The sequence below is a fragment of the Neolamprologus multifasciatus genome, chromosome 5, assembly GCF_963576455.1.
Source record: "Neolamprologus multifasciatus chromosome 5, fNeoMul1.2, whole genome shotgun sequence".
NCBI lineage: Eukaryota > Metazoa > Chordata > Actinopteri > Cichliformes > Cichlidae > Neolamprologus > Neolamprologus multifasciatus.
In genome coordinates this window covers 31,839,851-31,961,746 of record NC_140443.1, presented here as the reverse complement: position 1 = coordinate 31,961,746, position 121,896 = coordinate 31,839,851, and the positions used below count along the sequence as shown (strand labels likewise).

Here is a 121,896-nt window from a genome sequence, read left to right as displayed (position 1 = left end):
ATATATATATATATATATATATATATATATATATATATATATATATAATATTCTGTAACTCTGTAACTTCTGTTGGTGCTGTGCTTTTTTGGAAACCAAATTTCCCAGAGGAACCCACCCGAGGGATTAATAAAGTTTTATCTTATCTTATCTTATCTTAATATATCTATATCATGGCTAAAGCACTTCTGGATGGATGCAAACTGCATTTCGTTGCCCTGTACCTGTGACATGTGCAATGACAATAAAGTTGAATTCTATTCTATTCTATAATTAAAATCCTCATAATGAAGATTGGCTGGAGGTGTTGGAGAAATTCATTCTGGTGTTGCTGTAGCTTTTTTATCATTATAGTTTCATACCCTGCTAAAAACTTTACTGTGCAGTTTTCTGGTGCTGTCCACCGTGTTAGCCGCAACAAAACATGTATTCAAGGGTGACTTCACAGATTTTAGATTAAACTTTTGCTTACCCATTTTTATATAATAGATTAATATGTTTCCTGCGCCTGATATCTTTTTAATCAGACATTTATCTCAGACTGCACTGAGTATCTTGTTTTCTTCAAAGGGCCCCTTCTACAGGAGTCAGAGAAAAGCCTTTTCAGTCGTGCAAGTTTTGGAAGAAACTGAAATGCAATGAACATCTTTAAATTTTATCAGTGTAATTGAAATCTGTATATGGGGATTGTTCTTCTTTATGTACACTGCTTTTTGTTTCTGTTTTTTTTTCCAAGATGAAACTAGCTTCTAGAAGTGCTAACACTTAAATTACCTGATCTGAGAAATGTCACAGCCAAACAGGCCCTAATTTAGTTGCACAAATACTTCACAGCCCTGTGTGCATATTCAACTAAGCGAAAAGGACGAATCAGGAATTTAAAAAAAAAAGAAGTTTTGCTTCATTTCGACTCCCTTTTTTTTTTTTCAAAAGTTGCTGCTCTCAGGGTAAAAAATGTGTTGATGAATGAAGCGCTCATACAAAGTGAGTTGCTGACAGTTTTGGAGACCTAAGGGAGCAATTCATTTGCAGCACAAGTGTGATATGTTGAGATCAGTCCCACAAATGTCCCAGAAGCCTGAGCACTTTGAAAGAGTAGCAGGCCTGTGCTGGCACTGGAATTTCAACAGCACTCCAAGTAAAATGCTGGTCTACAGAGCAGAGCTCCTCACTGCCACTGTGACGCAGAATTTCTCATCACCTGATTGTATGAATCAGACATCCACTGGTTTAATTTCTACTTCTGATGTATGATGGAGACTGCAGTGGGCCAGGAAGGGGCTTTAGATTTCTGTCTCTTGAGGAAACAGATCAAGGAATACTGGAATAGCTCGGGGGGAATCATGGCCCAAAACCTGGCAGAGCCATCAAAGGCTGGAATCAAACCAGAGTTATGTGAACAGTTGAAAAGGTGCTTTATTAATGCCACTACAAACTGCTGGAAGAATTAATTCATGAAAGTCTATTTTAGGAACACTAGAAGCTCTTCAAAAATAGTGTGTAGAGCTTCTTAAACTTCATTGATGATAAAAGACATAAGAATGAATAATTGGATTTAGTGCCGGATTCATACTGGAGACGCATATTTAATACTCCACCCAAACGTGCAGAAATCTTCATTATGAGGCCACCTGTCTTTCAAGGAACATATTGATTATTGTGCAAAAGTCTCGAGCCACATCCATCCATCCATTCTCTGCCACTTATCCTTTTCAGGGTCCCAGGAGGAGCTGGAGCCTATCCCAGCTGTCTTTGCATCCAAGGAGTCAGACTTTCTTATCATTTGTTCTTTAATTACTTTGTTACTAACAGCCTGTACCGCAAAAACACATATTTTTTTCCCATTTCTTTAGCTGAGACTGTGAAAAATGGAATAAAGAAGGTGTAAGTTGGCACATATATATACACTACAGGTATATATTGAAATGAAAGTATACTACAAATAAGCAATTGGAGTTAAAAAACAAACAAACAAAGAAATCATGGAATCAATTTATAGTTTCTATATAGATTCTAAACTTTTGACTCATCAAAGTAGCCTTTGGCAGATATAAGAGCTGAACACACCCGTGTTCTTTCTACAATCGAAGTCAAATATTCTTCAGAAAGTTCTTCCATATCTGCTGCAGAAGTTCCCATAAATGTGGCTCTTGTAGGTTGCTTTGCTTTCACTCTTCTGTCCAGTTCATCCCAAACCAGCTTGATGTGGTTTAAGTCTGGAGCCTGTGCTGACCACTCCATGTTTTCAAGCTTAGCATCTTGTTCTTTTTTCCTGAGGTAGTTCTGTCATAGCTGGACTCGTGTTTTGGGTCATTATCTTGCTGTAGGATGAACCCCTGACCAACTAGGTGCATAGAGGGTACTGCATGGCGCTGCAGAATGCTGTGGTAGCCGCTTTGGTTCAGGCTGCCTCTCACTCTGTACAAGTCACCGACCCTGGATCCAGCAAAAAGTCTCAGACCATCATACTGATGCCACACACTGTGGAACCATCCTTTCACCTACTCGATGGCTTACAAAGATCCTGTGTGATGAACCGAGGATTTTGATTCATCCATAACACCTTCTTCCAGTCTTCAGTAGTCCAATGGTGTTGTTTCATGGCCCAGGCAAGCCAAGTCTTATTCTGACATCTTAACAATGGCTTTCTTGCTGCAACTCGTCCTGTCAAACCTGCAGCCTGAAGGCTTCTCTTCATAGTTGAAACTGAGACTTGCTACTACGACCACTATGAAGCTGTGCTTGAAGCTCTTGTCCTGTGAGCCGCCTATCACACAAGCTGTTAACTCTCAGAAACTTGTCCCCTGATTCAGTTGTGGCTTTGGGTCTGCAAGACCTCTTCCTGTCAGAGTTTCCCAGTTTCCGAGTCTTTGATGGTGAAGGAACTGTGCTCACTGACACCTTGAATTTCTTTGCAATTTCTCTGTAGAAAAGACCTACATTTTAAGTTTTATGATGGTCTGTCTCCCTTCCACTGTTAATTGATGTTTTCTAACCATTTTATATCAATACAATTCATTCTGCAGTACAATAGTGTTCAACTGATGCTCACGAGGGTATGGTACCACAGTGTGTTCCAACTTTTATGTGTTTTTATGCAGACAGAGGGGGTTGTAAGTATTCCAGAAAAGTTGAAGCACCTGTAGGAATTAGTAGCACCAGCTTTCAAGGCTTGATCAACCTTCATTGCTGCAGAACAGTTTTAAATTGTCAACCCATTGTGTTTTCCCTGAAAAAGGTCTTTTTGTATAATTCTGAAATGTACATTATGTATCTGCAAGTCATGTCCTTGCAGATACTATTCATATAGGAGAAAAATACTATTCAATTGGAATAGTAGTCAGCAAAGACCTGATACAGAAAGAGATCTGGCCCTTTAGCTGATCACTTCACTTCAAAAATCAGAAATGATTGCAGTTGAAGGGTGGATGTGAAGAAACCGTTCTGATGAAAGGGAAACGAGGAGGGAAATGAATAAAAAATGGAAATTTGTGGTTTAAAACATAAACAATACATATAGAGGAGTAGTGAGTGTCTGCAGCCGTCTGTAAAACACGGTCATGAATTGGGGCTGCATTTTCAGCCAGTGGTGTCGGAGATCTTATCAAATTTATAGAATTATGAAAACATAAAAGCACCATCAGATTTTGATCCACCATGACTGTACCAGTCAGATGCTTACATCCAAGATCTAATTGGCAAATCTTCATTGTCGTTGTGGCAGTAATCCAAAACACACTGCCAAAGCTGTAAAAGCATACCTAGAAAAACACAAGTAGAAAACTGTCAGTCATCAATTGGCCTCCTCAGAAGCCCGGAGCTCAACATTAATGAAGCGGCGTGGAATCTCGGCAGAGAACAGAACAAAAGTCCACCAGCATCCAAAGAAGAGCTTTCAATGTGCTGAAGAAGAAGACGGGAGAAAAAAATGACCAGGAGCATTCAGGCTGCGCGGCAGACAAATATTTATTTTAAGCCTTGTTAGAAAAACAGCTTTTGCCTTCTATAGTATATTTGCATGTATATTTACACATTAGGATAATTCACCGAACCTGTTCACCATTTCCCAGGCTAAATATAAGAAATGGTGAGTGGCTTGAGACATTAGTAGCTGGCATCAGGCGATACTTTTTCAAATATTGGGTTAGTACACTGAAAAAAAGGGATTGGCCAGCTCTTGGATTTACGTAAGCATCTTGCGTGTATTTAACACAATTGCCTCATGCTTTAAAGTTAAGTGTAACTATATAGTGTAGAAACTACATAATATGCAGAGAGGGTAGATTAAATTGTTCATATCATGTTCAAGTGAAGTAAGTCAATAATATAGCAATGTTAAATCCCGCGACACTGCACGGGATTTCAGTCTCGCACTCTTTGGATCGTGGTTTCAGGAAGGCATCCATCTCAGTCAAGTCGAGCAGCCACCTCTACTTTTTTTGGTTTACCAAAAAAAGTAAATTGGGTGGTTGTTACATTAAAAAAGTCTACCTTGTAATTTGAACACAATAATTTCATGTTTCTATGAACGTAATTAAATCATGTAGGATTTGCATGGAATTCAAAAACTTAATTTGTTCTTGTTGAGATGACAGGATACAATCTAGTAAGAGTGGTTAGTTGCTGAACTCATGAAATTCACAAGATCGCACAAGATTTCAAACTGCAGGAAAATCACTGGAGTTATAAGAGGCAGAGAACTACACACACACCACGTGCATGCTATTGCTATTTATTGTGGATTAACCTGTCGAGGACAAAAACAAAAAAATTCTGCATCAAATACAGGAAATCATAGCTTTCCTGTATTTCCTAGATTGTTGGCATGGTGGTTAGTGCTGTTGCTTCACAGTAAGAAGGTCCTGGGTTCAAATCCACATTCTGGCTAGTTTGCAGTGGCTTCTCTCTGGGTATTCTGGTTTCCTCCCACAGTTAAAAGTCATGCAATTAGAGTTAGGGTTAACTGGTGATTCTAAATTACCCGTGAATGTAAGTGCACGTGGTTGTTTGTTTCTATGTGATAGACTGGTGAGCTGTCCAGGGTGTTTCAATCGTGTTTTATGAACACAAAATGCACAGGTTTACTGAATATGAAAAAGTTGTGTTGATTTAACTCAGTTGTTTAGGTTTCTGCCAAAGCAAAACATTTGTGTGCAACAAATGTCCACTATTGAATCAAGTAAATCCAACATGGCCTTTTTTTCAGTGTAGAGCGTCCATTTACATTTATATTTCTTGATAAACTAAGCTGCTAAACTGCCACCAGAAGATCAACACTGGTCTCTGTAATGTACAAACCACAAGGGTATGAGTCAGTATGGTCTTATTTAAGAAAGTATCACCCCACTGACAAGCCATTGTATCCCTAAAGATATAATAAGGTACTTTAATTTCTGAGTGTGTAGCATGTGGCTGTGTTATCACCTCCCCGCTAATTGGAGCCAGTGTTTCCTTTGCTTTGGTGATGTCAGCCTTACAGCATTGTTTCTGGGAACTTAGGGGGGAAATTTATATTGAAGGATAAAAGAGTCCATTTTTCCTCTTTACTTAATGCGCTTTTTTTTTCTAGCACAAGACCTTCGAGGCAATTCTGACGTTCATTTGAGACTTGTATTATTTATAACTTTGATTTAGATGAAACACTGTTGGAGTGCTTTGTCTGGTGAAAAAAAAGGTCTCTCTCACATCACCGCAGCTCTTAAAAGTCCACCTTGTGGTTTAAGTCATTGACCCTCCCTCTCCGCTATTCATCGTTCAACAAATGGTGATGCCCGGAGAGAGGCTTGCCTCTATTCCCTGCTGCGCTTTCCATTAGAAGTACTGACACACAATAGAGCATTTTTAAGCCGTTGACATTGCCATTGTAATGGACTGGGGTCATGGCATGATATGTAGGATGTAATGCATAAAACGCTGGTTAAGTACACACTCCTGTTCTTTATGGCTTTCAAATTATAGGGAAATCTTTTCACCTTTGTTCGAGGTGCTGCTGCGCAGGAGTTCACATGAATTCATTATCCTCGAGTTAATCATGTGACCCCGTGACCCAGCGCACACAGCGCAGGGATACTCATTCATATATAGCAGACCCAAGGTTCCATGGCAACATTTATTGGAAAAGCAATTAATTGAAAAACACACAGTCAGAGGAACGCCGGCGCTAGTGTCACTGCTGTCACCAAGTGAATTCACTATATGGATTTCAGACTGCTCTGTGACTATTTCACACAATGTGATTTTCACAGGTTGTTTTCAGGAGTTTGACACTTTGACACAGCTTAGCATAAAGACTAGAATTGGACCGGTCTGTTATTGAACTACCGCTTGAAGCTCTGTGCTGGGGCCTTATTACCTTATTTGGTAAGGTTAACCTGTAATTCTCTATGATAAAAACTAGAACTCTAATTCTGAGTAGCCTGAAAAAAGACATGAATATTTACCAGAGAAATGGAATGGCCAATTCTTTAACCACAACTCGAATACAGCTGAATGTTGAACCAGAGAAGGGCACCCATCTGTCACTTTCCCCTCAGCTATGTATAACTTTAAGCTTTCAATAACATATTTGCTGAATGTTCCTCAAAAGTTAAACGAATATGAACTGTATATGTTTAAAACACACTGATAAATAACATGTTAAATGCACATTCATCATGTCAAAAATGAGAGATATGGATCGGTTGATTAACATATGCTGACTGTATTTCTTTCAGGCTAGGAGGAGAGAGCAGAGGAGAGGAAGAGCACGGCAGATTAATGAGACTCCATAAGAGCAGGAAAGGTGAAGAAGAGGCAGACAGAAGTGACGGAGTTTAAAAGGGGCCGAGATCGTAGAATAGAAGCAGGAGCTCTGAGACCAGGGTTGGTAAAGCTCAAACTAAATCGTTTACGTGTCAGCATACGATCACACAAATGACTGCTTCACCAACATCTTGCTTTTATTTATTTTTTTCCCGAGGTTCTACGGCTGCTGCTTAAAAAATATCAACAAAGGTGAAAAACACACTTTTTAATTTCAGCATCAACCTGATTTGACCTTAAGGTACAGCCCGGTGTCTGACATTTTCCATAAAAAGAACATTTTGGTAAGGTTCATGGAAAGTTCAGGGTTTTGGATAAAACTTGTAATTTTAATTAAATATTATAAAAAAATCACATAACAAATGAACACTAAGGGTATGGAATCGACAAGACTAAAACACATTTAAGAGGAAATACTAAATTATTCGAACCATGATAAGTGGATGTTTATTATAATGCTTCCGGTAATAATATCTTGGGTAACTATGACAACTCTTAGATCTAATGCGTCTAAGCCCAGTGCTCAAGAGAAATGCTGAATTTTAGATAATAGGAGAAAAACCAGTGGGCATTAAGCTGTCGACAGAAGCAATACAGATAAATATAATGTACCTAGATGGAACCGAAAAGTGCTTTTTAAACTTTCCATGATCATTTTGCGTCTTTTCCCCTCAGTGAAACAGTCACAGTTAGAAGTAATTGATCCAAAGTAGCCTCAGCTGCAGGTTTCTAAGTAGCAATGGTGTAAACTATCAAACTGCTGCTTTCGAACAGCAGGGAGAATCCTGACAATTAGAATCAAATTTGTTGATTTTCCAGATTGAGTGTCACAAGAAGGCAGACATCTGAACCATAAGTGGACATTTACACAACTCAGTCAAATGTGATTATGTGTAATGTTTCTGTTGCTCTCTTGCCTCACATATAAATAACAAATAAAGATTAAAAATCAGAAGCATCTCCTGCCACAAATTCCAGAGTTATATAAAATCTATAAAATTCAATTCACTGTGAATGCAAGCATTGTATATGCACAGTTTTCCTGCATATACAATACCTGCATGACTTGCTAATACTCAGAGGTTTTCCTCTGAGTATCCTCTATTCACATCTATAAAGGGGATTCATAATGTGTATGGGGCTGGGGCAGAGATATAATCATGCAAATGCACTGCTAACATTTAAAAATAGGTGTCTGCTATCTATCATGCAGTGATTGTGAGACCGATGAAATTGACATTTTTCACATGCTCTGCTAGCACATGTCCATTTCCTCATGCAATGGAAAACAAATTCCTAACTGATATCATCAGCACTTGTAGCACACATGGCAGAGCAGACTTATTCAGACCAATCAGGTGAAAGTGAGAAGTGTCTACAAATTGTAATGTAAAATTACAATTTCCCACACAGTATAAATAGTACAAAAATAAAGTTGCCCATATTTGTGCTGGTATGTGGTCATATACTGTTGCCTAGCAATTATGTGCAAGCATCTCAGGTTATGTTGCAATGCAAATTTCTAATAACTACAGAAAATAATTCAGTAACGCAAACGTTAGTCACGGAGTTCCACATGGTTCTGTGCTGGCTCCATTACTCTTTACATTGTACATGCTTCCCTTAGGCAGTGTTTTCAATATATCAATTGAAAACACTGCATACATGATCATTGCTATGCAGATGACAAACACCCTTATTAATCTGTGGAACCATGCAGAAATGCCTTCATTCATTTGTGCCAATATCACTAAAATTAGAAACATGTGGTCTCAGACTGATGCTGAAAAACTACTTCCTGTATTTATTACTTATAGCCTGGACTATTGTAATAAAGCTTATGTGTTAGTTTAATAAGGAATCACTCGTGTGCCTGCTAGGTTATTCATTACATCACCACCACTTTCCCATGCTGTCAATGTCAATATAGACATCTTTACTTCAGTCCAATCATCTTCTTGCCTGCCTTCTTTGAGCCAATCAGCCTCCACTCCACATCTTTGTTGTCATTCTCCTTTTTAGACTCTCACTCATGCAACCCACCTCCTCTAATCGCCACCTCACTAGGAGCTCCATCCAAGCCTGAATCTTCATCTTCACCAGCACTAGTGTCCAGACACCAGTGGGTCCTGCTGTAAATCCTATCACCGCTGGGACTTCGTATAGGTATGATAAGTCATCGGAGTCAAATCGTCGAGTACGTTGATTAACTGCTCTATCTCAATAAACCATGTTCAGTTTTTCCGAGTGACCTCTACTTATTGAAATTCATAATTAAGAGGTTGTTCTCAAAGCTCTTTGAAAAGCTTTCATTTGATCCAAAATGGTGCAGCGAGAGCATTAACTGGCGTGTAAAAAGAGACCGGATTTAGCATTGCTTTATTGTCTCCTTGTTAAATCCAGAACTACATTTAAAATCTGCCTTCTCACATGCAAAATCTTAAATAATACGGGCGTGTCATATCTTGAAGTACTTAATTATCCAAACAGAGAGTTTTGCTCTCAGACTGCAAACTTAGTTTTCAAAAGTGGACTGGGAGGTCTGGTATGGAACCTGTCGTAATAGCTGTGCGGCTGACATGCATCCAGTCTGGATTCAGGAGATAGAAACCCTCTCTAGACTCAAACTTTACTTTTAGATTAAGCTTATAGTTGGATCAGGCAATCCTGAAACATCCCATATGCTGCAACCTGTTGTGGCAGACTGGTTCTGCTGGAGGTTTCTCTATGTTAAGAGGGAATTTTTCTTTCCCACTGTTGCCAAGAACCAACCAACCATTGGAGGATTGCATGATTGTTGGGGTTTCCTTCTAATATTGTAGCTTGTGCAAGTTACCTTAGAATATAAAGCCCCCTGCAGGTGGCTGTTGTTGTAAATTAGTGCCATATAACTATAATGAAACTGCACTGAATTGAAATTGAATTCTTTTAGTCATGTCCCCACCAGTGAATGAGTAAATTAGCATTTGTGTGTCGCATAAACTTGTGAAAAACCTTCAATGTTGCACCAAGCTGATAGATTCCAAATGTTTGTAGCCTACAGTGTTTTGGTAAGTAATTTCTCTAATAGGAATTTCTGTTTTTCACTAGCTGTGATGCAGTTTGCCTTTCTCTCCAGAGAGCAGTGTTCTTCTGTTGCACAATTAAGCTCTGTAAGTAGCTCACCCAACATTGATTGCGTGTGTACAGACACATCCAGCTGTTCATATTGTTTCCAGAGTCGAGGACCTTCAGGATGGCTACCAAAGGGTCCATTACCAACACCTGAAGGTTGCACGTGTGAAAACCACCGCCGCTCAGCGCCGCAGTTAAAGCAAACCTGGCTGAGTGATGACAGAGTATTTGAGGCAGATGCGAGCCACAGTGAGAGTCCTCACGCTGACACTCTCCACTCCCTGCTATCAACCATCAGACATGATTACAGCTCCCGCTTCTTGATCCAGTGCCTGGCTGAGCCCACTGCTTTGATTTCTCGAGATTCTCTCCTACAGCCGAAGTAATCTAACAAGATGCTCGACTCAGACAGAGACTTGACCCTGGCGTGGTATTTGTTAAAGTCATGCTACAAATGGGAACAATTTGTCAGACATCTTTTAGTTTATTCAGATTGAATGAAGACATTTCACAAGGTAGTGCTTTCTCTCAGCTCATATTTTACTGATGGCTGGAGGTAAAGGCAGAGACTTCAGTCAGGAATGCGTCCGCGGGGACCTACAAATAGTACCGCGGGTAGCGAAAACATTAATAATCTCCTGGCAGTGATGGCTGCGACCAGACAGACAGTCAGACTATTACCCAGATGTAGGAAAGTAAAGCAATTTAATAACATTGAAAAACACCATTAACATTTATAACATGCAATGCGATGAGTGAACTTTTACAAAACACTGCAGTTTTCCCGATCAGGTTGCTAATGTTAATGCTGAACAACAGAAGTGATTCTGTTTTGGAGTGGCAGCATACTCAAAGTAGGGCTTAACAAAACCAATATAACACTTCACTATAGCACACTGAATTAGCGGTGCAGGTGGATGGCAAATATTAAAACCAGACTGAGTAATCTGATTGACAAAAAGAAGCCTGTAATCCATTGCAGGTACTTCTGACAGTGACATAGTGATGCCACAGCTTCGATTTGCAGGCTACAAATTAAAAAACAAAACAAAACCTTAGCTTTTGTTGATATTTTTTCATCATCTCTAAAAAATAATTGACATTGTATTACTAATTTAATGAAGTAGCAATGTAAAAAGGAACAGGCCCTCACTAATGAAAAGATCAACACATCCTTCATGTTTGTACCTTATTACATTCCTAAGTTTTTCTTTGTATGCTAGGGCTACTTCTTTCCCCTATCTCAGCTTTATTTTTAACAAACTGACAATAAATTGTATTGATCTGCTCATTCTTGGTTTGTAAAACTCAACACACTGGTGGTTAAATCCAATTTAATCAAGACTGGGTTATGCGTATAGTTATTTAATGATATCAACCTGTAATAGATTACATTTCTGAAACTTTTTACCCCAAATCTGCTGAAGCACCGCTCGGCTGTTACAGTAAATGTGTGATTTAAACTAACAGCTCAAATGTTTCTAAACAAGGTACAACGAAATAATGTATCCTAACATCACAAGGAGATTCAGGAGCAGGAAGTGGTCTTTATAATATGCAATGATATGTGAACTGTCTTATTATTCTGTCAGGTATAAAACCACTGGAAAAAAATAAGTTAATAAGCAAACCTTTATACACATCTTACATCATATTCAATGAATCCATTTCAAATATAAAAGGTCAGTAATATACGTTCCAATTGAAAAAATATCAACTTGATATCCCCACTTTGTCTGTGGCCGGCTACAAGGTGACATCAGAGGCGAAGCTGCATATAACGATGCACAGCGGAGAGGGGAGTACAAAGAGTACTGCAGCTGAAGGAAAGGAAATAAAAACAAAGCCCTCTAAAATTTTGAGTAATAATAATTATAAAAAAAGACACTCCACACATACAATATACACTATATATACACTGTATTTAGTAATGGTCATTCTGTTGCAACTTAACAAAACAGAGCTGTATAAAATGAGAATGGCAGCGTGCACTTGGCAACGACACATTACGTTTGACACAGAACTTGCGCTCCGCATGAATAATGTCTGTTTCCTGTTGTTCTTTTTTTGTTCCGACAGCTTTTGTGGAAACTGGATGGCCCGTTCTGCTCCTCATGCCGGGGTCTGAATGGTGGCTTTGATCTCAGCGGACGCCCTCTTCTCCTTCCGCCCGGCGTACTCGCCGATAAAGGAGCCGTCTTCGTTGAACTGCGCGTCCTCGTCGCCGTAGTCCACCAGGCTGTCCCCGCTTTCCACCGCTTTGATCTCCCTGCTCAGCGAGTGTTGGCTGCCCTTCAGTGGCTTCTCGTCGTTGTCGCTGCGAGAGAAGCACAGTGGATTTAGAAGCACCTCATTTCACCCATGGCTTCACTCTGTAGCTTATTGGAGAGGACGGGGCTGCTGCCTCTACAGTGAGCCTCTGTGACTGACATTATCCTTTACCTCTGGTTGACCAATGGGTTATAATCACAAAGATGCACATGTTGAAACAAAATTAAAACATGAGCATACGCGCCTCATTTGATCAAGTGCCAACTGGAGAGCAAATGAGATATTAAGAGGTGCATTAAACCGGTGCTGGTGAGGCTACACACATGCTGTGGTCTTGTAATGCAAGACAACAGTGAAACGATTACAAAGGATGTACTGTGTAATATTGTCACGGGAATTCTGCTGACAGAGCTTGACATCAACTACAGGAGCACGGTGGACCAGCTAGCCTTTCATGAATTCAACCATAGCCTGATTCTAAGGAGATTATGGAAGCAACTCCTTAACCAAACTTCATGAAACGTGATTGGCCAAATGAAGAAGCCATCAAATTTTTGGGACACGACAGAGCATTAGATTTAGCAGAGGATGTGAATCGTTTCTGAGAGCAGAAAATGATAGATATGCTCGATAAATATAGATGTCGAGACAAAAACTGATGACTTTTAGCTCAGTAAAGTGAAAAGCAGCCACCTTATTATATATTATTATTATATTTATTATTATATATATTATATATATTATTATATATATTATATATAATATTATATATATTATATATAATATTATATATAATATTATATAATATTATATATAATATTATATAATATTATATAATATTATATATAATATTATATATATATATATATATATTATATATATTATATATATTATTGTATACTTATTATATACACTTGAAACTTTGGTTGGGGCCATTTTCTGTCTGTCCTAGATTACAGTGACGTGATTTACAGCAGAGAGCAGACTTGGCACTGGGTGACTGTTGAATAGAAATCAATGGGAGTATTCTAAAATGCCTCTGCCATCAAAGAGCCAATCACCAGCCAAACTGGGAAACATTAGAGTCATGCTGCTGCACTGTTGCATACGCTCGGCTGAAGTACAGTTCAGTGGTGCCAGGGAGATTTAATCTTTATCATCCAAGTTTGTTTTTTATCATTGAACGGATCCAGGTTAGGTTTACTTCATCAATCAAATTTGGGCTCTTTCTCCTTTTATTTAGATGGACATCCAAAATAATTGTCCACATAACAGGCATTGCCAATACATGCTTTTACAGGAGCGTTGCTTATAGACATGCTCAACTTGAGTCCCTCTTTATCCTTTATTATTTATAGTCTTCATCATTGCATCTTCCATGAAAACGTTGGGTAATCAAAGATGGTACGGACGTGTTACTGTTTATCTGTTAGATTCTCACTGCTTCTGTGCTAAGCCGGCACACTGGGCCACTCAGCTGCTTTCAGCGTCTGCTCTGACCACCTGGGACACACTGCACTCTAAAAATGAATTTATCACAAATTAATAATCACAAACCACCAAATGTTTGCACCTGTATCATTCGTGTCCTTGTTTCCTTCACTCATAGTTTTGTTTTGTTGGGGTTTTTTTTTTTTAATCATTTGTACCCGTTCCATTTAAACTGCTGTTCGGCACCAATCTTTCCATAATGAAATAAATTAATATCTCATTATTAACACTCACCCACATCTGAGATTATATATTGTGGTTACTGACCTCATTATTTCCTGCCTGAGGCCAGTGCCTTTCTGTAGTCTTGTGGTCACTGTGAGGTTGAAGGTTAACTAGCACTTAATTTAGCTGAGCAGTACCAGCTTCAGCTTTGACTCAAACTGTGTGCTAAGCTAACAGTTTCTTTATTTTTCACTCCAAACTGTTGTATTAATCTTCTCATCTAAGTCCCTGCAAGAAAGTAAACTAGCACATTTCTAGTTTATTCTTTGGACTAGTTAAGTAAACACAGCCAATCAGTGAAAAGCCGGGCCACCTAGCTCCTGAAGCGAACATGACAAAGTCTAAATGCTGTCACACTGAGCCGCTTTTGACTTCATCATATCAGCATTTGTTGTGCTGTGCAGATCCCACTGATTGGAGAGTTACACTGGGACTCATACTGCGTTAGACTGTTATGAATTGGACCACTAAAGGATTAATGAAACGTGCCCCGATATTACTGCCCTGGAGATGAGCTGCTTTCAATTACACTGATTGGTTTTAGTGTCCTGCTGTGTGCCGGGCAGCTCGCGTTTAACTCCATCCGGACAGAAAATGGCAACTTGTGAACGGTGCCGTGGCTCCCTTTATGATGCAATCTGTCACAACACACCAACACAACACCGTATCTATGATCACAACCTCCTAGGAAGGGATGCTACTACTCTGACAACACTGACGTGTAAACAGCTTACTGCTGTTTATCACATACTTTCCAGTTACTCAGTCCATCAAATTTCTTCAGCTGAAGAAGTGTGAGGCTCCATGGGAACCTCACGCGTGCTGGGGTGTCTTTTCAGTGAGAGGAAAAGTGCAAAAAAAACATTACTGAGAGGAGAAGATGGATAAGACCGCTAATACAGGAGAAATTCGTTGGCAGTTGCACGTGAATTGCAGCGAGGTGATGAAACGGCGCTCTGAGGGTGACGCTTACCTGTATTCACAGAATGTGTCGTCATTCATGCCCTGAGACTCCACGTCTGGGTGAAGGTCTTCTTTTTCTTTTACTGCTCACAAAATAAAGAGGAGATATCAGCCATTTCCTCAAGAGATGACTGCCAGTGAAGATTACTGCGTCCCCCGACTGTTAACACTATCTGAATAAGTTTGAGTGTCAGTCCCTAATTCCCCACACTTACTCACCAATGATCAGTGCAAGCTTTAGATAAGCTTACAAAATTTTGCTTTATATATATATATATATATATATATATATATATATGTATGTGTGTGTGTGTGTGTATATATATACATATATGTGTATATATATATATATATATGTATATATATATACACATATATGTATATATATATACACATATATGTGTATATATATATATACATATATGTATATATATATACACATATATGTATATATACATATATATGTATAGATATACACATATATGTATAGATATACACATATATGTATATATCTATACATATATGTGTATATATATATATATATATACATATATGTATATATATATATATATACATATATATATATATACATATATATATATATGTGTATATATATATACACATATATATATATATGTGTATATATATATATGTGTATATATATATACACATATATATATATGTATATATATATATGTGTATATATATATATACATATATACATATATGCATATATATATATATATATATACATACATATATGTGTATATATATATATACATATATATATACATACACATATATATATATACACATATAAAAGCAAAATTTCGTTTGCATTGCAAAAGGAAAAGGGAGAAGGGAAAAAAAGCACATGGCTCAGGCAAATGAAAGAAAAGGTTGTCGCTAATGAGAACTTAATGAGGAAACAAAGGACAGAGCTGCATCTCGCTCTTTATTTCTGCTGACGAGTGAAACGATCGCTGGCCAGACGACAAACCTGAAGGCCATTAGCCGTGAATAATAAAGCTGATAAGGACTCTCGTGTCCCCAGTAGGAGGACTAGTGCTGAGATCCCACAGAGCTTCTGTCACTATTCACTATGCAGCCTGCTCATGTGCAGCATTTGCATTTTGTCTCGCTGTGGGCTCTGCACTTTGTTTAGATTGTTTGCTGGAAAAATAATGCAAAATTCAAATGCTGGTCATACAGTACAAATGCTTATTTTCCTTTCAATTCAGCAGCCTATTTTATGTATAAATTTGCATTATAATGGCCAAGGAAACAAAAAAAAGGGGAAAACTATCATCATACATATTCTGGTAATGGCTTCTGGGATGATTGATCATTTTTTTCATGTCAACAAACAACAAAATGGAACTATAATGATGCTCTGAGCAGCAATTAGTATTCAAGCAAGGTGATGAGCGTGTGTGCTTGTAAAGTGAGGACCTACCGGAATACTTCCCTCCTTTATTTCTGTTGACAAAGCAGGCGATCAACACAATGAGTGTGAGGAGAGCAATGGCGCACATCAGCCCGATAAACCAGCCCTTGGTAGATATTCCTCCGTGAATGCTGGCCAGACCTGAGGAGAACAATATTGGGTGACTTTGACTCGCCTTGGCCTTTTCATCAGGACACTTGATTGAATGTTTACATCGACGGAGCCTATCTGATGCAAAGCAGGAGGCAGCAGGGCGTGCTGCTGATGGAAACGCTCCAATATTAATATTAAACAGCTAATCCTGCTTGTCTAATTAATCAAGTAAGGAACGCTGTACAAATGTAATTCCTTCTTAGTGAGCCAAATTAAATCCTCGTGACACCACAAACGACCACACATCGCAGTCAAGGACACGCGAGTCGCACCTGTTCTTTTTTCTTTAAAAGGGAGGTAAATTAGTTCTGCTTTTTTTTATACTTTAAGCCATTTTTTTGTCCCCTTCCTCACCTGTTGGACCTGTAGTGATAACATCTTCAAATATACTAGAATTATAAACCCGGCTGTTAGGAATAAGGCGCACAGTGTACTCAGTCTCAGGTTCAAGGCCGTCAATGATGTGGAAAGTCTTAGAGGTGTTTAAGGCCTCTGTTATCTTCCAGTGACCCTCACCTGTGCAGAGGGGTGAATAATCAACAGTGTGTCAGTACACATGAAAACACACAACCACTTTTATCTAATGTAGAAATGGTTGAAAAGACACAAAGATGCAGATGTGTCACCTACTGGTTCATTCTACTCTACTCATAAACCAACAGAGACTGAGCTTACGGTTGTTCATATATGTGATATAAAACTCAGCATGCTCTCCTCCAGATCTCCAGCTGATATTTGCAGAGCTGTCGCTAACAGCAGAGCTAACATTAAACAGGGTCGGGACTGACGGGGGGATAAGACGAGATGAGGAAAAGAAATGGAGAAATGGCAGAGAAGGGTTAGTAGAGGACAAAGCAGATCAAAGTGTTAGCAATCGTGTGTGTTTACAGGGTAAAGGATGCTTTCTAAGGAAGAGGCAAGCGTGCTCCTTCCTAACACTATGCATCAATTACGTCTGACAGAAGGGGACGTTGGGTCACTCTCACAACAGGACAAGAGTAATGTGGATAGGGAAATGGAACCACAGGTGGAGCCTGCAAAGCTGAATGGCAATCTACTAAAACCTGAAGAGCGATTTAACACCAAAGACTGCTGCATGATGGACATTTCACACAAGCAGAAATGAATGAAACATGGGAATGAAGTCAAGTTACCCCTACAACATGTTAATAAGACACTTTTTCCCCTGTGATTTATTATGGTTATTTCACAGTCTTTCTGCCTTTCTGTATTTCATCAATGAACAAAAAAAAAAAATAATCCCAGCAGCTGAAGCCAGACAATGTTGGGCATTTTTCAAGGTAACTGAAGGTAAAGTGCAAATTATTAGAAACTCAACAAGCAGAAAAGCTTTTTCAGCTTTAATGTTGAATGAAAAAAATATTTCAGAGTTTAATTTAATTTAGTGAATTAATCAATTCACAAAGTTTTCAGATTAATAATTAGCTTAAACAAATCCAGTTTTTATTGCTCTCTTCCTGTTAAAGGGGAGTTCTTCCTCTCCACAGTTGCCAAGTGTGTGCACATAGAGCAGCGGTCCCCAACCCCCGGTCTGTGAGTCGTTTGGTACCGGGCCAAAAGTTGAGGCTCGGGTGTGAAATTTTCAGGGTTTTTATCATTAACTCGGTTTCCGTTCTGGGTCTTTTCCCGCGTTGTAGTTGTGTGTCTTATTTTGAAAGAAATGTTTACGCATTACCATAGTGACCAGAGAGCATTAAGGAAGAGGAAATGCTCCTCCTGAAATGTGCCAACGCTGCTAATAAATTTACACAATTACACAGTAAATTTGTGTTTATTATTTACAAAATATCACAGTTTTTGTCTTGGTTGTATCATTTTATTTTGTTGTAATTATCCGCAACACCTTAAAGGCCGGTCTGTGAAAATATTTTGTGTGTTCTAGCTTCATCTACCTCAGACATACCCATCAAGGTGATTTTATCCTTCTTATCCTCAAACAAAGAAAGAGGGAAAAACAGTAATTGATGAGCATGATTAGTATGGGAAACGTGTGCTTTGACAGCAGCTGTCTAAGCTAGTCAACAAAGCACAATCCACTTCATTTCACCACAGCAAACATGCAAATCTTCATCTGTGCCTCAAGCTCAGGTGCTTTATTTGCTCAGGTGATAATTCAGTTCACAAGAACACCTGTGTCTGGGCTGTCCATCCCAACAACTGCAAATGACACTCTGACTAATGTTGATGGATTAGTCACCAGCTATAGCAATTCTAGTCATTGCAAGTGTGTGATGACTTCGACTGACATAGACAATCTGAGTTAAAAATATCCAGAGGCTTGCTGCCGTGTTTTGTCACCATGTTCCTCAGCTTGCTATTACCTTCTGCAGAAAGCAGCTGCTCACCCAGCAGGGAACGAATGCCCTGGAAGATTCCCCTTCAAAGTCAGAAATCTTTTTTTTTTAATAAGGAGAGACCAGAAAATATTCTGATACAGGAGCTTTCAACAGCTTCCACTTATCTCAGTGTCCTGTAAATATCACCCTCCCAGTATGAGCTCATACTTCTCTGCATGGCTCAGGAGGATGTTTCTCCTTGCTGTTTTCTCTCTGTCCCTGGACCTCTTCTTGTCCCAGAGCTGTGTTGCTGTTTACCCAGTTGAAGATTACATGGAAATGTCAGGTGACTGCTGGGTCAATACACTGCCACACAGAGGGCTGAATGGGGCCCAACAAATCAATCACTTACAATTAGACATATCTGTCCTGTTCAAGTGACTGCACTCCACTGCCACACTGTGGGATCGGGATATAGATCTAGTATGCTAGATTTCCCGGTGGTGTAGCAGAGAAATGAAAGCTTACAGTACAATATGGCTGCCATTTTACATTATAAACTAGTTGAAAAAAAATCCTGAAGATGCTATCACATTATAATAGTCAATGCTCCTCTGCATTTATTCCTCAGCCTTTGCTGTCGATGCTGTACGGTTAAGGCTTTGCTGTGTCAGAAAGTGCTGTGGCTCTACCTATGGTGGAACGAGTGGGTTTGGTCACAGGGGACTTTGGAGTGCTTGGAGGTGAGGGGGAAGCTGACTTGCCTGAAAAGAAAAGACAGACCTTGTGGTTATCAATTGGGGCAAGGGCTTGAGGTGCTACCGTCTACTGTTAGCATGCATGCTGTTGTTAAGTACGCTCTAAAATTAGTGACTATGCAATCTGAAACACGATCTAGAGTTTCAAAACTGTATTTCACACTTCTGAGATGTGCCTTTTCATTTTTACTCCAGTCCAAAAAAAGAAAGAAAAAGGGACGAGCTTGTGGCGTGTCTGATGCTCTTAGTGCGGTTGGCTCTTAAGGCATCATTTATTACCCCAGCTTGTTGCACCGAGCCTGCCGTTGCTAGGAGAAAAGTCAATATTCGTTTACAGCTGCTAATGAGCCAAGATTAATATGAATTTATAATTAGGTTACTCATTACCAATTGTTATTAGAGAGGCAGCTGCAAAACTTTATCTAAGAAGAAGTTGACGTTTTTCTAATGAAAGGAGGCATCAGAGTGCTCTCTGCTGATGGCAAGGGCAAACAGCAGACAAGGTCAATTATGTGCAGAGAGGCTGAGTGTTTACGGCTGCTAACTTCTGCATAGGACAAATAAAAAGTGTCCAAATGTTTGACAGTCAAGTCCCAATGATTTATTCAGCCCTACAGCAGCTACACACATCAATATTTCTAAACCTAAAAGCATGCAAGCGCTACCAAATAACAAAATGGTGAGCATGTCATACTAACATGAAAGTTATTCTATCACTATTTCAGAGCAGTTTGACACTCTCTATATGTGTACATATGACATGCCACAGTTGCTGCATAAACAGATCTACATACTGAGGCCAACAGCAGGAGCCAAAATGGAAGCTGCAGAAAAGAAAAAAAAGAAAACAGACAGAAGGGACAAGCATTGCATGGCTAAGCAGACGTCCACATTCACAGGCACATTTATAATACACACTGCATGATCAAAGCTATGTCTCAAAGCAATGCACTATTTTAGTGGCATATGTGAAAGCAAGCAGAGGACCATTAAGACAAATCCTCACACACACACGTATGCACACAGTGATGGAGGTGTTACCACAAATAGCTTTCATGCGCAGACCTTGAACCTCTCCCCTGCACATGTGATAGTCTGACAAAATTGCAACTCAATACATATAAAATGAGCCATTCTTCCTGTAATCATCTCTCCGGCGTTTTTTTCCCCACCATGCAAATAAACAACCCCTAAGAGCCAATTAAATGTCTTTCTGTGATTGTGAGGATTCTTACAGTAAACAACAAGTAATCGCTTGCATATTAAGCACCTGTGCTGCACTTCAAAGTTGAGAGTTCTGCTTTTACCTAACACAGCCTGAGTGACATGCTACATTCATTTTCTTGTCCATTTGTATTGAAAGAGCCACCTGCTTATTTCTTATGACTACAGCGCATTTAGTGATACTTGCAAAAAGCTTCCTGCTTCCATCACTCGTACCACCGACCACAATCACAGGAGCTTGGCTTGAGTTTGAGCCAGATGAAGTATGGTGTGTGGACCTCGACTAATGATATGTAATTAAAAGGCAAAGATTACATGTTACAAGCTGGCTTATTATGATGACTTACCCGGCAACTCTTTCATGATTGCGCAATTCAGTAATAAAAGCTTCAGTTTCCTTTCTGCTCAAAGCAATTTTCTTTCTCAGCTGATTGTTTCATAGCTCACGCTCTCTGTCCAATCAATAAGCACTTGCTCTCTCATGACAGTGACAAATGAAAACCTCCACTGCAGCCATATGAAATTGTTTATCCACAAAAATTACTTACATGGAGATATGAAAAACTTGGCTGCTCAGGCTTATATCATATTGCACTAGTTCAATGCCACATCGAAATGGTAAAATGACTCTGTCACCTGCTTTGCTTAGCCTCGGTTCACCAGAGCAAATTGCGCTCCTCAGAGCTCGTCCGCATTCCCAATGTTCCCCCACTGAGAAAGCGCCACGCTCTACCAGCCACACGCCCACGCAAGCTTATCCGGACACATAAAGCCCGATCGGCTCGGCTTTCCGGACCTTCAATCACTCACTTGTTTCCAGGGTGGTGGTGGACTCGTCGCTGACGTCAGGCCCGCAGCCCACCGTGGTACAGGAGCACAGGTAGAACTTGTATTTACTCAAAGGCTCCAAGTCACGCAGGATCCACGTGGTGGTCTCAGGTTTGCTAATATCTACTGTCTGCAGTGGTCCCACTTCTTCTGTGTCATTGACTAGAAGTAAGGCAAGGAAGAAAAAAAAACGTAAATGTAAGTATTTTGTCACAGTCACCTAACAGAAGGCAAAGGAACAACAAGGGAAAAACTCTTATACTTACACTGCATTACGTACAGTGTAAAATATCAGGATTGTCTGCACCTACAGTGTATTAAGCATAGCCTCTATATAAAATACAGACTTAGCCACTGTGGCTTCACCCACTGGCTAGAGAAGTCCTGTCGTGAAGCCTCACATTGCTGTGTCTTGCTGCTGCCGATCATGTGGATATACTCAATGAGAAACCGCTCCTGTGGTAGTTATTTTAGGGTATTTTCACACCTGAGGTGTTCAAGTTCATTTAACTTGGATTCTGGTTCGTTTTACACCTTGGCGTGGTTCATTTGTGCAGATGTGAACACAGTAATCAAGACACTTTGGACGGGTTGGTCCGGAGTAGTTTGTTTATGACGTGACTGTGATCTGACCTCAATCCGACCCAATTACCAGGAGTACATTGCAGGTTCAAGGTAAAAAACCTGCCGTAGCTATCCACGCTTTATATTCAGGAATGCAGCACAGATGTACAAAGGTCAGTACAGACTAGCAACTAGTCGTGACAGAAACGTAAATTCTCCACGTTCTCCAATAGTCCAGGACACAGCGCGTTCTTCCTGTATGCTGCTCATTGCATCTGGTTCATCCACCTTTAATATACAGCTTGTGGTCGCAAGAGGAATTTTCTCACTCATTTTAAATTCATACACAGTAAGGATCATGCAATGTAACTATGCAGAATCTTCATATTCAATACATGTACCATAGTAAGAACACTTGTTTCACAGATTTCAGTCCCTTGAAAACACAACTTCCTTACCTAGTTTGTTTTTACATTTGAAGAGGTGTTTTTGCCTGACAGGAAGCATACTTTATATTAGTACTACACTCCCACATTGTTTTTTTTCCATCTCCAAAAGGTGTCAGCAATTAGTTCTGCTGGAAGTACTTGTGCACGCTGTATACAGCCTGATGAAACTCAAAGAAGTTTGTGTCTTAGTGACAACATATTTGTTTAACTGCTTTACTTTTCTGATCTACTGATGTGACAACACATGAACATGCATCTAAGCCTCCACATTAGAAAACCATTCTTTCCATCTTTTCTTAAAATATAATGTCTATACTAAAATGATTCTGGTCATGATAGTTTATCCATACATATAGAATTTTGATTTCTTTAATTTTGACATGATTGATATCATAATGTCGTTACCCTCTTATCCCATACTCTGCTCTTCTTGTACCCAATGCCTTTTTGTTCTTCTATTTTTTTAAACTTTTGACTGAATGACTCCAGCATTTTGACACACAGTGAAATGTTTGGCTGTGCCTTGTTTTTGGAGAACTCTCTAGTGGCCTTTCAAAATACTTCCAACTGACAATCACGGGACATTTCAGCTCTGCCAAAAAAACAAGAAAAGAAAAAGCAAATGTCACTTGTCATTTTGGCTTGTACATTTCCTGTTTGGGCTTTAAAAAAAAAGAGGCAACTTGTTCTTTGCTTTTTCAGGATTAATCCCTCTATAATGTCTCCATTAACAAAAAAAAAGCCTGAAACAAAACAAAAAAGCTAATTGTGCTCCACTAATTTATGGTTGCAATTTGTTTGAGTTTTGGGTGTGTGCTCTTTGCCTACATTGTGATGGGATCTCATTTTTCACTACGTAAAGCAGCCCAGTAGGTAGGGAGGTGGCATTTATGTTCTTTGTGACAAAAACAAACACAGCAGGTGTTGAGGTGACCTTTGCTGTGAAAGAGGTGCCACGTCTCTCAGGTAGAAGGCAACAGAAACAATGACAAGAATGTATTGGTCTGCTTCTCTTATTTGCCTGGATGCCACCCGCTGTTATCAGACATCCTGATTTGCTTTAGTTTTTTTTTTTGTTTTGCTCAGTTTTATTTCCAGGGACAAAACCACTCGATTTTTAGTATATTATGCAATCAACTCTGGTACAAAAAAAGAGGCCACAAGCATCATGTTTCCACCCTGCGGTGGCATTACTTTCTCACTTTTACGGCAAAACTCGGACCTGACAGCTGGTCCGTATGATCTTATGGAGTGAACTGGCTGAAGGCTTCAGACTTTGGCGCTTCCGCTAATGACAAACAACAATATTTCCAAATATTCTTCATCCTAGCGGGCCAAACGCAGTTGGCCTTGAGGAGCGTGAAGCAAACCAAGACTCTCCAGCACTGAAATGTGACCTGACAGCAAGTGTGAGTTTAGCTCAAATGGGAGAAAAACAGACTGTGTTATAGCCAAGGTCATTTTTAACTCCCACTCGTGTCGATATAGCAGTTCAACGCAGTACAAACTTCACTGGAATGGTCTTAAGTGCTCAAAAATATGTGCCTATCTCAATCTGCATCACATATAATTGGAAATAAAGTGGATATTTTATGAAGCCTTGAGTGGATTTTCAGTGCATAACAGTGAAATGATCTGTGTACTCAGGATTAAAGACTTCAATATGACAAAACAGGTTGAGTATGAGCCCCCATCGGTACTTTTATGACAATCTTATCTTTGCCTTGTCAAGCTCCCTGAGAGACAGTCAGACGGGTGTTTAGCCTGTACTGACATATGATGCCCCGGGCTTTAGAGCGGGTTAACAGCTCTTTAAGGCAATGTGACTATATGCCACCCACTCAAGTTATCAGGGTGACTTTACATTCATACAAGGTTTAAGTGATTCAGAAAAGAACTTGATAAAAACTTGTTACTGACTGCAGGTAGAGGGAAAATGTTTATGATTTCCACATCTCCTGGTGTGTGTCCCACACAACTAGATCTTATGTTTTTCCCCTGCCGACAGTTTATTTTTCCCCATTTCAAATTTGCCAGCGGTACTGCAGTGGATCCAAGTAAGTGCAGAGCAGAGTTTGAGGTTGTTTGGCTGTGCAGTTTTCAGATTGGGTATTTTAACAAAAAATTGTTATCAGTGTTTCCCCTAGAGTGGCAGCTGTCCAATCTGTGAGCGGGGGAGGAGGGCATCACGCACACACATAGACACACCTGCGGCCACGTAGTGAGCAGGTACACACACGGACACATTCAGTGAGTGTATCCTTCAGGCTCTCCTCTTTTCATATCAGCAGCTTCATGATTACGTACACGTGAAAGATTTAAGGGACATCTGTAAATTTGGGTTACTCTCCCTCTAAAGGGGAACTGCACTAGTTAAAGATAAAGTCAGGAGCTGATATCACCATCCAAAGGCTTTATCCTAAAAACGTGTTATTTCAAAGCAGGTTAGTTTAAGTGTTTTAAACCCAGCGTCGATCCAGCTTGCGTTAAACAGTGTGTTACAACGGGGCCTCTTGTGAAACCGGTGAAATGTGAAGCTATTAAAGGCTGCAGTGAAGACGAGCATAGTCTTAAACAGCTGCGCTGTAGCTTGAGATGACTTGTGTCACTGATGATACACTGACAGCTGGCTGCATTATCCTCAACGTTTCGCACATGACTTCCTTCAAGGGGACTTCGAAAAAAGAAAAAAGTCACACTTCAAAGAGTCCATCAGCTTTATTGCTGTGGCACAATGAAAACGTCCTCTCCTGAAATACTGCGTGACGCCGGGTCCTTTTTTTGTGTTGCTGCCAAATCAAACTCAATTAGCCGGGAAATGCAGCACTAAGACGTTGGAAGTTAGTCATTAGCTTCGTTATGACTTTTATTTAAGGACAGCACAGTGTGTGCACGTGTGGGATGTGTTCAGGGATGATGTCCCCTGGGACAGAGCTACGCTGAGGACGTTTCCTGCAGACAGGATGGGGTCAGTAAAACCGGACCTTAACAGACTGTGACTCAGAGGCCTTGTTCAGCACTAGCCGAGCCGCGATCATGACACAGGCCAGTAGACACCACCCTGACATGGTTCCTATACACACACTCTGACCCCAGCCTTATTAGAGCAGAGCAGCGATTCTTCTTTCTGTGTAAAGGATCATGGGTTAGACAATCACCACTTTCTTCTTATCCCAAGAAAATGTTCAGGTACTGCACATACTTGTCTGCAGTGCAGTATTGTGTAGAGGAAAAGGTTTGAAACAGTTAAGCCGATATGCAGTCAGTCTTTTCAAATTGAAATAGATGGCCTGTTTGTTTTCTTTACAGAGTACAAGCTGAGGGGAAACTCTATTAAACACAAGGTGAAAAACGCATCATCTTCTCACAGCAATACAGAAACATCACCATTATATGTGTGTTGATTAAGTGTAAGGATGAGGAATAGGGATACGTACTGAGATGGTACTTAAGGAGGTAGCCAATGAGAATCCCATTAGGCTCCAACGGCGGCTTCCAGGCCAGAGAGACAGTGTGCCTCTGAACATCTGTGACCCTGAAATCATGATTTTTCTCTGGGACTGCAAAGCCGTGCACAAACACAAACACACACACACAGCAAGCAGTCAAATTCTGCAACCCAGTTTACTTGGCTATTATTAGATTTTCCCTTCAGTAGTTGTGAATCAATACACTCCATGCTGTTTTTCCACAATCTTACCTCCCTCTGGGGTTTTGAAGTTGACGGGATGACTGCCTGGGCCGTTGCCCCGCCCGTTGAAGGTCATGACGATGAGGCTGTACTCGGAGAAGGGCGTCAGAATTGGTACCGTGGCGTGGTTCTTATCCCCGGGGACTGCCAACGTGTGTTTATCTCCGGGACTTTTCTTTGAGTCCACCAGACTGCGCAGACGCCACCAACTTATCTACATCAGGAAGGAGGCACACAGAGACATCCTCAGCAGTGCCTACAAGATATCAAACTTTGAACATCATACGTATGTACATGTGTGAGGGAATGCTGACTGAGTTAGTGTGATTTTTTTTTTTCTGGTGCTGTAAGCAAGAAAACATTGAGCTGGACACCAGTAAAGGAGACAGAGTGAGGTGAGAGAAGCAAATGTTTAGAGCAAGGTCAGTGCCATTCCTTTTAAACTGTGTCTAAAAGCAAAGGTCTGGTTTTGAGGTATTACCCTGTAGCCTCCCAGATGTCCATGTAACTTGTCCTTGTGTACTCGTGTCCAGCTAACCTTGACCACGGAGCTGTTCATCACCTCCACAGCTACATCATCAGGTGCAGCAGAGGGAACTGCAAAGGCAAACACACATTATAATCTACAATAGGCTGCAAGTGAGGGAAGGAAAAACAAACCCAAACAACACAAAAATACAAAGTACTACTCGGCTTGCTTACATTTAGGGATCACTGATTTACTGGAATACCTACGAGGAGGGAACTCTACTTGGAGTCACAAAAAAATGAAAAAACAAACAAAAAACAAAAACAAGTGCTACATTTTCTAAAATCCCATTTTACTCAGGACACAGCAGTGAGAAAGTGTCATGACCTGAGGTGACCTCCTGAGGACAAATCCAAAAGAAAGCTAAACAAAAGAAAAAGAGTAAAAAGTACGGTACATGGTGCTTTCTTCTTCTAGCACACTGCAAAAAATGATTTTCAAGAAAATCAAAAAACCCTTGTTTATGAACATGTTTTCTTATTTTTTGTCTAAAAAGAAAACATTCTTAACAAGCAAGTTTTGCACAACTGCACAAAATGAAACTCATTCTAGGAAAATATGTCCAACGTTTTCTTAAGATATTTCAGCTCATCTTGAGCTTTCAGTTACAGGATATGACAATGGTTTGGCTGAAATTCCAGAATGAGAATAAGATTATTTTTCTCTTATTTCAAGAGTAAGGGCACTCAAAACAACTTTTCAATTTTACGCATTTAAAGATGCCAGTTTAGCTCAATGCGTTCAGCATGCGCTCACATGCCGCATGGCTGAAAGTGGCAAGCCTCGGTCTGACCCTCGGCCCTCTCTCTCTCTGCTTTCTGTCAATTCTTCACTGTAACTATCAATAAAGGCCAAAAAAAGAACTATATTTAATGACACTAAAATTTGTCCTATAGTAACCTCCTTTTGTTTGCGTGAAAATCTAAATTAAGGTGTGAAATCTTAAATTAAGCAAATAATTCTTGAAAACATCTTGAAAACAAAGAAAGGCCAATACTCATTTTCTAAATATCAGTGTCTTTCCTTGTAATAAGTCAAATTTTCTTCAATCAATTTTCGTCATTTTAGTCAGTTTTGTCTAGTTAAAAGGCATACAGCAGTTAGATTGTCTTGACGTATGCTCAATCATCCGGGTAAGTAAATCCCAAATTCTTGATTCTGTTCACCTGGACGTAGCGTTTTCAGTGGGAGAAATGTTTCGTCACTCATCCAAGTGACTTTTCAGTCTCAGCTGACTGCAGATTTCCCCAATCAAACAGGACATTTGCACAATAACTGAAACTAGCATCACTGAATGAATGAACAATGGGCTGTGAGGTCAGTTCCTCGATCATTAATATAATAACCATAACCAAACAATATTTGCTTAACCCACTGACAGATTTTTATTCTCAAAATAAAACAATTTTGTCAGATTTAAGAATATTTGGCTTATTTCAAGTAGAGCTGTTTTTTCAGTGTACTACAGACCACAACCCTGAAACTGAAGTGCAAGTCTAAACGTGAGTCCAAAACCCTACAACAGAAGTACAACAGAATGCATCTTCACAAGTTCACTCAAACAGTGAATCTGAAAACACCAGAAGTACGAACAACTGCAAATGAATTAAATTAACTGGCTAATTTACACTAACCAGTGGGACCATTAGCACACTCCTATTGAAAAAGGTGAAACTAAATTACACATGTACACATTTTAACGCTTACATACATCAATTACTGCATGTTTTGTTAAGAAAATCCTGTAACTGCATGTCTAAAAGAAACAAATATTATATTAAAGTTGCATTACACAAATGCCTCAAAGGGCTAACTAGCACAACTTATGATATGATGCTGCTATAGCTAATGTACCAACCTCCTATATGGTTGGATAATAAATCAAAAAATATGCTAATAAATATTAAACTGGTTAGGTGGCTAGAAAACCTAGCAAAAATTTCTTTCCATGTTTAGCATAAAGCTAACAAAGGCCAAAAAAGTGAAAGTTTTTGCCAAAGGTCATGTGGGCACAAGAGGTTTAGAACATTTAAACATGTTCATTTTTTCTTTTCTGTTTAGCTTTGAACAAACTGCAGCAAAAGCCAGCTTATTTTCCCCAACTTTTCTTTTTAGAAGGGCATTTTTAGCCATGCCATGTGTTTTGTATTTACCAAAACAATAACTTTAAAAAAACTGTTCCACAGAGAAGCTGCAGTAATATTTATTTGCTAGGAAGTAACTTCAAACTCCCCTTTCTCATAACATATTTTCATTTTATTGTGAATACTGAAAAAAAACTTATACTCACAGTCCTCTCCTGAATAGCCAGTCACTAACTTGGGCTCAGGTCCAAAGCCCTGACGATTCTTGGCTTGGATCTTTATTTCGTAGGGAACAAAAGTTGGGGTGTTCCTCACCACGAATGAGTGTCTCTTCACTGTGTGTTCCTTCCAGCCTTCTTCCACATCTTGTCGTCTGTAACTCACCTTGTACTCCAACCCGGGACCATTGTGCTCAATGGGTAACAGCGGCTGTATCGTAGCAGGAAAAGAAAGAATGGAGTGGGTTTCGTGAGACTTTCACAGTTGTGTAAGATACTTGTTATATTTCACCACGCTATGTCACTCCTTCCATAGGGGAAAAAAATGACTTGTCCGGTGAACATTGCTTGGAACAATGCTTTATCCCACCATCTAATAAAACAATGGAACAATTGACCTGGTCTAGCAGCAAGGCTTTTCTTTGATATAGTGCTTGCTGAGATGAAAAGATTCATCTCGTCACAGAAGTCAGACCGTGAGAAATAGAATGAGATACCATTATCCACAAAAGCAAATCATTAACAGTAGGAGAGCTCATGAATCCAGGATTCAGGGGCTACATTACCATGACGGGGCAACCGGATAATAAGTGAAGGAGAGATTCATCTTTCTACAATAAAGGCCAATATATGACTGTGAGTGTTAAAAAGAAATTTTTTATCTTCATAGCTTTCCTTTCTCTTTCTAATCAAAGACAGAGAGCAGCCTTGAATGAGGAACTCATTCAAGGACATTCCAGAAAAGGGCTTTTTTAAAGATCTCTAGAGTGAAATATTATAAATGGGCCATTTCTGTTTCTTTAATTCCTATTGGTAATAGCCTATGAAACATTGATAAAACTTTATCTCTGTTCTCAGAAATTCTTTGACTGCTCAAAACTATAACGAAGAGAATAATGTGCTATGGAAAGGTAGACCACGTCGCAGAACTTGCAGAAAGAAGATAATAAAAAAGACCAAAGTCTATTTCTTACCTCCCATTTGATATCCATTTCATGTGGCAAATGACCTTCGATTCTGATATTTTCAGGGTTCCTGTCAGGGGCTGTGGAGGAAAAGGAGTATAGATTTTGTCAGCATTGTTAGTGGAAGAAATCTCCAGTGAACGAGGCACACGAGAAAGCAGAGTTTCAACAAGAATGGAATCAATTATGTAGCAGGTCTGAGTGTTTTAAAGTTCACAGAGCAGCAGCGTGTCAAGTGGGCTGGAAGACCCTTACCCTACTGGTAAATACTGAGCGATGAAAGGAGGAAACTCAGACCTTCTGGAGGAGTTTTGTATCTCTCTGTGGCCTCGCTAGGACGCCCGGTTCCCACAGCGTTCACGGCGGACACTCGGAAGCAATAGTCGACATTGCCGTTGAGCTTGAGCTCAGCAGAGTTGCGGTTCCCAGGTACTCGGAGCAGCTCCTTCCAGTTGCTTGGTTCCCAGTGGCTCTCCTCGTACTCGATAATAAACTCTGTTGACAGGCATACAGACAATCAGAGGTCTCCCTCACCGCTATGAATCCTGCCAAAGGATTACTTATCTAACCACCAGCTGTGCAGAAAACGCCTCAAACCCTGCTCTGGGCTTGTACATTCCTCAGGGAGACTAATCATGATTCATGCTTGGATGAACCAATAATGGATTCATATTGTACAAGATGGTATCAAACAAATCTATTTACATGCAGGATGCTGCTCAGGAATGTGTCTGTCATATTAATGGCATTCGCTGCGAGATGCACTGATCCTCTCTGCGCTGTATGTCCTGACACCTGCACACATGGATGCTCCTTTTTACCTGTGGTTGAGCTGTTGTGGTCGTCCCCGGGGACCCATTTCAGCGTCACATTTCTGCCCTTGCGGTCAGACAGTACCAAGTTCTCCGGCGCATCGGGGACATCTGAAAATCATCGTAACGGCACGGCTTTTAGAAAAAGAAAAAGAAAATCACAGGGGCACAAGATCTCTGCAGCAAGAAAAAGACCCGGGGAGCAAACGTTTGATCGTTCCCGGGAGTCAGAGGATGTGGAACCAGCTGCATCGCTGCCACTGTTTTCTTTAGACTTTAACATGTCGACAACATCTTCAAAGAAGCTGTGCTAATAAAGCCACGGTCTGCACCTTCATGCTCTGCGCTTGGCTTCCTGACATTTTGTGGCCTTCTCGAATTTGCTGCGCATTAATGTAGCATCAGGGTGCTCTGAACTTTTGACCCCCGAAGCAGAAACAGCGCTCGCACGTAAGCTCACCTAACACCATGAGCAGGGCTGAGGCCACGTCCTGGTCCGCTGGAGTTTTTGCCACACATGTGTACACACCCTGGTCGCTGTGGCTCACATTCATGATGTGAAAAACACTGTTCTCCACAAAGTATCTGTCGGTAGAAACATGGAGACGGGGTATTGATTTACCAAAGGAAAAGGGCTTTTCAGCTGGGATTAGGTCTGCAGTGCTGTTTCACCAAATAAATAAAAAATTCTACCTTGAATTCTCAGTGTAGTTGAGGGCTATCTCCATATCATCTTTTTCCCACAGGAGCTCAAAGTCATTGCTGAAGGACTTGTCGTACTCCGCCAGGCATGAGAGCTGGGCCGTGGTACCTATTAGGATCCGCTGGTCCTCCGGGGCCACTACTATTCGAGTGGGATCTTCCAAAGGAAGGACCAAGTTACTTACATTTTGAGGCCCGTGTGAGGCTGAATACAATTCTTTTAAATGACTAAAACTGTTTACCTTTTACATAAAGCATGGCATTGATAGCAGATGATCCCTCTGTGTTTTTGGCCAAACACGTGTACTGTCCTGTGTCACCCCTCTCCACATTGTAGATCTTCAGTGACCCGTTTTCATGAACAGTAAACCTGGGTCCATGAACAGATTCAGGGGAGTCGTCTTTGCTCCTGGAGAACATGCAAAAGTTGTCAGAGGTGAGAAAAATAAATACAAATACAGGTGGCCTACACTACTACACTATGGCAGCAGTGAAGCGATAAAAGCAGGACATCAGAGCTGAGTGACAGGGCTACTTCAACTTGAGTTGAAGAAATAGCAGGTCGTGGGTAATGACACAGCCAGTATACTGAGAGAGTGCACGCATCGACCAGCTGAGATCTACTGCCCTCTGCTGGTGAAAAAAGCTACACTTACCAAGTGATTGTAGAAGGAGGAGAGCTGAAGACCTTGCAGTGCATCGTCACTCCCTTCCTCTCCACAACAGAGTATTCCTCCCCCTCACTTGTTAAAATCATGGGCTGCAGATCTGCAAAAACCAGCAGGAGACTCTCATCATAACATCGTAACAGTGCTGTTAGAAAAGCACAATATATTTTTTTTACCGTGGAGGAAATGGCTTCGACAAAAAAAAAAAAACCACAGCTAGATTAGGTTTTAAAAGCTGATAAAACACGAATGGAAATAGGCAGATAACTGCAGGTTAAATGAGGTGACAACAGTGTTGCTTTACCTGTGCATTAACTGTGAGCTTGTTGTGTTTTTAAAAAGGAAAAAAAAAGAAGAAAATAAAAAAACGATTGAGCTGTCAGGTTGTCAGAAATGAGCAAATGTGAGAAAGAAATCAAAGCTGAAAACAATGGAATAATGAGTTCGCTGAGTGTGTGCACCTTATCAGTTGTAGCCAAAGCCTCCCATTAAAACGCTGTCTCTATTAATTGTTTACAAAGGCAGCAACTGGGACTCAGCATTCAGAGACTGTCCAGCTTTATTAACTCCTGTGTCACCAAGAAGCAACTCCACAACACATTTGAGCTGCACAACAGATTTTTTTTTTAATCTGCTCTTGTAAAGCAGCACATGTTTGTCTTGTGGCACTCGAATTGGTATGGAATTGAGAAGGGACTTGTTAGCATATAAATGGTAGGGAACAGGGCTTGTTGCTCCACAGGGAGAACGGCTATCCTGAATGAAGGAATACAGCTTGCAGACGGCTCTCCTTCCCTGGGCTCCTCACTGTTTTATGGGCATATGCCAGCATCAGCGGCAGCTCTCGAGCTTGACACATCAGTCAGCGTTCTCTGTGTCTCACAGGGAAGTCTGAACCTTATTCATGTACGCTGCGGCACAAATACTTTGTATGGATGGTATTTTCAAAGACCTCGGATGGTGAAGCAGAATTTAATAAAACTGTGGCTCGCTGATATACTTACTCATGATCATGATGTTTGCATTGGACAGAATGGTTCCGTGTCTATTGGAGGCCTCACACTGATAGACAGCACTGTCAGAAACTTGGGCATTATGTATAACTATGGTGTCACCAATTACCCTCCTGTTTCGTGCTGGGGACTCTGGAATAATACAAAGGTACACTCAGTGAACACAAAGTTTTAAACCAGCACAATTAAAAAAAAATCAATATGCTAAGCTGAAATTCCCAAATTAACTAACATCAAAAGAATGTGAAGCAACAATCGCTTTGATTTTAAGTCTAAAACATCTTTGTGTTTGTTGCGTTAAAGTGATGTCGGCTGAAGTTGACCTAGGACCTGGCCACACTTTGGTGTACTACCAATCTGTACCAAAAGATGGAGCAGCAAACCAACGTAAACTTCTGTTTCAACCAGTTTTAACCTGGAAATCGAGCAGATGCAATCATACAAACTTGAGGTGTGGTATCTTTAGTGCGTTACAGAAAAGTGAGGAAAAAACAGGAATTCTTTGGGTTCTTAAGCTAATTAATCACTAAAATCTTTAATCAAAACAGATCTCAACAGATCACATTCATCATCCTTGTAGTATATATAAATATTTAATCATAAATATATGTTCTCTCTATTTTCAATTTTAAATGACAAACTTAAATCATTTCATAATTTCATTGAAAAATACTTTGTTACGCATCCATGCAGTACCTTGACGCCCCCACCAGGGGCCTTTTACACCATTGTGTAAATCCCAGTGAACTAACTGGGTACTACAATTGGTTTTATTGGTTGTTTGCTTTTTTTGGATGTTTTTTAGGGGGGTTGTATTGCAATGTTTAAAGTACCTGTGCACAATTTGAACAGAGACTAGAGGCTTCACACTAACAGTTAACACTGCAGCTAACGTAGCCCTAAGCCTCTAACTAGATTTGTTATAATAAACTTTCCCCAGTTGTCAGGGATTTAAGTGACCTCATATTTTGGTTTTTGAAGCCATAGAAGGTCTCATATCCCTCATATTCTCAAACATGCAGTGCACATTACCTTTAATGTACAAACTTAATTAATAGTATTCATGTCAGTGTTTTACTTGTCTCTGTTTGCCTTTTCTTAGATTCTATGGTTGTGTCTCAACAGATACTACACAATTATGTTCACATTCATCATCCTTGGAGTACTTTCCCACTTCTGGAAACTTCCTCCTCATGTTCTACGTTGTAACACTGAACAAAACAGCATCAACCTTTAGCCTTTCTGTGGGGTTCAACATGTCTAGCAATCACAAGGAGCTCGCAGTACAAAGAAGTGAAGTGAGCTTTAAGTGAGACTGCTGTGGGACTGACCCTGCAGAGGTCCACCGTTCACCCTCCATGTAGTCGTCGGCTGAGGAATCCCACTGGCAGAGCACTTGATGTGCACGTCTGAGCCGATCATACTGAGCTGACTCTCAGGCTCAAACACCCACTCTGGTGGCTCTGAGAACACACAGTCAGCGTGATGTTATCAGTATGAAGAAGACACTGAGCACTTACAGAGGAGAACACAATCACAGGAATAGTTACGCAATATGTATTATTCAGTAAAAATGAATGCTACATTTACTACCCATTCAGCTGCCTTCACCACCATGATATAGAGATTATACTATTATGCATTACTTGGAATTATTCTTAACACCGTCTTTCACGCACACAACCATGTTTAACATAGCAATCAAAAGAAAGGAAGCTGACAGTGAAAAAAATAGCAAAGCTGCTGTTTTAAGGTGTAATCTGTCAGTAAACAATGGGCATGCATCAATAGCTATCATTCATTTAGTGAGCTTTTGCTTTAAAACCAGTATGTAGTTGGAGTTCAGATGTTTATGCAATCAGATCTTCATCTTTCAATGATATTTAAAGCTTTTTTTCCATTTGAGGCTTTAGAAAATAAGAATAAAAATGTATCAGCCATCAGAGCCTTTTCTTAATCTTTCCTGTCAGTCCGTAAAGTGGGAACAGAGTATAATAACTAAATAAAAACTAGCTCCATTTCCACTAATCATAGAATCTTACTTACAAATTAAAGCATTAGAGTTAGGTGATAATTTGATATACAATAACAGAAGAATCATACTTTTATCTAAGCAAATTTCTTAAAGCAGAACTTTTGTGAGGATTTTAACATAATGTATCGTCACAGCAGCTGGTCTTTAAACCCCTTTTTATCAATGATTAGACTAATTTGTCAAACAGAAATAATGAAATCAATGTAGGCAAACCAGATGTGACAACATTGCAGTGTGTTTCACTGTACACTGTTTTTACCTTCGACTGTCACGGTGAAGGTATGTTGAACTTCTCCCAGTGGATTCTTTGCCTTGCACATGTACTTCCCACTGTCTTCCAGCTCAGCTCTTGGCACAATCACCAATTTTCCATGGTTCTCAAATCTCACTTTACTAGGAAATTTGTGGCCCATTTTCATCCATTCAACCTGTGGAGTTGGACTGACAGAAAATGGGAACAAATGGTGAGCCTAAAAATAGTGACATACTGCCTTTACATGGCTAAAATTAAAGGTCCTGAAAGGGCTAGAGCTTATCCCAGCAGTCATAGGGCAAGAAAGATAGCTACACCCTGGACTGGTCACCTGTCTGTCACAGGGAAAACACAGACAACCATTCACACCTACAACCAACCAAACTAATTAAGTGTCTTTGGACTGTGCGAGCAAGCCAGAGTACCTGAAGAGAATCCATGCAAACACATGGAAAACATGCTAATTCCCAACAGAAAGCCCAAAAGCCACACTGTGGATTTGAACCCAGAACCTTCTTGCTTTGAGGGAACAGTGCTAACCACCACACCACCATGCTACTCTAACATAGCAATATAACTGCTAATATAGTAACTCTAAAACATTAAGGTAAATTATTACTCACAATCCTTCAGCAATACACTCCAGGTTCAGGTCCTCTCCTTTGACCAGCTGTATCTCTGATTTGCCACCAGGGGGCGTCAGAAGAGCGGGTTTTCTCTCCAGAATTGCATTAGCTGAAAAGAACAGAATGCACAGTAAGTCAGAACAGCATATTCACACACCTTTCTTGTGCATAAAGCAGTTCATACACATGCAGAAATACATTAATATAACTTACCATTTTCAGAACTGTCACTTTTTCCTAATATCATGACGGATGAGACCAAAAAAACAAACACACAAACAAGAAAAAAACACACACACAATGAACATGTGAAAAATGTGGATGACGCACATCACCAACATCTGAGTCACATCATAAAATCATAGAAACAAAAAGACGCGCACAAACAAAACAGTGTGACACTGGGATGGCTTTTGAAGTGTTTCCTTTCAACAATGGTATCGGCGAATGTGCTGGTAAATGAACGGTGCTCCAAAATCAAAGTACACGTCACGCTGGTTTGAGAGGCAAACAATAATCGAGTGGAGACAAAGAAAACAACGAGACACCTACTTGTCTTGACAATGACAGACATGGCGGTCTTCTGAACGATCGTTCGTATTCTGGGGAAGGAGGCGAAGCAGCAGTAGTCTCTCCTGCTGTCCTTCTCCACTGCATGGGAGAAGTAAAGGTCTCCGTTCAGGCCCACGGACACCCTCTGATCCTGCTCAATGTGCTGGAGATCTGAGCACAGGAAGACGGTGGCAATGATTCCATGTAGATGTAAACAATCTTTAATTGAACAACTGCTGATTTAAAACCATGTACTTCAGCTTAACCCAGCTAAACCACATTGGAACATAATGAAGTAATTTTCCTAATACTTCACTGAGACAGTTACTAAGACCTTCACAAAAAAAAAAAATGTTTACAGATTGACTAAAAGTTTCTGAAATTTTATGGCTTGGGAATAGTAAAAATCAACTACCATCATCTAATTTGGATCACTTGTTATATGTTTCATAAACACAGCTACACACAATAATGAATTCCCCTCTCATTTTTAAATAACTGTGGCACAACGAGAATGTTTCACTGTTTTACAAAGACCTAGAAGAATAGTCTTTATTTTGGTCTTCTGTACCTTATTTATCTCTGGTATAAACTTCCAAACTGCCTACGAAGCAGAGAAAGCTCATCACTCTAATAACCCCACCAGCTGAAGCAGTCATTTCTGCACTGATATAATGGATAACACTTCTATAACACTTCTGCCACCACGGCTGTGAAGTGTCTTTATACATGGAAAAAAAATCTTTTAAACTGTTCAAAAACACTCCATACCATAATTTTACTACTGGCTTCTTCCAACTCTTCAGTAAAGCTAAACATAACAAACATTTTACCTGACATATTTCATGTATGTGGGAATGTGAATATAAAGAAGTTCTGTGGCTTTAAAAAGAGAGTCTGCAATGACTTACCCACCTTCTGATTAGGATGTGATTCAAAACAAATTTTTATAAGCCTAATATATCTTATGAAATTTACCGTCTAACTACTTTTAATTAACCAAGTTACAAAGTCAACACCAAACTGTGCACACATCACAACATGAGATATTACTTACTAATAGTCATCCAGTAGATCTGCAGTGGAGGTATACCGTTAGGTGGGTCACATTTTAAAGTAAATGCCTGGCCTTCTTCTACCACGACAGGATCAAGTGTCTCTTTAGGGAATTTAGGAACATCTGAAAACAAGATAAACTAGAGTTGAAAAAAATAATAAATAGTGTGGTGCAGTTTTTCTTTTCAACAGAAGGTGGCAGTAACATCATTCTTGAATTCTACGTGTAGCATGTGTCAGTTTTACCTGTGCTGCGAATCATTCAATAGATTGAATCCTATGGTGCTCTGTTTATTTATTTATTTATTCATTATCTTCAGTTCTGGCTCTCAGAAACAAAACAGACATCCCTACCGCTATTGTTCATGGCCCTGTCACCAGTGCTGAGCGGTTGAAGCCCAGCCAAATTTAGTCAAAGTCCCCTGTGGAGTGGATTTTCTTGGAGAATTTATGTAGTGTTCTTGGGAACAAAATGAAAAATGAGGCAAAGGAAATGATGGAGAGGCAAGATCACACCCGATGGTTTTTCTGGTGCAGACCTATAGATGAGACGCTGCGAGGGGTGGAGCGCTCGGGAACCTCAATGACTTTCTGCCACGTCCAATACAATGAAAAGCTCACAACAGAGAGGTGCAGTCATTACAGGGAGCTGCTGGCCCTGAATCACTTTGAAAGCTCTGTAACAGAGCACCTCAGACACACACACATCTGCACGCACACTCAAAGATGCAGGTTACTCACTGGGCACAATGAACTCAATCTCCTTCGATATGGCGATGCCTAGTTTGTTTGAGGCGTAACAGCGATAGGTTCCCTGGTACTCTGTAAGGTTCCCATTATTGGGTATCACAAAGGTCCCAGAATTCTCTTCTTTCATCAGGCGGGAGTCTAGAAAGGGGTCGAATTCCTGGTCATTCTTTGTCCATCTGAATCTACATAAAGAAAGCCAGTGTTAAAATGTCAAGTCTTAAAGCTGAGACTGTAGCACACTCAGTACCCAAAGTTACAAATCAAAGCATCGAAGGGCAACATGTTGATGCTAAAGTGTTGTTTGGTATTTAGTGTCTGTTTGACTGCTAATAACAAGCTCCCGTCCTTTGAAGTACTCACTCTGGCTCGGGATTCCCTTTGGCTTCACAAATCACGGGGAAGCTTTCGTCAAAGGGAAAGGCGATGAGAGTGCTGGGCGACTGAGCTGTGATGGTGGGCAGCTGCTCAACTGGGCAACAAACAGACAGGCAAGCATGAAAATTAAAGAAACAACACAGGCCTCAAGAAAGCTATTAAGAAATGTGTCATACTCATCATGATACTAGGACAGTGGTTCCCAACATTTTAGATTTGTGAATGCCAATTTCCTGAGGAATATGCTTTTGACTTACCTCAACACATCTTCAATATAGTCTGCTTTTGAGGTTTTAAGAAGTCTGACATGGAAAAGTGACATCTTGTTGTATTTTGGAAGACAAAAATGGCCATATTTCAACAAGTGCTATCAGTCAGTTACAGGCTAATTCTAGTAGGTTTACTTAGCATCCATAAGCTGAATGGATGTAATACACAGTCACAGATACTTGCTAATTAGTGCATGTAACATATTCATAATATAAAATCATATAATACTAGAATTTTACTCAGCAAAATTGGCTGGTCTGTACCTCACAGGAGGTCATATCATTTGTCAAATAATGGGATTAAAATGCTGCAAAAGGCACCAACACCTTAAACATGTTACAACATGGTCCAATTCAATGACTTTAATTAGTGGATGCCAAGCAGACACTGATCAGGGGTGTGACTGCTGTAACTGTTAATATAAAGATTGAGGCTATCAGTAGAGGCCCAAACCATTTTTGTGTACAAGGCTCCAAACATGGTCTTTAACCCTCTGCGGTCTAACCCAGTAGATGTGCCCACAGTGGGAAGGTGTGTGGGTGAACTGTGGGGGTTGTGGGCAAACACAAACTTATCCCACACTGGTCATAAGTGGGTGTGCCCACACAGAGCCCACAGCAGGTTTTCCCTTTGGGGACCTTCTATGGGTTTTATTAGCAAACCCATAGTTGGCTTGCCCAAAAAAAACCACGTGGGACCCATGTAGGCTAGTTCATGTAGGGCCCACAACAGTTTTACTCCTTGAGGCTCCCAAGACCCCTTATTAAGAATGATTTAGGTCTCTTCCTGATTGCAAACAATGTATTTAAAACATTATTGCATATTTTAGTTGCCTCAGGTTGGGATTTCAGGTTAGTGTTGTGGTTTTCACCACTTACAAATTAGACCTCAGAGGGGTAATAATCAAACATTGGGCACTGTAGAATGGAAATCTATGGGTTTAACTCATTTCTGTAGCAACCTTCAAATGGCCAATTGAGGAACTGCAATTTTGGCAGTTTCAACTTAGCTTCATTGCTGCTTGGTTGGGAACCACTGCACTACTATGACAATTACATGTCCAAAAACAAAGAAAACAAATGTATCTATTAAGGTGACAGTGTGCTAATGCAATAAATCACTTTGTTAGACTTGCTTTATTCTGGAATAAAAGCTCTTCATTTAGTCTCTAATGGCCTTGATGATAAAGTAGTGACATGTGGTGTGGATGGAAAAGCACATGCCACGAGTCCTAGAAGTGTCAATACCAGTATTATGGAGTCAAGACTGATGACACATGGTATTCAGATCCAACACATATGGCTGTAAGTAAAGCTAGTGCTAAGCTTAATTGAAAGCCAGGAGATGAAAAGGAGAGAGCAGAAGACTTCACTAATACTAGCTACAGTATGGCAGGGTAAACTTACTGTTTATGTGACCTAAAACTATATAATCCATGGCAGCAGGGGGAAATAAACCAGAAACAGTCAGCAGTTTGGGAATAATCCTTTCTTGTCAAGTATTCTCTAAACACAAGCCCTTTGTAACATACACCCGTGTAATGGAAAACACAAGGCAGAATTAAATAGACTTCTCTGACAATGAGCCCCAAAATGCAGCCGCCTTTTTCACAAAACCTGTTTGAACTGTTCTTTATCAAGCCCTTAAGAGATATTTTTTAACTGAATAATTTAGAGGAAGAGGGTTGATGCGCGTTACCAAGGAAACTGGGATACACGCATACAGCTAACACAAAAGGAAAGAAAAACCTGATTCAAACAAGATAATAACTGTAAATATATTCAATTCACAAAATGCTTGACGATTGTAACAGTTCTCTACAGTGTGATGTATTTCCCTCTGAATTATTCAGCGCCTTTCTTTTTCTGATAAAAAGCACTTCAAGGAGAAGTGCTCTCTGCGGATGAGCAAAAACAACAAAACAGCCCTTTATACATTTAACCTTTCTTTCATTCATGAATCGTTTTCTTGGAGTAGCTCTGAATGTGTGTTTATGTGCCAGTCTGTCAGTCTGTTGTCAGAATTCAACCAATTTGTGCAGAACTGTAACTCATCACAGAGAAATTTGGAAACCCCACCATAACTTTTATGATTTATTTGTTTACAGATGAATTTACACATATATTAATACTTATAGCAAAACCACTCACTGAGTTTGCAAAACTAAAAGCACAAACACTGCTTTGCACTCAGTTTGCCATTTTGTAACACACACTTTACAAACCTGTAGCTACAATCCACTGCACAGCACTATTTTTGCAGAACTGTAAACACAACTCACTGCTTTACACTCAATTCCCAAATGATCAATGCACTCCTAGCAAAACTATACACATTTACGGTCATTATTTACACTATTTTGCCAACTGTCTGGCACACTGTCACATGTGAAAACTTTTTTAGATAATTAGTTCACTTTGCAATCAGCCTAAGCACTATAAACAGGCCACAGGTAAGCTGTGTGTGTGGAGTACAATGGAAGGAGCAGTAAGAGTGAGAAGTAGAGGAGGCCGAGCAAGAGGACGTGGAGGTGAAGTAGTAGGATGAAGAGGACGACAAGGACAAGGAGGAACAAGGGGAGGACGAGGAGGGGGGAGAGGAAGGGTAAGAAGAGTAAGAAATAGAATTGCTGATGACATCAGAGCTACAATAGTGGACCATGTAATCAACCGTGGAATGACCCTGAGGGAAGCTGGCCAACGGGTTCAGCCTAACTTGAGCCGCTACACTGTGGCAAGCATCATAAGGACATTTTGAAATGAGAATCGGTTAGTACAGTCACTTTGCACTAAGATTTGTAGCACTGCCGTATGCTAATGAGAAACACAACAATACCATAGATGTAAAAATACTGAAATTGTTACTTTACAGAATTGCTAGACGAGCAGATGCTGGGGCAGAGGAAGCATGTTCACTGCAGACCAAGAAACCCATATAGTCAATATGGCGATTGCAAATAATCCTATACTTGGAAATAAACACTTGTGTTTGTTTTGATGTGTGTGAATAAACACCAGTACTTGAAGTTTGGATCCTTCCATGTTTACAGACCTATGACAAAAGTATGAGCTCAAACTGACATGGCCTACCTTGTGCACAGAGAAAGCAAAAGCCAGATGTGTTTTGTATTCATACCATCAGTGTGTAGTTGGTGCATTGTGTGCTTAGTAGATGATGGCTTGTGTGTACTGTTTGATACGAAAACACCATTTTTATGAAGGCGTGAAGAGTTAATCTAGCTGTGTTCGCTTTTGCAAGAGAACTACAATGTTTTGATAATTGGGTGACAGGTTTTCTTATTTGTGTGTAGAGTTTTGCAAAAATAGCCAATAGTTACAAAAAATGTGCTTAAGCAATCAGAAAAAACTGTAAGTTACTTTGAAGGTAGGGTAGCTGCCAGATGGAGTGGTACTTCAGAAACTGCTGATCTACTGGGATTTTTCTGCACTACTATCTCTAGTGTTTAAAGAGAATGGTCCAAAAGAGAGAAAATATCCCTATTTCTGCTACAACATGTGGATGGTAGGATCAGACACAGTTCAGGCTTCTGCTGCTGGTGTAATAATGCGGTTTTCTTGGCACAACTTGAGGCAACTGAGCATCATTTAAACAACACAGCCCACCTGAGTGTTGTTGCCCACCACATTCATCCCTTTATGACCAGAATGTACCCATCTTCAGATGGCTGCTTCCAGCAGGATAACAAACCTTGTCACAAAGCTCAAATCTTCTCAAACTGGTCCCTTGAACATGACACTGAATTCACTGTACTCAAATGGCCTCCACAGTCACCACATGTCAATCTAATAGAGCACCTTTGCAATGTGGTGGAATGAGAGTCACTACATGGATGTGCAGCAGACAAATCTGCAGCAATTGAGGGATATGTGAATATGGACCAAAAGTGGATCCAACCCAGTGCGAGCAAGGTATACCTAATAAAATGTCTGGTTAATGCATATGCACTCTGTCTTCTTTAGCTGCTAATCCTTCACTATGCTTGCACTGAGACTGTGCTGTATTGTTAGATTTTAAAGCTTTCTGAAAACAGCTACTTCCTGTAAATGAAGACAAGCTAAGAAGCAGCTAAGAATTTAGTTAAAGCATTTGTTTTCACATTATTATTTTGACAAGAGCATAACCGCTTTAATAGTGTCTTTTATTCTTAGACGTTTGGTTTTATTTGCCAAATTTCCGGTATGCATTTCTCTGATAATTCCTGTAATTCCCAAAAAAACCACAGTGGAAATGAGGTTTTTAGGGGATTTTGTCTTTTTCTTTTGTGGTGTTAACAGAATACAAAAATTACATTCAAACTTGAAAGAAGAGTTATGTTCTTAGACATAATGTATCTTTTTATCTGGATAATCCACATGATGTCATGGTTATTTCAGTAGAGGAGGTTTTATTTGATACAAAAGAAAATGCTCTAAGAAAACTCTTTTCTATTTCTTTTGTCATCCCACTGAACCCCCTCCTAAATCATCCTGCATCCTTTGTTGTGGATGTGTGACTTGTGAAAGAGTCATGACTTACCTTCCAGCGGGATGTCAATGGCTGAGGTCGTATGAAAGGCACAAATACAGATAACCACCAACAGCACGGTGGCCAGTCTGGGGCTCCTCAGCAACGTCATAGTGTCGAGATCTCGGACAGTCACAGGAAATTAACGCTCTCCACTTTGTTTTCAGTTCATGACTATGGTGAAGATGCAGTACCTGTAAAGTAGCACAGATGTAGAAGACCCCATGAATCCACCCACGCGCTGGCAGACAGAAAGGCAAAAAAACCCCAAACAAAACAAATCCCCCGTGACTCTAAGCCCGACTGCTCTCTGCTCAGCCAGGCATAACCAGGCACACATTTTCATTCCCATCAACGGGGACTCAGTTCTGAACTAGTTCATATTTTGGTGTGACAAAGAGGAGAAATATTCACATTAAAGCCTCCTATCATCCCATTTCCCCATGGGGCTCACATTGTTTTGTAGTCTGCGGAAGTGTGCGGCACAAAGCATATTTCTCAAGCGACAATGGAAAGAAATAAACAAATGAGGGAGCCTGTGGATTTATTAATGCGTGGCAGATGTTCAGCATTACTTTTGGAAAAAGCCAAGATTGAAATCAACATCAAAATTACCATCAAAGTTTGGCCGATTTAATCATCGTGCTGTTTTGATCTGTGCCTGCATGTTTCTGATAACAATGACTCAAAGAGATTACGAATGCGGACCATTTTATCTTTTATTGCAGCAAATACTGTTGCCTGAGGGGCGGGAGACATAAAAAGCATACATAGTTAACAGTCAGACTGAGTAAGCTGTCTGCACTTGCACACCGACAGAGCTGCAAGAGGACAGAGTTCTGGATAATTTTCCATCCAATAGACGAGAGTCTGGACCATAACGAGCGCGTGATCGGTCCAGAGCAATGTATGGGAATTCTAATGTCTTGGAGCAGTACTATAAGAAACCTCTGGGGTGTCACTTCATTAGTCGTCCCCATGTTGGCTGTGACCCAGCTCAGCAGGTCATGCTGGAGTAATTAGCTCAGCAGCTAACAACAAAACAGAAGACTAATACAGAAACATTAGAGTTTTAGAGAAATCTTAAAGCTGCTGGCCTACAGGGAACTCGTGCCATTCGTGTAAAACTGAAATGTAGTAAAGAGCATCACAAAGGATAAAATCCAGTAATTGCAATTACTGTATTATTAATGTTGCTAATCAAACCAATTAATGTCAAGGAAAGTATCAAGTGTAGCAGCCAAGATATGAGCGGCACCGTAACTACTACTCAACCAACTGATCAGTATCTTTAAAAGAGCTTCCTCTTTACAACAGCGCTCAAATCCAGCTCACCCTTTTCTTAATCTTCTGGCTGCTTTCTCCAGTTCAATAGGCAACACTGAGGTCAAACTCCTGTTCAAGGAGTGTAATTGAATAATTGACTAGAGGAGGGGAAAAAAGAGTCGATTTCATTCATTGGATGCAGGCGTGCTGTTAGATGGATGTGCACTCTGAACTCTTCAACCATACCTCATGGTAATGGTATTAAGCCTGCCTGAACCGATGTGTGACCTATGCCCCACCCACAAACAGCATCACCAACAAGGTGCTAGGTGCTGTATGTCACATACATCAACCCACTCGATCACAATTTATGTCTATTGGCTATATTTCCAACTGAAGATTTGTGTGTCAAACTCATCCAGGAAACTGCCTCAGGCTTTTCTTTATTTTAGCCTTCCCACACATGGTGTTTTATGATAATCAAACAGATCCTAATTAAAAGCTAAGGGTTTTGTGCTAATTACCTTGTGCATTGTTGGTAAGCCCCACCTGGTTAAGGAGCGAGGGCCAAGGTTACAATCCCCAGAAGAGAATGTGCTTTCATTGTCTTATTGTGCTGGCCAAAATCCTTTACCAACCTAACAACACCTTCGATGGATTACACTTGGTTCAAACTGTGCCTGATCATTTGCCTTCTGATTTAATTTGTTCCCCCCTCGTTAAACATTTATTGAGAACTCACTTGGCCATCTGGCTGAGGGAGGTCCGCTAAGAGCTTAACTGCTGCGAGTGATGAAGTCTGCATTGAACTCACAGGGTATGGTGCCTATTGGAACTATATGATGCACAGGAGAGAGGGCACCACTCTCTCTCAAGCTGATTTACAGACCGTGGGCTGCTCTTAATCCCCGCCTCTTTCAAGAGCAATCACACCAGCCAGAGATTGATGAAGCTGGCAGAAGGTTAAAAGCTGCTCGCTGTGGGAAGGCCAGTATGAACCCTAACCTTCCTCGGCCAAGGCTCAGACGAGACAGAAGCTCCGCTGTGGAGGGGGGGGGGGGGGGGGGGGGGGGCACATGGAGGGAAATGGGCCAAGTGGAATCTGCCTGTGCAACTTTAAGGCTCTCTCCGAGTGACAGATTCAGTGCACTCTTCGATAGACTTCCTCGTTGTCAACAAGACCAAATCCTTTTTGATTACTTATCCATTTAAAACAAAGGCACTTGTGATAGCATCATTAATGTCTTGCCATTCCCTTACTTTCTCAAATTATGCCATTGATGTATTAAGGCTAAAAAAGGGGGTGGGGGGTGTCCTGTTTTCACATTCTCAAAAAAAAAAAGGAAACCACTGTGTTTTCATAATAACACAAGTTAATAATCTTTGGGTTTAGGAATTTAGTTAATGGAGAACTTAGAGAAATTAACTTGAGCAGTGGAGAGAGAGAATTTTCCACTATCTGTTGACATTACATCGACTACAAGAATAAATCAAAAGTATAACTGAAACATTAATCAATTAAAAATAAATCAGCCTTTTTTATTAGCAAAGAAAAGTGGGGATAAGGCCTGTGACTTCCAAGTGATCTACTAATTACATTCTTGATTTATATTGTGATGTACAAAACAGCAATCAACCATCAACTTGTAAGAGTCTAAAATAAAGTCTACAAATTCCTGAACAACTGTCCACAGCCAAACCCTGCAAGTCTAATTGCTGGTGCCTGGGACTGTGCTTTGTCTCTCTGTGCAGTGCTTGGTGGTAATGTTCCAGGTTATAAATTTAGGTTCCTGTCTTTGTAAGCCCCATTTTTAAACAGTCTGATTCACTGAGCATGCAAACCGGGCCATAAATAGCCACAGTAGCTACATCCGTTTTATCCCAGACACCTTATTTACCTTATTTCTCCCAGACAGTCCTTTACACTTAAGGTTACCGTGAACCTGAGAGACTCCTGGAAAAAGCTCTCGTCTCTCCTTTCTCTTTGACTCCAAGGACGTGTGTTCTGTCGGTTGATTAAACCTTTATTTCTTTGAGGGAAGTGTTCTATCAGCTCATACTGTGAAAAGAGAAATAGATTTTTTTAGAGATGTGCTTTTCTATTATATGCTCTATCTAATGTGCTGTGTTCCTTCTTTTTTAATGCCACTCAGAATTAAATGTAAGACCAACTTCACAACAACAAAAACAGAAAACAAAAACTACATCATTTATTCTGTGTTAGGTTCACCCATTTGCATTTGTTGAGCTAGTTGATGCTTGTGATTTAAAGGTGTTGTCAGTCACTTTTGCGGTTATTTAATAGAAAAAAAAATTCATCTTCCTCACCTCAAGCGTCATCTCCCAGATTAAAGTAAAGGCTCTAACACACATGCATAAATGTGCTTATTTATTCCAAATAATACGGCGGTTATTGTATGCAGATTAGACGTGTGCTAATATTAACATCGTGCCATCTAATTGTAGGCTTGAGTGTCCTAAAAATCATATATTCTCTCTGATAAAAAGTTTGATTACACCATCACATTGTAATGGAATATATTAACTGACACTATTAACTAAGTGTAAGTACAACAATGTTAGATCAAACACACTTACACTAACGCCAGTTAACAGCAGCTAACTGACAGAAATGTTCCTCAACGACTCGCCTCAGTATAGCTTTCATCACACGACAGTGAGCTTCACTGGTTTGTATCAGGCTCCTTTCAAAAGGTTTTACAGCCTTGTCCAGAGTAAATAGGTGTGAACACAAACTGAGGTAACAGCTGACTGCACTCACTACAGATGAACGGCAGCCAGAGTTATTTGTCCCACAGGATTATGCAGTTGACTATTGACATCTAGTGGTGAGATTTTACATACGCTAACAACACATGTATCCTTGTTCGTGAGCTAATTTAATTTTGCTGATATAGGCTTTCATGTAAAAATGTGTTCACATGTGGGGACTGCGATATTTTCCACTGTACCCAATTTTACACTTCACACAAAATACAGCATACTTCATAAACACCTTGATTGAATTTGTGCTTCTTCACGTCATTGTGAGTGCACCCACAGCATGTGTTCTCAGTTAAAATAAATGCACATCATTTTCATCATATTCAAAGATACCAACAGGCTCTTAAGCAGCAGTTTAACGCTAAGTACCTTCAAGATGCAGAGTGGAGCAGGCGGGGATTTAACTGCTATTTGCCATCATTACTGAAGAAATCATAATGAAAAAAAGATTTTAAAATTCTGAATCGCTACGTCTAATAAAATCCTAAAATCCTACTGCTCACGTTTTAGCATTTTTAAGACATTTGAAAGACTGACTTACAAATTAACTGTCAGTTCAAATTAAGGCCTTATTTTTACATGAATAAATTCAGTGCCTTTTAACTTCTTGGCGTTGATTCCAAGAGCTTTACTGCTTTTCTTCACACTCTAGTACTGTTTACTGTATCACTACGCAGCCTTTTACTTAAGGAAACAATTCTGGCACGCCTTCACAGTACAACTGGCAGGATGTGTCTATCGGTTTCTTGACTCCTATAGTTTAGCCATCTGCTCTAGCTTAACACCCAAACTTTAAGCCATAGACATGTACTAACAGATCATATAAAAGGATCAGACAATGTAAGGAAGTATTTCAAGGAAAAATAGCACACTAGCAAGTTGTTTTGGGAGCATTCTTCACACTTGCGAACACGTTGTTTGGTAACAGGGTGGGGTCCAAGCAGGGCCATACAAAGTTCACTACAGTAGGCCCTTGAGCTGGCACCATCTGCTCCTTTCACACACAAAGACAACAGGCAGAGAAGTGTGGGTCTACTGTAGTCTAATGTGCAAGCCTGTAATAGGATTAAGCAGATCCTCGTCTTGTCAGACTGGATTAAAATATCCCTCGTGCTAAAGACCTGCGATGGGAAGACAGCAGCTCCGCACGCCCCTCTCATAGTCTTGATAATGCCTCCACTCTGATTCCCATTTGATCATTCAAGAACAATTAAAACAATGGACCAGCTGATTAACACTAAGCTGCAATTGACTTGCTTTGCTTCTGATGTGTGTAATGAGTTGTTTTTCCAGCCATTTTGTTCCTCTTTTCTCCAATCAGTCGCTCATTTGGCATGCGATTCACACACGCTGCCTGGATCAGGGTGGAAAAATAAAACTGCTTTTTCTTTTATGTCAAAATTAATTTTCCTGTGTTTAGACATTTTGTCTTTCCCATTTACTCGTCTGAATTTAGATAGGATTCTAACCTTTTGGCAATTATAATCCTTATCAGTAGTTTTCTACAAGCTTGACCATGCAATTCATCTGATATTAAAATATGAGAAAAAAGAAAACAGAAACAAGATGATAAATGAGTATAGGAAGCAATAAGCGATAACATGCTTGACTAATTGAGATCTGGCTTTACAGCACTTCAGAAAGCAAGACTGTTCAATTACCACACCATTAATATTTCAGGGATCTCTAGCCTTCGGATGCTGTGAGCACTGGGAGCGCTGTGGTGACAGGATGAGGATGGAAGAGGCTGTGGATGAGAAATGAGAAGAGATCCTCAAGTGTAAAGGAAATAGAGTGGGTGTACGGATGAGCTGAGGGGTTTGTGACCTCTGTGTTGTGTATGAACTAATGAGGAAAGGCCTTCGTAACCCTGCATGAACTCTCACTACCTGAGAGAGGCAGATATACTACACACTGCAGTGAATCTGCAACTGCAGCAACACAATCATGTGACCAGCTGGAAGTATGAGCATGTATGTTGAAGTTCATTAAACAAAAGAGAGCATAAACAACTGAAGAGCTCTTCAATCACTAGAAGTTGTCATCTTGTCAGTAATGTCTCTGCTCTATTCTTTATAAATACAAGCACACAACATCTTTCCCTTCAGCAGTGTGTCAGTAAGGTCTACGTGTAATATTAAGAAACAGGACTGAAACGTGTACAGACAAACCCTCGTCATATATGGTAGCCACTAACTCTTATTTCTGCTCTGAATTATGAGTTTTAATTATCGTCTGTTGCATAATTCATATGCCTAATGAAAACACTTGGATGGATCGCCAAAGCATGTCACATGACATGGTAATAAATCATCCAGGATGTATGTGCCATGCTTTCAGAGTCCTCACTCTGAACCTGTTAATATGTTTAAAGCTAAAGGAAGGTTTGCACTGCACCTGTCTGCATCACAGCTTACAGCTCTTTTCATTTTCTCTCTGATCTGCTCTCTTTGAAGTCCCACAGGAGTGGCCCTTACCCAGGACAATAATCACATTAGTGTGTGATCCTCGCTGAGTAGCCCGGCAAAGAGATGAAATTCGCAAGTTGGACTGCGGGCACTGGAGTATTATTTTGTGCTCCACTCCACATTCATTCATGTAGTCTGAGTGATGCTGGCAATTTCCCCAGATGAAACTCTGCCACAGCAGGACATGATCGATGGCTCTCATATCCCAAATCCTTACCTCCATCAGACCCTGTGAGCAATTTATTTCTGCCAACAACCAAGAAATTCGGATGTCCCTACAGGTGTTGGGAAAACCTGTTTTTTTCCAGAAATATCTTTTCGCACTTGGTTTTTAATCCCTTCAGGTGTCTCATACACATGCAGTCCAAGTGATCATTTCAGCCTGTGAAATGAGAGGCTCTCTGCTTGCTGAAATTCCTCATTTGAATTTCCTGTTTCGTGCTAGAGCTGAGCATCTGGACAGTGTTACCCTGGCTAAGCTTTTTGACACATCTGTCGGATGTGTGGCCTCACTCCCTCGCCCCTCTGTCGCTTATTAGGGTCGAACAGAGTTTATCCTGTGACAAATGGGACGGTGAAAACTACAGTCTAAAGATTTACAGTGTTTAAACACAACAAGGCAAAATCTCAGTGTTTATATTAGCTGCTCTCCAGCTACAAACGCAAATCAAAAAGTAATCTAGTCTGTCAGCTATCAAAGCAACTTTCAAACAGCTACATGAGGGATTGGCTAAAACATGTTTCCAGTTGTTTAAAGAAATGCTTCCAGGGTTTTTTTTACTCAAATGTACAAATTCAACAACCTCAAAACATCTAGACATGAAGCAAGACACAGGAAGCTTCTTCTTTAAAGGGAACAGTTCAAAACATTCAGTGCAGTTTCATTACAGCCTGCTTTGGCACACTTCTTTTAAACCACTTAACCGATGAAATCGAGATGCTTCCAAGAACGCTATCTTTGAGTAGATGAGTGGATGAGTACATAAAACTAATGCGAGGTCTGCAGTGATGCACCTTGAGGTCAGCTGAAAAGTCAACACCTTAATTGCTTCGTGCAAGTTTGACGTAAATGTATCTTGGCAAGAAGAAAAGGACAGGAAGAAGAACGAATGTGGATAGAGTCTGGATTTGTTTAGCGAGTTCCTTGGAAATTATCCTGACAGAGTGTACTGCATGCTGCTGCTTTAAATCCCTACGTCGGAGAGAAATGTCAAAGAAAAATGGCAATAGCCTAATTACGCTAATCAGTAGTGCTGTGCAGTGTATGTACCCATACACCTGTTATAAGTTCAAGAATGATGTAAATGCCCATTTGGAGTTTATTTCAAAGCCACTGTGAAAACATTAATTATAACAAGTCATAAAACGACTGCTTAAAAACAGGGATAGATGAGCACTGACAGAAGGATCGTCTGTTGTAAACATATTAAGCCGCTACCACTGTGAAAACACCTACACATGTAGGCGAGAGCCTTCCACCTTAAGAACATGGACTTGTTAGCCACTGTGGTCTTCATGACCGCAACAAGGAGTGACAGTTAATTTACTGAAATCAGTCAAACACTGAGACCGGCCCAGGATTCAGTTTAACGGTGATCCAAATGTACCATCCATGCTGCTCCAAGAGACAAAATAAAGTCCCAGTTCATGCCAAATCATGATGATGTCTCTCTGCCTCTTCTCATCACTGCAGAGTAGATCCAGACTGTCAAAATGCAATCTAGTTTCCAACTGTGAGTCAGACTAAACACACTTAGCGAGGATCTGGAAAGACAGTATGTGTTTGCACACTAATTTGTGTGTGTGTGAGAGAAAAGAGGGAGATGTACTCTTCTAAAGTCAATTTAAGCATCCAAACATTGAGTAAATACAGATATGGTTATTTCTTACATCTTCTATTTAACAGAATCAAATATATCAATATCTTTGTTGTTCCAGTCAGCAGAGTAAATCCTGAGCATTCTTCTATGAACCGTGAACACCAGAAAAACATGACCTTTAAGGAAAGTCATCCTAATCGCCTTGATTCATTCAGTGGGGTAAAATGACTTTTTTATTCCACGTTATTTTTACTTTTACTTTTTATGTCGAGTCTCATAGTCCTATTTTGTTGTTTCATTTAGTCAACATAAGGTCAAGTTAGATTTATAGTAAAAACTACACAGAAACATTGTTACACAATCCTTACAAACACAAAAAGTGCCAAATTCACACATATCAAGACAATACTTTTAATTTGTCACGTAATATGTCTCCAATTACTTAAACTATGGGCACTTAGTCCCATAATAAATATGATAATAATCATTAATGTATTAGACATCTGACTAAATGAGACCAGAAGGAACAATTACTTACTCTTTAACATTTCATTTTTCTTGTGACAGTTGTAGCACGACGTAATTAGTCACAGAGAAGATTTGGCATTGGTTTAGTATTTCAAAATCTATTGCATAAAAAAAACAAGAGAAAATCTTTTGGAAGTAAATGATTGTGACTTATTATTGCAGGGATTTTACTATACAATAAAAAGCACCTTTAGGCGACTGTTTGGTGAATTGGTGCTATATAAATAGAACTGAATTGAAATTGAAAGTAACTGTAATGATTGGTTTTCCTCCATACGATACATCGCCTGCTCTTTATCTAAAGTGTATTATATTTAGAAAACGCAAGAAGGCAACCAAAGGCACCAGCGTCTGTTTTATCCTTTAAATATTTTAAAACGTGAATTAAAAAGCAGTTGTTTTTTCTTTATGGCCTTTGCTTTTGTAGAAGCCTGCACACTGAAAGGCCAGAATATGAACCTGAATGTGCTGCAACAGCTTTACTGACATCCTTATATTATCTAGGGTACTTACAAGCTTTCACTTGATTTCCGGCACCGGTGCCCATGGGAAGGGTAACAATTCCGTTATAGGTAATAACATTTCCAATAAAAAGAAAGCATGACAGGAAAACTCTGAGTACGGCAGAAAAAGAAGAACGAAAACACAGAGGGTGCTGAGCCCAGTCCACTGTTGTGTCACAGAAGCCGGTGGTGAACACGCACAGAGCCGCCGCAGTCATACATGTTGCCAAAGCCTCCAGCTTGGCAAATGCACTCATTAAGCCACTGACAATCATTCCCACAAAGCCTGATCTAAAGGCTATTCAGAGGAGAGTTGAGGAATGCAAGTTCCATCTCGCCCCTCCACCTCCCTTCAGCATGAGCAGAGACGTGTGCACCTGAAGGCTCGATAAAATGTGTTAATTTGCAATGGCCAGCTGAAGAACAAAATATGAACAGTAAGCAGGGCGGGAGTGCCGATCACCCGCTGTGTGAAAATCTGTTGAGCTTTGCTCTTGCTCCAATCTTCTTCTGTCAGCCAACGACAATCTACTTAATTGTTAATACCGCTAAAGATTGTCGCCAAGCATTAGCCATTGTTGGAGCTTTTAAAGCACGCTCACATGGCTTATCTCCCCACAGTAAGCAGTGGAAAAGCCACTGGTTTCTTTTTTTTTTAAATTTCTCTTTAATTCAAGTGGACCTGATTGTTTCACACTGGTGAACAGGAACTTCACGACCATACAGATAGACTTGAGTGGAAGGTGGGTGACACGTCTGGGGAAATCATAGTGTGCAGAGAGTGCTGAGACTGTTGATAAGAGTCCTCCACCAAACCATTCTCTCTCTCTCTCTCATAACACATGAAGGGGGAAGGGAGGACTCCCAGTCTGGATGATGTATGGTGTGGACCTTAGTCAAAGACTTGAAAATGAAAGGGGGGAGGAGGGTCATGCTTGAATTATGCTGATGCAGGTCGTAACCACGGTAAAGGCATTGCTGCTTGACAGAACTTGATGACGCTAATGACAAGGTTGCCTCCCCTCCCTTCTTTTCCTCCCCATCCCCGTCTGCCTCCCTCTTCACGCTCCACCACACCCACCCACACAGGTAGGGCTTTGGGGTGCGGGTGTGTCACCAGGGTGCAGGGGAGACATTCCCCCCCCCTCTGTCCTCTTCTGGCCACCTGTGCCTCAATTTTATCTCACAACTTAGACATCCACATTACTTACACTCTCATAACACACACATATATATATATATATATAGGGCCTTGAGGGTGGGCACGTTAACGGCGTCCAGTAGACGGTCTGTGTATTCAAACCTGCCTCTGGCGCCGGTGCCCACCTCTCAATTTTAAATCCATGTAGACATTGAGGGTTCTCGGGAGGGGCCGTGCTATCACCTGCTGCTCTCTGGCAGCAGCACCATGCTCTCCCTTGTTTTAAATACACTTTAGAGCAACACGCAGCAACACTACACTTGAGCGGGAGGAGGGAGGTATGGGGTCTTAACACACCCCTGTTCTCTGCTAGCCATCGGGGCGGGGGGGCTGGGAAGAGATGCTGGCTGTCCGATTGGCCTCCCTGCTGCTGCGGAGCCTGGGGCGGTCTGCTTGCCTCCACCCCGGAGGGAAGGGTAACATCTCTTGGGTCTGGGTGCCGTTTCCATCTCTGGGGGTGAGGATACCTGGACCCGGGATATAGAGTATGTTTGGGGAGTGTGATTGTGTGTACATGTCCATTTACGTTTATTCCTGCGTTGGGTGAGTGCTGAGTGTTTGTATATGTGTGCATGAGGGTGGGAATGCATGTCTGTGTCTGTGTGTGCCTGTTTGTCTGTGTCTATATGTCAGGTTGGGTCTTAGACTTCACCTCTCTGGGAACTCCAAGGCCCTCCAAAGTGTGGAGGCCTATCTCCCCTCACCACACTCCCTGCCGGTGACTGATGCCCTCAGGGGTCGGTGCGTTGGTGGTTCTTGGTGTCCGGGGCTGGGCGCTCAGGTATGTACCAGCTCACTCCCGGTGACTACTTGGCGGGGCCTGGCGCCTGCTGCTCGGTCAGGCCTCTTCCGGGGCGCGGGGGGCCCTCGGGCCTCCGGCCTCTGTGCCTGCGGCTCGGTTCACTCTGGCACAGCTGGCTGCCGGCAGAGCCGGCGGGCACGCCGGTGCAGCCCCCTCTAGCTTCTGCCCGGTGGCTACTGGGTGACCCCTCATCTGGGGATCCTCAGCCCTTCCCATGAAGGTGGCACGGATGCCCCTCCGGTGGTCCTCCTTGGGCTCTTGCACTCTGGGGCCTCTGGATGTCTGGGGCCTGGATCTCCTCCATGCCTGCTTCATGCCCTGGGGGACGGGGCTATGGCTCTCTACATCCTCTAGCAGACCATTACATGGGGAAACCATTTGAATACAAGCGCGCCGATCCACACAGGTGTGCACATGGGTGTTCACTATTCGTAGACTTAAATCACACCTTTCTTGGCTGCTACTTCAAAGCACATTGTGCGCTGTCTGTCCTGCGTGCTGCACAACAACATTCAATATTTAGTATTTACTGCTGTTTTCACTTAGCTAGATTAATGCGATGGTGTTGTGTATAGTATGTTGCATTGTTTTGTTTTGTTTTTTTGCTTGTTTTCTATTCTTTTTCTCTCAACAGGTGATCCCGGAGATATTTTTTCTTCCCCCCTTTCTCACTGTCCCTCTCCCCTTCTGTTTTTCTTTTCCTTCCTCTTTCTTTCTCCCTTTCCTATCCCTCACTCATGTCTGTCCCGTCTGTAACAACTGAAAATAAAATAAATAAATAATAAAAACAAAGGTCGATCAAATGGACCAATACGGCAATGCCATGATGATCCATTTGGCAAAATAAATCCATTGGGTATCCTTGTTGGTCTTCAGACAACAATTCTGACGGCTAAAGAACCAAATGGGACAGGCGAGAAAAAAAAAAAAGGAAGAAAAAAAAAAAAAAAGAAAAAAAAAAAAAAAAAAAAAAAAAAAAAAAAAAAAAAATGACAAGGTTGTTATCACTCGTGAGGATTGTATACAAGTATAAGGTGGAGCAGATACAGCAGGGGTTTGTGCATGTGTATTACTAGTCCAGTGGCCTGCCTGGCCTAAGCTGACCCCCACCGGGCTTTAAGGCCAGGGGATTTTTTTTGTACATGAACGCTAGAAACTAGCTAATGTATCTTATTGGCCTGTTGCAATTAAAAAAAGACATAAATAAATAAGAAATCAATTACGCACATGTGATGAATATTATACATAAAGTACTTGGACACAGAAAGAAATGCATGGGTGAATGAGACATGTAGAGTGAATAGAATAGAACCAGTCCATTTACCATTCACTTACATCCATTAGTTACTGAATATTTTAGTCCAGAGCGTTCTTTACTTTGTGGCAGAGGTGGCAGAGGTATTTTTTGTTTGGTTTTTAAAACTAGTTTGAGGTCTTTATTCAGCAAACTGCTTTTAAAATGCAAACCTGATGAAGGAAATGCTTATGCTGGAGCTTGAGATTCAGAACTACCACTTGGAGGGGGGGTTACAGGGGGACACTAGTCTTTTCATAATGAGTGCAGCCAGCCAAAGTCAGTAACTGAGAACACTCACACGCCTTTGCAACGCCAGCTCCAGGCCCTCAGAGCCCCTTAACACTCTTTGAGCTACAACAGGATGGAGCTTCCATTATGGCCACACAAACAGAGGGAAGCCTTATGAACTTTGCACAAATGCTTAGTGCTCCGGGGCTGGGCAGCTCTGGAAGCTGTGTGAGATGGGTAGGTACCGGGGCGAGCTGCCAGTTCCGAAAAGCTTAGTGTTCATGCACTCGGGCCAGACAAACCTGACATTGTCCCGGGCACTGCCCCGGGGAAAGCCTCTTCCCCTTTCTCTCTGCCGCTCATTCACACTTTGAGCTCAGTTGATTCACTGATTTGGACGGAGGCAAGAAGGCAAACATTTATTCACATTGTGAACCGAGCTGAGGAGAAAGTGTACGCACATCAGCCACTCAGTAAACTCTCATAAATATAGCTGGCTTATTTTCTGCCTTCACCGTGCTGATGTGTCGCTTGTCAATCGCTCCCACTTCATAAGGGAGGGACTCATTCACAAATTGAATTTAAAATGAGATAATCCGCTGTCTTCTAGCAGTTAGCGTTTACCAGTGCTTTAATCTATGACTCATCTCTTATCTGCTTCAAACAGCAATCGCTAAATGCTATCTGACCAGTACATGATGAAAGACTACAGCCGTGTCATGTCTCCAGATTTAAAATGCAGCTCTCTTTACATGCTGCCTGATGAGCAAGGTTGAAAGAGAGGAAAGCAGGAACATTTAAAACCAGAACCACATCGCTCCCCCATCAGCTGCTCTGAGAGCAGGAGAAAAATGCAGGTGGTTACACTTACCGTTCATAGCCCCGCTAAAACCTCAAAATGTAGCTATGGGTTTGCAAAGCAGGTGCTTATTGGTACCTAGAAATTACCTTCGAACTGACTGGATATGATAAATGCTGAAGCGCTAAATGGAGTTTTGAAAAAAATGAGTTAAGGCAGAGACATCAATATCCCTGAAGGACAAGGAGATTGCTGAGAAAGCACGAAGACCGATTTGCACTTTTCTCACCATTTGGCAAATGTGCTTGCGTCACACGGAGCGGGGCTTTTAATTGAACTTTGGGCCCACAGCCCACTTTACCAAAAACTCGTCTGTTAGTCAGTCTGTCAAAAACGGTCAATAAGCCTCTAACCTGGCACTCCCAGATAGACGCAGGCCAGCCTGCCTTTGGCTGATACCAACTTCTGTATTCTCGGCAGATTCTCTGAATCAATGTGACAGCCAGCGCATCTTTTTGTATGGGTTTTCGTATAGGTTGCCATGGCAACGGGTGCCCCTATCTTTATACTGATCACATATGCATTGAAAGTTTTCCTGGGTTGATGCATTGTGTAGCGGCTTACTGCAGCAGGCTACATGCTTCTGTGCTTATCTCAGGTCACAGTCTGGGAATGGCGTCACAAACAAGTTGCGACTGTATTTGAACTCAGCAAGACGCCATGCGTTATTGCCAGAGATGTGACTGGTACTGTTTACGACCTGTGACTGCAAATGGAAAACAGACAAAATTCCAGCAATGAAATTACCCACATTTATTTATTATTCCCCATTATCTGTGGCACTTTAATAAGCCCCACTCAATTATTTCCAGATCTGTGGTGACAGCGGATTTATTTGGTGCGGTGCACTACAGAGACACTGATCAAGAAATATCTTCTTTTTTAAATAGCAGAGGTGGGGCCTCACTTATACTGTGACTTTTTTTCTTGTTTTTTTAATTGCACTACATTTTTTATATTGTAATAGCTTAAGAAGTGCCTGCAAGCCAGTGATAAGTGATTCCAGGTCATTCCAGTTAAGTAAAACAGAAAAGTCATACAGCAGGAGACTTAAGGCAGAGCAGAGAGCAGGCCAGAGAGGACAGGAGAGAGAGGGGCAGTACCAGACTGTTATCCAGCTCTCTCAGCCAGACTGCCGGCCATCAGAGCATCACAGATGGTGCGCTCTGCGATTGTGGCAGTGATCAGGGGATCTCTATTCCTGATTAGCACACCTACTGAACACAATGTGCACGACGTCTGTTCCATCTCTAGCTGCATAAGACAGTAAGGAAGGAAGCACAACAAACAGTGCAAAACATAATGTCCGATATTCTTGAACATTATGTTTCAAGAATATCGAACAGTTTCAATTAATTCAAATAATTAATTAAATAGTCATTAGTATTTGCAGAACAACTTCATTCCGGTGAACCCACGCCTTTTGACAGTGCCTGGAAATAACCATAAATATTTATTGGAGTTGCACAAGTAGATTATTATCTACTGTATCTGTAGTATCAATCCAATATTGGCATTATAGCAAATAAAAACATTCCTGATGCCAGAGGCTGATCTTTATCTATTGTGTTATGTCAGTTTTTGATAAGAAAGATTTATTTGATTCACCAGAAGACTAAAAGTAACTATGCAAAGAAAAAATGTGTCTGCTATCAGCCAATGTTGATACCAACAGTGTGTATTTCAAAGTCATAACAATCAACATGTTTAACTAATAATACAGTAGGTAGCCCCAAATTAACTGTTGAGCTTATTATACTGGGGCTGGGTGGTTAATTGCATTTTAATTTCAGTTACAAATTTGGCTTCCAGCAATTATGAAAACAAGATAACAGACATAAAATGATTCATTCTTTTCTGTTGCAAAGCACTTGTTTGGTACGCCCTTCTTTACAGCCGTGCACTTTTGCTCCTTCCAAAAAGCCCAAAATATAATTCAGCTGGAGCCACTATGATGAAAGGAGAACCTTTATTCAACAAGATCTACCTAAAAGAAGTCAAAAGTTTCAGTAGCTGACTGAGTGAGAGATCGTTAACAGCTCTGGCTCTGCGCTTGTCTTCAGTGATGTGCAACCAAGGTGTTGGAAACCAAAATGTTTGTTTGCTGTAGGCTCCCCATCGCTTACCCTGCAGATATCATCCAAGTCAAGCTTGCTGCTGTGTGTACCTCTCATTGCTCTGTCTGCACCCGCAGACATCCTGCAGCTGAGGCAAAGTGCAGTTACACTGTGTGACAAGCTTTATGGTCAAAAACACCCAAAAGTCTGGGCCTATCGTCCTACTACATGACCCCATGTCCCTTACATCCAAATCTTTTTTTATCCACATTTATTTATGGATCTTTTAATAGACCATGAAATTATCCACCCATCCATCTGTTATTTTAAATAGGCTGTATTAAAATGTTGAGGAAATTGCCTGTAAAAAGACACATTTGTAAAGTGAATATATATAATAATAATTATTATATATATTCACTAATAATTAATTCAAGCACAACAAAAGCAGACCAAACTCTGGACAAAAGCAGCCAGTCTCTTCTAGATTCCTATCTTCTGTCCTGTAGACAAGTTCAGATGAAGCGCCCACTTGGAACTCAATTTAATCATGTTTCCCCCCACAGAATCAATAAGCTATTTCCTCCCCAGGTCACATTTAGCAATGGAGAAGGCCTCTGTGCCACAACTATGTAGAGTGTGTACACAGCTGACAGAGAATGCAGCGGCAAACAGAAGCTTGAAAATGAATTCATTAAGATAAACACGGTGTCTCTCAGTGAAATGTGTAGGCATGGTAACCAGGCTTGGATCTGCTTTGAGATACACCCTGGACATAGAGCCTTCCAAACACTTGAAGGTATCAGCACACACACACACACACACACACACACACACACACACACAGTGCACAAGACTAGCCTGAATCAAATCCTCTTCCCAAGAGAGGGTGGATAAGCTGTAATTTAATGGAAAGATCCTGCAGCCAGGAAGTTAAATGAGAAGATGATCATCTCCATCACCAGCAGCCCACCTGTCAGCAGAAACACTCAAAGCACCGGCAATGTCTACTCCTCAAAATTATTATGCCAACAAGTAGGATTAATTATTTCCAGAAAACAGGCTTTTTTCCGCCTATAGTCCTATGACAAGAGAAAGGGGGGCAGATAACTTAAGTCACATGCCCCTTCATAATAAGCAGCAAGGATCTAATAGCCCTTTAAGGAGTGTCCTGCTGGTCCCCTCTTCATACACACACCTCGGGGTCAGCCCTTCAGGACTGCTGAGGCAGAGCGACCCGTCACGCTACACAGCTAATCCCACAGTGGAAAATGTCGGTGGGCTCCGTCTCGCATGGACGCGCAGCGAGAGAGAGACGAGGAGGCAGGACCAATATTTGAGACGAATTAAAGATGTGTCTGTGAGGGCTGATGGGGTTTAAAGGGCGAGGCCTCATCCGTGTGTGTTGTTGGACAGACATGCTCGTCAATAGGCCGTCTGCACAACATTTCAAGCCTCATCCTCGCGGCCATTCACAGAGGAGAATAAGGAGCACCACTTCAGTGTGTGTGTGGGCTGACAGCATTGTCTAGATGTTACTCGCCTTAGCAACAGCAGCAAATCCTTGGATATTTATTCGAGATATGTCACCCAAAAGACCACATATTTCTTAGCTTTTTCTTTCTTTTTTCAAACGTTTTAGACCACAGGAAGCCTACAGTGGTGGGAAACTAGCATGCCCATTCTTCTCAGAGCCTCTCCTGATAGCCAATTAGCCAACGTCAGGTGTAGTAGCCCACGGGCACAATTCTACAAAGTACACCAGAAACAGTATTACCATGCAAATATCCACGCTGGCTCCATTTGATAAATTGTTCTTATCAGTGTCTAGTTATACTTTTTTATGCTTTATGTGTTCCAGGCATATCGAGCACAGCACAATAAATAAATCCACGGCCAATAAAAATATCAGGTTTGGGTCCTTGTGTTACCACCGCTGGTAAAGTGGAGTGACATCACTGTGGAGAAGCCCATAGAATAGGAACTGTAACCATAGCACAATGTGTGTACGCAGCAATATCTACCAGACATCAAACAGCCATGACAGATATAGAGTGTGTCTCCAAATCAAGAGCTTAAAGCTCTCGGTGGTTCTAAGAACTGCTGCCACATGAAAAGGATGCTTGAACAAATGAAACAAATACCTGTTTCAAATTGAAACATGAGGCACACCCAGAAAGTTATCTTTTCACAACTTGAAAGGACACACGGGGCATTTAAAAAATCCAGTGAAAGGGGCTTTTGGAATTGGTGCCTTTGTCAGGCTAACATCAAAAGCTATGCCTGAAGACAGAATATCCTTTTGTGTTTTTGCGCATGTGGGTGGAGGTCTTCTGTTTGTTGTATTAAAAGTCATACAGAGGAGACTGTGCTGTTTTTTGTTTTGTTTTTTTCCACACAGGCCTTTAACGTGTTGTAATATTAGGCCAATTTCTAACTCTACAGTTATAAAAATTGAAATTTTCCACTAGAATGGCAAAATAAAGATCGCTGGTTTGATTTACTCGCACATCTGTAAGTAAATCAGATGGTGCCACCTGTTTTTTTATATAATTAATAAAGAAAACTTTATTTTTGCTGAATAAAAAAAACAATGTTTACTCACTATTACACAGAATTGTCCATGTAATTACGTTTTCTTAAGTTAAACTGTATTATAACTTTTTTACTGTATGTCATATAAAGGCAAAAACCTGTATGTATTCTAAAACACTGATACTGATTTTTTTTTAAACTGTTTAGCCAATAGAAAATAAGGAAACATCCATTTTCCCAGTGTTTTGGTTTCGTTTATTTTTTGCTGTTTTTTTACAGAGTGATGCTGAACTTTGTGGGAGCACCATCCGCAGGTCAATCAAAACCTTCATTAAATCTTTAAAAGGTAGCTTAAATACAACTTTGGATAAACTACAAAACAAGCTCTATAAGTTTCTATAAAATTTGAGGTTTTCATAGTTTGCTGGTCTGGAGCATTCAAGTGTGTGTTAGCAAAATGTTAAGCATGAACGACACAGGCAAAGATCTTAAAGAAACAACTGTGGCTGCCTCTCAATTTAGGAAGGGTTATAAGCTGATGTCCAACCAATGTGAAGTTCCTCATTCTACAGTTAGAAAGATTATTCACAAATGTAAACATAATGTCAACACAGTTGCCAGCCTTCCCAGGAGTGGACATCCCAGCAAATTCACTTCAAGGTCAGACCATGTAGACTCTACGGGCTTCAGTTAGCATCTTCAAGTTAAAGTTCATCACACAACAGTTAGAAAAAGATATGAAAAAGTATGGACAATGGTTAGCACTTCTGTCTCACAGCAAGAAGGTCCTGGCCACCAACTGGCCTTTTCTGCGTGTAGTTAGTGGGGTTAGGTAAATTAGTGACTCTACATTGCCCAGATGTGTGAAAGTGATTGTCAATCACTGGCGACTGCCCAGGGTGTACCCCGCCTGTCTCTCTATGGTAGCTGGATAAGCTCCAGCCATAATGAGCAGCACCATGAAACCCACACACAGCATATGAGCACAAACACCTCATACAAACTGTCATGCATGGTGGTGGTGGAATGATGATTTGGGCTTGTGTTGCAACTAGAGATGGACCGATCCGATATTACGTATCGGTATCGGTCCGATACTGACGTAAATTACTGGAAGGATATCGGAGAGAAATAAATAATGTAATCTGATCCATTACATATCAAAAAAGCACCTCACAAAATTTGCGATACGGCGTAACTCGGCTCATAACCGTAGCACATCGGAGCAGTATGCATCACGTGACAGAGCGGCTGTGTGTATTTGTAGCCTCGCTACCAAACCGGCATTTCATCTCCGAGGAAGTTATCCCAGAAAGAAGTAAAGCAAGTGTGTAAGTTCATCTCTGAATGTTTGTAAAGCATTCCAGCGTTAAGCTTAACAACCGATATATGGAGCGACTGCCTCTTGTCTCTCCCTCCCTCTCCTGCTGCTACTTCAATCATGAAACTGATCAATGATCAGCTGATCGGCTTTTCTGTCGTGACTCCGTCTCTTTTGTTTGTTTATCGCCCACTTCGTGCCAGAAAGAGGAAACTAGCGGCTGAACAACAGCAGCACGTTTAACCTTGATATGCTGTTGTTAGAATTTATTTAATATTACTTTCTACACCAGGATCTTTTTCTACGTAGCTGACGGCTGGTAACTGTGCAGTAGGGGTGGGGGAAAAAATCGATACTGTGTAGTATCGTGATATTTTGTTTGCTAATAATGTATCGATACGGGGACAGCAGAAATCGATATTTTGTTACAAAAAAGGTTTTTGTGCTCTGACTTCAGAGCATGTTGATCCTTTTTCTGAGCAAGAATCCTGACATTCCTTCACTGTCCAAATGTGTTTAACTTTTTTATGGCAGCAATAAACATGACAGTTTACCTATTTTCAATTAAGACATGTTTTATTTTAATTAAGTTTAAAACTTTTTTATTTAAATATAAAATTATATTTTGTTTTAATTTACTTTCAAATTCTTCAGTTGCTGAATGGGCTGCATAGTTTTCATAAATTGCATAGTTCAGAATAGCTATAATTGTACCAGATGGTTGCATTCAGTTAAGTTGGACTAGACTGTAATGCAAACCGTTCAGTTTATAAAACTGACTGAAATGAGAGAAAGACTGAGTGTGAGACTTTCATAGATAAAATGAATATTGATAAAGTTTACCTTTATGTACAGAATTTGAATATCGCAAAATATTTTTAAAAATTGCAATAATATCGTATCGTGCGTTAAGTATTGTGATAATATCGTATCGTGGGATGTATGGTGATTCCCACTTCTACTGTGCAGGGGCGGATCTAGCAAGTTTAGCCAGGGGGGTCGATAGGGCATTAACAGGGAAAAGGGGGCACAAAGACAAACTTTTCTTTCTTATTCTCATTTAAAATGTCTAGCTTTTAATAAATAATTATCCGAATCTTACACCCAAAGTTTTAATCTGATGCAAAATGTATAGAAGTCCATTACTGTATATAGTAACTATTAAGTCTAATATACCCTAGTAAGCTATCCGGTCGTTAAGTGATGACGTGACAAATCCTACTTCCGGGCCTAAAGTAGTCTGCGTTTAATATGGCTTTTATGTTGTTAACATGTTTAATGTTTTGTATTTTCTTCTATTTAATCTCAAAAAGCTCCTAAAACAGTCAGTGATCACTGTTGACCTCCCTCGGCTTTTATTACCACTAATCATTTATTTAAGCTCAGTTTTTAAAACCTTAGGATGTAACTACAGCCCAGCCCATGCAGCACTATATGAATGACTAACCTCGTATTGTGGATGGATTATCTCAGTTGTTCTCCTGGCTGAAGTTTGGTCCTTTTACAGCATCCTGCCATGCGATTACATTTGTTGCTGACCACCGAGAACACTCACGTTAACTTTTATCGAGTGGAAAAAAAGTTAGCTTGTTTATATTATGCTAACATAGCTGTGTCGCTAGCGGTCACGTAGCACATCATTATATACCAGCTAGCCAAACTTCAGTAACCCTACAAACGTCACTGCTGTTTAGTTTTCTGTCTTCATTTATGTTGGAAGTGACAACAGAGCTGTATGTTTTCATTTGTTTCCAAAACCCCGCAGTCAGGACATGCTATATTGTATTTAGATAGAAGCTAGTGAGCTAACTTCCTGCTAACTTCTAACTCCGTTAAATGTCATAAATTCCGTTTTCATGGATGCCTGGATGTTAAACTCAATTGTTACACCTGGTAGAGCAGAACGCTGATCATTTTATTAAAGATGAAAGACTTTAGACAGTTTTTCAACTCTCAGTAATGCCATAGTGATCGTTTGATATATGGACCTGCAGCGGAGTTTAGGCCCAGACACGGATAGTGACGTCAGACTTAACGACCAGATAGTACTTTTTCCTTTGGGAAGGGACGATCTGTGCAGTCTGCAATTCTGTTGAAAAAAGATGTTGAATCTATTTAATTATTCTTGAAAAATAATTGATTTCTGTCCATTTTTTTCACACTGCATCAAATTAAAGTTGATTAAAGTCAATTAAGCATCATGAGGTGGAGGGTGGGTCGTTCCCTATTTTTTTATTTATTTTTTAATTTTGCTGGGAGTTTTAGAACCCTATTCGTTAGGTTGCTTACTCTTTAAAATACCAGAATAGGGAGGATGGAGTAGGTTTAAGTTTATTAGATTGATCAGTATTGCTGAACTATGAAATATTTTGGGTGCAGTGTATTTTTTGCATACAGGTATAACAGAATAGCTTTAGTGTTTTTTGTTGTTTTTTTAACTTGAGTATGAACTTATACAAAAAGCAGCAAGATATAAAAAAAAATGTTTTATTGATTAAAAAACACTATATCGGATTCATATCGGTATCGGCAGATATCCAAATTTATGATATCGTTATCGGACATAAAAAAGTGGTATTGTGCCATCTCTAGTTGCATCTACAGGAACTGGACAACTGCACTCACTGAGTCAACAGTGAACTCTTCTGCATACAAAAGTATTCTAGAGTCAAATGTGAGCCTGTAAAGAACATTATAAAGACAAGTGGGCTTAAAGTCCTCCAGAACAATGTCAGAGATTGATCATCTTATACTGCTTTTGCAGAGGTTGCATTTTGTCTTTACTATGACTTCATGTGGAATTGTTCTTCTCTAATTAATTGCTGCTGCTGATTATTTGGGACAAGTGCTGATATAGATTTCTAGGGAGTAAAAAAAATACTTATATATATATATCTATTGAGAGATCTTCTAAAAAAAATTTATTTAAACATGTATATGAAGGAAATAACAATAATTTCCTCTTATACATGTAAAGGAGGAAATTATTCATCATTTACACAATTCAAAATATGCATTTAGTTTTCATTGACACATGTAAAGGGTTTAAAGAGTGGGAGGCTGAGAGGTGAGGCAGTAAAAAAGCTCTACATTTCAAATGAGCAAACAGAGAGTTCATTGAGGTCTCAAGAGGCATCAAGTGGTTAGAGCAAAAGGAGCCTGGCTTTCTCAGACTGTTAATGTATGTCCAAATGCTGAAGGAGCAGCATCATTTAGCTGCTATGCTGTGGTCTGCACCGAGGGGGATAAAATCCAATTTGCTTAATCATAAAATCGAACCAACAACAAGGCAAGGTAAGGGAAGGAAATGAAGATAAAAATCATTAGTGCTGGCATGCCATCTGTATCCATAGACTCAGTCATAGAAACAAGAGGTGTATTATAATCACACAAGCTGCTGCAAACATTGGCGCATTATAGATTTGTTTGGTGGCTTGGAAAACTTCCCAGTAACAGGTTGACCGACGGAGAGCTGGGCACTGAGCTGATCTCCCGGTAGCTCCATGTGGTGGCTGGATAATCAGGTGATTGAACACAAAGCATTGTGAGCTCCGTGACACACCATCCAAAGACAAACAACATAAGAGCGCTCTTGTTGATTGAAAGGTACCAGTGAACTCAGGCTCAGTATTTCCTTTGATGCCTTTAGTAATGTCAACAAATTAAAAGCAGCATCAATGATGGAATGGCAGCAGAGAGAGAAAAGAGAGCCAATGAAAACAAAGGTAGTTCATCTGGAAAGGATGCATCACTGACTAAATAACAGAAAGGTAAACGTGACTTTTTTGTCACGGTGTACACAGTCTCAATGCTCTCAGTAGAGTGAGCAAATATTTGACTGACCAAAGGTAATCTGATTGGCTGCCTTTAGACTGGGTGAGAGCCATTCAGGGTGCTGACTTATATTCACAACTTGAAGCACTTCATTCTTAATTTTATAAAATATAGACATTATATAGATACATTCTCTGTCTCATGCCAGTGAGCTCTCATTACATTACTATAATGAAGTTAAAGAAAAGCAAGGCAGTCTGGTGAAAGGTCTGATATTTAAAGATTGTGTATATTGAAAAAACAACAAATGAATGTAGTTTATTTTCTGTGTGTGACCTAGTGCTGATCAAGTGATCAGGTCTGAAAAAAGACATAAGAACCAACATCGGGGCAGTACGAATTAAGAGAATCATCACATCCCAAATCAATATCTATTTAGCAGGTAAAATGATCCAAAACAATAAGGAAGCATTTTCGTTCACCATTTTTCTTTTTACTTTCATCACCAAAACACTCTGACCATAGAGGGCTAAATTAAAAAAGAACAAACATTAAACAGTGACGTGCAATCCATTTTAAAATCAGATTTTTACACAGGAAAAACCTCAAACGATGTTAATAAGTGCTTAACAAAAATCACAATACAGCAAAGTAAGAAGAACGGCTCCCCCACAAGGAGTGATTGAGTCCTGTTTGAAATTAATGGCAGGTTATTAATCTGAGAACTGCTCAGTCTGCCACCTCACTAGCAGTGTACACAAGAGTATATCATGTCCGTGCTATCTAAACATCAATAGCACCACTTGGAGTGAAGTCGTACGAGATTTCCCCTCAGTTCAATTATTTCAGTCTGCTGCTTATGTTGTCTGTTTGAAACAGGTGTTTTCTTCGGTTTGTAAAACGGCATAAATGGAATTAGGAGGCGAGAGAGTAGTTTGACGCACTGAGTTGTCCAATCGTTTCAACCGGTCGATACGGCATTGGACCTGCTCGACAGGTTGACAGGAATGTCGCTCGAGAAACACGCTTTGAGCAGATGACATAATATCAATTGAAAAAACCTGTAGGCTGGTGCTTCAGACTTCTTTCCAGAAGCCATACTGATAAGAGGTAATTACTTTCCCAAGCAATCACTAAACCCTGCCTACCCCTCATTTATTTGCTTGCAGAAAGTTTCCCCTATTGAGAAACTTGAGCTGCCATCATTTGCACACAAAAGGACATAGTTACCATAATTCGATATAATCCAGTGAAAAAGCCAACTGTTCAATGAGAGCACCTGCACTATCAATCAAGTGCCTTTTCCCCCTCGTTTTCTCCTTTAAAACAGCCAGCAAAGTTGTTACATAACAAAAACATAGTTGCTTTTTATAGATATATTAAATGTCATGGTCTGTGCTTCACACAGAGGTTTCAGTGACTGTGTGGACAAGAAGAGAAAGCTCAGTGTGACATAACATGCTGGTGTGCATTTTTGTTCATGAGGAAAACATGGGGTTCAAGGCTCCCGTTTCCCAGGAAACCAGCAGTCTTGTTGTCATATTTCTCGCGATTCTGCAGTGCGTCTGGCTTTTTCATGCAGTCCCCAGCCACAGCCACCATTAGGGATGGACCATGCCATGTCGTGACATGGGAACCCTTATAAACGTGTTAAGAGCTCGAGGCATTAGCATTTTGGACACCACTGAATAGAGGCATTTGTTCCTCTTCCTGTGCCTCCCTGAAAGACTCTATTAAAAGGAGGTTTAGGAATTGCTGTGTTTTGGTACTGAAGTTGGGACAGCATGGAGGGAACATTTGACAGTAGATTTCCTAGAAAACATTTTGTTTGTTAGTATTTCTCCTTTGTAATTATTTGCGTATAACAACTGTTAAAACTATACTTGCATAATAAACATTTTCACACTTGTCTTTTAAATCTACCAAAGTTTGATGAAGCACTGCTGCTCTTTTGTTTGTCCTACTACCAGTGACTGAAGGGGCTTTAGGTGAAACAGAAAAACTTAAAATGGATAAAATGTGGTTCATTTATGAACCTTGAGGACAAAACAACCCCCATGCACATCTTCAACAGATGCCAAAAAGTTAATATTTATACCTCAGCTGGCACTCCATTTTTTCCACATGCCTATAGATGTAAGATGTCTTTAAGAGTGCTTAATGGCTTCCACCATGTTGCGTTTAAGGAAGCTGGTAATAGGCGAAGCAGAATTCATCTCCACATTAACGAAAGGCTTTGATTGATCTCTGATTCAACCTCATGCTGTGGTCACAGCAGGATCTCTGGTCAGTGTCAGGCAGACTTTTCACTGTCTGGCATTCAAGCTTTCATCTTCAAACCTTCAACAGTTGATATGTTACATGTGGAATGAGTATCTCATCCATAATGCATATTCCTCAGCTGTGTCTGATGATGAACAATGGTCAGTACACTGCATCTTAGCAACATGAGCGCACTTCTCGGTCGACAGCTTTGATTCTCTATCGCCTGTTGTCTGCTGTGCCTGAGTGCTCAGCTGCTAATCCAGAATGAGGTTATTGAAAAACATGATTGATCAAAATGCAAGTGAACTAGATACAGTAAACCTCTCAAAGAGGCAGCAGTAATACTATTGATGCATTTAGCTTTGGAGTTTCCCTGCTGCATTGGACAGAACCTGTGACATTTTACTACATTTAAGAAAAAGATTTAAAACTGATATATGTCTAACAACTTGCAAGCTGTCTAGGCTTGGGCTCCTTTAGTCTTTCTTACAGTACCTTACAAATATGAGTGAAAAACTAAAGAGTACAGGATTTGTAAAATTACATATCGGACAACTGACTGCAGCCAATCAATCAGGCTCAATTGTGTGTTTTTGTTTTTCCAATTCAAAGCCCAGATACATCTGGATAAGACTAATTAGACTTCCGTTCTTGGTCAGTAATCAAAATAATATAATTAGAAGAAAAAAAAATAGAGACAGGCTGACATTAGTAGCGGATTTTGTAACAAAGACAGATTGATATCAAAGTGTGTTAGATGGCAGATCAGCATATTACAGAAAACAACACTAAGATTATTGTTCAGCTGTAAAACACACTCATTCTGCCACTGTGACTACTCTGACAACAGATGATTCAGCTGATATAGTTTTATCCTGAAAATCACTATTAAAATTGGCCTCAGTGGTTTGTGGATGGGTTCCATAGCAGCAATGGGGTCCCCAGCCTGGGCACCATATAAGGGAATTGATCTCCCACACTAGTGGAGTATTGATTACCATCAGGTAGGGACAGAGTGTAGCCAATGAGCTAATCAGAATCAGTAATGCCCTATTTTCCAGAATCACATTGGATTTAGAGTTCAAAGCATAAATCATGAACTATTTGCAGGGGAATAGTGATCAATCCCACACCATCAATCTGCAGTTTATTTAGCTGAAGAGAAAACAAATAAGTATGTAAGTCTCTAACTAAGCACACCTATTGATTCACAAAGCTTTAAGTGGTGAGGACATCAGAGAACTGCACCAATTCTATGGTTTACAGTGAATTTACCAAGCTCTCAGGGCCTCACAAAGGTAAATTACTATGAAAGCCTATTGATTTGTAAAGTGTAGATCAGGAGGAGGGAACAATTGTGCCAAAAATCAGGAAACTGGCTCAACACAATGACCGCAGGCACTAAAGAGTCCATTCAGATGGGTGAAAATCTATACGGTCGCGATCTATACGGTCGCAGCAGAAAGAGGGGGTTCGGCTGCCTCCGCCCGCCTTTGCATGTAATTGGAAAAAGATACCCACGTGAAGCTTTTGACTGAAGAAATAAACAAAACTGATGAATGTGCCTTGTCATGACCCTGTATTGATTCTCAAATATTGCATTGAACGCTTTCTTGAGAAATAAAGGTAATAAATCTTCATTCCACTGAAACATGCATACGTCACCTTCTGCGACTAGAGCACTTTCCATTTAAAGATGCAGATTTTGTTCATTTAAATCTTAAACCTCAATCACGAGTCCAGGGACAAGAAATTCACAGCACATCAGTTTTACCAGCCCCATCCCCCAGTTTAACACTGCCAACACTGTCCCTCCTCTCCGCTCCCCCTCTTCTCAATATTGAAACAAGTAAACAGCACCATCTTTTCCAGCCTTTGGATGAATATAAATGAGGACAAACTCCCCAATTAGCCCCCTTTGATGATTCAAGGGTGGCAGAAAGAGGACGTCACCACTAATGCACTCATGGTGGCTCTTGGCTATATTAAGGTTTCTACATCTTAGACTTTAAAGTGGGAACAGGCATGGTGAATTCCTCCCTGGGAAAATAATTCATGTGTTCACACCCTCAAGTCTCAGAAGAGCCCCGTGAATGTGCAGAGGCAGCAGAATGGAGACAGCCATTAGTGTCCGCAGCAGTGTAGCTCTAATGATGATGGCTGTGGACTTGCTGTGCTCTGCATTCTGGGCACCAGAGCTCCTACCTCTGATCAGAATGGAAAGGAATACCCCCAACGTGCTCTTGTGTATGTAGTAGGTGGATCAAGACAGGACATGGCTCAGGACAAAACCGTTTTGGTCCGCTGAAGTACATACACCTTTGATCAAACCATTTTTATTGTCCATCTTTCTCTTCATTCAAATGCAAAGAGCTCTTTTTATAAAGCTAAACACACATGTAGAAATGAAGAAACCCAAAGAAGGGTCTCCATGACCAACCCCAGCCATCATCCTTAATACTGACAGTGACAAAGAAGCAATGTTAGACCATCAGTTTAATAGTCCGACGTTCTGCTTTAACAAAGCAGCAGGAAACTGGAGACATGCAGTCTTATAAATCAACTACTGTGCAGGGGGAAAGCATTTTGAACCATTTTCACCACAAACAACCCCCCTCCCCTCTCGGGTTTCTTTCAAAGCCAGTGTGGGGTCAGAGCACAGTAATGGAATCCCCCCCACCTACAACTGGACTGGACACCATTTAACAATTTACAAGAAAAAAGGAAAAACAAGAAGACAGAAAGACACAATATTACTGGCAACAGTCACACTTCCAGTAATGTATGCTCCTCCACCTACATATAATATGAATCACCACACACTAGATGCATATCCATTACTCACACCACATATTCAGTGTTTTTCCTCTCTGGGGTACTAAGCATGCAGTCACAAAATGATGCAGTCCAGGCCCGGGCAATTATTTTATCTACTTTTTTTAACTAATTCATTCAATCGCAGCTGTTCTGCCATCTGTGTTATAGTACAACATTGAGAATTTAAATTACCTCCAATGCCAGCAACATTAAGTGTGTACAATGTGCAGACAAATATTGTAATAAGTAATTGAGCACAAGTGAAGTAGAAGATACATTTGTAACATTTTTAAAGGGGACTTTTTATGATCACTTCAAATTCAATATTTTATTTTTGGACAAGAGTAGCTTTGCATGATTCAAACTTCAAAATAATGCTTGTTTACTTCACACCGAATCTCAGTTCATACACTGTGCGAAGCATGCAATTTTGGTAAATTATCCCACTGCCTTTTGGCCTCTTCTGACTGGCTGCCCCCCGGAAACAAAAGATATGAACAAAAGGTGGGTGGGGTTTCTGTGATCAGAGCTATGTGCCTGAGACGGCCACACAGAGCCAGAGAGAGTAGAAAAGCTGCCTGAAACCAAACTTTTACATCAGTCTGAAGCCCGAGCTTTAAACATCCACCACTGTACCATTTTATATCTAAGAGAAAATGAGAAAAAAAACTAGGTTTGAATAATGGTGAATTCCTCAAAACGTGTCGATATCATCATCAGATTCACCATACGGCTACTTCACATCTCTAGGAACAAAACAGCACCACTGTAATTACTAAGAAATCCTCTTCTCTTCGCTTTTATGTTAACACGCCTCTGTGAAGTTAGAGACTCACTCCTTCTTTGTGATGTTAAGACACACTCCCACACACACTGGGGAAGACTCATTGTTTTTTTTTCCTCTCTTTTCTTGAATAGCTCTTTACAGTCTGGTTGTCTAGTGAATGAGGGGAGAGAGCTTGTTTACTTCATGATGGAGATAGCTGAACCAATCTCAAGGAGGAGCAGCGTCAGCCTAAACATTGTCCGAAAACAAATATTGTGCAAATGGGAAGAAAAGAGCGTCCACTGTTCGAAAATCTGCCTGAAGGTTCTTTGAGAGCCAGCAAACTATGTCCGTCCTCACCAGAAGGAGTGAAGTCTGTTCTATTATGATGAGGGGAAGAGTCTGCCAGTAGACTGCCCTTCATAGAAAGACACAATACACAGGGTTAATAGCAGTGCTTCTGGCACACTTTGGACCCCTGCTAAAACCCCATCTCACTGCAGGTGGTGGAGGAAAAGAGCGGCTCAAGTTTTAAAGAGACCTCAGTGTGTCAGTAATGACATTTGAACAGCAGAGAAAGACCTGACTGCAACCTTCAAATTCTCCACACCTCAGCCACTGGCGAACCACGGGAAGCAGCGCAGCCATCTGTAACTTTGGTTTGACTGCAAATGGGGAACTGAGGGCTGCTCATTGCCCAGGGACATGATCCAAATGTTCCAACGGCAGGTGAGTAACACCACGCAGGAGAACCCAGGGGCCTTATATAGCACTGGTTCAACAAGAAGACATGAACACGCACCTTGGGAGAATCTGATTCGTGGATTCTCTTTCACAAGGGTGTGTTTGCACCTATGATTCACACTTTGGAAAAGGATAATCGCAAATCCGTGACACGGGGCACAAACTGTGGCTCAGCTGGGCAAAGCAGCTTTTAGAAAGGGATTACTGAGGTGTAAAATGGTTTAAGAACAGGAGCTATTAATTTGCTCTGGATAGTGGAAGGAAAGACGCACGTGGACTCATCAACTGTCAAAAAACTGACAGACCTCAAGGCTAATATTGTCAATTATACTCGCTTTCTTGTGTCAAGCTGTCACTCTGTGAGGAACGTGGGCCTGTGAATTATCATGACCCCTGCAGAGCTGGCAATTTCTTGTTGGAGTATTTTTACAAGGTGGATAAATCATAGAGGTGACAACATGCTTTGAAAGAGCTTGAGAGTCATAAAATGTATTTTTAAAGGTGGGACGTGCTAAACAGGTGTTATTCCCCTTTAGTGACAGCGGTAATAACAGGGGATAAAATAAAACATTTTAGCACAGACACGCATGCAAAATATCGGCACGAACATCCTGTCACTCTGCTAAGTTGAATCAAGCAAGACCTGTATAGTTGCAAAGCTCTATCCAACAGAGTTTTACATTACTTTTAGAGATCTAACAAATTCATAGGAACGTTCCAAGTTCAATTTTCACAGCAATGTGAAGAAATGTTTTTTTCTTCACTACAATTAATTCATGAGAAAAACCGTCAAGCATGGCTGGCTAGAATTTAATCTGCAGTTTTAAAAGAATTTGTGAGATGCAAGTGGTCTGTGGCTGGTGTGTGGCTATGCTACACTATGAAACAAAGTTATGACCGCAATTCCTTTCAATAATAATCCCACCTCGGTTATCATGCTTTTGGCAGATGCGAGAGAATTAGAGGCAAAGCCGTCGACAAAACTCTGTCACTCTCTCAAGGAAATAAATCACGGCGGCATGAAGTCAATTTAAATGCAAATGTCAATGTTTAAGACAACAAAGTGCCAGCAGTAGTGTGCCTTAAGGAGTTGTGGTGGTGGTGGTGGTGGTGGTGAATCTTACAACTGAAGACCACCCAGATGTTCTCACCGGCAAAGATGACATGCTGCCTGCGGCTACAAAGCAAAAGGGTCAGCTGAAAGCCGGAGGAAAGACAAAAAAAGAAAAACCTGTGTTGCATGTCGCATGAAGACTGATGGGAGCATTTCCAGGCTGAAGCCAAGGATATCAAAGCAAGGTTTCTCGAGGATCACCTCTATTGATCTGTTTTTGTTTCACTAAGCCATTCTTTCAAGCCTTTAAGCCATTTCAAATTGGCAAAGCACTCACAGTGAAAAGACATGCGGTTTGCTCATACACAGAATTTTGATAGAGCTGAAAAACCTGACAGAAGGCAATAAAAACTAAGCAGATTTTGCCCAGATTGCTAGTGTTGCACTGACACTTTTGTCACCTCTTTTTAATCTCTTCGAATCAAGGTTAGGATTAAAGTCTACCTATAACTATTTGGTAGGTAGAGTGATACAAGTGCAACCCTAGATAAGGGATTCTGCATTGATGAATGTAGGCAGGCAAGCAATAAGAGCTAATTACTAGACTGCAGTGCAATGTTTTTATTTGTAAAGTATTTGTTCCTCTCAACGTCAGCATTAATCTGAGGCAAACATCTGCTTCCTTTTCAAATACATCTGCAGTTCATCACTGTGAACTACCATGTGGCTGTTAATCATGTATTTCCTCTGTGACAGAAGGATGTAATTCAAATTTTCCTTCTTCTGTTGTGCATTTTGCTTTTAATGTAGAAGTTCTATACCGATATTTTATGTTTGCCTTTCTGTGTTTGAAAAAGTGCAGTTCGCACAACAGCCAGTGCACAAAAATAAAATATTTTCTCCCTTATGGGATCATGACCAATAGAAAGATCCTGCAGCTGCATTTCTATGAACCATGGATGCTATTTGAAGAAAATGACCTGAAAGCCTTGTATGGAGCGTTTTGGATACAACTAACTGTGGATAATGTAATATTTGTGAATATTTTCAACTAAAATAAGAAATAAAGGTTCAAATAAATGTCCAGCATTCCCTAAAAACTCACTCTGATCCTAAAGTTACCCAATAGTCTTGTCTACCACCTCTACTGTCTACAAAGAGATCCCAACTTCAACATTAAAGTGTTTGCATACCATTTTCTAAAAAGAAAACACTTCCAATTATAGTGGCTGCTAATCTGGTTGGCATTTCATAATGAGCGCTACACTCTTGTAGCTGTGTTTAGGAAAGTCTGCATAACACTGATTAGCTAATGCAATTAAACTGTACTTACCCCTACCACTGCCCTCTTATGTCTCCAAATGAGTCCATTTGTGACTAAAATGTTTAGTAATTTAGCACCAAGCTATTTTCTTTATGTCTAAACATTCTAATAGCTACACCTAAACAGAATGAGACCCAGTGACTGGTCTTACTTTATCAGCAAAAAATCTCCCCTTGATACTTATTAGAACTCCACTGTAAGCTACAGAAAACGTTATAAAGTGAGATCGTTTGCAATCCAATACGCGGCCATAAAAATGTGCTCTGTAAGGAGCACATTTGTTGAGGGTAGAAACATTTGGTTTCTACCCTCAACAATCTGGAGCTTTAAAAATAATGAGGTCAAGGAGGTCTGCAGTTCGTAGCTTGAGGTCTGTGGGTCACACTTGTAAAAATGGAGTTCGGAGCTCCCCCAAGCTGATGAATTAATTTGGACCCGTACCAGCTTGGCAAGATTCTTTCACTCATCATTTGCTCTATCTGTGGGGAGAGTGCATTAAGAAATAGACATGCTGAGTTTTGGCTCTCTGTGGAACACCCTGAAGGGCAACTGCAAAGACTTTTAGAAATATCACAACCTTCAAAAACTGCAGAAAACATGAATTAGTATTAAGAACTCAACACAAAAAGAACCACCACAGGATATGCCTCATCAGATGTTTAAAACATGTGAAAATATATATGAAATATTGTATCCATGTAAGTATGAAACAGCTGGGACATTCCCCACCTTTGAACCGACCCAAATGGCAATTTGGAAAAGCAGACCAAATATAATGGTGCAACAGAAAACAGAAACGGATTAAAGTCTTTGCTCGTGTGTTAGCCCACTTAGAAAATTGACCACGCAGCCCTGCCTCTTTATTCCACAATTCAAATCGTGCCTGATCTGCTCTCTAATCTTCCATTTGGATGATACTACTGCGCTTGACTCCAGGCCCCAATGGGCCAGTAAATAGGCTCTTAATATGCAGAGCAGACACTGAGTTGTATGTTCACACCAAATCATCATACATGGGGCTGCACCGGCTTGGGACTCCCAACAGTCCACTTACAGTACCCACCAGAGCCCAACACAATGTAATGAGGTCCCAGGGGAAGCATCAGGAAAAACAGCACTGCTGCCCTCACAGTACACCCTGTCAAACAAACACATACTTTTAGAGAGACCTTTACAATTTCTATAGTACTACATGAAATATTGGATTTTTCCTGAATATGCAGACAGAATTTGGGGCACTGCAAAAGAAATTGACCCTCTATTTGTTTAAAGATACGGCTTGATTAAACAAAGCAAACTAGGCTGTGCTGAATGACTTTGATTGCCATTCATATTTTTCTCTAAAATATTTTCCAAATAGGTGAAAATTCCATAACAATGTTAGCAAAATCCTCAACGTACCCTAACCCCAAATGTATGAGCATATGGTGACCTTGAAAGGTCAAATGTACTGAAGAAAACACAGGCGAATAGAGAAAAGTTGCAACAGTAGACAAAATATTGGATACAACACAAAGGAAGTAGAAAAAATCAAAATCTCACTAAATAGAACATAAGTGTTATCGAAGGATTACATGGGGAGGATGCTTCAGTATTGTGATGGAGAAAAATATGAAAGTAATATTTGTCTTAATTGCATGATTCATATAATACTGTAGGATTTTTGTTTTCATAATCCTTCATTATAGATTTATTATGGATTTTTACTGTCAGCGTATCAAAACGTGAGGATCTGTTGCTTTGTTTTATATGACTATAAACTGAATAAAGTTCTGGTGACTTTTCTTTAGACAATACAAGCAATTTTGAGAGATAACCCCAACAAATTTACTGACACGAGTCACAGAATCATAGTCTGAGGTGTGTTTCATATCGAGCCCAGAATGCCCTCTGTGTCCCCTGCTTGTCAAACGTGTCCTTCCTCATCGTTGGTGCCCTTCACTTTCATCTCCCAAGGGTCCCCTTGTAACCTTATCCACACAATACCCTTCATGGGACACAAAGCCAATGATACCAGGCTCTTCTGTTCCATTCTCTTCATTTGTCACTTTTATTCCTAAGCTCTTTGTTCGTCTTACCTCTGTATGCATGACTTATCCCAAATTGAGACTGCAATTGAAATGGAAATCATCCCTGACTCTCACTGACTTAAGGGCAATAACTTCTTGCTATTTGAGGCATATCTGTCATGTTCGTTGTTCCTTGGAGAATCTTATGGTTGTGTTGCCCTTTTCGCCAAGGTTTTTAACATAAACATTGAATTTGGATGGATATGTACCCCGTGATCCAGAGGCGACACTAAAATTCTGAGCAGGCATGCAAAAAAAAAAACAGGACAATGAGATTGGAAAAATTAGTTTAGAGCTGACAGCAATGCACATTAGGATTAGAATTCCTCTCGTAAAACATCCCTTTTACTGGTTCTCATTACTGGCCATGGTTTTCATGTGAGCCTAATCTAAGTTGATTAATTCAACATAAAAATTACAATTGTGAAGCCAGACGACACAGAAGAACACTACATGACGCTGTCTTTGCTCTGATTCCAGCAGAGAAGGAAAAGAAATTCCAATGAAAAGCGCACTGACAAACAGCCTGGAGGTGAGGATAATAACAATACAAACGAAAGATGCGTGTAAATGCTTGTACATAACAATGATGGGACATTTTTTCTGAATTATGGCATGTAAACAGAAAACACTATGAAAGATATGAAAGCACTGCAAGCTCTGGGGCTGACAGCAAATAACAATGTCTGGGTAAAATGTTCCATTTGTGAGAAAACAGCCTCGGCAGCACAGAAAAAAGGAGCAATGACGGGCCAAACTGAACCTCCAGACAGGGATGAGCCTGAAGCACATCGCCTGCTCCCGCCCTCTTATTCGCTTCTTTTGCAAAAAAAAGAAAAAAGTAGAACTGAACATTCAAGATAACATTGACCTCTCGACGGGTTTGTCCTTCAGTGTTTCCTGATTAATTGTCCATGCAGTGCGAGAAGCCATTGATCATGTTCGCCCACTGGTCCTGATGATGCAGTGGCCTGTTAAATAAGAAATAAACCTTGATTCTGATGATCAGCACCTCTTATCTTTACACCTTCATCCCCCATCGGAGGCTGCATGGAGGGGGAAAAAATAATAAGAATTCAAACCTTCCTCCCCCCTACATCTCCTCTCTGAGCCAATCATGGGAATCATAAAAAAAGAAAATCTGGTAAATAAATACGCACATTGCTGGAGAGCAGGAAAAGGAAATGAATATTTCATGTAACCAGACACATTTCCAGAACTTACTGGCTGGAATGTGCCTTTCTGGCTGTCATCGGTGACAAACATGAAAGAGCAGGGCTCAGGTACGGCTATGCCGCAGCACTCTCAACTCTGCCTCAAGCACAGGGAGCACAAGTCGTCAGTGTAATTGCTTGTAGTGGTGGAGCCTGAGCTGAACCTCAATTAGGGCCTGGGTACTTGCTAGGCTCCACACCTTCTCTACACGTCTGCCAGCCTCTTCCGGGAAAACATATTTGAACATTTTAACGCCGCCAGGTATATCACTGTAATGCTTGTTGTTATCAGACTTTGGGTTTTCCCTTTGCATCGTACTTGTTCCAACAGGCACTTTTTTTTTTTTTTTTGCATCTCGACTAGCAACACATTCTAGATAGGGTGATAAAAGGGCAGCTAAAATGGACAATTAGTCTGATACAGCTATTCACTCCTGCTCGCTGCTGTCAGGCTGCTTTTGCTAATCTCTTACAGCCATCTGATACTCCAGATTCCATCAGACAGGACTGAATTACAGCCCAAAATTACAGCTCTGATGCTGGTGAAATGCATCTACTGCAGACTGCATGGATGAGACACAGGTAAACACTTCAGAGTGCTTAAAAAGCAAAGATTATGTGAAAGAATGTGTCAGAAATCAAAACTCTTTTTGGATCAAATATTTGAAATAAAGGCTGATTCGCCTCAGTCACACACAGCATCTCGGCTTGTTTCAGTCTGCTCTATAAAGGCCAGGTGAATATGGCCTGGGTACAAAAGAAAGGGCTCTCTGTTTCTTTCCCCTTTTAACTCTGAGCCCCCTCATTTCCCTCCCGCTGTACACAGGATGATACAACATGCATACACACAGACACACACATGCCATCAGTGCAAACATTTCAGCTCCAAGGCAAACACACCTGTATGAACAGGTAAAGACAAAAATCATAGCTTGTCTCTTGTCTTTCATGTTTTCAATGCACTTCCTGCCTTTAATGGCACTGCCAGTTTGAGCAAAATCCGATGACAAACACAACAAAGTTGGAAGCTCAGGTGTTCCTGTGCAATACCAAGCACTGATGTGCAGGTGGAAGTTTTATTTAAACAGTTTTGCGGAAACTGCATTGTAAACACTCAGTCAGCTGAGCTTGCAAGGCCGTTTTAAGAATGAGCCCGTCTGCAGCCACAAAGGATGTTCTGTTTGCTGCATTTAGCAATCAAAATGATTAAAAGGATGAAAAAGCTCCATGAAATGTGCCAGGTTGGAGCTGAATATTAAGTGGTGCGGAGACAGGATGGCGGGGGCTGGTGGGGGGCACTGGCTGACATGGACCGGCTGGGAGATGGTCGACACTTTGCTTGTCCAATTACTGGCGATCGTTCAAATTGTTTGGTGAGAAGCATTCGACCTACTTCTGGACACAAAGCACCACTGCCCTGAATACAGAGAAGCTGAGGGGGGAAACCACGTGTGATGACAAGTGCCATTAGAGCCTCTTGTCTTTGGCCTAGAAATGAAATTTAGACAACTTACCTGATGTGTGAGAACACTGCAGAAGCTATGTGCTGGGATGAAGGGGGTGGGCAGCATGAATAGGATCTGCAGCTGGATTTGATTAAACTCACTAATGGCAGTTTGACCTTCACAAGGTCTTTGCGTTGAACACTAAGCAACGGGACCAGGATAAGAAGTAGCAGCACCCCGAAAACAAACAAAAGTGGCAGTGTTTAGTGTGTACATGGTTGTTTTTTTTTCCTTTTTTCATTACAAATGTGCAGACAATATGGGTTGCATCGACTGTTCTGAGAACAATACAAGACAATGATCAAAAGGAATTAAAAATATCAAATTATGGGTAAGCTACGGAACAGTTCTGTTTCTTGGGATTCCCTCAAAGGCATCATCTACAAGGGTGGGGGGGGGGACCCAGAAAACAACACTACATTTGAAATCGCTGCACTTCCACACAAGAGTTTAGTACATTTGCATACCTCTTAAATATTCACACTGAGGGAATCCTCATACCCGCCACGTGAGACACAGTCGGTTCATACGTGCAGCAAACACAATGAGGCACGCAAGCAACGACTGCCCTTGGTTTAAAATGTGACTGTAATGTGATTTTAATCGCACAGATTAAAGTCTAATCAGTTATGCCAATCACACATCACATATCTAACGCACGTAATGAGGAGCCACTTCCCGTAAGAGCAGAACGAGATTAGAGAAACCTAGGGTGTTTTATTTTGTTTTGTTTTCTACAGCCTTTTACAGAGTTTGAATGTCCAGTGTGACACCAGTTAACCTTTTGTACAGGTCTTCTGCATTCAAGTCACTTCAGAACACATGCACCTTTATTCCTACTCCACATACCTGGCAAATGACTCTCATATCACATGCAAAAGCACTTTTTTTCCCTCTAAGAATGAGATTCACCATGCTGGGTGACAAGGTGTGATTCCCTTCTGCAGTTCAGCACTCAGCATGCAAGCCAGTGATATGCAGGCTCAGATCAGCCCTGTGTTATGGCCAGTGTAAGAAGGATGGTGTGTGTGTGTGTGTGTGTGTGTGTGTGTGTGTGTGTGTGTGTGTGTGTGTTCTCCAATGAGTATTTTTTTTTTACCTCAGGCTGTCATACAAATAAGAAAGGCATTAATTCACAAGCAGTAACTCTCTTTCTCGGCATACCACGGACGTGATTTAAAAAGGGGCTGAAGCAAAGGTAGCTAGCAACATCATTTCTATTACTCTAAACTGCACCTGTAGTTATTATTCCACTCATGAAACATTCTCCCAAAGCAGTCGTGACAACACTTCCCAATTCCATCCCAATTCCATCTTTTCCTACATTTGCCTTCTTTCTTTATTTCCTTCCTCTACTTCTTCTTCTTCTTCTTTAAACTGGCATTTCCAACCACCTGCCATATAGAGCTCGTGCAGGTATCTGCTGTATATCACTATAACAACCGGGGAGCTCCGCGTGCGCAAGCTAGCAAACATTTCTAACAAGTGTCACAACTAAAAAGTCAGAGGGGAAAAACGCGACTTGCTTTTCGAAGCAAAGTGAAAAAAGAAGAAAATAAAATTTTAAACAGAACTCACCTTCAGGTGCAACTCATGTCCAGACAGCCGCTCACAAAGTTGAATTGTGTCCACCGCTGGAGGAAGAAGGCAGAGGGAGTGTTAACTGTCAACGTAACGCTGCCGCCGTGCCTCGCAGTTGGTGTGTAGCGGAGTACCACCCCTCCTCCTCCTCTTCTCCTCTTCCTCGTCCTCCTCCCTTGGATGCTACTATTGCTCCCCTCTCCTCTTCTTCCTCCTCCTCCTCTCTGCGCCTCTGTAAAAAGGGGGGAAAAGTAATAGCGGTTTCCTCCTCCTTCTCCTCCACCTCCACAATGACAGGCTCAAAGAAAAGAAGGGACCCTATCGTAGTCAATAGGTTTCACAAAAAACCCATGGCAACGCAGAAGAACCCGTGCGCAACTTCCCCACGTTGTGACCGGGTTAAAGCTCTCCCCAGCCCCCCAAACGGTGACAGACATTATTCCCAAGACTCGGAGTGAGCAGGTTTTATAATGGGAGAAGGAGGAGGAGGAGAGAGGGACACTGAACTCTTCTGGTGGGGATGCTGTTCAAATATGAATGAGAGGGAAACATTTAAATTGTCCTTCGTTGGATGTAAATCCCTGATTGTGCCTGTCCTGTTTATGGAGTTCCTTGCAGGTGTTATTTATTTGAAAATGTATTTTTATAATTTCACCGGAATTCTGTTTGTCTTGCTGAGCCTGAATGGTCTAAACACACGAGATTTACAAAATTGCAATAATTTGAATTGTTTTTATTTTAATTTATTTGAAAAAAGTACATTGCGTTTAAATAACATTATCATTTTTATGATATCAAATACTGAAAATAATAATAATTACAATTAAAATATAGATTTTTTTCACTGGAAAAAATACCATCAAACTGAGTTCTGACTATATGATACATCACCTATGCTAAAGGGAAGTCTGAAATTTTAATACCTATAACGTAATATGTGAGACTCAGCTGTGCTCTGTTATACTGTGCCTGTGTGAGATTGAAAAATAACTCTGGGTAAAAAGGGAAAAGGTCTGAAAATCATCTTCCACTGACTTCGCCTGGTCATAAGTCCTCTTTGTTGTAGCTTGGTTTCATAGTCGCATCTGTACAGTTCTGCTAAAATCTGCATGCTTTATGATTTTGTGGTGTCTTGCAATATATGGGACAGCACCAAGTGGTGATCAGTTAACCTGCATAGCCACAGGTAAAAAAAAAAAAAATTAAAAATTGATTACATCGCCTCAGTATGTGAAAGAAGAAATGAGGAATTGAAATGCTCTGTAGTCCCATATATAGTGGGACACCTGGTCATCCTAATACTACTGAGACTAGAGCCCATCCCCACCACTATCTATCAAAAACCAGGGTACACCCTGTCTTCCAGACCCAGCACAGGAGAGACAGATATACTGACATACATATACTGATAAGGACAGGCTAATGTGTTAGGAACAAAAGGATACCACACTGTTTGATGAAAAGAAAGTGAAACAATGATGCGATTTATATTGTCAAAATTTTATTGCAGTAACAGAGTAGTTTATATGGCCTCCATATGCTTGTATGTACATCCTATTGGACTTATGTGAGGCGCGCATGGGGTTCAGTCAATGGTATCAATTCCTTCATCCTCCAGGAACTGCCAGCATACTCTCATCACATGAGGCCAGGCATTACCATGCACCAGGAAGAACCCAGGACCCACTGCACCAGAGAAAGGTCTGACAATGGGTCCAAGGATTTCCTCCTAATAAATAATGGCAGTCATGGTGCCATTGCCTATACATGGAGGTCTGTGTGTCCCTCCAAGGATCTCCATGGCTTCTCCAGACCTTTTCACATCTGTTACATGTGCTCAAGGTGAACCTGCTCTCATTTGTAAAAAGAAAAGAGTGCCAGTGATGGACCTCAGTCTCCACAGTGCTAGGCAGTGAGCACAGTGCCCACTAATGGACGATGGGCCCATTCTCATGAAGCCTGTTTCTAATTGTTTGGTCAGAGACATTCACACCAGTCTCCTGCTGGAGGTCTTTTTGTAGCTCTGGCAGTGCTCATCCTGTTCCTCCTTGCACAAAGGTGCAGATACTGGTCCTGTTGATGGGTTAAGGACCTTCTACGACCAGCTCTCCTAGAGTAACTGTCTGCCTTCTGAAATCTCCCCCACGCCCTTGAAACTGTGCCGGGAGACACAGCAAACCTTCTGGCTATGACATGTATTGATGTGCCATCCGGGAGGAGTTGGAGTACCTCCACAACCACTGTGGGGTCCAGACATCACCTCGTGTTAGTAGTAGTTGGTTTTGGGGGTTGTCTCATTGTTGCCCTTGTAGTGCACCTGTTATTATTATTATTATTATTATTATTATTATTATTATTATTAATAATAATAATAATAATAATACATTTTCTTTGAGGGTGCCTTTTCAAAAACCCAAGGTCACCTTACAAAAGAACAAAAGAACAAAATTAATTAAAGGTTGTTGTTCATTTTATTAACACCAAAGCAGCTGAAACTGATAAAAAAAAACCCTTTGCTACTTAACTGATCAAATCAATACCTGAGCTGTTTCACTGACTTGATGCAATACTCTGATTAACAAGTGTTCCTTTCATTTTCTTGAGCAGTGTACATGATTCATATTGTCTTGCATGACTCCAAGGGGGCATGTCAAAGAAGTTCTGGGTTTGCAGCACCAAAGTTTATATTTGTTGGAACAGCTCACAGTGACGTGCAGAAGATCTGAGTTATATTTGTTCTACTGTGTTTACAGTTTTCTCATATTGTGTTTTATGTAGCTTCATGTCAGATTAGTGAAACAGCATAGCTGGTCATTTCCATGTTAGCACAGATAAGTAAAAGAGGAGTGTTTTTTTGCTCAGCTTTAAAAATAAAGCACATGTGGAGAATGTCAAGCCATCTTATTTAAATTAAGGCGTAATCCATTTTTTCACTATATTTATTGATAACTTTCATTTCTTTACTCATCAACATACCTTAAATGAATAAGGCCTATAAAATGTAAACATGCAGGTAAAATGATAACAGCAGACGATACTATTAGCTATGATGCAGTTACTCCATTTAACTAGCAGCCTGAATAATTAGCATAACATAACCCTGCATCAGCAGAACAGTACACACTTACAATACTATAACAGTAACACGCAGAGAGAAATGACAGTGAATGTGTATCCATTCTAATTACCCACACTGTGAGAAACACAATGTCGGCCCTTCTCTCTCTCTGTTTGAGTGAGAGGAACATTCAGTGTCATGGTTATTCCAGTTTCATTACCTGCTGTTTGTTACGCTTCACTAATTAGAAAAAGAAATGCACGAGTATGGCCGCTGGTTTCTTGAAGCAGCCCTTTAGCCATTCAACCATTTTCTGTTTCCAGTTAGATGTTCACCGCCTCACTCAAGGGCACCTAAATAATACAGCAATAACAGGAGGTATAGTTCTCATTTCTCATTCATTCTTATTTCCCACAAATTCTCCCCAGCCAGTTTCAGTCTTGGCTAGAGCCCTGTTGTGTATTATTCGTGACTTCATTGAGCCATCCAGGCAGGGGTCTGGGTCTATGCATCGATTCAATTATAGTCTGAAGAATACTTGAGTACCGAGGCTATCAACAGTATCCGAATAGTTAAAGAATCTCTGAGATGTAAATTTTGTCAGTTTATTTATTTCAGTTTTATTTTTTGTGTTTTTGAACTTAAAGTATATTTTTTATCCTATCCTAATGGTGTTAATATCAATAAAAACAAATGCAACAGAAGATTCGAATCAAGTGTGACAAAAACAGAAAAAAATATTTTAATAATGACAATTCTACCCATATTATGGAGTTTAACTTATTTTAACATGTAGATTTTCCCAAAATGTAATTTTATTACATAAATATAATGTAAAATATTTTAACTCCATGTAAGGGAATCTGGTCAAATGAAATGTACTTAATTGAAATGGTAAATGGCCTGTATTTGTATAGCACTTTTTACTAGTCCCCCCTAGGGACCCCAAAGTGCTTTACACACCCAGTCATCCACCCATACACACACTGGTGGAGGGAAGCTACAGTTGTAGCCACAGCTGCCCTGGGGCAGACTGACAGAAGCGAGGCTGCCATATCGCGCCATCGGCCCCTCTGGCCAACACCAGTAGACGGCAGGTGAAGTGTCTTGCCCAAGAACACAATGACCGAGACTGAGCCGGGGCTCGAACTGGCAACCTTCCGATTACAAGGCGAACTCCCAACTCTTGAGCCACGATCGCCCCACTGAAGGTTTATTTATTGAAAAATAAACCTTCAGTGTTATATATTCAGTTGCATTTTACTCAAAGTTATGGCTTCATGTTTATTGAGGGTGAAGAATCTTTTTTTTTTTTTAGTGTAAAAATATCTGATATTTCAGGGTGCTGCTGTATCAACTTGGGCTCACAAAAAACTGCGGTTACAAACCCCCAAACAAGAAAGCTTACTTAGTATTGCATTTTCTATATACTTTAGTGATTTTGGTGTCTTTGTTCTTTTAAACATACTTACAGAAGTTTGCAGGGCAGTAAAAACAAGTGCAGGCTTTAGTTATTTACCTTATTAAAGCCCATTTTTATATGCTTGAGTATAATTTATTTATTTTTTATGTATATGTAGTACATGTGTAACATTAATTCAATTATTTAGAAAAACAGTTTAAATGTTTAGTAAGTTCAAAAAGTTTTTGATCACAAGTTTATCTTGTTTTCCAAAAGAAAAACCTTCTTCAGTAACACTGTGCATGTATAGAATTTGTTATTTATTTAAATAGTTATAGTCTGTTACTGTAATGTGCATGAAAAAGTCACAATAAAAGAAATCAACTATACTCAAAATGTGTCCAGCATGTACATGGCAACATGTACTCGTCAGTCTGAAAACCTTCTGTTATTTCAAATAGCTCTACGTAGCATTAATATCAGATCAATTTATTAACCTTAAAGAAGATTAGAGGTCAAATGCTACATGATATTTTAAATCCTATGGTATTTTCTATATGTTGACGATACATACCACACTTGTGAGGATCATAGTTTTTATGTTTTTAGGCTTTTTGTCAATTTTCAATCAATAAATCATTAAGTCGACCTTGAAGACCTTTGTGGATGTAAAGCAAATGTGTATGGATCATTAACATGACCCCACTCTACACCCCTGCAAAGGTTTATCAGAATTCAAAACTTCACACAAACTTCACACAAACACACCCACACACACCCACACCCACACACACACACACAAAAGCAATTCCAAAAATTACAGTCCAAAAAAATCTAAACAATTACAAAAATATCAAAAGCTAGCACAAGGTTGAATCAGCACTCCTGCGAAGTCTCGTTTCATGCTTCACAAATAGAGTATTCAGAGCATGGCTTTTGTATCGGATTGCATTGCAGTAACAGGTGTTCATATTGTTGTGTCAACCTGGTGCATATCAACTGCCTTCACTGCTTTCATCATAATGTCAGCCCGTGTACTGGAGACTAATGGTGTCTGTAGGGATCTGGGATTTCAGCACCTTTGACAGCACAAGATCATTAAGAACTCTTTGCATCAGCGGAGCAGCTAGCAAAGGTCAGCTAGAAATCAATTTATCCAATAACCTCAGACCCACAAGCAGATTCCTAACCTGTAAATGACAAAGTGGGAAAAGCCTCATCCCATTGCTGGTAATATGTCGGAGCTCACTTTTGGTCACATCTGACCATCTGGGTTGGTCAGTACTGTAGACCAGTTCGTTTCCAGATGGTATGAGTTGTTTAAAAAAAAATAAAAAAGGATTTTTTCCCCCCTTTTAATGACAGAAACAAGGAAGTGGGACTCAAATAGGACCAGCCTATATTGTTTCATTGACCTCTAGGGAGTGTCTCCTTTCTCCTTCTTCACATCCATCTTCTGCACTCCTATGAATGTCAGCCTGTCACATGCTCTGTGATGAATTGTTGTATATAGCAAACATACAAACCCTGTCCAGATTTTTCCTGCTGTTCAGAGTCTCCAGAGTACGCTGTGGTTTGTGGGACTTGGCTCATAGCAAGCACCCGCATGTTGGTGTTTGCACAAGCTGGTATAAAATCCTATAATTACAATTTAAAGTTAAGCAACACCTGGTGGCTGTGTGAATAAGTGCATGTCAAATGTGAGCTGGCTTTATCACCATCGTTTGGAGTGAAACTCTTAAAAAATGGAGCCCTTAAACCATAAACTGTAACCTTTTCCTACCATAAGCATCAAGCTGTTTTCTTCCTTAAATGCTTAACTGCCAGTGAAAACGAAAAACAGTAAGTGAAAACAGAACTTAGAAGTGACCCAATGTGAAAGCTGAACTCCAGTCTCTAAAAACTGTATGTGCTTGTGGCACCTTCAACCTCCTGGGAATAAACAGTCACTACATGTCATTTTGTGTGAAAATACTTGTTTCACTTGGTAGAAGCAAACAACAGATGTAGGTTACGGGCCATATGGTTGGCAGGTTTATTTGGCTATTATGGTCTGTTTTACTCTTTTCTGCAGTGTTGGGACTAACGTGTTATTAAGTAACGCGTTACAGTAACTACGTTATTATTGTGGTAACGAGCACGGTAACTAGTTATTATGCCAAAATCAGGAACGCGTTAGTCGTTACTGGGATTTAGATAGGGTCGTTACTCGTTACTTCGTGTGGTGGCTATCGCGGAGCTTCCACAGATTCAGTAACATTAGCAAGTGGTGGAGGCAGCAGGTGGATGAGGGAAAGGGGACGCAGAAGGAAAAGAGACCCGAGGCGGCCGCCGGTCCAAGTGTGAACTGAACTTCAGGTAAGAAGTTATGACCTGCAGGCTATCCGAGTCAGATATAAACCAAGTTTAGGTGGAGTTTATTTTCGTTATTCTGACTTTTTCCGTACTGCGTACTAGCTAGCATGACGGAGTTTCTATACAGCTGGGTGGGTGCTATGAAGTTAATGATGTTGAACTGTATTTTGTTCATAAGTTATTAGAGTTGCCAACCGTCCCGTCTGGTATTCAGAGAAAATATTACGTTTCTTATTGAGGCGAAAAGGAACAGTTTGTCCCGTAATTCAGCTACAATGAAAAAGGCACAAAGCTGGAGTTATTCTGTCTTTGCTGCACAGCTGTCTCTTCTTCTCTCATTCTCCCCCCTTCCTCTCCCGTTTCTACTTCAATCATGAAAACTGATCAATGATCAGCTGATCGGCTCTCTTGTTTGTTTATCGCCCACTTTGCGCCAGAAAGAGGAAACCAGCCAATGTCGCGTTAAACAACAGCAGCACTTTTAAGCTTGATCAGCTGTTGTTAGAATTTATTTAATATTAATTTCTAGTATCAGCTGATGTTTGCTGGAGCCACAGCTGCAAAAAAGCTGCTGGTCATGATATCGGTTTGGTTATCTGGTGAGAGGGAAACATGAAGATGAAACCAGGAGATGTCCTTACTGAATCATCAGAGCTGAACAGGTGATGGAGAAACAGGTTTACCTTTTAGGTGACATGAATGAGTTGAAGGGAAGTTATGAACTGTTTCTGAGAGACAGATAACCCCAGGATCCTTTTTTAGGTAGCTGACAGCTGGTAACTGTGCAGGTGCGGATCTAGCAAAGTTTTGCCAGGGGGGCAGGTAGGGCATTAACAGGGAGAGGGGGGCACAAAGAAATACTTTTCTTTCTTATTCTCATTTAAAATGTCTAGCTTTTAAAAAATAATTATCTGAATCTTACAACAAACGATTGATAGATTGATACATATATACCATCAAAACAGTGAACATCACTGTCACAACAGCATTTGTTTTCATTCAAAGGCTTTATGATTTTTCCTATAATGGTGGGCCGGCAGGCAGCATGGTGGCACGGTGGTTAGCACTGTTGCCGCACAGCAAGAAGGTCCTGAGTTCAATTCCAACATCAGGCCGGGGTCTTTCTGTGTGGAGTTTGCATGTTCTCCCCGTGTTTGCGTGGGTTCCCTCCGGGTACTCTGGCTTCCTCCCACCGTCCAAAGACATGCAGCTTGTGGGGATAGGTTAATTGGATAATCCAAATTGCCACTAGGTGTGAATGTGTGAATGAATGTGAGCACGAATGGTTGTCTGTCCCTGTGTGTGAGCCCTGCGACAGACTGGCGACCTGTCCAGGGTGTACCCCGCCTCTCGCCCTATGACAGCTGGGATAGGCTCCAGCGCCCCCCGCGACCCTGAAAAGGATAAGCGGAAGTGAATGGATGGATGGATGGATGGTGGGCCGGTCTCTAGTCAAAACGCCCGGTCCGATTTTTTGTCCCAGTCCAGCCCTGTATGCAGCTCATCTGCAGTCTGGTGTTACCTACATCTTCCTATTTAGAAGGCAGAATTTCCGAGTTCTGAGTACAATCAAAGCACCACGACTGCAGTTTTTGTGTTGGATGTAAAAGGCGCACATGATGCTGTGACGTAGGCTAGAATCATGGCAGCGGTCAATGATGGTCCAGGCGTGGGATTTCTCTCGTGGAAATATGCACATTATCTTTTCCGTTCTATTGGTAGGTGGCACAGTGCACTTGTGGCAAGTAAGCAAGCTAGAAGACTGGCAAAGTTATGGAAGCAACACATTAACAAGAGAATTCTGAGTAAAACCAAAGTTACTTTCCCTAGTAACTAGTTACTTTGAAAGTAACGAGTAACTTGAAGTAACTGAGTTACTTTTGATAGAAGTAACTAGTAATGTAACTAAGTTACTATTTTAAAGTAACTTACCCAACACTGCTTTTCTGTCACTGGGACTTTTGGCAGGTCCACATCGATACTCAAGCTCTATTTCAGTAAAGTTGTCACAATTATTCTGATCACATTAAAATCCATTTTCAGGATACTTTAAAGCAGGAAAGTTATTTTACATCATAGCCGCATATATTTCACATTTACCTTAAAAACTTGACGTTGTTATAGGGGTGAAATAGTGAAAAAACAGGCACTGTGCTGCCATTTAATTATTTATCTATTACTTTACTACTGTAGGTTGAATGGGTGTAGGGAAGGTCTTTATAAACAGGACAAACTGTAAAATGTGTAAAAAAATACAGTTAATAGCCCAACATTTATGCTCTCTTTTGTATTTTCCAAGGATGTCCATTGGGCCAGTTTTGAGTCTTTCCCAGGATGGTTTTGAACCCCAGCCCTTATGTTTGACACCCCTGCACTAAAGGCTTCCGCACTGACACTGGACTCTCGGGGTATGTAGCGTGGCGTGGTCTGCGGTGCCGCTGCAGGGGAGGTGGACGCACCTGCACGGCATCGGCAATCACGCCTCACCAGCATGTGTTTATTGTCACGTGTCACAAGAGAAAAGGCATTTCTTTGTGCAATGAAATTCTTTCTTTGCTGTCCACCCACAGATGCCGATTAATATATACAATAGAAATAGAACATATAAATACAAATAGTACAAATGAATAGCTGAATACAGAAAAGGAGACAAAATATAGAGATTTGTCTGTTTGTGAGCTGCAGAGCTTTAGCCGAGTTGAGTGTGTAACAGCGACCGTAGTGAATAAAAGTATGCTGAAAAGCATTAAAATGTGGACCGGTTTTCCATGGAGTTATTACAGGGTATAAAGTGAACACTGAAACAGGGACTTTTCTGTGGAAAACTACTTCACATATGGCAACACTTGAACAGGGAATGGTCACAATAGGGCTACAGGTGATTGCAGTCATCCAAGCCAGGTCATCTCATCTCAATATCCTTTTTCACAATGCATTCATCTTCATCCAACTGGCACCAAAGAAGCAGGACTGAGACCTCTCTGTTACACAAAGGAGGGAAATGAACAGATTGACTTGAATCCAAATAACCTGATTTAGGGTATCACGATCGCAGTGAATGGATTACACAATGGCTTGACTGAGCAATAAATGTAACAAGATACCTTTGTGAGGTGCTCCGTGTTACAGTGAGTGCTCTTATTAAATCAAATTAGATTTGGTGGGAACATCTGCTTCCTATTTTTCAGCAAGAGTTGCCGAGACATCTATAAGTGGTAAATCTCTTACAGTAGTAGAGTTCTCACCTGACCTATAGGAGGTCCAGTTTAAAAGCCAGAATTGTGCTGTATTATGTTATGAATGTGCTTCTATGTTTTCAGATCCTCCTTTTTTCTTCCTAAAACATCTATTTTCACCTTCTCATTATGAACCATGTGGTTTTAGTTCTGTCACATGAGTGATTTCTGTCTGTAACTGGACTCCAAACACTGACTTCACGAGCTCCTATAAACAGATGCTCACCTAAATTTACATTTGTTTGTGTTGTTTGATCAAATACAGTGAAAAACTGTGAAGTTATACGTGGACCTATTGTGCTTTTTTTCATCTCTATACTTCTATTAATGTCTATTTATCCTCTGTTTAAGTTTTGCTGTCCCTTGTTGCCTACCTTTCAGTTTTCTGCCTGAAACAAGTTTTAGCCTCCTTCCCCTCCCTTTTTTCCTGATTGGTCGCCTCAAAGGTTGAGCAATGTCGCTTCGATGACCATATTAAGGAAGATATCCACACTCACTGATGTTTACAGCAGTCTGAAGCCTGAGTTTTTGGCTCACAGCGATTATTTGTACAATGACATTAAAATATATTTACATCCTGCAATTACCTCTGTATATAATAAGGACCAGTATAAACTGTGCAGTCTGCCATTCCCGCAGTGGTTTTAAATTGCTTCCATCACATGTAAGATTAACAGGAAGACAGGAATGCAGGCAGCCTGGTGTTATTTGGTCTCACTGTTTAGCATTAAGTCTCTACACCCAGTCTAGAAGTGTAATATAGCTAAAACAACCTATGGTCAACTGTTTCATATTAAAACCATTCATCTGGAAACAAAGAGTGGATTTTTTTCTGAAGCAGTCACAGGAAACACAAGGTATTTCTCACAGCGGTTAGCAGTGACTGTAGGTATTCATCTTAAATGCATTTTACCTGTTTTTTTGTTAGGGGATTGTTTAACTCACACTAGAGTAAAAATGAACATGTCTATGTGGAAAAGGACATGTTTAAAGTTAGAGTTAAAAGACTGAACTTCTTAAAGAGTTCTTAAGAAGCTGGCCACAATGACTTTATCTGACACTGTAACAAGATGCACCGGTCATTCTTAAAGAAAAGTATATAGACAAATATATTGCTCAACATCTCTTAGGCGATGTTCACACTGCAGGCGAAAGTGCATCAAATCTGACTTTTTTGACCCTCTGCGACCCATATACGATCATACTATGACAGTGTGAACAGCACAAATCCCATATTTTCAAATCCAATCTGGGTCACTTTCGTATGTGGTACTGAATCCGATACATATCTGATGTTTTAGAAAGTGACTGCTGTTTGAATGGTCATTAAATGAAATCTTTTATGTCACTGACACAAGACAGATGCCAATTATCAGTGCCGGAGAAGACAAACGAGAAAGGATGGAGACGGAGCGAGTCAGTGGACAGAAACTGAGGTTTTGGAGTTGATTAGCATATGGGGAGAAATTGATTGAATTGACTGCTGCTGCAACAACACCTACTAGCTCTGTAGCCGGCATTTTTACATCCGTAAACAGAGTGTGACGTTTTCTTTTGTGCATGCGGGCCGCTTTGAGGGCTGTGAACTGTTCACACTAGAGCGTGTTTGCTGTCACATTTTATTTTTAGTGTGAACAACTAGACAAAAAAAATCGGATTTCATCAAAAAATCCAAATTGAGTATTAAGACCTGTAGTGTGACCGTAGCCTTAGTCTTTAAATTCAGGTGTTTTCAGTCCCATTGCCACAAGTGAATAAAATATAGCACCATAGAAACATCTGTGAAAGAATGGGTTGTTTGAAAGAGCTCACTGAAATCATGTGTGGTGCTGTAATAGGATGCCACCATTGTGAACTTGGACTTTCCATGATGTAAGTGGTATTCTTGCAAAGTGGAAACATTCACTTGTGTATGTGTATGGTGCATATATCACCAATGCTCTGCTGACTCAGTAACTGCAGAGTCAAAAAGCTGTTCAGATATTAACATCAGCATAAAAACTGTGTGCAGGGAGCTTCACACTGTGGTCGAGCATATTCTGTAGGTGTGTGGCTCTTTTGGTCATATAATGTAGCTGTTAAGAGCGTTTACTATAATATTAATTTCATACTACTACATTCAACTACATTTCATTGTGTTAGTGCCTTGAGGCAGCTACCTAGTAGCTAGCTATAATCCTAGCAGATCAGGCAATCTTCATGCTAACCAACATTAGTGGGTGGGTCAGCTGGTGCCTTGCACATATCACATCTAGGGCACACTATTTAGGCTGTTTAAGCCTGCCACATGTTTTGCATACATCCAAGCCCCTTTGGAACCCACCTCCCAGCTCCTTCTCGATGCTGCATTATCAGTATCAATCAACCTCTGTTGTCATTGCGCTCTTTAAGAGGGGCTTGCTCTTGTTCATGTATGCATATGGAAGAACGGGGAGGTGTCTCACATAGAGCCATGCAGACATGTAAATTACTGCAGACGGAAATAACAATCTTTTGACAAAAGTACCCACTCTGACTACAAATTAGTCAGGATTTAAACATTAAGGACAATTAAAAATGTGAAAAGAAATTCCCAGAAAAGCAAAATAATTTAATCAAAACACCAATTATTTTCTCAACCCAGACAAAGATCTGATCATTGTAACCATGGTAATGATTATCACTCAGAATATGCTCCTACAATCAGAAATAATATGTTGAGACTGCACCATTTCTCAAGTGGCATTTGGCTGGCATTATTAACCATAATTACTAAAGGGAAGCAAACCCAAGATATAAAATTATAGCTCCTCCCCAGCTAGACAGGGCTGGGCCTCATTATGTGACAGCGAATGTGAAATTTCCAATGGAGACTGAGCGAGGCCAAAAGAATGAGCTGGTGCCGTCAACGTAGGCTCTGAAAACAGAGGGTACCTCTGTCAAAGGTGTCAAAGTTCAGAGCAGGAATGAATGCACCCCCCCATCGCCTTGCTTCCGCCTTGTTTTTCCTGATGTGTCCCCCCATTTCTCTCTCTCTCTCTCTCTCTCTCTCTCTCTCTGCTTCTGTATCACAGAGCATCACTGTGGGGCAGAAATCCCCTCATTGACGTCTGCAGGACTGCATAATGAGAATAAATGAGCTGGAAGTAAATATGCAGGCTGTGTGCTGCTTTGCTGCTCTATACCAGACAGCCCATAGGCTTTCATCAAAAATGAAGATGGATTGTGTTGCCAAAAACCCATAACAATGCTGTGCAGTGTTTTATTTATCTAACGTGGAATTCAAAGGCCATTTTACAGGATTTAACACGGTCCTTCAATCCAATTTGGGATTTTTTGTTTGCATGCTTTATCCTTTTTGAGCACATTTATTCTAAGTGAATATGATGACAGTGTTTCAAAATGCTCAATTTCATTTCACACTTACATAAATAAATAGTTAACATGTGTGTTTTACCACAGTGGGGGAAGAAGGGCACTGAACATTGTGTAGCAATGGTGGTCCCTCAACCCCTTTAGCTGCTCCTCCCTCTCCCTCACTCCCTCCTTCTCCCTCCCTCATGTTTCAAGTCAGTTAGATCTACAGTTTCTTCTTATATTGTAGGGCATGCTGGGTAAATATGCAGTAAATGTAACTCAAGAGTCCTGACTTGGAATACTCATGAATATCATCAAGAGTTAAGACCCTCTGTGAGTTCATCTCACTTAAACATGCAATAAATTCTTTGCTTCTTCCATAAAAATGAAAAACTCACACATTGAATATGTTGACAAACAGTTTGTTGTCGGGATGGATTAAAGTGTCAGCTCCGAATCGACCAGAGAGAAAATCTCCTTTTGAATGAGCGCGTTATCAAATGCATGTTCTGGGAGCTGCAAGTTGTTCAGCCTCAGCCGCTGCTTCCACAAATACTAACCTATCACTGCAGCAAATTCAACTCTTCAATCCACAAGCAAACCACACAAAGATTAAGGTTTTCAAAAAGGTTAATTAGAAGATGTGATTTTTCTCAGCCTCTGTCAGCTTTACAGAGATTCATTCAGGTTGTTTTTTGTTTTTTTTTGCTTTCTTTTACTTCATTGGATGGAAATTAGTTATTTTTAGGAAGGAAAAGGTGCCTCATGTCTAGGCTTTTGTGTTTCAAATACAAAACCTGAATAATCCATGCTGAATACCATTTAGCTGCTTCTGTTTCAAGATCCTCATGCATGCTGACTCACTGTCACTCTGTCACACTGTCAAGGACTTGAATATAATAGAGCTATTGTTAATGTTATTAGCAGTAGTCATTTCTCAGTCAAAATGTCTGCTGTGACTCTTTTGTACGGACGAGAATATTCATTTTACTCTCACGAACTAAAGTCAGAACTATCCTCAATGTGTTTAAATGTAAAAATATTACATTATACTGTATAATATCTGTAAGTCTGAATATGCTACAAATTGGATGCTGTAAGGCGTCACTTCAGCAGTGAGTGATTTTATCTCGTATAGTGTGTTATAGTGGATGACAGCTGACACTTTTCCTAATAATAAGACATCTTACCATGTAAACACAGAGTTTACGCTTCCCATTGTCACACTAGCAAAAATGGTATCACACCCATAGACTGTATACAAAAGATGGACATGGATAGCATCCATGCAGCTATTGGCAGAGTTATTATAGATTTTTTATTTTATTTTATTTTATTTTATTTATTTATTTATTTTTTTTGGGGGGGGGGTTAATTATTTGTTATATTTATTTGATTTTGTCTCACAATTTTTCTAGACATTCAGAGTCTCAATAAACACACATATCAAAGTATTAATTGTGATGACATTACCTGTTAAATAGAAAACTATTAAAACCAGATATTTACTCTATATTTTTTATTTTTATTTTAAATATTTCTCTTTAGTTTTAATGAACTATAATAACCTTAGTTTGGTTGGTTCTGAACTCTTTTGAAGCCTCAACATCAGTGTTTTGGCCACCAGTCTGCTGGATTTTTGGAGTCAGTGTCAAACCACATCTGGATGAGTAGGTGGAGTGCTACAGTAACATATCAGTTAATGCTAACTAGCTTGATCAGCAAACTGCTTCTGCAAACTGTAAACTTTTAAATACAAAGACACACATACCTTCTTATTAGTGGTAAGGAATAGTATAGAACAGATTCAAATAGAATAGAATAGAATAAAATAGAATAGAATAGAATAGTCCTTTAATGTAATTGTCCAACAAAACAACAAAATTGTGGAGAGAAGCAGAATTCTAGAATTTTACTCACCACACGTGAAATACAAACTTTTGTATCACACTTCCCCCAAAGGGACAACAGCACAAACATGGCAGAGCGGTCCAGTTTAGTCTCAAACTGACAGGGATGAGATGGAGCAGGCAGCTTTTGGCTACAGCAGTTAAAGATAAACATGTCTCGTGGGTGTTTAACCTGGAAGTTATTGGCACTGGCTTACATTTGGAGCCTTAAGCTTCAAGTGGCCATTCTGTCAACTGCAGTTTTTCATGTTACGTGTTACATAACATGTTACATTCTTGTTTACAGTCATTTACACAAAACCAAAGCCTGTTAGAAGGCTATCTGTATTGCCACAGACCTGCTATTTACTAGTGGAATATCTCTGAAGAACCATTTCTCTATGGTAGATTTAAAAACAAAAAATGACTTCATGCCTGGAAATGTGTTTATATGCCACACTGCTGTGTGCGGTGACTTCACAGTCACAGTGAGGTTAGCAGGTTCTGCATCATATCCATGACTGCCTCCGGCAAAACCATGCTGGAATAATCTGGACCAGACCACAAGCTGATGTTTCATGTGTCATTTCGTTAATTGCTCACCTTTAAAAAAGGTTGCGGAGCTGTTAAAGATGGTAAAGTCTTTCTCTCTTTATGCTAAGATAGGCTAAGTGCGAATGCCGTAAAACTTATGTCGACATTTTCCAAGATGTTCATTTCTGTCTTTGTGTGCCTCAGAGCACAGGAGCTGTTTGAGAATACAGACTGCAGAGACTTGGCGAATAATCTTGCAAACATAGTGTTTTATTTATGAATGTATGAATGTATCATTTCCAACCTTGTATGAATTTGACTGTTGAATAAAATAGTGCTGTTGCAAATATAAAGAGCTTCCTACAAGAACTGGACATGCAATCGGCAAGGTTTCTAGTAAAAAAAAAAAAAAAAAAGGAAAAAATTATTATTTACTATATGCTACAGGCAATATTGGAGGGATACATCAAGGGAGTCAGCACACAAGCATCTCTGGCTGAGCACATGCTGTATTACCATCAAGGGCAGCTGCTATTGTGTAAGAATTTTCTGCTCCTGCTCAGACACCCGGCTCTTACCAAAGCACCTGCAGCAAAGAGATGTGAATAAAGCAGGAGCCTCTCCCAGTTTTTACTATAAGAATGTGTGAATAACATCTGTAGTTTCCCCCCACGGCTCCTCGTAGCCCCTCCCACCTCTGCACAGGAAGCGCTGGAGGCACAGTCGTAGCTTGCGGTTCGTAATTAATATCAGCAGCATGTTGGGAGAGGGTGTTTTCCTGTGGCAGATTGCTTTGCACATAGGCGCTTTCCCCAGAGACAACGCGTTGCTCTGCCAGTAGACCTGCTTCATCTGCCTTCGTGGAATCTTTTGCTCTTTATGAGAGCGACAAGGAGCATCCTCTCACCCCAATAAAGGCTGGGAGATACCGTGGTGTCTGGATGAAAACGGGAGGGGAGGGCGAGGTGTTGTGCTCGCAGTATAAAAGCTGTTACCATAGCAATCCAAATATTGCTCCTATGAAATCTGAACTAAAATGGGAGGCTGGTGCCAAACAGCCGTCAATCATTTAACAAAGGAGGAAATGGGGAACGAGTCTCCCCTCTCTCCCTACAGTAATATAACTGATGGGTCCCCAGATAAAGATGGAGTGTTATCATTAGATGTGAGCACATGTGGGGTTTTTTAAGAGCATGCATGACTGTGGCGGTGTGTTGCAGCTCAGCATTTTAGTGGCCACTTAGGTGATGCAATTGATTCCACTATAGTCAAAGATCCAGACGCCTGGATTTTTTTTTAATCAAATGGATTATCTTTAAAAAATCAATCAAAAGGCAAGTCAGCACACTTAGCACATATTAACTTAAAAGGTGATTTTTCAGCCCAAGTTGCGTGTGTGGAAGTGATTATCTTCACTCACGAGACTATGCTGTGCAGTGAAGAAAGGTGAATCGCTACAGCCAGCAAAGACGGGCCCAATCGCTACTCTTCTCCTGTGAAAGTATTTATCATTAGATAATTAAATTTCACTGTGGTTGGATGCAACACAATGCCTGTGTGACCATGCAAATAATTGCCTTTCCTCTTGTACTCAGGCAGACGGATCAACAGGCACGGCCATATCTGATCTCCAGGAAAGCGGGAGCTCACATTTTCACATTTGATGTTTGTATATTAATTCATTATTGCGTGAATGGATGCTGTGGATAAACATCGTCTGCACTCTGATAAGGAGGATGTCATACAGCAGCTTTATTAGGTAAACATCTCGGGCTCCTGACCAGCTCTGCAGGCAGCGTGATCGTTCCGGGATGAGATTTGAAGGTGTGGATGATGTGCCGGTGGTACATTCGCTTTGTGGCCGCGCAACTCCCTCAGGGGAGGTGCCTAAGAAGCTAATAGAATTGGGCCACTGGGATAACAGGGGTGTTATTTTGTCTGTTTCAATTAAATGTCTCGGGGAGCCATCCAAGGGGGCAACTACATGTTTGGTAGCAGGGCAAAGCCTATACACATGGGAGCAGGAGGAATTGGTAATAACCAGCAGAGAGGCTTTAAAGGAATCTAGCAAAAAAAAGCAAAGAAAGAAAGAAAGAAAAGAAAAAAATCAATAACTTTAGATCCAGAACCCCATCTAATCAAGTCTTAAGCCCTGGGGCTAATTAAGAAGATACAGTGGAAATCGATCTTCACACTTTTCCCTTAATATCCAAAGCACATCACCAGATAAACAATCATGCGCTCTCCTATTATCTGTTAATGTAATAACAAAAAAGTTAGAAAAAGTACATAATGACAAACTTAATGTCCGCTAAAGTATTTTTAATTTTAGTCAGAAGCAGCTGCATGTATGAGACATTCACAACATAGCGTTCCCTGTGTTGCAATTACATTTTAACGTGACATTTTCAGCAGCTGAATTTAGCAGTTAGATGACACGCTATTAGGCTTTCTCAGGTTTGTAAAAAAACAAAACAGCAAAAAAAAACAAAGAACACAGTGTGCCAGTACTTTCTTTTTTATTTAAATGGTGATGGTGAACCTGCTTAATGATCATCTGCGCTCTCAGGAGACACCCCCGGCTGTTCATTTTGTCACTTTATTATGTTTTTGTTTTGCTCTTTCATCATTTTAGTCACATAACTATTAGTTTTAGAGACATTTCGGTGTAGTTTCGAACTGCTACATTTGAGTCTAATATATGCACGTATCACTTTCACGACAAGCCTCAGTGCTTTCTGTATGTGTGGGGTTGCAAGCGCTGTTCTGTATCATTTGTGCATTACATGTCAGCTGAGTATTATGAAATAGTCATTTTCCTTTTTGCTTACATATATCGTAGTGACACCTTAGACTTTTACCCTTACCATAATCTATTTATGTAGCTGTCAGCCATATTTGTTTTCTTCTCATTTCCACTATCACTGTAATCATATTAGCAGATAGCCATCTAAGTAAGCTCTTCATTCATAGTTCTCATTAGGATGGTTCTTTATTGGCAGAATCACACATGCCTATATTCCAGCTTTTGTATCACTGTTGTCACTGTTATCTAATGTTAAGTAATATAATTCTGAGTCATGTTCTTTTCCAACATGGGCATATAATGTGGCATTCTCTAACAGTAGAATCTGCTAAATACAACTTTTAATAATAATATTTTTCTATCGTGATCTTTTTATATTTTCTAATTATTTGTTGTTGACACTTAATTGTATTAATTTGTCAACTATGCAGCACATAAAAAAGCAGCTAAAGGCAACAGACTGCGAATTCAAGCTGTGTCAACAAATGATGAAATTAGCAATCTGAATTTCCAAGTTTCTAATGTTTGCTATCTTAACATCACTGTCTGCAATGTCTCTCAAACCTATGTTAAATAAATAGAGTTTACTGGTGCTGCAAATAATGCTCCATTTTGCCCCAAATTCTAGTCTGGCAAACCTCTCTGCTGTGAAGGGAAAATGCAGCAGTTAGCTGTTTCTTATAAACCTGGTGAGGTTTTTAACCAAATGTTTAATCATTTTAGTGCATGTGATTTTATCTACTACAATAATTCAGAGTACAAACATACTGTAGTTTGATATCTTCAAGTTAAAAATTCACAGGAAATGAAAAAAGAAGATTGAATTTAAATATATTTCAATTCTATTTTACTTATATAGCACCAAATTACAACAGCGGCCATCTCAAGGAACTTTAAGTAATACAGAGGAAACCTCAACAATCAAACGACCCCCTACGAGCAATAGGCGACAGTGGGAAGGAAAAACTCCCTTTTAACAGGGAGAGTAGAGCAGTAAACTGCCAGTGGGTCTGGTTAATATAAAAACGATTAACATATGGATCTGCAACAAGTCCGGCTGCTTCCTCGTCCACTCTGAGTGAGGTCGGGCTTAGGAACCGAAACTCTGTATGAAATATAATGATGTTGATGTCGACAACACGGACGTGAGCAGAGGAAATACGGTGCACATCTACACTACCGAGCTTAGAGAGATCCAAACAAAATCAAGAGTTTGTTTGGAGGAGCCGGTGTCCGTTGCACGTTCTTGCACAATTTGCTGCATGTTTCTGTGTGGCTCACTTCCTGTGTCCCTGCAGCAGGATGAGACATTCTGGATCTCGTTACCCGTCCGATTTTGGACACACGATCTGATCTATGTGCGGGAGGGGTCAGTGTGTCAGGAAGGGAAACGGATTCACAGAGGAGGCCGGTGGTAGTGATTCAGGACTGGTTTATGTCACTTTGACAGAGAACAGTGAGGGCCGTGTTGGTGTCAGTGGGGAGTCAGACACTCCGACAAGCCCAGCCCCTCCCCCTTCTCCCCCCACTACAGTGTCTCTTTTAATGGCCTCTCCTCACACTGCCTTTCCCCCCCAATCTTGCCTAGTACATCTGACTCATTAATATTTATGCTCCTCCTAACAGATATAATCTGTGTAATCATGTGTTGCCCTTGATTAGACCTCATTATTCCTTTAATAACATTAGCAGTTAACAGTTTGAGAGCAGAGTTGAAATGTAATCACCGATGTATTATTCATAAAAGACAACAGAAAAGAAGTGAATGGAGGCTTTAAAAAACTTTGTTCTTTTTACTACCAACGTGGAAGGAGGTGACTGGTTTAGTTGCCATGGAGAAAGGGGCTACGTGGAATTCAGGAAGTCAATTAGCAATCTGGCTGCATCTCATTAAATGGGATCTGGCAGCAGCGAGTGGTTGAGGATTTATGTTTTATCCGGGACGTTTAGTCTTATAAACATTCATGGGTGTCTTATCCCCCCTCCTGCCTCGACAGCCAGTGGTCAGTAACAATCCGTGCATATGTGGCCTGTCACCGCTGTGACGGTTGAAGAGTCAGGGCTCCATTTAAATGCTCTAATGCGGTCCATTGTAGGTCTTGAATGAGGTATAATCTGGAAAGACAACATGTGTTTGTCTAAGCTCCCTGTGCTGGAGGCAAAGGTGTAAGAGGCTGGGGACGGTCACAAAAGAGGCCCTGCTGATAAATCCGCCTGTGCAAGTCCTAAAAGACGCACACGCACACACATCGTAGCACAGTTAGCCTGCAAGGATTTGCATGAGCCTCTAAAAATACTCTGAAGAAATATCTTGTTTTTCTGTGTTTTGCTGCTCAATTGTGCCTCTGAGGATCAAAGGCGGAGCGCGAGCGGCAAACAGCACCACCTTCCCATGGATGTACAGAGCAGCTCTCGGTTTTGCAGTGAATCCCAAGAATCATCACGCAGCACGAATGAAAAGCAGAATTCATTAAAGACAGCTCATCATCAGCAGGATCATATGTAGCATATATCAGATCACTAGCATCCGGGAAAAAATGCTAATGCAGTCTCTGTCCATTGTCACTGGCTTGACCAGCTTCATTCCAGGACCTGATGAATCTGCTAGTAGACTCCATTCATTCACTCATTCGCTCACTCACTCATTTACGTGCACCGGCAGCAGCAGGCTTCCTGTCATCGTGTCTGACAGGCAGATGACATCAGCGTGCCCTCAGGCAGCTCTGGGGATGTGGCATCTCTTCCTCATCAAGCAAAATAAAGGAGGACTTTGATGGTATCGTGTCTGAGTCGTAACCCCGCCCCGCAACACCCACCACCCCCACTGTACTGTCACAGTCACACGACAGCAGACTTCCATTTCCTAGTAATCGAGTTTCTGTCTCGCCTCTTTGTGTTCAGATGAAGCTTTGATGAAGTCACCCCTCCGCAAACCCCCGTCCCCTTCCCCTTATAGAATACTGCCTCCCCTAACCATGTTTGAGTCTCCTTATTTCCCTCTTCACTAGACATAATGAATATTTATCCCCAAACTTAGCAGTCAGCGGAACGGTTTTCCCTCTAACAGCATGATTGTTTTTTTATTTTTTGAAATTAATTGAGAATATACTTATTTCATTCACTGTTGGTTTCAGTGCATGGCCTCTTTATATCAGCACATTATCTCCTCCCTCATGAGCATTCAGATCCCACAGCTGGTAAAGCCAGTCAGCCCCAGCATGTTCAACAAACTCCGAGTTCAGAAATAAACTCTTTGCTGAAGTCTGAGATCGGCCACTCTCAGCTTTCCCGAACAGCTGATCCAAGTTTACTCAAAAAACTCTAAATATGTTCACCTGGAGAAAGAAAGCCATCATTAATGGAGCTCTGATACCAGGATTCACCATGGAAACGTGTAAATAAAGAGCAGAACCTTCCTTTTAATCCAGTGGATCTAGGACCATGACGTTTATCATCAAAAGCATGTACCCAGTTAAGCCCCAGTGCCACCAAGTCCTTAAATCATTTCTGCTGTTTAATACCTAAAAAATTCAACTTAATATGGTGTTCAATGTGTGCCAAAACTGGACAGAGCTAGAAACGCCTGAAGATTTATTTATTAAAAGTGCTGTATTTTCTCACTGTTTTACTTTAGAAGCATAAATCTCAGCATAGATGATGTTTATATGTTGATTACTGAATTTCTGGATTAAAAGGTGAACTAAAGCATATTTTTAAAAGGGTTATATGCTAAAAAATAAAAATAAATAAATTAGGCGAGAAAGAAATCTACTTACTTTTTCTGTGTCCCAGCCTCAGTAACTTAGACACAGTAACATCTGCTGCAATATTTACACCTCTGATGAAATCTCACAGGTGTTTGCTTTTTTTTTGATACCAAGATTGTTTACACAGAGTTTGTAATTGCAGAGAAATACTCCATTTATTTTCGGCATGTCATTTTCGAGCAGGAAGCTCAGAAAGCCCTTTGGGACCTAGCTGGTTAAGAGAAAAGGGTTGTTTTAATTAATGGGCGTTATCATGTACCCAACCTGAACTTTCATTAGATGAAGCTGGGAGCCTAATTTTACATTTGATTTGATACATCTAATCATTCAGCTGTAACCTGACAGCACCAACATGTAAGTGACAGAATCTAGAGATAAAAATATGCAGAAGCAGACAAGACGCAGTTCACTGATGGAGCTGTCATATTGATTGTTTACCAAGATATAAAGAGAGAGCTCTGTCCTCAAATAAAAAAAGAACTTTTTTTGCCACAGTTTATGACCATTTAATCTTTTCAATATTTGATCGGTGAACATTTAATGTACTGACGGGCTGTCACAAATTTATTTTGAGATTTACAGAAGATAAATCTATTCTTTAATGTCCCCCAGTGTAACAATTTATAATTCGATCTAACATCAGCCTTCAAGGATGGCTCTGTTACAGCTGTGGCAGAGACGTTTTATTGAGCTATAGTTCATAGTGAGAGTTTGATAATAGGATTCAAAAAGCTGAATATATTTTTTTCTATCAGTAAAGACAAACACATTATAAATTATAAGCTATTATAGAGCTGTCCACATTTTGGTCAGCTAAATTTGAGATATTTCTACATAGTTTTATTATGCTAACCCTGAGCTCGATGTCTGTGGTGCACACTGGGATATTTAGCTTAGCAGTGTGCTAAAGGAAGAGATGGTCCTTCCTCAGAAAATGTCCAGGTAAGTTTTTCTGTAACCTGTAAGTAAATTGTAAGTAAAGTGTGTGCAGTAAACCTAGACTGATACATGGAAGTGTTTCTGTAATGTAGTAAAACCCCTAATCATGCTGTTTCCTAGCATTAGCTAAGCAGCTGCATAAGCTAACCAGAGTTTGAGTCTAAACCAAAGTATTAAGCATTTACATAGTTACCCACTTCAAAGTTGTGTGTTTGTGCTGCCTCCACCTTACACCCCATCACCCCCTGAGTGTCAGTTTTGTTCATCCTTTTAAAGGGAAACAGTCCAAATGTCAGGTGAGCGAGTGTAATATTAGCAGCTACCATAAGCGCTGTCAGATAGAAGACTGAGCCCCACACTGAAACTCAAAGCACTTGTAAACACAGAGCTTGTCAAACATTCAGTCATTAAACAGCCATTCATGTGCAGTATCAGTGCAAGCTGCCTGACCTTAAATCTGATGTTTATATATTGATTTCATAACTGCCCACAGCTTTCATAAAATTGACCGTGTGTTTGTTGATGCTAACAGCCAATTATTTACAGACACGTATTCTTCTCGGCATAGCAGACATTTACACTCAGCGCTTTCTTTATTTTCCCCTTTTTTTCTTTAAAGTTGGGACTTCAGGATACAAAAATATATTTTCATACTGATAAAGAAAAACAAAACAAAACTTTAAGGGTTGGTGAGGTGATCTGTAGTCATTGTCACCTCTTGAAAGCCTACTAGGTAACCCAAGTATTTCATATTTCAGGCCTGCTTATAGAACAAAATGACTGGATGTGCATCAGGTGGATGTGCATCAGGACTTTCTGGGGATGGTCTCTGCCTCGACTCTTGGAAAAACCAAGAAACTAACGGCTATCAAACCACATCTTTATTGACATAATACTAGGTGTCAAAACTCATCATTAATGAGTAGAGGGGAGGTCGTCATATGTCTTAATGGGGGAAGCTTTAGAATTACTGTTATGAAGCGTTACATTATAAAACTCTGGACATGCTCAACAGACGGTGGGTGAGGTGGGGAAGTAATTAAAAAAATTAAGCACTAACAGTAAATCAAACAAAAAGGCAGGTGCAGAATTCTTGTGACTACTTATTATTTAATACATTTTGACAGCTCATTGACACACACGCTTATTTTCTTCAAAATACACTTCCGGCTTCCTTTGCAGGTGTCACTGAAAAGACACTTTGATCATCTTACAGCCTTTACTTTGTAGGTTGAAGGACTGCTTAGCTTTCCTAGTCAGTGCATTCACATTTGCCAGAAGTTAATATTTGTGTCACACCTTATGACATTGATAAGTAGTATGGGAATATTGTTAGGCGGCAGCATCTTAATCCTTAAAAGATACTGATGATTTGAGGGATGTCTTCTTATAACGTTAATGACCAAATTAATACTCAGAATGCATTCTCATTTCTCCCCCAAGTCCATAAGCCTGCTTTTAAAAACAGTCCTCTGGCTCCCTCTGTTGGCAGAAGAAAAGTAATAGTTTTGCATAAAAGCTTGTTGTCTCTGTCGCCCTCTTCTGGCTGTGTTTGCTCCTGCACACTTCACTTCTGCCCCCCCTCTATATGCAGCGACCTCTAAGTTTGTTTTGGCACATTTTATTTCACATGTGCTCAGAGTGTTACAGCGTTGTACAGACTTTTTTTTGTTACAGTGCTCTGGAGTACTGGAGCGACATGGTGCTTCCTTGTGTCGGCGTGGTCAAACGGCTGAAAATGATCAAGCATCATGATTTATTAACACCTGCCGCAGAGGGAAATCAGGGGACCCATCAAAGAGACGTGATTTTTTTTTTATTTTCTATCATTCAATATTCTTTTCAAGCTCCTCTTGACTTTGAGCTCCCCTTGCCACTGGGGTATCCCATTATTTCGCCCACCATTTTCTCTTGAATATATAATTAAAGCCCTTTTTTCTACTGTGTCAGCAGCGGGTATTGCACAGGGTCAATAGCCTGGTGATTTAACACCGCAGCGATGAATCCAAAGAGCCACTTGTATTTATGCCCTTGAGCAAGGTTCTTGTCCTTAATTACAAAAATACACTTGTTCCAATGTGCTCTAGTATGTGTAAAATGCATCATATTTTTAAAGAGTTATGGGCTTGAATTGTTATTAATGAACTCCAGCAGCATTAACATCCCACTTTATGGTAGCAATAACATAAAGAAGTCTATTTTTCCCAGCACAGCCATATGCAAAGTAGGGCTGGTCAGTGATTACTTAGTAATTCATCCTGTTATATATAAACTTCTGGCACATAGTCCAGAGGGAAAAAACGGAGCATAAAAAGCACACACAGCTCTCTGCTGACTGTTTGGATTATTTTAAGAGGGAAAAAAAAAAATGTTGCATTTAAGATTCTTCCCCGAGGTGCTGGAGGAACTCTCCGTCTGAAGCCGAGCTGGAGATGCACACATGTATGTAAATCTACTCCTCCTCAACACCAGAGCCAATTCCCACGGAGAAGATCTCCGACTTCCACTCTCACCCACAGCAGCTTCACACCAGCGCAACCTCCTGCCATGTGTCAATGCCTAGTCTAATCTCACACCCCACACCATCTGCCGCCAGCCCCCCAATTTGGCATCCGCTGCTCAGCGGGGAGAGGGCGAACATGCAATTCACGCCTCTGCACATATTGACCACTTTTACAGATGCTGGCTGGAGCACGGAGCTTTTCAACCAAGACACAGACGGCTCTGCTTCCAGCCGAACTCAAAACTGGCGCTCCACTGATAAACATTTCATAAAACCCGTGTGTGTCCATTTTGACTGTGTAGGATGGCGGTTGTAATGCTCGTAGTTCTTGCCTTTTTAAGCAGCTTTTTGCAGATTTCTTTGCTCCTTTTTTTTCTTCTCCCGCCTCTTTGTGCCTCCTCAAAATGAAGAATCACACTGGCTTCACTATCAGCCCCACAGACTGTGTCACTCTTTACACCCCTTGTTGCAAAAGTGCTTTGAACAGTCTACCAGACCATGCTGTCCTCGCTCTCGCACTGTGTTTGTGAACTATCTAACACTTGCTTGACTAGTCATTGGTACTGTGCTTTTAGTGTGAATGTTATACTTTGCCTCGCTGGTATTTTCTTGTTTTTTAAACACAGTCCAACTGTCAGCTTGATATATTTTTGAAAGTATGGCCTCCAAATAAAAAAGAAGCCATACAATACCCTATGAGCTGCTGCTTTAATGATCGGAGTTCTTAGAGCCCCCGGGCCTGAAAAGTCAAGCCAACATGGAAGTGCATCTGCATTCTATTCAGAGACCACCAGGGGGCGACTCTTTGGGTTGCAGTGTGAGGAAGGGCATCGTAATAAAACTTTTGCTGAAGATTTACATATTAGCAGTGTTGGGAAGGTTACTTTTAAAATGTATTCCATTACAGATTACAGAATACATGCCCCAAAATGTATTCTGTAACGTATTCCGTTACGTTACTCAATGAGAGTAACGTATTCTGAATACTTTGGATTACTTAATATATTATCATGCTGTTTACAACTACATGAATGTGCTATTGCTGTGATTTATTACTGTTACTGAAGGTCCGCGGCTCCGAACCGTAGTAAAGGGACCTCTGGCTCATACGTCGGGTTCTGTGTCGGGCTCGTAGCCGAAAACTAGCTTTACTTTGTTGTCTGAGTCAACTCTGCTAGCGAGAGACAGAGAGAGGCGTTGAAAGGCTGCTCCAACAGAACTTATTGTTTTTGGAGGAAAACACGAACACGGTGTACAGTCGAGTCTTAATAGCTTACTTACAACTGGGCTCGTCAGGCTCTCTTCTTGGCTGCAGTGGTTATTATTATATTTACATGCTTCCAGCTCCCGTTTCTGCTGGATGACAACTCATACTTTTCGACTCTCCTTTTTCCTCCCACCTCGCGCTCACAGACACATAACGGGTATGGCAGTCCATTCTCCCTGCAGCACGGACTACACCGCCCATGAGGCTACATTCTTTAGAGATATGCCTGTAGCATTCTGCCTATTAGCTTAGCACAACAACAACAACAAAAAGGCCTCTCTCACCCAGGAAACACGCAGAGCAAGAGCGTCACCCTGTAACCATGGCAACCGCAACGCTGCCGCCTGGAACAACAGAACATAGCTGTCAAACAAAACCCAAACAGTCCTGACCCGCCACAATATGAAACAGGAAAGTACCGCCGTGTAATCCATTTATTTCAACAAAGTAACTGTATTCTAAATACCACCTTTTTAAACGGTACCTGTAACGGAATACAGTTACTCATATTTTGTATTTTAAATACGTAACGGCGGTACATGTATTCCGTTACTCCCCAACACTGCATATTAGATTGACTGCCACTGGCACTGTTGACTAGCAGGGCTCTTGTGGAAACTGTGCTAATGTTGGCTTAAGACGGAACAGGAGACAGAACAAAGTTCTGTCTCCTGTTCCGTTCTATGAAGAACATCCGCTCAGCATGTTCTTCATAGAACAACAAGTTCTATGAAGAACATGCCGAGCGCTGGTTTGATAGATGCGGTTACTAAGGATGGGCTGATCTTCTATGGACACTCTTTAAAAGAGCAGCCAACAGATGAAGAAGAAGACAATAAAGCAGGGTGTGATTTAGAGAGTGATTAATTTGTAACTGACAATTTCATATCGCATGAGTTGTATAGTCCTTGTCGGTCAGATGCACCCCTTCCTTGTCACATCTCAATGCTCAACATGCTCAATTCCAAAAGGCTCCAAATCTAGAGTCCACAGAACGATTCATGTAGTCGTAGTGGCTAGGTTTGTCTTATATATGCAACGAGTGAGCACGAGGAAAGTTTTATTTGACCAGATTCAATCAAATTGAACATTTTAAACTGTGCTCATGTAACAAAATGACCTGAAAAATGAACATGTAATCAAATGACTCAAAGTCAGCATTTTGGGCGTAAATATCTCTGGAGTGCAGATGACTGTGATGTCCAGTTTGCTTGCTTGCTGCCTTTCTTTGGATCAGTGCAGCCAGAAGCTTGATCTTCCACTTTGTTTTTGTTTGTTTGTTTTGAATAATAAATATGATGGCTTTTAACTCATTAACTTTTTATTGCCACTGCACAGTCCTAATTTGTACAAAAGCACAATGTAATTGGAGTAACGCTCCACATCGACGCTAAAAGAAAGGCCAGCAGTAATCACCATATACACAATATAACATAAAAAATGAACAGTATGTGCAGAAATTAAATTTGAAGCTTTCTTTAATTCTTGGGGCTCAGACATCATGCAGGATGTTTTATTGATATACAAAAACAGCAAACGAAACAACATGCTAGACAGATAATGGCTACGGTTGAGGAATGCTCAGTAAAACATATACCACTGTCAAAATATAATGTTTAAAAAAATGATCCTGTCTTCAAAGTATTATAAAAGCTGAATTGGCTAGAAATGAAATGGAACAGGCTCCAAATAATAATAATAATGATAATATAGTGGTTTTTCTAGTCTTTTGTTGTCTGTTTTTCCAGTAAACTAGCTCACAGTTTCTGGGATTGAATGACTAGTGAATACTTGAAGATATATCTACAAACAAGGACATTTATTTTAATCCTTTGTGAAGGAAAGAGGTTGTGGATTACGTAGAAAGAGCTCCAGAGTTGACATATTATCATCGTCTTTAAAAAAATCCTGCAGGTACAGAGCAATTATCGTTCATTTGATAATTAAGGATGGAAATGCAGTTTGTGCTGTAATGTCTTCCTTCTTTAATTTGTGTTTTTTCAGTTACAAATAAACTGCAAAGAAAACCACAAACACTCCAGGTGTTAGAAAAGGCACATGGAGAACTTTTTTAATGAACTAGACTGAAGCATAATTGTGTGAAATCAGTCGTTATTTGTGGACCAAAGAAAAAAATGAAAGAAAAAAATGCAAGCCTGTGATATTTAATCTTTACAAGAGTGACTTAACTTGCTGCCCAGGCGGTGTGTGAAATAGAGCATCTGCTTGTTTGGACTAATTGAAAACAGGTTGTTTGGCTGGAAGGTTACTTGTAAAATCTGTGGTGATTGGCAGCTTTTACGCTGCTTCTGCTGTAACCGCATTCTCGAAATTATTTGAAAAACTGAACAGTTTGTTACTCGCTTAGTGCTTTAGGCACACATGGAAGCGATTTAATGCATCCTCCCAGAGAAGTTGACTAAATACGAACTTATTTTAGTCTTTAGGGATCATTTTAAGTCAAAGGACTGCTTTGTAGGAATCTATTTAAATCTATTTACTCAGCATGCCTAAAGTAGAAGTTGTTTTGGGGTGCTCTCTTCATATTAGAGCAAACATTAAAATCCAATAAAAAAAAAACTTGCGTGGAGCACACATACTCACAACATACATAGATGCTGCAGATAGTTCAATAAATCATTAAAAAGCGTGCACGAGCACTGCTGCTGCTGCAAATATTTAATTACAGCGCGGAAACACAATCACCATCCTAGTTTAGCCTTGCTAATAAAGTCGGCAGAGTTCCCAATTATTACTGTGTCAAGCGCACTTCTCAAGGGCCGCAATCTTTTAAAAAAAAAAATGCAAAAGTGAGCAGCAGAAGGTCTTATTAGATTAATCGGTTCAGCCAGTGTAAAGTGTGTGGCAGACCCACAGGGAGCAGGGCCGTGGGTTGGGAGCAAGCACCCCGGCAGGCTGAAGAAGCACCGAGGAAGGCTGTTGACAGTCCCCAACCTCATTAGAGGACTAGTCAGAGGCGGCGTGTTGCAGTGCAGTCTGCTGGAATGTGCTTCCACCAAAACACTGGAAGGGCTCTGAAGCTCGCTGGTGCGTTGTAGCCATGTCAGGCCGAGAGCAGAGCCAAAGTATGTTTGTACCACTGCACTGTTTTGACATTAATTATCCTCCCACAGCCTGCAGGCTGGAGCTCGTGCTCCGGCCATCGAGAACTCGCTCTGTAGTGGTGTCTAATTTCTGATGTCAGTCTTAAAACGCTCTTTGGCACAGATTCACATGCATTAGCATTTGTGTCCATATAAAATTTTCACATCCTAACCTCTTTTTTTTTATTGCTCAAACACCCCTTTTTTTATATTCGTCAAAGCGTGTCTTTTCCACTGCAGATCCCCCAAGTATTTATTCGTTCTGCAATGCAGACTGAAACAAACGAAAAGAAAAAAAGAAAGAAGTGAATGTGTCTGAACAAAAGAGCAGTTAGCATCTGTTCTGTAACACTCTGGCCTGGTTCCAGCGTCCCTGAACTGGGTTGAGAATCTGCACCACTGGTGACATCCTGCAACTCAGGTAATGTCAAATAAAACTGACAGAGCAATAACATTTCGGCTGTCCCCGAACGGCTGCGATGGGAGTAGGGCATATCCAGAGGAGCAGACGGGGTGGTGAAAGCAGCACCTGGGTACTTATTTATCGCAATAAAATGGGTTGGAATCAGCCATGCCTTCCTAATATCCTCAGTTTAACTGCAGGAAAACAAATGAATGCAGCTCTACCTGAGAGAAGACACATCGCCAGTGAATAACCTGTTGCAGGATAAAAGCACTGTGAAGCAACAAAAACCAGGAATTTCTTTTTCCTTTTTTTTTTAATACTACATGTGACAAATAGTGTTGTGATGCTCCCAGATTGTAAGAGTGAATACTACAATGCTTCAGCAGTCCCTGGAGAAAGAAACATTGCACTATTTACAGCCCTGCTCGGTCCCGAGAAGCAGCCTGAAAAACAGCTCGTGTCACTTGCCGATGGGAACTGGGGCCAAAGTAAATGCAATGCAAAGTGCAATTATCAGCACAGGGCAACAGGCGCAGGCAGCGTGGCAGTTACTGCAAACTGCTTTCCACGGCCTCCTCGCAGCTCCACAGGCAGTGATGTAGTGGTGTTCACAAAACTCCAGATGAAGTATGGCACGGCATAAACATGACTATAAACCTCGCAGAGGCTCCGCGGCTTACTTGATGAATGCTGTCGTTGTGTTGTCCATAACGCCATGTAAACCAGGCTTATGAAATAAAAAAGATATTCAAGAAACAGTAAAAAGGCATATTTATATGGATCAAGTTCCCCATGAATGAAGATGGAAATAGGAAGGGGGCGATGCGGTGTGTTTTCAGCTAAGTGGTTCGTGTAATAGACTTTGAGTTATGGGTCTTTGTGCTAATGTATTAGAGCTGTGGACAGCTAAATTTGTCAGAACATATAAATATCTGTAAAGCTGTGCTAATCAATATTTCTTTTCATTTAAAATGGATGAAATGGCTATGTAATGTGAAAGCAGTCGCTTCTACTAAAAAATAAAAGCCAGCAGAAAGTTATTGTCTAAATTTGCAGCAACTCTTGCTTTTATTGAAATCAAATGGATAGTAAATGTTTGCTACATATGAACTGTCTGTCTTTGAAGACTTATTAGTCCCACACTGCAATTTTACTCCTTTGACAGCATAAAGCAATGGATTAAATATATCTGAAGTGATATTGTCAGTAGGAGCTTTCTGCAGGCTTTATGACGTGGAATATAAATAAATGTACTACGGTAAAGTTTTATGAATGTCTATACTGTTTAGCCTTTCGGTTCCACTTCCACGTCTCTAAGTATTGACTGTGACTTTCAGTAATTTACTCTTCAGTTGGCACTGAGACAAAATTTCAAACACTTCAAACGTATGTCAGTAATGTGAGGTAATCTATGAGATCTACTTTTGATTCCATAACATGTGATTCATCAGCATTGCCATACAAATGCATATTAGTCCAGACTTCATTTCTGATATCCAGAGAAAACAGAGCAACGTTTCCCTGGGTGCGACTGGACAGACTCTGGGGAATCACCGATTCCAAAAAACAAAAGTAAAGCAGACTATGGCTACGTCCACACGTACACGGGTATTTTTGAAAACGGAAAATCTCCGTTTTCAAAAATACCCGTGTACGTGTGGACGTAGCCTATATCAAAAGAAACCTGAGTACATGCACTCAAAATAAATCTGCACACAATGTAAACTTCAGTGTACCTTTGTTACATAGAACAATTTGAAACGTTACATTTAATGAAACCTCTTCAAATTAATTTTACTTGATCACTATACATTAAATTTATACTAATCAAATTACCTTTATTATTACTTGTTTAAATAAAAAGTTTGAAGTAGTGCTGTCAGCGTTAATCTCGTTAAAATTAGGTTAGCGCCATAACCACATTAACGCAGCAAATCTCCATTAGCGAGTTAACGCGGATTGCCCTGTGCGTGGGGCTGGACGGCATCAACACGTTAACGAGATAACCGCGTTTAACCGTGCAGCTCTCGCACGGGGCGATCCGCGTTAACTTGCTAACTGAGATTTGCTGCGTTAATGCGGTTATGGCGTTAACGTCATTTTAACGAGATTAACGCTGACAGCACTAGTTTGAAGTTTTACATTTCAACTGCATTTTACTCAGAATTATTGCATCAAGTTTATTGACTATTGTTACTATTAGCATTTATTTTGTCCCATCCTTTATTGCAGCGGTCCCCAACCTTTTTTGCGCCACGGACCGGTTTATGCCCGACAATATTTTCATGGACCGGCCTTTAAGGTGTCGCGGAAAAATACAACAAAATAAAACTAGTACCAAAAAAAAAGAAGATTTATTCATAACACACGTGAAAAGACCCAGGAAAACCGAGTTAACAATAAAAACGATACCAAAAAACCCTGAAAACCGATAAAAACCCTGAAAACTATACATTTCACACCTGAGTCTCAACTCTCGCGGCCCGGTACCAAACGACTCACGGACCGGTACCGGTCCGAGGCCCGGGGGTTGGGGACCGCTGCTTTATTGGATCATTGAAGGAATATGCTCAAAACTACTTATGTGGCAGTGCTTTGCACATTATGCTCACTACATTAATTCTTATATCACTACTATCCCCCTATTCTAATGACTGTTTTCCTGTCTGCGTTGTTATTTAAGTCTTCCATGTCCTTGACCTGAATATATCTCATTCAGCTGCTGTCCTGTTTTGTTCATAATAATAATAATAAAAACAAAACAAACAACCCCAGCCGAGAGGTGACTACCTTGGTGGCCATGTGGAAGTCTGTAACATATATAAATATTTATTTATTGTGAAGCATGTTTAAGGGATAGAAAATTAGATTTAGCGTGTGGAGGTGCCCCACTTACCTGTGAAGCATGTCTTGGCTAATACTGCACACTGAAAGTCAGAGGTACAGGAAATTGTGGCATGGGCTGTATCAAAGCTAGATTACCATCTTCTATTAGATTTACCACATTTCTTTGTGCTAATTTAATAGAAAACATGTTAGGATATATGATATGACTGATATGATAAGGGCATCTAGCTTTCAGGTTCAAGTTCCTAGACAAATCAAATTAACACGCCAGTTGCATTTTAACATACGAAAACCATACACACTGAGCATGACTACGGGATTTAAAGTCATGTGAGAGAGAGGACTTCCCATCCAGTGTTGGAAAAAACATTTACTGTACATCAGGAAACTGACCCTCGTTGAAACCTTAGGTACTCGCTGCAGTCCTTCTCGTTGCCATGTTAGCTGATATTCTGGCACGTCTCACATATTCTTGAAAGCCACAACACTTGAACCTCTGGTGTATTCCTACTTTATGCTGCTACAGCAGTTAAAGAATATATATGCACTTGTAATAGGAATAACCATAAATTAATGAGAAAAGAAGTAAGAAGAAGAAGAAAGATTTGTGTCTGCAGAATCACAAAGGATCCTGACACATTTGGTGAAGGAGGATTTCTTTTAGAAGTCTAGTGGAAGTGTGCTCTTGGTTTCACAGTCTGTCCTTGTCCGGCAGCCCCTTCCTGTGTTTCACCGGTCCAGGAAACACAAAGAGAATAGGCAAAGATAGGAGGGTTCCTGGAGACTTGATGCTGCCCATTGATGTTTGAACCAAGTTTTTCAGCCATTTCTGCAGAAGGCAAGTTTTGAGTGTGAAAGTGCACCTACATCATGGCACTGCACTGGCATGAACAAAGAGACTAAGGTATGAGACTTACTGCAGAGATGTTGCTCTGGAGCAATATAAGCATCTCACCGTGCCCTTGGCGTGGGTCTCCTAATTTCCTTTTGATGTAAACAGAATTATTAGCCTCCTATATTACAAACCCACAGGGTAAAAGGAGAGCTATAATGAACAATGCACATATAGCAAAGTCACACTGAAATGGAAAACACATGCACCTCAAGATCATTAGAAGTGTATTATCCCAACAGAATATCATCAGCCAGCGATTCCCTTTAACAGCAGCACTCAACGTTCCTCAGACTTTGCTCACACAGCAACTTATCATGGTTGTGTGCACATATCAATGTGTCAAGCCCTTTGTCCTTGAGTTGCAACATGGAAGTAATTTGCAGCTGGTGAGGGGTGTGCGGCGGGAGCTGCAAACGCACCAATTATACTGACATTCGCTTTTCTGCTCACTTGTCTTTCACAACACACAAGGGCTAGTGCTCCAATGTGCAATGAAAGGAAGTGCACAAGTGAAATCCCTCGATCCCTGAGAGAGAGCAGAGGCAATAATTACGGGCCAACACATTTGATTTATGGTAGAGCTACATTCCTTTAGCATGGTTATAAAATACTCCCAAGACCTGCCTGAGTGTGATACAGAGAGCATCAACATGTCACATGTTTACTTTGTGGTGCAATGAATGTCTGGCTTGATATGAGAAAATCCAGCAGTGAAAAAAAATACTTGTGTTATCCTTTTTTTAGTCGCTTCAGTGAATCATTGCAACCTTCTGCCATTGTTCAAACTGAAAACGAGTAAAAGGGGACATTTTGACACAGACAGTCTGATGACATTATAGACGAGAAGGAAAAAGACTGGAGACAAACCTGATATTCCCCTGAAATCTGTGATTGAGTCCTTTCTTGGGATATGCCGATGGCTCAGCTACTCACAAGCTTTAAATATCAGCCAGTCAATATAGTGTTGAAATAATGAAATAAACCAGCAGCAGAATATGTATTAACACGAAGCACAGCAATGTCATTTTGAAAATATGATCCTGACAGCGCTGATGCCTGACTCAGTCAAATTTGAGATCACCATAAAAATCCTTTTACCGCAGATCAATGCCGAGCCATAAGGTCACATCATTTCTCTTTTAGAGCTTTGTGCTTGGTAGCTTAGTGCCTCCCTAACTAAGCTTGAATACATACAGTGTTTCAGCGTACAGCCTACACACTATCAGCAAATGGCATTTATAAAACCAGCGTTTGTAGAAACTGTGGTTTATGAGGGTTAACAGGCTGTTATGGGTAATGCATACTGTAATCATGTAAAGGTTGCAAAAGACATTATCTATCATGTATCCTCGGTGTTCTGGTGCCGCAGCAGCAACAGCTGCTTCAAGATTTGGGCTAAGAGCTTACAGATTTAACGTGATTCACGCTAAATATTACAACTTTAATGCACAGAATAAAAGCTCAGACCTTGTTTTCTATCATTAAGAATGCGTACTAGGCTGCATTATGAGTAAGTAGTGCACTTTTTAAATAAAAAGGAACATGTCGGATTGCTATATGTCCCTCATGTCTGAGCACATGCTTGATTTTAAAGCGTGAAAGCTCCAGAAAGCATGTGTTACATACTAGGTATGTGATACAAAAAGGTTTCTCCTGTTTGAGCCCTGTGATCACATTGTAGACTACAGCAGTGGAATATACATTTATTATGACAAAAGTATCTTTTTTAAAATCAAAAAACATTAAAAACAATAACAATTATTAAAACTGGCAACTTTATTTGTCATTAGGCCATTACTTTTGTTCTTTTTAACTATTCTTTTTATTTTTGTCTATCTATCTATCTATCTATAAGTTTAAACCCAGATTTTATATTTCAAATGACAACTTTACTGTCACCTTTATGCATAAAACATATATTTAACTTTCTTGCTTTGACAGCAACATGCTGTTATCAAGAGAAAGCCATCAAAAGTTGTGATTTTTAAACACGACATATTTCTTTGATGATGAAATACTTTTGTCTTAGTAATGAGAATACAATAACATGAAAGTACTGTACTCTCTTTTTCATGATTAGGGGAAAGATCCTGATCTGAAAAGATTTCCTTCTTCTTCTTTGTTTTTTTGAGGTTTTATGACAATATCTTCTAGAAGAAAATGACAGGGATTAAAAGGGAGTGCCACTGCTGTGTCTTCTGTTATCACAAAAGGCATATTCTGTGTTTACATCTACAGAGTTTTAAACATTGCATTACAAAGTGTCCTAGAAGATTAATAAATCTGTGGTCACCGTAGGGGCTTGAGCCATTCCTAAGAAACAACAAAGAGGCATCCACAGTCATAGTGCACTGATATGAATCCTCCACAACTAAAGCTACTGTAATTAGGCTCTCATGCTGACTTACTATGATGTAATGAAATACGTAAGTTTCTGGCAAAGCTCATGAGAGGTTGTTAAGTTTCTCTTGTTTGTTTTACTGCCAGAACAAACAGTTCTGTCACTTTCTCCCTATTTATTCTCAAATCAAGGCTTCATATCATACATGATAAATTCTCTGCTACCTATTAACTTTCGTAATGTGTCACGTTTACAGAGAATAATAACAGCTGCCATCCTTTTCAGCAGAACTATTTCAGCTCCGCATCTTGAGACAGTGTCTGTCCTAGATTGAGGCTCCAAGGATACTGAGATGCATTAAATGTCCTATGTAAGGCCACCATGTATGCTGTGAAGTCAGGCAAATGTTCCATAAATGAATGTTATGTTATAATCTAGCCCTGATTATTGTCTAATTTTTATTACCATCATCAAATGGAAGGTCCTTAGAACAGGCTTCCCTAGACCTATTCTTTTCACAAGATGAATCTATTGTGCAATTTTTCACTCAGCTCGCCCACTGATGGCCTCCCCACCAACAAACTCAATCTTTTCTATGTGCCTGCCTTCAGTGCTCTCTATCCTGATAAAGTCTGGATGACATCTTAATAAAGGCTGGATGACCTTTCCCTGGCAGTGCAGAATGTATCATCTGGGCTCCACACACCTGACCACACAGTGCTTTGGTCCAGTGCCTATGTCATAATGTGCAAGATGTTTCTGTCTCTAATTAGGCAGGAAAACAATTAGACTGTTTTGACATAGGCATACAGAACGAATAGATATCTAAAATTACAATTCCTTCTATGATTAGTATCGGCCGCGCCCAAGATCAAAGGGAGTTTTCTGTAATCTGGTTAGGTGCATATGTCTGTCTGTGTTTAAATGTGAAGCTTCTGTTAAAATATGGATGTGGTTTATTCATACACTTTGCATTTGTAGATCTCAAGAGTGAAGCCCCATTGTGAAAATGGGTATACCCCAACCAGTTGTGAGTGGATCCAGTGGAGGTGAAATCCAGTCCTAATACCCAGTCTTGAAGGCCTTGAGAGCAGTCAGCGACTCCATGGTAACCACTGGTTGCTAGGCAAAAATGTGTTGTGAGTGGTTGCGGGAGGTTGCTGAGTGTCACTAGGTAAAATCGGTCACAAAGAGATTGCTGCACCAAAAACCTTGTTTTAAATGTTTGCTTCCTAGCAGATTGTGATGGTTGCCCATGATCTTCTATGGAAACTAGAGACTTGTCTGCAAACACTTGGCAACTTCTCACTGAGTGATCATGAAAGAGTTTGATGCAAACCAGAAACAAACACTATTCACCATCAACACAACTTATTTAGAAGGCAAACTTTCACTAATTCCAATATTACTCAGCAACAATCAACAACTTCCTGCAACCAGTCTAATGCCTATTGGTGGACAATTTTCTCGTTGTAGAGAGACACCTGAGTGCATAGAAGTCCATGATGAAATAACCCTTTAGCTAGTTGAAAGCTCATTCTTAACCTTGGAAAGAAAAAAAGCTACAAGCTTTTACACTTAATTTTGAACTCTTCTGGCCATACACTTAATGGACCTTGGAGCAAATTTACATTTTAAATGAGTCAACAAAAGGCTTGACATTTGCTTTACATTTTTAATGTCTAATTTTTAAAGCAAATGTTCTTTGCTGTGACATTTTTTTTTCTCAAATAAACGTTACAATCAGTACTTACTGAGGTCAACACAGCAGCTAGAGGTCAATGCAAAACAACCACACATGATCATTCAGAGAATGTGCCACATCTTTATACAAATAATGAAAAGCAGAAGCTACTTAACACTCAGTGCATACCGTTTTGAATCTGTTCTGCTGCTTTTTCTTATTTTCTTTCTTTTTTTACATCATGACTAATAGACTTAATAAAGTAACATGGTAAATATTCACCTTTTGAATCACTAAAAACCCAAGTTTTGAATGCAAAGAAAAGCCATATGATGTAGAAGATCTAATTGTAATGGATAACTACCATTTAGTTACATTCACACATGATTAAACATTTGTAAAATGAAGTTCAGATTCAGACTGGCGTGAGGTTAATGTTAAAGTTTCAGTGATGGAATTGTTGAATTCGTACCACTGCCTCATTTGTTGTTTGGATATTATCCACCGTAATTAAAAGGACAAAAGCTATTCTTGCTTTTATTATTGGAGCTGTTACTTTATTTCTTTTGTCATGAAAATTGCCCGCACTCAAATTCATGTTGAAAGGTCCAGCGCAATCAGGCAATATACAGCCCGATATTATTGTTGTCTGACAAAGCGCAGTAATAAAACAACCCTGCTTATCATTTCTAAAACGATTTATTAATTTCCTGTTTTAATGTTCAAGTGAACAACAGCATCACTGTCTCGCCTTTTTCAGATGAACAAAGGCTGGGCAATTAGCCAGACTGGTCAGGTTTAAAATGATTCGCTCCCCTACCAGTATAGCATCTGCAGGATCAACACCCAAACATGCATAAATGGCAATTATTATTATATTTAAAAGTGTTTGTGGAGATTGTAGTTGATTATTTTTTCCAGACTAACTAAGCATTTCTCCAAAGTTTCAATTCCAGAAATCTTTGCTTGAAAAAAGATAGTTTGGTTAAACGTTTACATACAGTCAGAGTCTTTTTTCATGGACTGGATGCACAATA

At 40.4% G+C, this 121,896-nt stretch overlaps 1 protein-coding gene and 1 long non-coding RNA gene across 8 annotated transcripts; one reads left to right on the top strand and one right to left on the bottom strand.

Annotated features, from left to right (window-relative positions):
• Positions 1 to 5,212: 5,212 nt before the first annotated feature.
• LOC146519114 (uncharacterized) lies at positions 5,213 to 10,998 on the top strand. Its single transcript, XR_014874184.1, has 2 exons — positions 5,213 to 8,998; positions 10,020 to 10,998. It is a non-coding gene; the product is annotated as an uncharacterized LOC146519114 (long non-coding RNA).
• On the bottom strand, positions 10,432 to 82,895 carry chl1b (cell adhesion molecule L1-like b). 7 transcript variants are annotated; one of them, XM_085160246.1, is made up of 33 exons: positions 82,488 to 82,895; positions 46,873 to 47,033; positions 43,721 to 43,902; positions 40,591 to 40,608; positions 38,900 to 39,008; positions 38,531 to 38,721; positions 37,791 to 37,913; positions 36,734 to 36,904; positions 36,395 to 36,418; positions 36,179 to 36,290; positions 35,562 to 35,743; positions 34,599 to 34,730; positions 33,259 to 33,399; positions 32,243 to 32,354; positions 31,829 to 31,995; positions 31,578 to 31,743; positions 31,345 to 31,469; positions 30,894 to 30,995; positions 30,370 to 30,567; positions 30,082 to 30,152; positions 29,096 to 29,318; positions 27,133 to 27,168; positions 26,758 to 26,873; positions 26,286 to 26,490; positions 26,023 to 26,145; positions 21,555 to 21,734; positions 20,315 to 20,344; positions 19,455 to 19,526; positions 17,141 to 17,248; positions 16,820 to 16,981; positions 16,322 to 16,453; positions 14,876 to 14,948; positions 10,432 to 12,232 (listed from the first exon to the last, which is right to left on the bottom strand). In XM_085160246.1, exons 3-33 carry the CDS (start codon positions 43,818 to 43,820, stop codon positions 12,028 to 12,030), a joined length of 3,909 nt encoding a protein of 1,302 aa, XP_085016372.1. In that variant the 5' UTR covers positions 43,821 to 43,902; positions 46,873 to 47,033; positions 82,488 to 82,895; the 3' UTR covers positions 10,432 to 12,027. The 7 variants fall into 7 exon arrangements, with proteins under 7 accessions (XP_085016372.1, XP_085016373.1, XP_085016374.1 ...); XM_085160247.1 differs by lacking the exons at positions 19,455 to 19,526; positions 46,873 to 47,033 and having other exon boundaries at positions 10,604 to 12,232; positions 82,488 to 82,727; XM_085160248.1 differs by lacking the exons at positions 16,820 to 16,981; positions 17,141 to 17,248; positions 46,873 to 47,033 and having other exon boundaries at positions 10,604 to 12,232; positions 82,488 to 82,720.
• Between the last annotated feature and the right edge of the window lie 39,001 nt (positions 82,896 to 121,896).

Excerpts from the sequence above, each read along its gene's own strand:
- chl1b (XM_085160246.1), bottom strand. The coding sequence starts at position 43,820 with ATGACGTTGCTGAGGAGCCCCAGACTGGCCACCGTGCTGTTGGTGGTT. Across the intron at positions 34,731-35,561 it reads CTTCACCGTGACAGTCGAAG|AGCCACCAGAGTGGGTGTTT; the intron begins GTAAAAACAGTG and ends GTGTGTTCTCAG. Across the intron at positions 32,355-33,258 it reads TGCAAACATCATGATCATGA|ATCTGCAGCCCATGATTTTA; the intron begins GTAAGTATATCA and ends TGGTTTTTGCAG.